This window comes from Rhipicephalus microplus, chromosome 5, assembly GCF_043290135.1.
Source record: "Rhipicephalus microplus isolate Deutch F79 chromosome 5, USDA_Rmic, whole genome shotgun sequence".
NCBI lineage: Eukaryota > Metazoa > Arthropoda > Arachnida > Ixodida > Ixodidae > Rhipicephalus > Rhipicephalus microplus.
The window spans coordinates 164346089-164469545 of record NC_134704.1 but is presented as its reverse complement, the minus strand read 5'-3'; the positions used below and the strand labels follow the sequence as shown (position 1 = coordinate 164469545).

Here is a 123457-nt window from a genome sequence, read left to right as displayed (position 1 = left end):
ATCAGAAGGTTGCGTGTTCGAATCACGTCCGTGTTAAGTTCTCTTTTATATTAGTTTCATCTATCTGTCTATCTACTCTTTGGTCTGTCTACAATGACTTGTCTCTTTACCTTTGCTTCATCGACAGAAGGCCGAGCAAAACATGCTTCCGCGTGTGTGCGAACGGCTACCCTAAGCGGACTCTGTGGCGAACTGGTAGCGCGTCTGACACCAGATCAGAAAGTTGCGTGTTCGAATGACGTCCGGGTCAAATTCTCTTTTTTATTATTTTCATCTGTCTATCTACTTATTTGTCTGTCTACAATGACTTGACTCTTTACCTGTGCTTCATCGACAGAAGGCCGAGCAAAGCATGCTACTGCGTGTGTGCGAACGCCTACACTAAGTGGACTCGGTGGCGATACGATAGCACGTCTGACTCCAGATCACATGGTTGCGTGTTCGAATCACATCTGGGTCAAATTTACTTTTTTATTATTTTCAACTATCTGCCTATCTACTTATTTGTCTGTCTACAATGACTTGTCTCTTTACCTGTGTTTCATCGACATAAGGCCGAGCAAAACATGCTACCGCGTGTGTGCGAACGGCTACCTTAAGTGGACTCGGTGGTGCAACTTTAGCACGTCTGACTCCAGATCAGAAGGTTGCGTGTTCTAATCACATCCGGGTCAAATTCTCTTTTTATGATTTTCATCTATCTGTTTATCTACTTATTTGTCCTTCTACAATGACTTGTCTCTTTACCTGTGCTTCGTCGACAGAAGGCCGTGCAAAACATGCTACCGCGTGTGTGTGAACGGCGACCCTAAACGGACTCGGTGGCGCAACGGTAGCACGTCTGACTTCATATCAGAAGGTTGCGTGTTCGAATCACGTTTGGGTCAAATTCTCTTTTTATTATTTTCATCTATCTGAATATCTACTTATTTGTCTGTCTACAATGACTTGTCCCTTTACTTGGGATTCATCGACGGAAGGCCGAGCAAAACATGCTACCACGATTGTGCGAACGCCTACACTAAGTGGACTCGGTGGCGATACGATAGCACGTCTGACTCCAGATGACATGATTGCGTGTTCGAATCACGTCTGGGTCAAATTTTCTTTTTTATTTTTTCATCTATCTGTCTATCTACTTATTTGTCTGTCTACAATGACTTGTCTCTTTACCTGTGCTTCGTCGACAGAAGGCCGTGCAAAACATGCTACCGCGTGTGTGTGAATGGCGACCCTAAACGGACTCGGTGGCGCAACGGTAGCACGTCTGACTTCATATCAGTAGGTTGCGTGTTCGAATCACGTTTGGGTCAAATTCTCTTTTTATTATTTTCATCTATCTGAATTGCTACTTATTTGTCTGTCTACAATGACTTGTCCCTTTACTTGGGATTCATCGACGGAAGGCCGAGCAAAACATGCTACCACGATTGTGCGAACGCCTACACTAAGTGGACTCAGTGGCGATACGATAGCACGTCTGACTCCAGATGACATGGTTGCGTGTTCGAATCACGTCTGGGTCAAATTTTCTTTTTTATTATTTTCAACTATCTGCCTATCTACTTATTTGTCTGTCTACAATGACTTGCCTCTTTACTTGTGCTTCATCGACAGAAGGCCGAGCAAAACATGCTACCGCGTTTGTGCGAACGGCTGCCCTAAGCGGTCTCGGTGGCGCAACGGTAGCGCGTCTGACTCCAGATCAGAAGGTTGCGTGTTCGAATCACGTCTGGGTCAAATTCTCTTTTTTCTTATTTTCAACTATCTGTCTATCTACTTATTTGGCTGTCTACAATGACTTGTCTCTTTACCTGTGCTTCATCGACAGAAGGCCGAGCAAAACATGCTACCAAGTGTGTGCGAACGGCTGCGCTCAGTGGACTCGGTGGCGCAACTTCAGCACGTCTGACTCCAGATCAGAAGGTTGCCTGTTCTAATCACGTCCGGGTCAAATCCTCTTTTTAATATTTTTATCTATCTGTCTATCTACTTATTTGTCTGTCTGCAATGACTTGTCCCTTTACCTGTGCTTCATCGATAGAAGGCCTAGCAAAACATGCTACCACGTGTGTGCGAACAGCCACCATAAGTGGACTCGGTGGCGAACTACTAGCGCGTCCGACTCCAGATCAGAAGGTTGCGTGTTCGAGTCACGTCCGGGTCAAATTATCTTTTTATTATTTTCATCTGTCTATCTACTTATTTTTCTGTCTACAATGACTTGTCTCTTTATCTGTGCTGCATCGACAGAAGGCCGAGCAAAACATGCTACCACGTGTGTGCGAACGGCTACACTAAGTGGACTCGGTGGCGACACGGTAGCACGTCTGACTCCAGATCAGAAGGTCTCGTGTTCGAATCACGTCCGGGTCAAGTTCTCTTTTTTACTATTTTCATCTATCTGTCTATATTCTTATTTGTCTGTCTACAGTGATTCTTCTCTTTAGCTGTACTTCATCGACAGAAGGCCAGGCAAAACATGCTACCACGTGTGTGTAACGGCTACCCTAAGCGGTCTCGGTGGCGAACTGGTAGTGCGTCCGACTCCAGATCAGAAGGTTGCGTGTTCGAACCGCGTGCGGGTCAAATTCTCTTTTTATTATTTTCATCTATCTGTCTATCTACTCTTTTGTCTGTCTACAATGACTTGTCTCTTTACCTGTGCTTCACCGACAGAAGGCCATGCGAAACATGCTACCACGTGTGTGCGAACGGCTACCCTAAGCGGACTCGGTGGCGCAACTTTAGCACGTCTTACTCCAGAGCAGAAGGTTGCGTGTTCTAATCACGTCCGGGTCAAATTTTCTTTTTGATATTTTTACCTATCTGTCTATCTACTTATTTGTCTGTCTACAATAACTTGTCTCTTTACCTTTGCTTCATCGATAGAAGGCCGACCAAAACATTCTACCACGTGTGCGAACGGCAACCCTAAGCGGACTCTGTGGCGAACCGGTAGCGCGTCTGACACCAGATCAGAAAGTTGCGTGTTCGAATGACGTCCGGGTCAAATTCTCTTATTTATTATTTTCATCTGTCTATCTACTTATTTGTCTGTCTACAATGACTTCCCTCTTTACCTGTGCTTCATCGACAGAAGGCCGAGCAAAGCATGCTACTGCGTGTGTGCGAACGCCTACACTAAGTGGACTCGGTGGCGATACGATAGCACGTCTGACTCCAGATCACATGGTTGCGTGTTCGAATCACGTCTGGGTCAAATTTTCTTTTTTATTATTTTCAACTATCTGCCTATCTACTTACTTGTCCTTCTACAATGACTTGTCTCTTTACCTGTGCTTCGTCGACAGAAGGCCGTGCAAAACATGCTACCGCGTGTGTGTGAACGGCGACCCTAAACGGACTCGGTGGCGCAACGGTAGCACGTCTGACTTCATATCAGAAGGTTGCGTGTTCGAATCACGTTTGGGTCAAATTCTCTTTTTAATATTTTCATCTATCTGAATATCTACTCATTTGTCTGTCTACAATGACTTGTCCCTTTACTTGGGATTCATCGACGGAAGGCCGAGCAAAACATGCTACCACGATTGTGCGAACGCCTACACTAAGTGGACTCGGTGGCGATACGATAGCACGTCTGACTCCAGATGACATGGTTGCGTGTTCGAATCACGTCTGGGTCAAATTTTCTTTTTTATTTTTTCATCTATCTGTCTATCTACTTATTTGTCTGTCTACAATGACTTGTCTCTTTACCTGTGTTTCATCGACATAAGGCCGAGCAAAACATGCTACCGCGTGTGTGCGAACGGCTACCTTAAGTGGACTCGGTGGTGCAACTTTAGCACGTCTGACTCCAGATCAGAAGGTTGCGTGTTCTAATCACATCCGGGTCAAATTCTCTTTTTATGATTTTCATCTATCTGTTTATCTACTTATTTGTCCTTCTACAATGACTTGTCTCTTTACCTGTGCTTCGTCGACAGAAGGCCGTGCAAAACATGCTACCGCGTGTGTGTGAACGGCGACCCTAAACGGACTCGGTGGCGCAACGGTAGCACGTCTGACTTCATATCAGAAGGTTGCGTGTTCGAATCACGTTTGGGTCAAATTCTCTTTTTATTATTTTCATCTATCTGAATATCTACTTATTTGTCTGTCTACAATGACTTGTCCCTTTACTTGGGATTCATCGACGGAAGGCCGAGCAAAACATGCTACCACGATTGTGCGAACGCCTACACTAAGTGGACTCGGTGGCGATACGATAGCACGTCTGACTCCAGATGACATGATTGCGTGTTCGAATCACGTCTGGGTCAAATTTTCTTTTTTATTTTTTCATCTATCTGTCTATCTACTTATTTGTCTGTCTACAATGACTTGTCTCTTTACCTGTGCTTCGTCGACAGAAGGCCGTGCAAAACATGCTACCGCGTGTGTGTGAATGGCGACCCTAAACGGACTCGGTGGCGCAACGGTAGCACGTCTGACTTCATATCAGTAGGTTGCGTGTTCGAATCACGTTTGGGTCAAATTCTCTTTTTATTATTTTCATCTATCTGAATTGCTACTTATTTGTCTGTCTACAATGACTTGTCCCTTTACTTGGGATTCATCGACGGAAGGCCGAGCAAAACATGCTACCACGATTGTGCGAACGCCTACACTAAGTGGACTCAGTGGCGATACGATAGCACGTCTGACTCCAGATGACATGGTTGCGTGTTCGAATCACGTCTGGGTCAAATTTTCTTTTTTATTATTTTCAACTATCTGCCTATCTACTTATTTGTCTGTCTACAATGACTTGCCTCTTTACTTGTGCTTCATCGACAGAAGGCCGAGCAAAACATGCTACCGCGTTTGTGCGAACGGCTGCCCTAAGCGGTCTCGGTGGCGCAACGGTAGCGCGTCTGACTCCAGATCAGAAGGTTGCGTGTTCGAATCACGTCTGGGTCAAATTCTCTTTTTTCTTATTTTCAACTATCTGTCTATCTACTTATTTCTCTGTCTACAATGACTTGTCCCTTTACCTGTGCTTCATCGACACAAGGCCGAGCAAAACATGCTACCGCGTGTGTGAAAACGGCTACACTAAGTGGACTCGGTGGCGACACGGTAGCACGTCTGACTTCATATATGAAGGTTGCGTGTTCGAATAACGTCCGGGTCAAGTTTTCTTTTTTATTATTTTCATCTATCTGTCTATCTACTTATTTGTCTGTCTACAATGACTTGTCTCTTCACCTGTGCTTCATCGATAGAAGGCCGAGCAAAACATGCTACCACGTGTGTGCGAACAGCCACCCTAAGCGGACTCGGTGGCGAACTAGTAGCGCGTCCGACTCCAGATCAGAAGGTTGCGTGTTTGAGTCACGTCCGGGTCAAATTATATTTTTAATATTTTCATCTATTTACTTATTTGTCTGTCTACAATGACTCGTCTCTTTATCTGTGCTGCATTGACAGAAGGCCGAGCAAAACATGCTACCACGTGTGTGCGAACGGCTACACTAAGTGGACTCGGTGGCGACACGGTAGCACTACTGACTCCAGATCAGAAGGTCTCGTGTTCGAATCACGTCCGGGTCAAGTTCTCTTTTTTACTATTTTCATCTATCTGTCTATCTACTTATTTGTCTGTCTACAGTGACTCTTCTCTTTAGCTGTGCTTCATCGACAGAAGGCCAGGCAAAACATGCTACCACGTGTGTGTAACGGCTACCCTAAGCGGTCTCGGTGGCGAACTGGTAGTGCGTCCGACTCCAGATCAGAAGGTTGCGTGTTCGAACCGCGTGCGGGTCAAATTCTCTTTTTATTATTTTCATCTATCTGTCTATCTACTCTTTTGTCTGTCTACAATGACTTGTCTCTTTACCTGTGCTTCACCGACAGAAGGCCATGCGAAACATGCTACCACGTGTGTGCGAACGGCTACCCTAAGCGGACTCGGTGGCGCAACTTTAGCACGTCTTACTCCAGATCAGAAGGTTGCGTGTTCTAATCACGTCCGGGTCAAATTTTCTTTTTGATATTTTTATCTATCTGTCTATCTACTTATTTGTCTGTCTACAATAACTTGTCTCTTTACCTTTGCTTCATCGATAGAAGGCCGACCAAAACATTCTACCACGTGTGCGAACGGCAACCCTAAGCGGACTCTGTGGCGAACCGGTAGCGCGTCTGACACCAGATCAGAAAGTTGCGTGTTCGAATGATGTCCGGGTCAAATTCTCTTTTTTATTATTTTCATCTGTCTGTCTACTCATTTGTCTGTCTACAATGACTTGTCTCTTTACCTCTGCTTCATCGACAGAAGGCCGAGCAAAACATGCTACCGCGTGTGTGCGAACGCCCACACTAAGTGGACTCGGTGGCGATACGGTAGCACGTCTGACTCCAGATCACAAGGTTGCGTGTTCGAATCACGTCTTGGTCTGATTCTCTTTTTAATATTTTCATCTATCTGAATATCTACTCATTTGTCTGTCTACAATGACTTGTCCCTTTACTTGGGATTCATCGATGGAAGGCCGAGCAAAACATGCTTCCACGATTGTGCGAACGGCTGCCCTAAGCGGTCTCGGTGGCGCAACGGTAGCGCGTCTGACTCCAGATCAGAAGGTTGCGTGTTCGGATCACGTCTGGGTCAAATTCTCTTTTTTCTTATTTTCAACTATCTGTCTATCTACTTATTTGGCTGTCTACAATGACTTGTCTCTTTACCTGTGCTTCATCGACAGAAGGCCGAGCAAAACATGCTACAACGTGTGTGCGAACGGCTACCCTAAGCGGACTCGGTGGTGCACCTTTAGCGCGTCATACTCCAGATCAGAAGGTTGCGTGTTCGAGCCATGTGCGGCTCAAATTCTCTTTTTTGTTATTTTTATCTGTCTATCTACCCATTTCTTATTCTACAATGACTGGTCTCTTTACCTTTTCTTCATCGACAGAAGGCCGAGCAAAACATGCTACCAAGTGTGTGCGAACGGCAGCGCTCAGTGGAGTCGGTGGCGCAACTTCAGCACGTCTGACTCCAGATCAGAAGGTTGCGTGTTCTAATCACGTCCGGGTCAAATTCTCTTTTTAATATTTTTATCTATCTGTCTATCTACTTATTTGTCTGTCTGCAATGACTTGTCCCTTTACCTGTGCTTCATCGATAGAAGGCCTAGCAAAACGTGCTACCACGTGTGTGCGAACACCCACCATAAGCGTACTCGGTGGCGAACTAGTAGCGCGTCCGACTCCAGATCAGAAGGTTGCGTGTTCGAGTCACGTCCGGGTCAAATTATCTTTTTATTATTTTCATCTGTCTATCTACTTATTTTTCTGTCTACAATGACTCGTCTCTTTATCTGTGCTTCATCGACAGAAGGCCGAGCAAAACATGCTACCAAGTGTGTGCGAACGGCAGCGCTCAGTGGAGTCGGTGGCGCAACTTCAGCACGTCTGACTCCAGATCAGAAGGTTGCGTGTTCTAATCACGTCCGGGTCAAATTCTCTTTTTAATATTTTTATCTATCTGTCTATCTACTTATTTGTCTGTCTGCAATGACTTGTCCCTTTACCTGTGCTTCATCGATAGAAGGCCTAGCAAAACATGCTACCACGTGTGTGCGAACAGCCACCATAAGCGTACTCGGTGGCGAACTAGTAGCGCGTCCGACTCCAGATCAGAAGGTTGCGTGTTCGAGTCACGTCCGGGTCAAATTATCTTTTTATTATTTTCATCTGTCTATCTACTTATTTTTCTGTCTACAATGACTCGTCTCTTTATCTGTGCTTCATCGACAGAAGGCCGAGCAAAACATGCTACCACGTGTGTGCGAACGGCTACACTAAGTGGACTCGGTGGCGACACGGTAGCACGTCTGACTCTAGATCAGAAGGTCTCGTGTTCGAATCACGTCCGGGTCAAGTTCTCTTTTTTACTATTTTCATCTATCTGTCTATATTCTTATTTGTCTGTCTACAGTGATTCTTCTCTTTAGCTGTGCTTCATCGACAGAAGGCCAGGCAAAACATGCTACCACGTGTGTGTAACGGCTACCCTAAGCGGTCTCGGTGGCGAACTGGTAGTGCGTCCGACTCCAGATCAGAAGGTTGCGTGTTCGAACCGCGTGCGGGTCAAATTCTCTTTTTATTATTTTCATCTATCTGTCTATCTACTCTTTTGTCTGTCTACAATGACTTGTCTCTTTACCTGTGCTTCACCGACAGAAGGCCATGCGAAACATGCTACCACGTGTGTGCGAACGGCTACCCTAAGCGGACTCGGTGGCGCAACTTTAGCACGTCTTACTCCAGATCAGAAGGTTGCGTGTTCTAATCACGTCCAGGTCAAATTTTCTTTTTGATATTTTTATCTATCTGTCTATCTACTTATTTGTCTGTCTACAATAACTTGTCTCTTTACCTTTGCTTCATCGATAGAAGGCCGACCAAAACATTCTACCACGTGTGCGAACGGCAACCCTAAGCGGACTCTGTGGCGAACCGGTAGCGCGTCTGACACCAGATCAGAAAGTTGCGTGTTCGATTGATGTCCGGGTCAAATTCTCTTTTTTATTATTTTCATCTGTCTGTCTACTCATTTGTCTGTCTACAATCACTTGTCTCTTTACCTCTGCTTCATCGACAGAAGGCCGAGCAAAACATGCTACCACGTGTGTGCGAACGCCCACACTAAGTGGACTCGGTGGCGATACGGTAGCACGTCTGACTCCAGACCACATGGTTGCGTGTTCGAATCACGTCTTGGTCTGATTCTCTGTTTTATTATTTTCAACTATCTGTCTATCTATTTATTTGTCTGTCTACAATGACTTTTCTCTTTACCTGTGTTTCATCGACAGAAGGCGGAGCAAAACATGCTACCGCGTGTGTGCGAACGACTACCTTAAGCGGACTCGGTGGTGCAACTTTAGCACGTCTGACTCCAGATCAGAAGGTTGCGTGTTCGAATCACGTCCGTGTTAAGTTCTCTTTTTTATTATTTTCATCTATCTGTCTATCTGCTCTTTGGTCTGTCTACAATGACTTGTTTTTTACCTTTGCTTCATCGACAGAAGGCCGAGCAAAACATGCTTCCGCGTGTGTGCGAACGGCTACCCTAAGCGGACTCTGTGGCGAACCGGTAGCGCGTCTGACACCAGATCAGAAAGTTGCGTGTTCGAATGACGTCCGGGTCAAATTCTCCTTTTTATTATTTTCATCTGTCTATCTACTTATTTGTCTGTCTACAATGACTTCCCTCTTTACCTGTGCTTCATCGACAGAAGGCCGAGCAAAGCATGCTACTGCGTGTGTGCGAACGCCTACACTAAGTGGACTCGGTGGCGATACGATAGCACGTCTGACTCCAGATCACATGGTTGCGTGTTCGAATCACGTCTGGGTCAAATTTTCTTTTTTATTATTTTCAACTATCTGCCTATCTACTTATTTGTCTGTCTACAATGACTTGCCTCTTTACCTGTGTTTCATCGACAGAAGGCCGAGCAAAACATGCTACCGCGTGTGTGCGAACGGCTACCTTAAGTGGACTCGGTGGTGCAACTTTAGCACGTCTGACTCCAGATCAGAAGGTTGCGTGTTCTAATCACATCCGGGTCAAATTCTCTTTTTATGATTTTCACCTATCTGTTTATCTACTTACTTGTCCTTCTACAATGACTTGTCTCTTTACCTGTGCTTCGTCGACAGAAGGCCGTGCAAAACATGCTACCGCGTGTGTGTGAACGGCGACCCTAAACGGACTCGGTGGCGCAACGGTAGCACGTCTGACTTCATATCAGAAGGTTGCGTGTTCGAATCACGTTTGGGTCAAATTCTCTTTTTAATATTTTCATCTATCTGAATATCTACTCATTTGTCTGTCTACAATGACTTGTCCCTTTACTTGGGATTCATCGACGGAAGGCCGAGCAAAACATGCTACCACGATTGTGCGAACGCCTACACTAAGTGGACTCGGTGGCGATACGATAGCACGTCTGACTCCAGATGACATGGTTGCGTGTTCGAATCACGTCTGGGTCAAATTTTCTTTTTTATTTTTTCATCTATCTGTCTATCTACTTATTTGTCTGTCTACATTGACTTGTCTCTTTACCTGTGCTTCATCGACAGGAGGCCGAACAAAACATGCTACCGCATGTGTGCGAAGGGCTACACTATAAACGGACTCAGTGGTGCAACGGTACCACGGCTGACTCCAGATCAGGAGGATGTGTGTTCGAATCACGTCCGGGTCAAATTCTCTTTTTAATATTTTCATCTATCTGTCTATCTACTCTTTTGTCTGTCTACAATGACTTGTCTCTTTACCTGATATTCATCGACAGAAGGCCGAGAAAAACATGCTACCACGCGTGTACGAACGGCTACACTAAGCGGACTCTAAGGCGAACCGGTAGCGCGTCCGACACCAGATAAGAAAGTTGCGTGTTCGAATGACGTCCGGATCAAATTCTCTTTTTTATTAGTTTCATCTGTCTATCTACTTATTTGTCTGTCTACAATGACTTGTCTCTTTACTTGTGTTTCATCGACAGAAGGCCGATCAAAACATGCTACCGCGTGTGTGCGAACGGCTACCTTAAGCAGACTCGGTGGTGCAACTTTAGCACGTCTTACTCCAGATCAGAAGGTTGCCTGTTCTAATCACGTCCGGGTCAAATTCTCTTTTTATGATTTTCATCTATCTGTTTATTATACTTATTTGTCCTTCTACAATGACTTGTCATTTAACTGTGCTTCGTCGACAGAAGGCCGTGCACAACATGCTACAGCGTATGTGCGAACGGCGGCCCTAAACGGACTCGGTGGCGCAACGGTAGCGCGTCTGACTCCAGATCAGAAGGTTGCGTGTTCGAATCACGTCCGGGTAAAATTATTCTTTTTAATATATACATCTATTTGTCTATCTACTTATTTCTCTGTCTACAATGACTTGTCCCTTTACCTGTGCTTCATCGACACAAGGCCGAGCAAAACATGCTACCGCGTGTGTGAAAACGGCTACACTAAGTGGACTCGGTGGCGACACGGTAGCACGTCTGACTTCATATATGAAGGTTGCGTGTTCGAATAACGTCCGGGTCAAGTTTTCTTTTTTATTATTTTCATCTATCTGTCTATCTACTTATTTGTCTGTCTACAATGACTTGTCTCTTCACCTGTGCTTCATCGATAGAAGGCCGAGCAAAACATGCTACCACGTGTGTGCGAACAGCCACCCTAAGCGGACTCGGTGGCGAACTAGTAGCGCGTCCGACTCCAGATCAGAAGGTTGCGTGTTTGAGTCACGTCCGGGTCAAATTATATTTTTAATATTTTCATCTATTTACTTATTTGTCTGTCTACAATGACTCGTCTCTTTATCTGTGCTGCATTGACAGAAGGCCGAGCAAAACATGCTACCACGTGTGTGCGAACGGCTACACTAAGTGGACTCGGTGGCGACACGGTAGCACTACTGACTCCAGATCAGAAGGTCTCGTGTTCGAATCACGTCCGGGTCAAGTTCTCTTTTTTACTATTTTCATCTATCTGTCTATCTACTTATTTGTCTGTCTACAGTGACTCTTCTCTTTAGCTGTGCTTCATCGACAGAAGGCCAGGCAAAACATGCTACCACGTGTGTGTAACGGCTACCCTAAGCGGTCTCGGTGGCGAACTGGTAGTGCGTCCGACTCCAGGTCAGAAGGTTGCGTGTTCGAACCGCGTGCGGGTCAAATTCTCTTTTTATTATTTTCATCTATCTGTCTATCTACTCTTTTGTCTGTCTACAATGACTTGTCTCTTTACCTGTGCTTCACCGACAGAAGGCCATGCGAAACATGCTACCACGTGTGTGCGAACGGCTACCCTAAGCGGACTCGGTGGCGCAACTTTAGCACGTCTTACTCCAGATCAGAAGGTTGCGTGTTCTAATCACGTCCGGGTCAAATTTTCTTTTTGATATTTTTATCTATCTGTCTATCTACTTATTTGTCTGTCTACAATAACTTGTCTCTTTACCTTTGCTTCATCGATAGAAGGCCGACCAAAACATTCTACCACGTGTGCGAACGGCAACCCTAAGCGGACTCTGTGGCGAACCGGTAGCGCGTCTGACACCAGATCAGAAAGTTGCGTGTTCGAATGATGTCCGGGTCAAATTCTCTTTTTTATTATTTTCATCTGTCTGTCTACTCATTTGTCTGTCTACAATGACTCGTCTCTTTATCTGTGCTGCATTGACAGAAGGCCGAGCAAAACATGCTACCGCGTGTGTGCGAACGCCCACACTAAGTGGACTCGGTGGCGATACGGTAGCACGTCTGACTCCAGATCACAAGGTTGCGTGTTCGAATCACGTCTTGGTCTGATTCTCTGTTTTATTATTTTCAACTATCTGTCTATCTACTTATTTGTCTGTCTACAATGACTTTTCTCTTTACCTGTGTTTCATCGACAGAAGGCGGAGCAAAACATGCTACCGCGTGTGTGCGAACGACTACCTTAAGCGGTCTCGGTGGCGAACTGGTAGTGCGTCCGACTCCAGATCAGAAGGTTGCGTGTTCGAACCGCGTGCGGGTCAAATTCTCTTTTTATTATTTTCATCTATCTGTCTATCTACTCTTTTGTCTGTCTACAATGACTTGTCTCTTTACCTGTGCTTCACCGATAGAAGGCCATGCGAAACATGCTACCACGTGTGTGCGAACGGCTACCCTAAGCGGACTCGGTGGCGCAACTTTAGCACGTCTGACTTCATATCAGAAGGTTGCGTGTTCGAATCACGTTTGGGTCAAATTCTCTTTTTAATATTTTCATCTATCTGAATATCTACTCATTTGTCTGTCTACAATGACTTGTCCGTTTACTTGGGATTCATCGACGGAAGGCCGAGCAAAACATGCTACCACGATTGTGCGAACGCCTACACTAAGTGGACTCGGTGGCGATACGATAGCACGTCTGACTCCAGATGACATGGTTGCGTGTTCGAATCACGTCTGGGCCAAATTTTCTTTTTTATTTTTTCATCTATCTGTCTATCTACTTATTTGTCTGTCTACATTGACTTGTCTCTTTACCTGTGCTTCATCGACAGGAGGCCGAACAAAACATGCTACCGCATGTGTGCGAAGGGCTACACTATAAACGGACTCAGTGGTGCAACGGTACCACGGCTGACTCCAGATCAGGAGGATGTGTGTTCGAATCACGTCCGGGTCAAATTCTCTTTTTAATATTTTCATCTATCTGTCTATCTACTCTTTTGTCTGTCTACAATGAATTGTCTCTTTACCTGATATTCATCGACAGAAGGCCGAGAAAAACATGCCACCACGCGTGTACGAACGGCTACACTAAGCGGACTCTAAGGCGAACCGGTAGCGCGTCCGACACCAGATAAGAAAGTTGCGTGTTCGAATGACGTCCGGATCAAATTCTCTTTTTTATTAGTTTCATCTGTCTATCTACTTATTTGTCTGTCTACAATGACTTGTCTCTTTACCTGTGTTTCATCGACAGAAGGCCGATCAAAACATGCTACCGCGTGTGTGCGAACGGCTACCTTAAGCAGACTCGGTGGTGCAACTTTAGCACGTCTTACTCCAGATCAGAAGGTTGCCTGTTCTAATCACGTCCGGGTCAAATTCTCTTTTTATGATTTTCATCTATCTGTTTATTATACTTATTTGTCCTTCTACAATCACTTGTCATTTAACTGTGCTTCGTCGACAGAAGGCCGTGCACAACATGCTACAGCGTATGTGCGAACGGCGGCCCTAAACGGACTCGGTGGCGCAACGGTAGCGCGTCTGACTCCAGATCAGAAGGTTGCGTGTTCGAATCACGTCCGGGTAAAATTATTCTTTTTAATATATACATCTATTTGTCTATCTACTTATTTGTCTGTCTACAATGACTTGTCCCTTTACCTGTGCTTCATCGACACAAGGCCGAGCAAAACATGCTACCGCGTGTGTGAAAACGGCTACACTAAGTGGACTCGGTGGCGACACCGTAGCACGTCTGACTTCATATATGAAGGTTGCGTGTTCGAATAACGTCCGGGTCAAGTTTTCTGTTTTATTATTTTCATCTATCTGTCTATCTACTTATTTGTCTGTCTACAATGACTTGTCTCTTCACCTGTGCTTCATCGATAGAAGGCCGAGCAAAACATGCTACCACGTGTGTGCGAACAGCCACCCTAAGCGGACTCGGTGGCGAACTAGTAGCGCGTCCGACTCCAGATCAGAAGGTTGCGTGTTTGAGTCACGTCCGGGTCAAATTATCTTTTTAATATTTTCATCTATTTACTTATTTGTCTGTCTACAATGACTCGTCTCTTTATCTGTGCTGCATCGACAGAAGGCCGAGCAAAACATGCTACCACGTGTGTGCGAACGGCTACACTAAGTGGACTCGGTGGCGACACGGTAGCACTACTGACTCCAGATCAGAAGGTCTCGTGTTCGAATCACGTCCGGGTCAAGTTCTCTTTTTTACTATTTTCATCTATCTGTCTATCTACTTATTTGTCTGTCTACAGTGACTCTTCTCTTTAGCTGTGCTTCATCGACAGAAGGCCAGGCAAAACATGCTACCACGTGTGTGTAACGGCTACCCTAAGCGGACTCGGTGGCGACCTGGTAGCGCGTCCGACTCCAGATCAGAAGGTTGCGTGTTCGAACCGCGTGCGGGTCAAATTCTCTTTTTTATTATTTTCATCTATCTGTCTATCTACTCTTTTGTCTGTCTACAATAACTTGTCTCTTTACCTCTGCTTCATCGACAGAAGGCCGAGCAAAACATGCTACCGCGTGTGTGCGAACGCCCACAATAAGTGGACTCGGTGGCGATACGGTAGCACGTCTGACTCCAGATCACATGGTTGCGTGTTCGAATCACGTCTTGGTCAAATTCTCTGTTTTATTATTTTCAACTATCTGTCTATCTACTTATTTGTCTGTCTACAATGACTTGTCTCTTTACCTGTGTTTCAACGACAGAAGGCGGAGCAAAACATGCTACCGCGTGTGTGCGAACGACTACCTTAAGCGAACTCGGTGGTGCAACTTTAGCACGTCTGACTCCAGATCAGAAGGTTGCGTGTTCGAATCACGTCCGTGTTAAGTTCTCTTTTTTATTATTTTCATCTATCTGTCTATCTACTCTTTGGTCTGTCTACAATGACTTGTCTCTTTACCTTTGCTTCATCGACAGAAGGCCGAGCAAAACATGCTTCCGCGTGTGTGCGAACGGCTACCCTAAGCGGACTCTGTGGCGAACCGGTAGCGCGTCTGACACCAGATCAGAAAGTTGCGTGTTCGAATGACGTCCGGGTCAAATTCTCTTCTTTGTTATTTTCATCTGTCTATCTACTTATTTGTCTGTCTACAATGACTTGCCTCTTTACCTGTGCTTCATCGACAGAAGGCCAAGCAAAGCATGCTACTGCGTGTGTGCGAACGCCTACACTAAGTGGACTCGGTGGCGATACGATAGCACGTCTGACTCCAGATCACATGGTTGCGTGTTCGAATCACGTCTGGGTCAAGTTTTCTTATTTATTATTTTCATCTATCTGTCTATCTACTTATTTGTCGGTCTACAATCACTTGTCTCTTTACTTGTGCTTCATCGACAGAAGGCCGAGCAAAACATGCTACCGCGTTTGTGCGAAGGGCAACCCTACAAGCGGACTTGGTGGCGCAACGGTAACACGTCTCACTCCAGATCAGAAGGTTGTGTGTTCGAATCACGTTTGGGTCAAATTCTCTTTTTATTATTTTCATCTATCTGAATATCTACTTATTTGTCTGTCTACAATGACTTGTCCCTTTACTTGGGATTCATCGACGGAAGGCCGAGCAAAACATGCTACCACGATTGTGCGAACGGCTGCCCTAAGCGGACTCGGTGGCGCAACGGTAGCGCGTCTGACTCCAGATCAGAAGGTTGCGTGTTCGAATCACGTCTGGGTCAAAATCTCTTTTTTCTTATTTTCAACTATCTGTCTATCTACTAATTTGTCTGTCTACAATGACTTGTCTCTTTACCTGTGATTCATCGACAGAAGGCCGAGCAAAACATGCTACCACGTGTGTGCGAACGGCTACCCTAAGCGGACTCGGTGGTGCAACTTTAGCGCGTCATACTCCAGATCAGAAGGTTGCGTGTTCGAGCCATGTGCGGCTCAAATTCTCTTTTTTGTTATTTTTATCTGTCTATCTACCCATTTCTTATTCTACAATGACTGGTCTCTTTACCTTTTCTTCATCGACAGAAGGCTGAGCAAAATATGCTACCAAGTGTGTGCGAACGGCTGCGCTCAGTGGACTCGGTGGCGCAACTTCCGCACGTCTGACTCCAGATCAGAAGGTTGCGTGTTCTAATCACGTCCGGGTCAAATTCTCTTTTTAATATTTTCATGTATCTGTCTATCTACTTATTTGTCTGTCTGCAATGACTTGTCCCTTTACCTGTGCTTCATCGACAGAAGGCCGAGCAAAACATGCTACCGCGTGTGTGCGAACGGCTACCCTAAGCGGACTCGGTGGAGCAACTTTAGCACGTCTGACTCCAAATCAGAAGGTTGCGTGTTCTAATCACGTCCGTGTCAAATTCTCTTTTTATTATTTTCATCTATCTGTCTATCTACTTATTTGTGCTTCTACAATGACTTGTTCTTTACCTGTGCTTCGTCGACAGAAGGCCGTGCAAAACCTGCTACCGCATGTGTGCGAACGGCCACCCTAAATGGTATCGGTGGCGCAACGGTAGCCCGTCTGACTCCAGATCAGAAGGTTGCGTGTTCGAATCACGTTCGGGCCGAATTCTCTTTTTATTATTTTTATCTATCTGTCAATCTACTCATTTGTCTGTCTACAATGACTTGTCTCTTTACCTGTGCTGCATCGACAGAAGGACGAACAAAACATGCTACCACGTGAGGGCGAACGGCTACACTAAGTGGACTCGGTGGCGACACGGTAGCACGTCTGACTCCAGATCAGAAGGTTACGGGTTCGAATCACGTCCGGGTTAAGTTCCCTTTTTTACTATTTTCATTATCTGTCTATCTACTTATTTGTCTGTCTACAATGACTCTTCTCTTTAGCTGTGCTTCACCGACAGAAGGCCGAGCAAAACATGCTACCACGTGTGTGCGAACGTCTACCCTAAACGGATGTGGTGGCGGCACGGTAGCACGTCTGACTCCAGATCAGAAGGTTGCGAGTTCGAATCACGTTCGGGTCAAATTTTCTTTTTTATTATTTTCATCTATCTGTTTATCTACCTATTTGTCTGTCTACTTTGACTTGTCTCTTTACCTGTGCTTCATCGACTCAAGGCCGAGCAAAACATGCTACCGCGTGTGTGCGAACGGCTAGACTAAGTGGACTCGGTGGCGACACGGTAGCTTGTCTGACTCCAGATCAGAAGGTTGCGTGTTCGAATCACGTCCGGGTCAAGTTATCTTTTTTATTTTTTTCTTCTATCTGTCTATCTACTTATTTGTCTGTCTACATTGACTTGTCTCTTTACCTGTGCTTCATCGACAGGAGGCCGAACAAAAGATGCTACCGCGTGTGTGCGAAGGGCCACCCTATAAACGGACTCAGTGGTGCAACGGTACAACGCCTGACTCCAGATCAGAAGGTTGTGTGTTAGAATCACGTCCGGATCAAATTCTCTTTTTTATTATTTTCATCTGTCTATCTACTTAATTTTCTGTATAAATTGACTTGTCTCTTTACCTCTGTTTCATCGACAGAAGGCCGAGCAAAACATGCTACCGCGTGTGTGCGAATGGCTACCTTAAGCAGACTCGGTAGTGCAACTTTAGCACATCTGACTCCAGATCAGAAGGTTGCGTGTTCTAATCACGTCCGGGTCAAATTTTCTTTTTAAGATTTTCATCTATCTGTTTATCTACCTATTTGTCCTTCTACAATGACTTGTCATTTAACTGCGCATCGTCGACAGAAGGCCGTGCACAACATGCTACAGCGTATGTGCGAACGGTGACCCTAAACGGACTCGGTGGCGCAACGGTAGCGCGTCTGACTCCAGAGCAGAAGGTTGCGTGCTCGAATCACGTCCGGGTAAAATTCTCTTTTTTAATATATACATCTATCTGTCTATCTACTTATTTGTCTGTCTACAATGACTTGTCCCTTTACCTGTGCTTCATCGACACCAGGCCGATCAAAACATGCTACTGCGTGTGTGAAAACGGCTACACTAAGTGGACTCGGTGGCGACACGGTAGCACGTCTGACTCCATATCAGAAGGTTCCGTGTTTGAATCACGTCCGGGTGAAGTTCTCTTTTTTATTATTTTCATGTATCTGAATATCTACCTATTTGTCTGTCTACAATTACTTGTCCCTTTATTTGGGATTCATCGACACAAGGCCGAGCAAAACATGCTACCACGTTTGTGCGAACGGCTACCCTAAGCGGACTCGGTGGCGCAACGGTAGCGCGTCTGACTCCAGATCAGAAGGTCGCGTGTTCGAATCACGTCTGGGTCAAAGTCTCTTTTTCATTATTTTCAACTATCTGTCTATCTACTAATTTGTCATTCTACAATGACTTGTCTCTTTACCTGTGCTTCATCGACAGAAGGCCGAGCAAAACATGCTACGGCGTGTGTGCGAACGGCTACACTAAGTGGACTTGATGGCGAAACGGTAGCACGTCTGACTCCAGATCAGAAGTTCGCGTGTTCGAATCACGTCCGTTTTAAGTTCTTTTTTTATTATTTTCATCTATCTGTCTATCTACTTATTTGTCTGTCTACAATGACTTGTCTCTTTACCTGTGCTTCATCGACAGAAGGCCGAGCAAAACATGCTACCGCATGTGTGCGAAGGGCTACCCTATAGGCGGACTCGGTTGCGCAACGGTACCACGTCTGACTCCAGATGAGAAGGATGCGCGTTCGAATCACGTCTGGGTCAAATTCTCTTTTTTGTTGTTTTTATCTTTCTATCTACTTATTTGTCATTCTACAATGACTTGTCTCTTTACCTGTGCTTCATCGACAGAAGGCCGAGCAAAACATGCTACCACGTGTGTGCGAACGGCTACCCTAAGTGGACTTGATGACGACACGGTAGCACGTCTGACGTTAGATCAGGAGGTTGCGTGTTCGAATCACGTCCGGGTCAAATTTTCTTTTTTTATTATTTTCATCTATCTGTCTATCTACTTATTTGTCCGTCTACAATGACTTGTCTCTTCACCTGTGCTTCATCGATAGGAGGCCGAGCAAAACATGCTACCGCGTGTTTGCGAACAGCCGCCCTAAGCGGACTCGGTGGCGAACTGGTAGCGCGTCCGAATCCAGATCAGAAGGTTGCGTGTTCGAGTCACGCCCGGGTCAAATTATCTTTTTTAATATTTTCATCTATCTGTCTATCTACTCTTTGGTCTGTCTACAATGACTTGTCTCTTTACCTTTGCTTCATCGACAGAAGGCCGAGCAAAACATGCTTCCGCGTGTGTGCGAACGGCTACCCTAAGCGGACACTGTGGCGAACCGGTAGCGTGTCTGACACCAGATGAGAAAGTTGCGTGTTCAAATGACGTCCAGGTCAAATTCTCTTTTTTATTATTTTCATCTGTCTATCTACTTATTTGTCTGTCTACAATGACTTGCCTCTTTACCTGTGCTTCATCGACAGAAGGCCGAGCAAAGCATGCTACTGTGTGTGTGCGAACGCCTACACTAAGTGGACTCGGTGGCGATACGATAGCACGTCTGACTCCAGATCACATGGTTGGGTGTTCGAATCACGCCTGGGTCAAATTCTCTTTTTTATTATTTTCAACTATCTGCCTGTCTACTTATTTGTCTGTCTACAATGACTTGCCTCTTTACCTGTGTTTCATCGACAGAAGGCCAAGCAAAACATGCTACCGCGCGTGTGCGAACGGCTACCTTAAGCGGACTCGGTGGTGCAACTTTAGCACGTCTGACTCCAGATCAGAAGGTTGCGTGTTCTAATCACATCCGGGTCAAATTCTCTTTTTATGATTTTCATCTATCTGTTTATCTACTTATTTGTCCTTCTACAATGACTTGTCATTTAACTGCGCTGCGTCGACAGAAGGCCGTGCACAACATGCTACAGCGTATGTGCGAACGGCGACGCTAAACGGACTCGGTGGCGCAACGGTAGCGCGTCTGACTCCAGAGCAGAAGGTTGCGTGTTCGAATCACGTCCGGGTAAAATTCTCTTTTTAATATATACATCTATCTGTCTATCTACTTATTTGTCTGTCTACAATGACTTGTCCCTTTACCTGTGCTTCATCGACACAAGGCCGAGCAAAACATGCTACTGCGTGTGTGAAAACGGCCACACTAAGTGGACTCGGTGGCGACACGGTAGCACGTCTGACTCCATATCAGAAGGTTCCGTGTTTGAATCACGTCCGGGTGAAGTTCTCTTTTTTATTATTTTCATGTATCTGAATATCTACTTATTTGTCTGTCTACAATTACTTGTCCCTTTATTTGGGATTCATCGACACAAGGCCGAGCAAAACATGCTACCACGTTTGTGCGAACGGCTACCCTAAGCGGACTCGGTGGCGCAACGGTAGCGCGTCTGACTCCAGATCAGAAGGTCGCGTGTTCGAATCACGTCTGGGTCAAAGTCTCTTTTTCCTTATTTTAAACTATCTGTCTATCTACTAATTTGTCATTCTACAATGACTTGTCTCTTTACCTGTGCTTCATCGACAGAAGGCCGAGCAAAACATGCTACGGCGTGTGTGCGAACGGCTACACTAAGTGGACTTGATGGCGAAACGGTAGCACGTCTGACTCCAGATCAGAAGTTCGCGTGTTCGAATCACGTCCGTTTTAAGTTCTTTTTTTATTATTTTCATCTATCTGTCTATCTACTTATTTGTCTGTCTACAATGACTTGTCTCTTTACCTGTGCTTCATCGACAGAAGGCCGAGCAAAACATGCTACCGCATGTGTGCGAAGGGCTACCCTATAGGCGGACTCGGTTGCGCAACGGTACCACGTCTGACTCCAGATGAGAAGGATGCGCGTTCGGATCACGTCTGGGTCAAATTCTCTTTTTTGTTGTTTTTATCTTTCTATCTACTTATTTGTCATTCTACAATGACTTGTCTCTTTACCTGTGCTTCATCGACAGAAGGCCGAGCAAAACATGCTACCACGTGTGTGCGAACGGCTACCCTAAGTGGACTTGATGACGACACGGTAGCACGTCTGACGTTAGATCAGGAGGTTGCGTGTTCGAATCACGTCCGGGTCAAATTTTCTTTTTTTATTATTTTCATCTATCTGTCTATCTACTTATTTGTCCGTCTACAATGACTTGTCTCTTCACCTGTGCTTCATCGATAGGAGGCCGAGCAAAACATGCTACCGCGTGTTTGCGAACAGCCGCCCTAAGCGGACTCGGTGGCGAACTGGTAGCGCGTCCGAATCCAGATCAGAAGGTTGCGTGTTCGAGTCACGCCCGGGTCAAAGTATCTTTTTTAATATTTTCATCTATCTGTCTATCTACTCTTTGGTCTGTCTACAATGACATGTCTCTTTACCTTTGCTTCATCGACAGAAGGCCGAGCAAAACATGCTTCCGCGTGTGTGCGAACGGCTACCCTAAGCGGACACTGTGGCGAACCGGTAGCGCGTCTGACACCAGATCAGAAAGTTGCGTGTTCGAATGACGTCCAGGTCAAATTCTCTTTTTTATTATTTTCATCTGTCTATCTACTTATTTGTCTGTCTACAATGACTTGCCTCTTTACCTGTGCTTCATCGACAGAAGGCCGAGCAAAGCATGCTTCTGTGTGTGTGCGAACGCCTACACTTAGTGGACTCGGTGGCGATACGATAGCACGTCTGACTCCAGATCACATGGTTGGGTGTTCGAATCACGTCTGGGTCAAATTCTCTTTTTTATTATTTTCAACTATCTGCTTGTCTACCTATTTGTCTGTCTACAATGACTTGCCTCTTTACCTGTGTTTCATCGACAGAAGGCCACGCAAAACATGCTACCGCGCGTGTGCGAACGGCTACCTTAAGCGGACTCGGTGGTGCAACTTTAGCACGTCTGACTCCAGATCAGAAGGTTGCGTGTTCTAATCACATCCGAGTCAAATTCTCTTTTTATGATTTTCATCTATCTGTTTATCTACTTATTTGTCCTTCTACAATGACTTGTCATTTAACTGCGCTGCGTCGACAGAAGGCCGTGCACAACATGCTACAGCGTATGTGCGAACGGCGACGCTAAGCGGACTCGGTGGCGCAACGGTAGCGCGTCTGACTCCAGATCAGAAGGTCGCGCGTTCGAATCACGTCTGGGTCAAATTCTCTTTTTCATTATTTTTAACTATCTGTCTATCTACTAATTTGTCATTCTACAATGACTTGTCTCTTTACCTTTGCTTCATCGATAAAAGGCCGACCAAAACATTCTACCACGTGTGTGTGAACGGCAACCCTAAGCGGACTCTGTGGCAAACCGGTAGCGCGTCTGATCTGACACCAGATCAGAAAGTTGCGTGTTGGAATGACGTCCGGGTCAAATTCTCTTTTTTATTATTTACATCTGTCTATCTACTTATTTGTCTGTCTACAATGACTTGTCTCTTTACCTGTGCTTCATCGACAGAAGGCCGACCAAAACATGCTACCGCGTGTGTGCGAACGCCTACACTAAGTGGACTCGGTGGCGATATGGTACCACGTCTGACTCCAGATCACGTGGTTGCGTGTTCGAATCACGTCTGGGTCAAATTCTCTTTTTTATTATTTTCAACTATCTGTCCAACTACTTATTTGTCTGTCTACAATAACTTGTCTCTTACCTGTGTTTCATCGACAGAAGGCCGAGCAAATCATGCTACCGCGTGTGTGCGAACGGCTACCTTAAGCGGACTTGTGGTGCAACTTCAGCACGTCTGACTCCAGAACAGAAGGTTGCGTGTTCTAATCACGTCCAGGTCAAATTTTCTTTTTAATATTTTTATCTATCTGTCTATCTACCTATTTGTCTGTCTACAATGACTTGTCTCTTTACCTTTGCTTCATCGATAGAAGGCCGACCAAAACATTCTACCACGTCTGTGCGAACGGCAACCCCAAGCGGACTCTGTGGCGAACCGGTAGCGCGTCTGACACCAGATCAGAAAGTTGCGTGTTGGAATGACGTCCGGGTCAAATTCTCTTTTTTATTATTTTCATCTGTCTATCTACCTATTTGTCTGTCTACAATGACTTGTCTCTTTACCTGTGCTTCATCGACAGAAGGCCGACCAAAACATGCTACCGCGTGTGTGCGAACGCCTAAACTAAGTGGACTCGGTGGCGATATGGTACCATGTCTGACACCAGAGCAGAAGGTTGCGTGTTCTAATCACATCCGGGTCAAATTCTCTTTTTATGATTTTCATCTATCTGTTTGTCAACTTATTTGTCCTTCTACAATGACTTGTCGCTTTACCTGTGCTTCGTCGACAGAAGGCCGTGCAATACATGCTACCGCGTGTGTGCGAACGGCGACCCTAAACGGACTCGGTGGCGCAACGGTAGCACGTCTGACTCCAGATCAGAAGTTTGCATGTTCAAATCACGTCTGGGTCAAATTCTCTTTTTTATTATTTTCATCAACTGTCTATCTACTTATTTGTCTGTCTACAATGACTTGTCTCTTTACCTGTGCTTCATCGACAGAAGGCCGAGCAAAACATGCTACCGCATGTGTGCGAAGGGTTACCCTATAGGCGGACTCGGTTGCGCAACGGTACCACGTCTGACTCCAGATGAGAAGGATGCGCGTTCGAATCACGTCTGGGTCAAATTCTCTTTTTTGTTATTTTTATCTTTCTATCTACTTATTTGTCATCCTACAATGACTTGTCTCTTTACCTGTGCTTCATCGACAGAAGGCCGAGCAAAACTTGCTACCACGTGTGTGCGAACGGCTACCCTAAGTGGACTTGATGACGACACGGTAGCACGTCTGACGTTAGATCAGGAGGTTGCGTGTTCGAATCACGTCCCGGTCAAATTTTCTTTTTTTATTATTTTCATCTATCTGTCTATCTACTTATTTGTCCGTCTACAATGACTTGTCTCTTCACCTGTGCTTCATCGATAGAAGGCCGAGCAAAACATGCTACCACGTGTTTGCGAACGGCTACCCTAAGCGGACTCGGTGGCGCAACGGTAGCGCGTCTGACTCCAGATCAGAAGGTCGCGTGTTCGCATCACGTCTGGGTCAAATTCTCTTTTTCATTATTTTCAACTATCTGTCTATCTACTAATTTGTCATTCTACAATGACTTGTCTCTTTACCTGTGCTTCATCGACAGAAGGCCGAGCAAAACATGCCACGGCATGTGTGCGAACGGCTACACTAAGTGGACTTGATGGTGAAACGGTAGCACGTCTGACTCCAGATCAGAAGTTCGCGTGTTCGAATCACGTCCGTTTTAAGTTCTTTTTTTATTATTTTCATCTATCTGTCTATCTACTTATTTGTCTGTCTACAATGACTTGCCTCTTTACCTGTGTTTCATCGACGGAAGGCCGAGCAAAACATGCTACCGCGCGTGTGCGAACGGCTACCTTAAGCGGACTCGGTGGTGCAACTTTAGCACGTCTGACTCCAGATCGGAAGGTTGCGTGTTCAAATCACATCCGGGTTAAATTCTCTTTTTATAATTTTCATCTATCTGTTTATCTACTTATTTGTCCTTCTACAATGACTTGTCATTTAACTGCGCTGCGTCGACAGAAGGCCGTGCACAACATGCTACAGCGTATGTGCGAACGGCGACCCTAAACGGACTCGGTGGCGCAACGGTAGCGCGTCTGACTCCAGAGCAGAAGGTTGCGTGTTCGAATCACGTCCGGGTAAAATTCTCTTTTTAATATATACATCTATCTTTCTATCTACTTATTTGTCTGTCTACAATGACTTGTCCCTTTACCTGTGCTTCATCGACACAAGGCCGAGCAAAACATGCTACCACGTTTGTGCGAACGGCTACCCTAAGCGGACTCGGTGGCGCAACGGTAGCGCGTCTGACTCCAGATCAGAAGGTCGCGCGTTCGAATCACGTCTGGGTCAAATTCGCTTTTTCATTATTTTTAACTATCTGTCTATCTACTAATTTGTCATTCTACAATGACTTGTCTCTTTACCTTTGCTTCATCGATAGAAGGCCGACCAAAACATTCTACCACGTGTGTGGGAACGGCAACCCTAAGCGTACTCTGTGGCGAACCGGTAGCGCGTCTGACACCAGATCAGAAAGTTGCGTGTTGGAATGACGTCCGGGTCAAATTCTCTTTTTTATTATTTTCATCTGTCTATCTACTTATTTGTCTGTCTACAATGACTTGTCTCTTTACCTGTGCTTCATCGACAGAAGGCCGACCAAAACATGCTACCGCGTGTGTGCGAACGCCTACACTAAGTGGAATCGGTGGCGATATGGTACCACGTCTGACTCCAGATCACATGGTTGCGTGTTCGAATCACGTCTGGGTCAAATTCTCTTTTTTATTATTTTCAACTATCTGTCCATCTACTTATTTGTCTGTCTAGAATAACTTGTCTCTTTACCTGTGTTTCATCGACAGAAGGCCGAGCAAAACATGCTACCGCGCGTGTGCGAACGGCTACCTTAAGCGGACTTGTGGTGCAACTTCAGCACGTCTGACTCCAGAACAGAAGGTTGCGTGTTCTAATGACGTCCAGGTCAAATTTTCTTTTTAATATTTTTATCTATCTGTCTATCTACCTATTTGTCTGTCTACAATGACTTGTCGCTTTACCTGTGCTTCGTCAACAGAAGGCCGTGCAATACATGCTACCGCGTGTGTGCGAACGGCGACCCTAAACGGACTCGGTGGCGCAACGGTAGCACGTCTGACTCCATATCAGAAGGTTACGTGTTCGAATCACGTTTGGGTCAAATTCTCTTTTTTATTATTTTCAACTATCTGTCTATCTACTTATTTGTCTGCCTACAATGACTTGTCTCTTTACCTGTGCTTCATCGACAGAAGGCCGAGCAAAACATGCTACCGCGTGTGTGCGAACGGCTACCTTAAGCGGACTCGGTGGCGCAACTTTAGCACATCTGACTCCAGATCAGAAGGTTGCGTGTTCTAATCACGTCCGGGTCAAGTTTTCTTTTTTATTATTTTCATATATCTGTCTATCTACTTATTTGTCGGTCTACAATCACTTGTCTCTTTACCTGTGCTTCATCGACAGAACGCCGAGCAAAACATGCTACCGCGTGTGTGCGAACAGCTGCGCTCAGTGGACTCGGTGGCGACACAGTAGCACGTCTGACTCCAGATCAGAAGTTTGCATGTTCGAATCACGTCTGGGTCAAATTCTCTTTTTTATTATTTTCATCTATCTGTCTATCTACTTATTTGTCTGTCTACAATGACTTGTATCTTTACCTGTGCTTCATCGACAGAAGGCCCAGCAAAACATGCTACCACGTGTTTGCGAACAGCCGCCCTAAGCGGACTCGGTGGCGAACTGGTAGCGCGTCCGACTCCAGATCAGAAGGTTGCGTGTTCGAGTCACGCCCGGGTCAAATTATCTTTTTTAATATTTTCATCTATCTGTCTATCTACTCTTTGGTCTGTCTACAATGACTTGTCTCTTTACCTTTGATTCATCGACAGAAGGCCGAGCAAAACATGCTTCCGCGTGTGTGCGAACGGCTACCCTAAGCGGACTCTGTGGCGAACCGGTAGCGCGTCTGACACCAGATCAGAAAGTTGCGTGTTCGAATGACGTCCGGGTCAAATTCTCTTTTTTATTATTTTCATCTGTCTATCTACTTATTTGTCTGTCTACAATGACTTGCCTCTTTACCTGTGCTTCATCGACAGAAGGCCGAGCAAAGCATGCTACTGTGTGTGTGCGAACGCCTACACTAAGTGGACTCGGTGGCGATACGATAGCACGTCTTACTCCAGATCACAAGGTTGGGTGTTCGAATCACGTCTGGGTCAAATTCTCTTTTTTATTATTTTCAACTATCTGCCTATCTGCTTATCTGTCTGTCTACAATGACTTGCCTCTTTACCTGTGTTTCATCGACAGAAGGCCGAGCAAAACATGCTACCGCGCGTGTGCGAACGGCTACCTTAAGCGGACTTGTGGTGCAACTTCAGCACGTCTGACTCCAGAACAGAAGGTTGCGTGTTCTAATCACGTCCAGGTCAAATTTTCTTTTTAATATTTTGTCTATCTGTCTATCTACCTATTTGTCTGTCTACAATGACTTGTCTCTTTACCTTTGCTTCATCGATAGAAGGCCGACCAAAAGATTCTACCACGTGTGTGCGAACGGCAACCCCAAGCGGACTCTGTGGCGAACCGGTAGCGCGTCTGACACCAGATCAGAAAGTTGCGTGTTGGAATGACGTCCGGGTCAAATTCTCTTTTTTATTATTTTCATCTGTCTATCTACTTATTTGTCTGTCTACAATGACTTGTCTCTTTACCTGTGCTTCATCGACAGAAGGCCGACCAAAACATGCTACCGCGTGTGTGCGAACGCCTAAACTAAGTGGACTCGGTGGCGATATGGTACCACGTCTGACACCATATCAGAAGGTTACGTGTTCGAATCACGTTTGGGTCAAATTCTCTTTTTTATTATTTTCAACTATCTGTCTATCTACTTATTTGTCTGCCTACAATGACTTGTCTCTTTACCTGTGCTTCGTCGACAGAAGGCCGAGCAAAACATGCTACCGCGTGTGTGCGAACGGCTGCCCTAAGCGCACTCAGTGGCGCAACTTTAGCGCGTCATACTCCAGATCAGAAGGTTGCGTGTTCGAGCCATGTGCGGGTCAAATTCCCTTTATTTTGTTATTTTTATCTGTCTCTCTACCCATTTGTCATTCTACAATGACTGGTCTCTTTACCTGTGCTTCATCGACAGAAGGCCGAGCAAGACATGCTACCGCGTGTGTGCGAACAGCTGCGCTCAGTGGACTCGGTGGCGACACAGTAGCACGTCTGACTCCAGATCATAGGTTTGCGTGTTCGAATCACGTCTGGGTCAAATTCTCTTTTTTATTATTTTCAACTATCTGTCTATCTACTTATTTGTCTGTCTACAATCTTGTCTCTTTACCACTGTTTCATCGACAGAAGGCCGAGCAAAACATGCTACCACGTGTGTGCGAACGGCTACCTTAAGCGTACTCGGTGGTGCAACTTTAGCACGTCTGACTCCAGATCAGAAGGTTGCGTGTTCTAATCACGTCGGGGTCAAATTCTCTGTTTATGATTTTCATCTAGCTGTTTATCTACTTATTTGTCCTTCTACAATGAGTTGTCCCTTTACCTGTGCTTCGTCGACAGAAGGCCGTGCACAACATGCTATCGCGTATGTGCAAACGGCGACCGAAAACGGACTTGGTGGCGCAACGGTAGCGTGTCTGACTCCAGATCAGAAGGTTGCGTGTTCGAATCACGTCCGGGTAAAATTCTCTTTTTTAATATTTTCATCTATCTGTCTACCTACTTATTTGTCTGTCTACAATGACTTGTCCCTTTACCTGTGCTTCATCGACACAAGGCCGAGCAAAACATGCTACCGCGTGTCTGAAAACGGCTACACTAAGTGGACTCGGTGGCGACACGGTAGCACGTCTGACTCCAAATCAGAAGGTTGCGTGTTCGAATCACGTCCGGGTCCAGTTCTTTTTTCTATTATTTTCATCTATCTGTCTATCTACTTATTTGTCTGTCTACAATGACTTGTCTCTTTACCTGTGCTTCATCGACCGAAGGCCGAGCAAAACATGCTACCGCGTGTGTGCGAAGGGAAACCCTATAAGCAGACTTGGTGGCGCAACGGTACCACATCTGACTCCACATAAGAAGGTTGTGTGTTCGAATCACGTTTGGGTCAAATTTTCTTTTTATTATTTTCATCTATCTGAATATCTACTTATTTGTCTGTCTACAATGACTTGTCCCTTTATTTGGAATTCATCGACAGAAGGCCGAGCAAAACATGCTACCACGTTTGTGCGAACGGCTACTCTAAGCGGACTCGGTGGCGCAACGGTAGCGCGTCTGACTCCAGATCAGAAGGTTGCGTGTTCAAATCACGCCTGGGTCAAATTCTCTCTTTTATTATTTTCAACTATCTGTCTATCTACTTATTTGTCTGTCTACAATAACTTGTCTCTTTACCTGTGCTTCATCGACAGAAGGCCGAGCAAAACATGCTACCGCGTGTGTGCGAACGGCTGCCCTAAGCGGACTCGGTGGCGCAACTTTAGCGCGTCATACTCCAGATCAAAAGGTTGCGTGATCGAATCACGTCCGGGTCAAATTCTCTTTTTTGTTATTTTTATCTGTCTATCTACTTATTTGTCATTCTACAATGACTTGTCTCTTTACCTGTGCTTCATCGACAGAAGGCCGAACAAAACATGCTACCGCGTGTGTGCGAACGGCTACACTAAGTGAACTTGATGACGACACGGTGGCACGTCTGACTCCAGATCAGACGGTTGCGTGTTCGAGTCACGTCCGGGTCAAATTCTCTTTTTTAATATTTTCATGTATCTGTCTATCTACTCTTTGTCTGTCTACAATGACTTGTCTCTTTACCTGTGCTTCATCGACAGAAGGCCAAGCAAAACATGCTACCACGTGTGTGAGAACGGCTACCCTAATTGGACTCTGAGGCGCAACGGTAGCGCGTCAGACTCCAGATCAGAAAGTAGCGTGTTTGAATCACGTCTGGATGAAATTCTTTCTTTTATTATTTTCAACTATCTGTCTATCTGCTTATTTGTCTGTCTACAATGAATTGTCTCTTTACCTGCGCTTCATCGACAGAAGGCCGTGCAAAACATACTACCGCGTGTGTGCGAACGGCTACCCTAAACGGACTCGGTGGCGCAACGGTAGCGCTTCTGACTCCAGATCAGAAGGTTGCGTGTTCGAATCACGTTCGGGTGAAATTCTCCTTTTTATTATTTTCATCTATCTGTCTATCTACTTATTTGTCTGTCTACAATGACTTGTCTCTTTGCCCTTGCTTCATCGATAGAAGGCCGACCAAAACATTCTACCCTGTGTGTGCGAACGGCAACCCTAAGCGGACTCTGTGGCGAACCGGTAGCGCGTCTGACACCACATCAGAAAGTTGCGTGTTCGAATAACGTCCGGGTCCAATTCTCTTTTTTATTATTTTCACCTGTCTATCTACTTATTTGTCTGTCTACAATGAATTGTCTCTTTACCTGTGCTTCATCGACAGAAGGCCGAGCAAAACATGCTACCGCGTGTGAGCGAACGCCTACACAAAGTGGAGTCGGTGGCGATACGGTAGCACGCCTGTCTCCAGATCACATGGTTGCTTGTTCGAATCACGTCTGGGTCAAATTCACTTTTTTATTATTTTCAGCTATCTGTCTATCTACTTATTTGTCTGTCTACAATGACTTGTCTCTTTAATTTGTGTTTCATAGACAGAAGGCCGAGCAAAACATGCTACCGCGTGTGTGCGAACGGCTAACTTAATCGGACTCGGTGGTGCAACTTTAGCACGTCTGACTCCAGATCAGAAGATTGCGTGTTCTAATCACGTCCGGGTCAAACTCTCTTTTTATGATTTTCATCTATCTGTTTATCTACTTATTTGTCCTTCTACAATGACTTGTCGCTTTACCTGTGCTTCGTCGACAGAAGGCCCTGCAAAACATGCTACCGCGTGTGTGCGAAAGGCGACCCTAAACGGACTCGGTGGCGCAACGGTAGCACGTCTGACTCCATATCAGAAGGTTGCGTGTTCGAATAACGTTTGGGTCAAATTCTCTTTTTAATATTTTCATCTATCTGAATATCTACTTATCTGTCTGTCTACAATGACTTGTCCCTTCACTTTGGATTCATCGACGGAAGGCCGAGCAAAACATGCAACCACATTTGTGCGAACGGCTACCCTAAGCGGACTCGGTGGCGCAACGGTAGCGCGTCTGACTCCAGATCAGAAGGTTGCGTGTTCGAATCACGTCTGGGTCAAATTCTCTTTTTTAATATTTTAACTATCTGTCTATCTACTTATTTGTCTGTCTACAATGACTTGTCTCTTTACCTGTGCTTCATCGACAGAAGGCCGAGCAAAACATGCTACCGCGTGTGTGCGAACGGCTGCCCTAAGCGGACTCGGTGGCGCAAACAGGCAATAAAGGAAAAAAAAGACTCGGTGGCGCAACTTTAGCGCGTCATACTCCCGATCAGAAGGTTGCGTGTTCGAACCATGTGCGGGTCAAATTCTCTTTTTTGTTATTTTTATCTGTCTATCTACTTATTTGTCATTCTACAATGACTTGTCTCTTTACCAGTGTTTCATCGACAGAAGGCCGAGCAAAACATGCTCCGGCGTGTGTGCGAACGGCTACACTAAGTGAACGTGATGGCGGAACGGTAGCACGTCTGACTCCAGATCAGAAGGTTGCGTGATCGAATCACGTCCGGGTCAAATTCTCTTTTTTGTTATTTTTATCTGTCTATCTACTTATTTGTCATTCTACAATGACTTGTCTCTTTACCTGTGCTTCATCGACAGAAGGCCGAACAAAACATGCTACCGCGTGTGTGCGAACGGCTACACTAAGTGAACTTAATGACGACACGGTAGCACGTCTGACTCCAGATCAGAAGGTTGCGCGTTCGAATCACGTCCGGGTCAAATTCTCTTTTTTTACTATTTTCATCTATCTGTCTATCTACTCATTTGTCTGTCTACAATGACTTGTCTCTTCACTTGTGCTTCATCGTTAGAAGGCCGAGCAAAACACGCTACCACGTGTGTGCGAACAGCCACCCTAAGCGGACTCGGTGGCGAACTGGTAGCGCGTCCGACTCCAGATCAGACGGTTGCGTGTTCGAGTCACGTCCGGGTCAAATTCTCTTTTTAATATTTTCATCTGTCTATCTACTTATTTGTCTGTCTACAATGACTTGTCTCTTTATCTGTGCTGCATCGAAAGAAGGCCGAGCAAAACATGCTACCACGTGTGTGCAAACGGCTACACTAAGTGGACTCGGTGGCGACACGGTAGCCCATCTGACTCCAAATCAGAAGGTCTCGTGTTCGAGTCACGTCCGGGTCAAGTTCTCTTTTTTACTATTTTCATCTATTTGTCTATCTACTTATTTGTCTGTGTACAGTGACTCTTCTCTTTAGCTGTGCTTCATCGACAGAAGGCCAGTCAAAACATGCTACCACGTGTGTGCAACGGCTTCCCTAAGCGGACTCGGTGGCGACACGGTAGCACGTCTGACTCCATATCAGAAGGTTGCGTGTTCGAATCACGTCCGAGTCAAGTTCTCTTTCTTATTATTTTCATCTATCTGTCTATCTACTTATTTGTCTGTCTACAATGACTTGTCTCTTTACCTGTGCTTCATCGACAGAAGGCCGAGCAAAACATGCAACCGCGTGTGTGCGAAGGGAAACCCTATAAACGGACTTGGTGGCGCAACGGTACCACGTCTGACTCCAGATAAGAAGGTTGTGTGTTCGAATCACGTATGGGTCAAAATTTCTTTTTTATTATTTCCATCTATCTGTCTATCTACTTATTTGTCGGTCTACAATAACTTGTCTCTTTACCTGTGCTTCATCGACAGAAGGCCGAGCAAAACATGCTACCGCGTGTGTGCGAAAGCCTACCCTAAGTGGAGTCGGTGGCGATACGGTAGCATGCCTGACTCCAGATCTCATGGTTGCTTGTTCGAATCCCGTCTCGGTCAAATTCTCTTTTTTATTATTTTCAACTATCTGTCTATCTACTTATTTGTCTGTCTACAATGACTTGTCTCTTTACCTGTGCTTCCTCGACTGAAGGCCGTGCAAAACATGCTACCGCGTGTGTGTGAACGGCTACCCTAAACAAACTCAATGGCGCATCGGTAGCGCTTCTGACTCCAGATCAGAAGGTTGCGTGTTCGAATCACGTTCTGGTCAAATTCTCCTTTTTATTATTTTCATCTATCTGTCTATCTACTTATTTGGCTGTCTACAATGACTTGTCTCTTTGCCTTTGGTTCATCGGTAGAAGGCCGACCAAACATTCTACCCTGTGTGTGCCAACGGCAACCCTAAGCGGACTCTGTGGCGAACCGGTAGCGCGTCTGACACCAGATCAGAAAGTTGCGTATTCGAATCACGTTCGGGTCAAATTCTCCGTTTTATTATTTTCATCTATCTGTCTATCTACTTATTTGTCTGTCTACAATGACTTGTCTCTTTGCCTTTGCTTCATCGATAGAAGGCCGACCAAAACATTCTACCCTGTGTGTGCGAATGGCAACCCTAAGCGGACTCTGTGGCGAACCGGTAGCGCGTCTGACACCAGATCAGAAAGTTGCGTGTTCGAATGACGTCCGGGTGAAATTCTCTTTTTTATTATTTTCATCTGTCTATCTACCTATTTGTCTCCCTACAATGACTTGTCTCTTTACCTGTGCTTCATCGACAGAAGGCCGAGCAAAACATGCTACCGCGTGTGTGCGAACGCCTACACTAAGTGGAGTCGGTGGCGATACGGTAGCACGCCTGACTCCAGATCACATGGTTGCTTGTTCGAATCACGTCTGGGTCAAATTCTCTTTTTTAATATTTTCAACTATCTGTCTATATACTTATTTGTCTGTCTACAATGACTTGTCTCTTTACTCGTGTTTCATCGACAGAAGGCCGAGCAAAACATGCTACCGCGTGTGTGCGAACGGCTTCCTTAATCGGACTCGGTGGTGCAACTTTAGCACGTCTGACTCCAGATCAGAAGGTTGCGTGTTATAATCACTTCTGGGTCAAATTCTCTTTTTATGATTTTCATCTATCTGTTTATCTACTTATTCGTCCTTCTACAATGACTTGTCGCTTTACCTGTGCTTCGTCGACAGAAGGCCGTGCAAAACATGCTACCGCGTGTGTGCGAACGGCGACCCTAAACGAACTCGATGGCGCAACGGTAGCACGCCTGACTCCATATCAGAAAGTTGCGTGTTGGAATAACGTTTGGGTCAAATTCTCTTTTTAATATTTTCATCTATCTGAATATCTACTTATCTGTCTGTCTACAATGACTTGTCCCTTCACTTTGGATTCATCGACGGAAGGCCGAGCAAAACATGCTACCACGTTTGTGCAAACGGCTACCCTAAGCGGACTCGGTGGCGCAACGGTAGCGCGTCAGACTCCAGATCAGAAAGTAGCGTGTTCGAATCACGTATGGATGAAATTCTTTCTTTTATTATTTTCGTCTATCTGAATATCTACTTATCAGTCTGTCTACAATGACTTGTCTCTTTACCTGTGCTTCATCGACAGAAGGCCGAGCAAAACATGCTACCGCGTGAGTGCGAACGGCTACCCTAAGCGGAATCGGTGACGCAACTTTAGCGCGTCATACTCCAGATCAGAAGGTTGCGTGTTCGAGCCATGTGCGGGTCAAATTCTCTTTTTTGTTATTTTTTTCTGTCTATCTACCCATTTGTCATTCTACAATGACTGGTCTCTTTACCTGTGCTTCATCGACAGAAGGCCGAGCAAAACATGCAACCGCGTGTGTGCGAACGGCTGCGCTCAGTGGACACGATGGCGACACAGTAGCACGTCTGACTCCAGATCAGAAGTTTGCGTGTTCGAATCACGTCCGTCTTAAGTTCTCTTTTTTATTATTTTCATCTATCTGTCTATCTACTCTTTTGTCTGTCTACAATGACGTGTCTCTTTACCTGTGCTTCATCGACAGCAGGCCAAGCAAAACATGCTACCACGTGTGTGCTAACGGCTACCCCATGCGGACTCTGAGGCGCAACGGTAGCGCGTCAGACTCTAGATCAGAAGGTTGCTAGTTTAAATCACGTCTGGGTGAAATTCTTTCTTTTAGTATTTTCAACTATCTGTCTGTCTACTTATTTGTCTCTCTACAATGACTTGTCTCTTTACCTGTGCTTCCTCGACTGAAGGCCGTGCAAAAATTGCTACCGCGTGTGTGCGAACGGCTACCCTAAACGGGCTCGGTGGCGCAACGGTAGCGCTTCTGACTCCAGATCAGAAGGTTGCGTGTTCGAATCACGTTATGGTCAAATTCTCCTTTTTATTATTTTCATCTATCTGTCTATCTACTTATTTGTCTGTCTACAATGACTTGTCTCTTTGCCTTTGCTTCATCGATAGAAGGCTGACCAAAACATTCTACCCTGTGTGTGCGAACGGCAACCCTAAGCGGACTCTGGGGCGAACCGGTAGCGCCTCTGACTCCAGATCACATGGTTGCTTGTTCGAATCACGTCTGGGTCAAATTCTCTTTTTTAATATTTTCAACTATCTGTTTATCTACTTATTTGTCCTTCTACAATGACTTGTCGCTTTACCTGTGCTTCGTCGACAGAAGGCCGTGCAAAACATGCTACCGCGTGTGTGCGAACGGCGACCCTAACCGGACTCGGTGGCGCAACGGTAGCACGTCTGACTCCATATCAGAAAGTTGCGTGTTCGAATAACGTTTGGGTCAAATTCTCTTTTTAATATTTTCATCTATCTGAATATCTACTTATCTGTCTGTCTACAATGACTTGTCTCTTTACCTGTGCTTCATCGACAGAAGGCCGAGCAAAACATGCTACCGCGTGTGTGCGAATGTCTACCCTAAGCGGAATCGGTGGCGCAACTTTAGCGCGTCATACTCCAGATCAGAAGGTTGCGTGTTCGAGCCATGTGCGGGTGAAATTCTCTTTTTTGTTATTTTTATCTGTCTATCTACCCATTTGTCATTCTACAATGACTGGTCTCTTTACCTGTGCTTCATCGACAGAAGGCCGAGCAAAACATGCTACCGCGTGTGTGCGAACGCCTGCGCTCAGTGGACACGGTGGCGACACAGTAGCCCGTCTGACTCCAGATCAGAAGTTTGCGTGTTCGAATCACGTCCGTGTTAAGTTTTCTTTTTTATTATTTTCATCTATCGGTCTATCTACTCTTTTGTCTGTCTACAATGACTTGTCTCTTTACCTGTGCTTCATCGACAGCAGGCCAAGCAAAACATGCTACCACGTGTGTGCGAACGGCTACCCCAAGCGGACTCTGAGGCGCAACGGTAGCGCGTCAGACTCTAGATGAGAAGGTTGCTAGTTTGAATCACGTCTGGGTGAAATTCTTCCTTTTAGTATTTTCAACTATCTGTCTATCTACTTATTTGTCTGTCTACAATGACTTGTCTCTTTACCTGTGCTTCCTCGACTCAAGGCCGTGCAAAACATGCTACCGCGTGTGTGCGAACGGCTACCCTAAACGGGCTCGGTGGCGCAACGGTAGCGCTTCTGACTCCAGATCAGAAGGTTGCGTGTTCGAATCAAGTTCGGGTCAAATTCTCCTGTTTAATATTTTCATCTATCTGTCTATCTACTTATTTGTCTGTCTACAGTGACTTGTCTCTTTGCCTTTGCTTATCGATAGAAGGCCGACCAAAACATTCTACCCTGTGTGTGCGAACGGCAACCCTAAGTGGACTCTGTGGCGAACCGGTAGTGCGTCTGACACCAGATCAGAAAGTTGCGTGTTTGAATGACGTCCGGGTCAAATTCTCTTTGTTATTATTTTGATCTGTCTATCTACTTATTTGTCTGTCTACAATGACTTGTCTCTTTACCTGTGCTTCATCGACAGAAGGCCGAGCAAAACATGCTACCGCGTGTGTGCGAAAGCCTACCTTAATCGGACTCGGTGGTGCAACTTTAGCACGTCTGACTCCAGATCAGAAGGTTGCGTGTTCTAATCACGTCCGGGTCAAATTCTCTTTTTATGATTTTCATCTATCTGTTTATCTACTTATTTGTCCTTCTACAATGACTTGTCCCTCTACCTGTGCTTCGTCGACAGAAGGCCGTGCACAACATGCTACCGCGTATGTGCGAACGGCGACCCTAAACGGACTCGGTGGTGCAACGGTAGCGTGTCTGACTCCAGATCAGAAGGTTGCGTGTTCGAATCACGTCCGGGTGAAATTCTCTTTTTTAATATTTTCATCTCTCTGTCTACCTACTTATTTGTCTGTCTACAATGACTTGTCTCTTCACCTGTGCTTCATCGACAGAAGGCCGAGCAAAACATGCTACGGCGTGTGTGCGAACGGCTACCCTAAGTGGACTTGATGGCGACACAGTAGTACGTCTGACTCCAGATCAGAAGTTCGCGTGTTCGAATCATGTCCGTGTTAAGTTCTTTTTTATTATTTTCGTCTATCTGTCTATCTACCTATTGATCTGTCTACAATGACTTGTCTCTTTACCTGTTCTTCATCGACAGAAGGCCGAGCAAAACATGGTACCGCGTGTGTGCGAAGGGCTACCCTTTAGGCGGACTCGGTTGCGCAACGGTACCACGTCTGACTCCAGATGAGAAGGATGCGTGTTCGAATCACGTCTGGGTCAAATTTTTTTTTATTTTCATCTGTCTATCTATTTGTTGGTCTATCTACAATGACTTGTCTCTTTATCAGTGCTGCATCGACAGAAGGCCGAGCAAAACATGCTACCACGTGTGTGCAAACGGCTACACTAAGTGGACTCGGTGGCGACACGGTAGCACGTTTGACTCCAGATCAGAAGGTCTGGTGTTCGAATCACGTTCAGGTCAAGTTCTCTTTTTTACTAATTTCATCTATCTGTCTATCTAGTTATTTGTCTGTCTAGAATGACTCTTCTCTTTAGCTGGGCTTCATCGACAGAAGGCCAGTCAAAACATGCTACCACGTGTGTGCGAACGGCTACCCTAAGCGGACTCTGAGGCGCAACGGTAGCGCGTCAGACTCTAGATCAGAAGGTTGCGTGTTCGAATCACGTCTGGGTGAAATTCTTTCTTTTAGTATTTTCAACTATTTGTCTATCTACTCTTTTGTCTGTCTACAATGACTTGTCTCTTTACCTGTGCTTCCTCGAATGAAGGCCGTGCAAAACATGCTACCGCGTGTGTGCAAACGGCTACCGTAAACTGACTCAGAGGCGCAACGGTAGCGCTTCTGACTCCAGATCAGAAGGTTGCGTGTTCGAATCACGTTCGGGTCAAATTCTCCTTTTTATTATTTTCATCTATCTGACTATCTACTTATTTGTCTGTCTACAATGACTTGTCTCTTTGCCTTTGCTTCATCGATAGAAGGCCGACCAAAACATTCTACCCTGTGTGTGCGAACGGCAACCCTAAGCGGATTCCGAGGCGAACCGGTAGCGCGTCTGACACCAGATCAGAAAGTTGCGTGTTCGAATGACGTCCGGGTCAAATTCTCTTTTTAATATTTTCATCTATCTGAATATCTACTTATCTGTCTGTCTACAATGACTTGTCTCTTCACTTTGGATTCATCGACGGAAGGCCGAGCAAATAATGCTACCACGTTTGTGCGAACGGCTACCCCAAGCGGACTCGGTGGCGCAACAGTAGCGCGTCAGACTCCAGATGAGAAAGTAGCGTGTTCGAATCACGTATGGATGAAATTCTTTCTTTTATTATTTTCGACTATCTGTCTATCTACTTATTTGTCTGTCTACAATGACTTGTCTCTTAACCTGTGCTTCTTCGACTGAAGGCCGTGCAAAACATGCTACCGCGTGTGTGCGAACGGCTACCGTAAACAGACTCGGTGGCGCAACGGTTACGCTTCTGACTCCAGATCAGAAGGTTGCGTGTTCGAATCACGTTCGGGTCGAATTCTCCTTTTTATTACTTTTGTCTATCTACTTATTTGTCTGTCTACAATGACTTGTCTCTTTACCTGTGCTTCATCGACAGAAGGCCGAGCAAAACATGCTACCGCGTGTGTGCGAACGGCTACCATAAGCGGAATCGGTGACGCAACTTTAGCGCGTCATACTCCAGATCAGAAGGTTGCGTGTTCAAGCCATGTGCGGGTCAAATTCTCTTTTTTGTTATTTTTATCTGTCTATCTACCCATTTGTCATTCTACAATGACTGGTCTCTTTACCTGTGCTTCATCGACAGAAGGCCGAGCAAAACATGCTACCGCGTGTGTGCGAACGGCTGCGCTCAGTGGACACGGTGGCGACACAGTAGCACGTCTGACAGCAGATCAGAAGTTTGCGTGTTCGAATCACGTCCGTGTTAAGTTCTCTTTTTTATTATTTTCATCTGTCTGTCTATCTACTCTTTTGTCTATCTACAATGACTTGTCTCTTTACCTGTGCTTCATTGACAGCAGGCCAAGCAAAACATGCTACCACCTGTGTGCGAACGGCTACCCCAAGCGGACTCTGAGGCGCAACGGTAGCGCGTCAGACTCTAGATCAGAAGGTTGCTAGTTTGAATCGCGTCTGGGTGAAATTCTTTCTTTTAGTATTTTCAACTATCTGTCTATCTAGTTATTTGTCTGTCTACAATGGCTTGTCTCTTTACCTGTGCTTGCTCGACTGAAGGCCGTGCAAAACATGCTACCGCGTGTGTGCGAACGGCTACCCTAAAGGGGCTCGGTGGCGCAACGGTAGCGCTTCTGACTCCAGATCAGAAGGTTGCGTGTTCGAATCACGTTCGGGTCAAATTCTCCTTTTTATTATTTTCATCTATCTGTCTATCTACTTATTTGTCTGTCTACAATGACTTGTCTCTTTGCCTTTGCTTCATCGATAGAAGGCCGACCAAAACATTCTACCCTGTGCGTGCGAACTGCAACCCTAAGCGGACTCTGTGGCGAACCGGTAGCGCGTCTGACACCAGATCAGAAAGTTGCGTGTTCGAATGACGTCCGGGTCAATTTCTCTTTGTTATTATTTTCATCTGTCGATCTACTTATTTGTCTGTCTACAATGACTTGTCTCTTTACCTGTGCTTCATCGACAGAAGGCCGAGCAAAACATGCTACCGCGTGTGTGCGAAAGCCTACCCTAAGTGGAGTCGGTGGCGATACGGTAGCACGCCTGACTCCAGATCACATGGTTGCTTGTTCGAATCCCGTCTGGGTCAAATTCTCTTTTTTAATATTTTCAACTATCTGTCTATCTACTTATTTGTCTGTCTACAATGACTTGTCTCTTTTCTTGTGTTTCATCGACAGAAGGCCGAGCAAAACTTGCTACCGCGTGTGTGCGAACGGCTACCTTAATCGGACTCGGTGGTGCAACTTTAGCACGTCTGACTCCAGATCAGAAGGTTGCGTGTTCTAATCACGTCCGGGTCAAATTCTCTTTTTATGATTTTCATCTATCTGTTTATCTACTTATTTGTCCTTCTACAGTGACTTGTCCCTTTACCTGTGCTTCGTCGACAGAAGGCCGTGCACAACATGCTACCGCGTATGTGCGAACGGCGACCCTAAACGGACTCGGTGGTGCAACGGTAGCGTGTCTGACACCAGATCAGAAGGTTGCGTGTTCGAATCACGTCCGGGTGAAATTCTCTTTTTTAATATTTTCATCTCTCTGTCTACCTACTTATTTGTTTGTCTACAATGACTTGTTGCTTTACCTGTTCTTCATCGACACAAGGCCGAGCAAAACATGCTACCGCGTGTCTGAAAAAGGCTACACTAAGTGGACTCGGTGGCGACACGGTAGCACGTCTGACTCCATATAAGAAGGTTGCTTGTTCGAATCACGTCCGGGTCAAGTTCTCTTTTTTATTATTTTCATCTATCTGGCTATCTACTTATTTGTCTGTCTACAATGACTTGTCTCTTTACCTGTGCTTCATCGACAGAAGGCCGAGCAAAACATGCTACCGCGTGTGTGCGAAGGGAAACCCTATAAGCGGACTTGGTGGCGCAACGGTACCACGTCTGACTTCAGATAAGAAGGTTGTGTGTTCGAATCACGTTTGGGTCAAAATTTCTTTTTATTATTTCCATCTATCTGTCTATCTACTTATTTGTCGGTCTACAATAACTTGTCTCTTTACCTGTGCTTTATCGACAGAAGGCCGAGCAAAACATGCTACCGCGTGTGTGGGAACGGCTACCCTAAACGGACTCGGTGGCGCAACGGTAGCGCTTCTGACTTCAGATCAGAACGTTGCGTGTTCGAATCACGTTCTGGTCAAATTCTCCTTTTTAATATTTTCATCTATCTGTCTATCTGCTTATTTGTTTGTCTACAATGACTTGTCTATTTACCTTTGCTTCATCGATAGAAGGCCGACCAAAACATTCTACCCCATGTGTGCGAACGGCAAACCTAAGCGGACTCTGTGGCGAACCGGTAGCGCGTCTGACACCAGATCAGAAAGTTGCGTGTTCGAATGACGTCCGGGTCAAATTCTCTTTTTTATTATTTTCATCTGTCTATCTACTTATTTGTCTGTCTACAATGACTTGTCTCTTTACCTGTGCTTCATCGACAGAAGGCCGAGCAGAACATGCTACCGCGTGTGTGCGAACGCCTACACTAAGTGGAGTCGGTGGCGATACGGTAGCACGTCTGACTCCAGATCACATGGTTGCGTGTTCAAATCACGTCTGGGTCAAATTCTCTTTTTTATTATTTTCAACTATCTGTCTATCTACTTATTTGTCTGTCTACAATGACTTGTCTCTTTACTTGTGTTTCATCGACAGAAGGCCGAGCAAAACATGCTACCGCGTGTGTGCGAACGGCTACCTTAAGCAGACTCGGTGGTGCAACTTTAGCACGTCTGACTCCTGATCAGAAGGTTGCGTGTTCTAATCACGTCCGGGTCAAATTCTCTTTTTATGATTTTCATCTATCTGTTTATTTACTTATTTGTCCTTCTACAATGCCTTGTCCCTTTACCTGTGCTTCGGCGACAGAAGGCCGTGCACAACATGCTACCGCGTATGTGCGAACGGGGACCCTAAACGGACTCGGTGGCGCAACGGTAGCGTATCTGACTCCAGATCAGAAGGTTGCGTGTTCGAATCACGTCCGTGTTAAGTTCTTTTTTATTATTTTCATCTATCTGTCTATCTACTTATTGATCTGTCTACAATGACTTGTCTCTTTACCTGTGCTTCATCGACAGAAGGCCGAGCAAAACATGCTACCGCGTGTGTGCGAAGGGCTACCCTTTAGGCGGACTCGGTTGCGCTTCGAATCACGTCTGGGTAAAATTCTCTTTTTTATTATTTTCAACTATCTGTCTATCTACTTATTTGTCTGTCTACAATGACTTGTCCCTTTACTTGTGCTTCATCGACAGGAGGCCGAGCAAAACATGCTACTGCGTGTGTGCCAACGGCTACCTTAAGCGGACTCGGTGGTGCAACTTTCGCACGTCTGACTCCAGATCAGAATGTTGCGTGTTCTAATCACATGCGGGTCAAATTCTCTTTTTATGATTTTCATCTATCTGTTTATGTACTTATTTGTCCTTCTAAAATGACTTGTCCCTTTACTTGTGCTTCATCGACAGAAGGCCGTCAAAACATGCTACCACGTTTGTGCGAACGGCTACCCTAAGCGGACTCGGTGGCGCAACGGTAGCGCGTCTGACTCCAGATCAGAAGGTTGCGTGTTCGAATCACGTCTTGGTCAAATTGTCTTTTTTATTATTTTCAACTATCTGGCTATCTACTTATTTGTCGGTCTACAATAACTTGTCTCTTTACCTGTGCTTCATCGACAGAAGGCCGAGCAAAACATGCTACCGCGTGTGTGCGAACGGCTGCCCTAAGCGGACTCGGTGGTGCAACTTTAGCGCGTCGTACTCCAGATCAGAAGGTTGCGTGTTCGCACCATGTGCGGGTCAAATTCTCTTTTTTGTTATTTTTATCTGTTTATCTACTTATTTGTCATTCTACAATGACTTGTCTCTTTACCTGTGTTTCATCGACAGAAGGCCGAGCAAAACATGCTACTGCGTGTGTGCGAACGGCTACCTTAAGCGGACTCGGTGGTGCAACTTTCGCACGTCTGACTCCAGATCAGAAGGTTGCGTGTTCTAATCACATCCGGATCAAATTCTCTTTTTATGATTTTCATCTATCTGTCTATCTACTCATTTGTCCTTCTACAATGACTTGTCGCTTTACCTGTGCTTCATCGACAGAAGGCCGAGCAAAACATGCTCCGGCGTGTGTGCGAATGGCTACACTGAGTGAACGTGATGGCGGAACGGTAGCACGTCTAACTCCAGGTCAGAAGGTTGCGTGTTCGAACCATATGCGGGTCAAATTCTCTTTTTTGTTATTTTTATCTGTCTATCTACCTATTTGTCATTCTACAATGACTTGTCTCTTTACCAGTGCTTCATCGACAGAAGGCCGAGCAAAACATGCTCCGGCGTGTGTGCGAACGGCTACACTGAGTGAACGTGATGGCGGAACAGTAGCACGTCTAACTCCAGATCAGAAGGTTGCGTGTTCGAATCACGTCCGGGTCAAATTCTCTTTTTATGATTTTCATCTATCTGTTTATTTACTTATTTGTCCTTCTACAATGCCTTGTCCCTTTACCTGTGCTTCGGCGACAGAAGGCCGTGCACAACATGCTACCGCGTATGTGCGAACGGGGACCCTAAACGGACTCGGTGGCGCAACGGTAGCGTATCTGACTCCAGATCAGAAGGTTGCGTGTTCGAATCACGTCCGGGTAAAATTCTCTTTTTTAATATTTTCATCTATCTGTCTACCTACTTATTTGTCTGTCTACAATGACTTGTCTCTTTACCTGTGCTTCATCGACACAAGGCCGAGTAAAACATGCTACCACGTTTGTGCGAACGGCTACCCTAAGCGGACTTAGTGGCGCAACGGTAGCACGTCTGACTCCAGATCAGAAGGTTGCGTGTTCAAATCACATCTGGGTCAAATTCTCTTTTTTATTATTTTCAACTATCTGTCTATCTACTTATTTGTCGGTCTACAATAACTTGTCTCTTTACCTGTGCTTCATCGACAGAAGGCCGAGCAAAACATGCTACCGCGTGTGTGCGAACGGCTACACTGAGTGAACGTGATGGCGGAACGGTAGCACGTCTGGCTCCAGATCAGAAGGTTGCGTGTTCGAATCACGTCCGGGTAAAATTCTCTTTTTAATTATGTTCATCTATCTGTCTATCTACTTATTTGTCGGTCTACAATAACTTGTCTCTTTACCTGTGCTTCATCGACAGAAGGCCGAGCAAAACATGCTAACGCGTGTGTGCGAACGGCTACACTGAGTGAACGTGATGGCGGAACGGTAGCACGTCTAACTCCAGGTCAGAAGGTTGCGTGTTCGAACCATATGCGGGTCAAATTCTCTTTTTTGTTATTTTTATCTGTCTATCTACCTATTTGTCATTCTACAATGACTTGTCTCTTTACCAGTGCTTCATCGACAGAAGGCCGAGCAAAACATGCTCCGGCGTGTGTGCGAACGGCTACACTGAGTGAACGTGATGGCGGAACAGTAGCACGTCTAACTCCAGATCAGAAGGTTGCGTGTTCGAATCACGTCCGGGTCAAATTCTCTTTTTATGATTTTCATCTATCTGTTTATTTACTTATTTGTCCTTCTACAATGCCTTGTCCCTTTACCTGTGCTTCGGCGACAGAAGGCCGTGCACAACATGCTACCGCGTATGTGCGAACGGGGACCCTAAACGGACTCGGTGGCGCAACGGTAGCGTATCTGACTCCAGATCAGAAGGTTGCGTGTTCGAATCACGTCCGGGTAAAATTCTCTTTTTTAATATTTTCATCTATCTGTCTACCTACTTATTTGTCTGTCTACAATGACTTGTCTCTTTACCTGTGCTTCATCGACACAAGGCCGAGTAAAACATGCTACCACGTTTGTGCGAACGGCTACCCTAAGCGGACTTAGTGGCGCAACGGTAGCACGTCTGACTCCAGATCAGAAGGTTGCGTGTTCAAATCACATCTGGGTCAAATTCTCTTTTTTATTATTTTCAACTATCTGTCTATCTACTTATTTGTCGGTCTACAATAACTTGTCTCTTTACCTGTGCTTCATCGACAGAAGGCCGAGCAAAACATGCTACCGCGTGTGTGCGAACGGCTACACTGAGTGAACGTGATGGCGGAACGGTAGCACGTCTGGCTCCAGATCAGAAGGTTGCGTGTTCGAATCACGTCCGGGTAAAATTCTCTTTTTAATTATGTTCATCTATCTGTCTATCTACTTATTTGTCGGTCTACAATAACTTGTCTCTTTACCTGTGCTTCATCGACAGAAGGCCGAGCAAAACATGCTACCGCGTGTGTGCGAACGGCTACACTGAGTGAACGTGATGGCGGAACGGTAGCACGTCTAACTCCAGGTCAGAAGGTTGCGTGTTCGAACCATATGCGGGTCAAATTCTCTTTTTTGTTATTTTTATCTGTCTATCTACCTATTTGTCATTCTACAATGACTTGTCTCTTTACCAGTGCTTCATCGACAGAAGGCCGAGCAAAACATGCTCCGGCGTGTGTGCGAACGGCTACACTGAGTGAACGTGATGGCGGAACAGTAGCACGTCTAACTCCAGATCAGAAGGTTGCGTGTTCGAATCACGTCCGGGTCAAATTCTCTTTTTATGATTTTCATCTATCTGTTTATTTACTTATTTGTCCTTCTACAATGCCTTGTCCCTTTACCTGTGCTTCGGCGACAGAAGGCCGTGCACAACATGCTACCGCGTATGTGCGAACGGGGACCCTAAACGGACTCGGTGGCGCAACGGTAGCGTATCTGACTCCAGATCAGAAGGTTGCGTGTTCGAATCACGTCCGGGTAAAATTCTCTTTTTTAATATTTTCATCTATCTGTCTACCTACTTATTTGTCTGTCTACAATGACCTGTCTCTTTACCTGTGCTTCATCGACACAAGGCCGAGTAAAACATGCTACCACGTTTGTGCGAACGGCTACCCTAAGCGGACTTAGTGGCGCAACGGTAGCACGTCTGACTCCAGATCAGAAGGTTGCGTGTTCAAATCACATCTGGGTCAAATTATCTTTTTTATTATTTTCAACTATCTGTCTATATACTTATTTGTCTGTCTACAATGACTTGTCTCTTTACCTGTGCTTCATCGACAGAAGGCCGAGCAAAACATGCTACCGCGTGTGTGCGAACGGCTACACTAAGTGGACTTGATGGCGACACGGTAGCACGTCTGACTCCAGATCAGAAGGTTGCGTGTTCTAATCACATCCGGGTCAAATTCTCTTTTTATGATTTTCATCTATCTGTTTATCTACTTATTTCTCCTTCTACAATGACTTGTCGCTTTACCTGTGCACCGTCGACAGAAGGCCGTGCAAAACATGCTACCGCGTGTGTGCGAACGGCGACCCTAAACGGATTCAGTGGCGCAACGGTAGCACGTCTGACTCCATATCAGAAGGTTGCGTGTTCGAACCATGTGCGGGTCAAATTCTCTTTTTTGTTATTTTTATCTGTCTATCTACCTTTTTGTCATTCTACAATGACTTGTCTCTTCACCTGTGCTTCATCGACAGAAGGCCGAGCAAAACATGCTACGGCGCGTGTGCAAACGGCTACCCTAAGTGGACTTGATGGCGATACGGTTGCACGTCTGACTTCAGATCAGAAGTTCGCGTGTTCGAATCACGTCCGTGTTAAGTTCTTTTTTATTATTTTCATCTATCTGTCTATCTACTTATTGATCTGTCTACAATGACTTGTCTCTTTACCTGTGCTTCATCGACAGAAGGCCGAGCAAAACATGCTACCGCGTGTGTGCGAAGGGCTACCCTTTAGGCGGACTCGGTTGCGCTTCGAATCACGTCTGGGTAAAATTCTCTTTTTTATTATTTTCAACTATCTGTCTATCTACTTATTTGTCTGTCTACAATGACTTGTCCCTTTACTTGTGCTTCATCGACAGGAGGCCGAGCAAAACATGCTACTGCGTGTGTGCGAACGGCTACCTTAAGCGGACTCGGTGGTGCAACTTTCGCACGTCTGACTCCAGATCAGAATGTTGCGTGTTCTAATCACATGCGGGTCAAATTCTCTTTTTATGATTTTCATCTATCTGTTTATGTACTTATTTGTCCTTCTAAAATGACTTGTCCCTTTACTTGTGCTTCATCGACAGAAGGCCGTCAAAACATGCTACCACGTTTGTGCGAACGGCTACCCTAAGCGGACTCGGTGGCGCAACGGTAGCGCGTCTGACTCCAGATCAGAAGGTTGCGTGTTCAAATCACGTCTTGGTCTAATTGTCTTTTTTATTATTTTCAACTATCTGGCTATCTACTTATTTGTCGGTCTACAATAACTTGTCTCTTTACCTGTGCTTCATCGACAGAAGGCCGAGCAAAACATGCTACCGCGTGTGTGCGAACGGCTGCCCTAAGCGGACTCGGTGGTGCAACTTTAGCGCGTCGTACTCCAGATCAGAAGGTTGCGTGTTCGCACCATGTGCGGGTCAAATTCTCTTTTTTGTTATTTTTATCTGTTTATCTACTTGTTTGTCATTCTACAATGACTTGTCTCTTTACCTGTGTTTCATCGACAGAAGGCCGAGCAAAACATGCTACTGCGTGTGTGCGAACGGCTACCTTAAGCGGACTCGGTGGTGCAACTTTCGCACGTCTGACTCCAGATCAGAAGGTTGCGTGTTCTAATCACATCCGGATCAAATTCTCTTTTTATGATTTTCATCTATCTGTCTATCTACTCATTTGTCCTTCTACAATGACTTGTCGCTTTACCTGTGCTTCATCGACAGAAGGCCGAGCAAAACATGCTCCGGCGTGTGTGCGAATGGCTACACTGAGTGAACGTGATGGCGGAACGGTAGCACGTCTAACTCCAGGTCAGAAGGTTGCGTGTTCGAACCATATGCGGGTCAAATTCTCTTTTTTGTTATTTTTATCTGTCTATCTACCTATTTGTCATTCTACAATGACTTGTCTCTTTACCAGTGCTTCATCGACAGAAGGCCGAGCAAAACATGCTCCGGCGTGTGTGCGAACGGCTACACTGAGTGAACGTGATGGCAGAACAGTAGCACGTCTAACTCCAGATCAGAAGGTTGCGTGTTCGAATCACGTCCGGGTCAAATTTTCTTTTTTTATTATGTTCATCTATCTGTCTATTTACTTATTTGTATGTCTACAATGACTTGTCTCTTCACCTGTGCTTCATTGACAGAAGGCCGAGCAAAACATGCTACGGCGTGTGTGCGAACGGCTACCCTAAGTGGACTTGATGGCGGCACGGTAGCACGTCTGACTCAAGATCAGAAGTTCGCGTGTTCGAATCACGTCCGTGTTAAGTTCTTTTTTTATTATTTTCATTTATCTGTCTATCTACTTATTTGTTTGTCTACAATAACTTGTCTCTTTACCTGTGCTTCATCGACAGAAGGCCGAGCAAAACATGCTACCGCGTGTGTGCGAAGGGCTACCCTATAGGCGGACTCGGTTGCGCAACGGTACCACGTCTGACTCCACATGAGAAGGATGCGTGTTCGAATCACGTCTGGGTCCAATTTTTTTTGTTATTTTTATCTGTCTATCTACCTATTTGTCATTCTACAATGACTTGTCTCTTTACCTGTGCTTCCTCGACTGAAGGCCGTGCAAAACATGCTACCGCGTGTGTGGGAACGGCTACCCTAAACGGACTCGGTGGCGCAACGGTAGCGCTTCTGACTTCAGATCAGAACGTTGCGTGTTCGAATCACGTTCTGGTCAAATTCTCCTTTTTAATATTTTCATCTATCTGTCTATCTACTTATTTGTTTGTCTACAATGACTTGTCTATTTACCTTTGCTTCATCGATAGAAGGCCGACCAAAACATTCTACCCCATGTGTGCGAACGGCAACCCTAAGCGGACTCTGTGGCGAACCGGTAGCGCGTCTGACACCAGATCAGAAGGTTGCTTGTTCTAATCACGTCTGGGTCAAATTCTCTTTTTATGATTTTCATCTATCTGTTTATTTACTTTTTTGTCCTTCTACAATGCCTTGTCCCTTTACCTGTGCTTCGGCGACAGAAGGCCGTGCACAACATGCTACCGCGTATGCGCGAACGAGGACCCTAAACGGACTCGGTGGCACAACGGTAGCGTGTCTGACTCCAGATCAGAAGGTTGCGTGTTCGAATCACGTCCGGGTAAAATTCTCTTTTTTAATATTTTCATCTATCTGTCTACCTACTTATTTGTCTGTCTACAATGACTTGTCTCTTTACCTGTGCTTCATCGACACAAGGCCGAGTAAAACATGCTACCACGTTTGTGCGAACGGCTACCCTAAGCGGACTCGGTGGCGCAACGGTAGCGCGTCTGACTCCAGATCAGAAGGTTGCGTGTTCAAATCACGTCTGGGTCAAATTCTCTTTTTTATTATTTTCAACTATCTGTCTATCTATTTATTTGTCGGTCTACAATAACTTGTCTCTTTACCTGTGCTTCATCGACAGAAGGCCGAGCAAAACATGCTACCGCGTGTGTGCGAACGGCTACACTGAGTGAACGTGATGGCGGAACGGTAGCACGTCTAACTCCAGGTCAGAAGGTTGCGTGTTCGAATCACGTCCGGGTAAAATTCTCTTTTTAATTATGTTCATCTATCTGTCTATCTACTTATTTGTTTGTCTACAATGACTTGTCTCTTCACGTGTGCTTCATCGACAGAAGGCCGAGCAAAACATGCTACGGCGTGTGTGCGAACGGCTACCCTGAGTGGACTCGGTGGCGCAACGGTGGCGCGTCCGACTCCAGATCAGAAGGTCTCGTGTTCGAATCACATCCGGGTCAAGTTCTCTTTTTTACTATTTTCATCTATCTGTCTATCTACTTATTTGTCTGTCTACAGTGACTCTTCTCTTTAGCTGTGCTTCATCGACAGAAGGCCGAGCAAAACATGCTACCGCGTGTGTGCGAAGGGCTACCCTAAGCGGACTCGGTGGCGCAACTTTAGCGCGTCATACTCCAGATCAGAAGGTTGCGTGTTCGAATAACGCTTGGGTCAAATTCTCTTTTTTAATATTTTCAACTATCTGTCTATCTACTTATTTGTCTGTCTACAATGACTTGTCTCGTTACCTGTGCTTCATCGACAGAAGGCCGAGCAAAACATGCTACCGCGTGTGTGTGAACGGCTACCCTAAGCGGACTCGGTGGCGCAACTTTAGCGCGTCATACTCCAGTTCAGAAGGTTGCGTGTTCGAACCATGTGCGGGTCAAATTCTCTTTTTTGTTATTTTTATCTGTCTATCTACCTTTTTGTCATTCTACAATGACTTGTCTCTTCACCTGTGCTTCATCGACAGAAGGCCAAGCAAAACATGCTACGGCGTGTGTGCAAACGGCTACCCTAAGTGGACTTGATGGCGATACGGTTGCACGTCTGACTTCAGATCAGAAGTTCGCGTGTTCGAATCACGTCCGTGTTAAGTTCTTTTTTATTATTTTCATCTATCTGTCTATCTACTTATTGATCTGTCTACAATGACTTGTCTCTTTACCTGTGCTTCATCGACAGAAGGCCGAGCAAAACATGCTACCACGTGTGTGCGAAGGGCTACCCTTTAGGCGGACTCGGTTGCGCTTCGAATCACGTCTGGGTAAAATTCTCTTTTTTATTATTTTCAACTATCTGTCTATCTACTTATTTGTCTGTCTACAATGACTTGTCTCTTTACCTGTGTTTCATCGACAGAAGGCCGAGCAAAACATGCTACTGCGTGTGTGCGAACGGCTACCTTAAGCGGACTCGGTGGTGCAACTTTCGCACGTCTGACTCCAGATCAGAATGTTGCGTGTTCTAATCACATGCGGGTCAAATTCTCTTTTTATGATTTTCATCTATCTGTTTATGTACTTATTTGTCCTTCTAAAATGACTTGTCCCTTTACTTGTGCTTCATCGACAGAAGGCCGTCAAAACATGCTACCACGTTTGTGCGAACGGCTACCCTAAGCGGACTCGGTGGCGCAACGGTAGCGCGTCTGACTCCAGATCAGAAGGTTGCGTGTTCGAATCACGTCTGGGTCAAATTGTCTTTTATATTATTTTCAACTATCTGGCTATCTACTTATTTGTCGGTCTACAATAACTTGTCTCTTTACCTGTGCTTCATCGACAGAAGGCCGAGGAAAACATGCTACCGCGTGTGTGCGAACGGCTGCCCTAAGCGGACTCGGTGGTGCAACTTTAGCGCGTCGTACTCCAGATCAGAAGGTTGCGTGTTCGAACCATGTGCGGGTCAAATTCTATTTTTTGTTATTTTTATCTGTTTATCTACTTATTTGTCATTCTACAATGACTTGTCTCTTTACCTGTGTTTCATCGACAGAAGGCCGAGCAAAACATGCTACTGCGTGTGTGGGAACGGCTACCTTAAGCGGACTCGGTGGTGCAACTTTCGCACGTCTGACTCCAGATCAGAAGGTTGCGTGTTCTAATCACATCCGGATCAAATTCTCTTTTTATGATTTTCATCTATCTGTTTGTCTACTTATTTGTCCTTCTACAATGACTTGTCGCTTTACCTGTGCTTCATCGACAGAAGGCCGAGCAAAACATGCTCCGGCGTGTGTGCGAATGGCTACACTGAGTGAACGTGATGGCGGAACGGTAGCACGTCTAACTCCAGGTCAGAAGGTTGCGTGTTCGAACCATATGCGGGTCAAATTCTCTTTTTTGTTATTTTTATCTGTCTATCTACCTATTTGTCATTCTACAATGACTTGTCTCTTTACCAGTGCTTCATCGACAGAAGGCCGAGCAAAACATGCTCCGGCGTGTGTGCGAACGGCTACACTGAGTGAACGTGATGGCGGAACGGTAGCACGTCTAACTCCAGATCAGAAGGTTGCGTGTTCGAATCACGTCCGGGTCAAATTTTCTTTTTTTATTATGTTCATCTATCTGTCTATTTACTTATTTGTATGTCTACAATGACTTGTCTCTTCACCTGTGCTTCATCGACAGAAGGCCGAGCAAAACATGCTACGGCGTGTGTGCGAACGGCTACCCTAAGTGGACTTGATGGCGACACGGTAGCACGTCTGACTCAAGATCAGAAGTTCGCGTGTTCGAATCACGTCCGTGTTAAGTTCTTTTTTTATTATTTTCATTTATCTGTCTATCTACTTATTTGTTTGTCTACAATAACTTGTCTCTTTACCTGGGCTTCATCGACAGAAGGCCGAGCAAAACATGCTACCGCGTGTGTGCGAAGGGCTACCCTATAGGCGGACTCGGTTGCGCAACGGTACCACGTCTGACTCCACATGAGAAGGATGCGTGTTCGAATCACGTCTGGGTCCAAATTTTTTTGTTATTTTTATCTGTCTATCTACTTATTTGTCATTCTACAATGACTTGTCTCTTTACCTGTGCTTCCTCGACTGAAGGCCGTGCAAAACATGCTACCGCGTGTGTGGGAACGGCTACCCTAAACGGACTCGGTGGCGCAACGGTAGCGCTTCTGACTTCAGATCAGAACGTTGCGTGTTCGAATCACGTTCTGGTCAAATTCTCCTTTTTAATATTTTCATCTATCTGTCTATCTACTTATTTGTTTGTCTACAATGACTTGTCTATTTACCTTTGCTTCATCGATAGAAGGCCGACCAAAACATTCTACCCCATGTGTGCGAACGGCAACCTTAAGCGGACTCTGTGGCGAACCGGTAGCGCGTCTGACACCAGATCAGAAAGTTGCGTGTTCGAATGACGTCCGGGTCAAATTCTCTTTTTTATTATTTTCATCTGTCTATCTACTTATTTGTCTGTCTACAATGACTTGTCTCTTTACCTGTGCTTCATCGAGAGAAGGCCGAGCAGAACATGCTACCGCGTGTGTGCGAACGCCTACACTAAGTGGAGTCGGTGGCGATACGGTAGCACGTCTGACTCCAGATCACATGGTTGCGTGTTCGAATCACGTCTGGGTCAAATTCTCTTTTTTATTATTTTCAACTATCTGTCTATCTGCTTATTTGTCTGTCTACAATTCCTTGTCTCTTTACTTGTGTTTCATCGACAGAAGGCCGAGCAAAACATGCTACCGCGTGTGTGCGAACGGCTACCTTAAGCAGACTCGGTGGTGCAACTTTAGCACGTCTGACTCCAGATCAGAAGGTTGCTTGTTCTAATCACGTCCGGGTCAAACTCTTTTTATGATTTTCATCTATCTGTTTATTTACTTTTTTGTCCTTCTACAATGCCTTGTCCCTTTACCTGTGCTTCGGCGACAGAAGGCCGTGCACAACATGCTACCGCGTATGCGCGAACGGGGACCCTAAACGAACTCGGTGGCACAACGGTAGCGTGTCTGACTCCAGATCAGAAGGTTGCGTGCTCGAATCACGTCCGGGTAAAATTCTCTTTTTTAATATTTTCATCTATCTGTCTACCTACTTATTTGTCTGTCTACAATAACTTGTCTCTTTACCTGTGCTTCATCGACAGAAGGCCGAGCAAAACATGCTACCGCGTGTGTGCGAACGGCTACACTGAGTGAACGTGATGGCGGAACGGTAGCACGTCTAACTCCAGGTCAGAAGGTTGCGTGTTCGAATCACGTCCGGGTAAAATTCTGTTTTTAATTATGTTCATCTATCTGTCTATCTACTTATTTGTTTGTCTACAATGACTTGTCTCTTCACGTGTGCTTCATCGACAGAAGGCCGAGCAAAACATGCTACGGCGTGTGTGCGAACGGCTACCCTAAGTGGACTTGATGGCGACACGGTAGCACGTCTGACTCCAGATCAGAAGTTCGCGTGTTCGAATCACGTCTGGGTCAAATTCTCTTTTTTGTTGTTTTTATCTGTCTATATACTTATTTGTCATTCTACAATGACTTGTCTCTTTACCTGTGCTTCATCGATAGGAGGCCGAGCAAAACATGCTACCACGTGTGTTCGAACAGCCACCCTAAGCGGACTCGGTGGCGAAACGGTGGCGCGTCCAACTCCAGATCAGAAGGTCTCGTGTTCGAATCACATCCGGGTCAAGTTCTCTTTTTTACTATTTTCATCTATCTGTCTATCTACTTATTTGTCTGTCTACAGTGACTCTTCTCTTTAGCTGTGCTTCATCGACAGAAGGCCGAGCAAAACATGCTACCGCGTGTGTGCGAAGGGCTACCCTAAGCGGACTCGGTGGCGCAACTTTAGCGCGTCATACTCCAGATCAGAAGGTTGCGTGTTCGAATAACGTTTGGGTCAAATTCTCTTTTTTAATATTTTCAACTATCTGTCTATCTACTTATTTGTCTGTCTACAATGACTTGTCTCGTTACCTGTGCTTCATCGACAGAAGGCCGAGCAAAACATGCTACCGTGTGTGTGCGAACGGCTACCATAAGCGGACTCGGTGGCGCAACTTTAGCGCGTCATACTCCAGATCAGAAGGTTGCGTGTTCGAGCCATGTGCGGGTCAAATTCTCTTTTTTGTTATTTTTATCTGTCTATCTACCCATTTGTCATTCTACAATGACTTGTCTCTTTACTTGTGCTTCCTCGACTGAAGGCCGTGCAAAACATAATACCGCGTGTGTGCGAACGGCTACCCTAAGCGCACACGGTGGCGCAACTTTAGCGCGTCTGACTCCAGATCAAAAGTTTGCGTGTTCGAATCACGTCCGTGTTAAGTTCTCTTTTTTATTATTTTCATCTATCTGTCTATCTACTCTTTTGTCTGTCTACAATGACTTGTCTCTTTACCTTTGCTTCATCGATAGAAGGCCGACCAAAACATTCTACCCTGTGTGTGCGAACGGCAACCCTAAGCGGACTCTGTGGCGAACCGGTAGCGCGTCTGACACCAGATCAGAAAGTTGCGTGTTCGAATGACGTCCGGTTCAACTTCTCTTTTTTATTATTTTCAACTCTCTGTCTATCTATTATTTGTCTGTCTACAATGACTTGTTCATTTACCTGTGCTTCATCGACACAAGGCCGAGCAAAACATGCTACCGCGTGTCTGAAAATGTCTAAAATAAGTGGACTCGGTGGCGACACGGTAGCACGTCTGACTCCATATCAGAAAGCTGCGTGTTCGAATCACGTCCGGGTCAAGTTCTCTTTTTTATTATTTTCATCTATCTGTCTATCTACTTATTCGTCTGTCTACAATGACTTGTCTCTTTACCTGTGCTTCATCGACAGAACGCCGAGCAAAACATGCTACCGCGTGTGTGCGAAGGGAAACCCTATAAGCGGACTTGGTGGTGCAACGGTACCACGTCTGACTCCAGATAAGAAGGTTGTGTGTTCGAATCACGTTTGGGTCACATTTTCTTTTTATTATTTCCATCTATCTGTCTATCTACTTATTTGTCGGTCTACAATAATTTGTCTCTTTACCTGTGCTTCATCGATAGGAGGCCGAGCAAAACATGCTACCACGTGTGTTCGAACAGCCACCCTAAGCGGACTCGGTGGCGAAACGGTGGCGCGTCCAACTCCAGATCAGAAGGTCTCGTGTTCGAATCACATCCGGGTCAAGTTCTCTTTTTTACTATTTTCATCTATCTGTCTATCTACTTATTTGTCTGTCTACAGTGACTCTTCTCTTTAGCTGTACTTCATCGACAGAAGGCCGAGCAAAACATGCTGCCGCGTGTGTGTGAACGGCTACCCTAAGCGGACTCGGTGGCGCAACTTTAGCGCGTCATACTCCAGATCAGAAGGTTGCGTGTTCGAACCATGTGCGGGTGAAATTCTCTTTTTTGTTATTTTTATCTGTCTATCTACCTTTTTGTCATTCTACAATGACTTCTCTTCACCTGTGCTTCATCGACAGAAGGCCGAGCAAAACATGCTACGGCGCGTGTGCAAACGGCTACCCTAAGTGGACTTGATGGCGATACGGTTGCACGTCTGACTTCAGATCAGAAGTTCGCGTGTTCGAATCACGTCCGTGTTAAGTTCTTTTTTATTATTTTCATCTATCTGTCTATCTACTTATTGATCTGTCTACAATGACTTGTCTCTTTACCTGTGCTTCATCGACAGAAGGCCGTCAAAACATGCTACCACGTTTGTGCGAACGGCTACCCTAAGCGGACTCGGTGGCGCAACGGTAGCGCGTCTGACTCCAGATCAGAAGGTTGCGTGTTCGAATCACCTCTGGGTCAAATTGTCTTTTTTATTATTTTCAACTATCTGGCTATCTACTTATTTGTCGGTCTACAATAACTTGTCTCTTTACCTGTGCTTCATCGACAGAAGGCCGAGCAAAACATGCTACTGCGTGTGTGCGAACGGCTGCCCTAAGCGGACTCGGTGGTGCAACTTTAGCGCGTCGTACTCCAGATCAGAAGGTTGCGTGTTCGAACCATGTGCGGGTCAAATTCTCTTTTTTGTTATTTTTATCTGTTTATCTACTTATTTGTCATTCTACAATGACTTGTCTCTTTACCTGTGTTTCATCGACAGAAAGCCGAGCAAAACATGCTACTGCGTGTGTGCGAACGGCTACCTTAAGCGGACTCGGTGGTGCAACTTTCGCACGTCTGACTCCAGATCAGAAGGTTGCGTGTTCTAATCACATCCGGATCAAATTCTCTTTTTATGATTTTCATCTATCTGTCTATCTACTCATTTGTCCTTTTACAATGACTTGTCGCTTTACCTGTGCTTCATCGACAGAAGGCCGAGCAAAACATGCTCCGGCGTGTGTGCGAATGGCTACACTGAGTGAACATGATGGCGGAACGGTAGCACGTCTAACTCCAGGTCAGAAGGTTGCGTGTTTGAACCATATGCGGGTCAAATTCTCTTTTTTGTTATTTTTAACTGTCTATCTACCTATTTGTCATTCTACAATGACTTGTCTCTTTACCAGTGCTTCATCGACAGAAGGCCGAGCAAAACATGCTCCGGCGTGTGTGCGAACGGCTACACTGAGTGAACGTGATGGCGGAACAGTAGCACGTCTAACTCCAGATCAGAAGGTTGCGTGTTCGAATCACGTCCGGGTCAAATTTTCTTTTTTTATTATGTTCATCTATCTGTCTATTTACTTATTTGTATGTCTACAATGACTTGTCTCTTCACCTGTGCTTCATCGACAGAAGGCCGAGCAAAACATGCTACGGCGTGTGTGCGAACGGCTACCCTAAGTGGACTCGGTTGCGCAACGGTACCACGTCTGACTCCAGCTGAGAAGGATGCGTGTTCGAATCACGTCTGGGTCCAATTTTTTTTTGTGTTATTTTTATCTGTCTATCTACTTATTTGTCATTCTACAATGACTTGTCTCTTTACCTGTGCTTCCTCGACTGAAGGCCGTGCAAAACATGCTACCGCGTGTGTGGGAACGGCTACCCTAAACGGACTCGGTGGCGCAACGGTAGCGCTTCTGACTTCAGATCAGAACGTTGCGTGTTCGAATCACGTTCTGGTCAAATTCTCCTTTTTAATATTTTCATCTATCTGTCTATCTACTTATTTGTTTGTCTACAATGACTTGTCTATTTACCTTTGCTTCATCTATAGAAGGCCGACCAGAACATTCTACCCCATGTGTGCGAACGGCAACCCTAAGCGGACTCTGTGGCAAACCGGTAGCGCGTCTGACACCAGATCAGAAAGTTGCGTGTTCGAATGACGTCCGGGTCAAATTCTCTTTTTTATTATTTTCATCTGTCTATCTACTTATTTGTCTGTCTACAATGACTTGTCTCTTTACCTGTGCTTCATCGAGAGAAGGCCGAGCAGAACATGCTACCGCGTGTGTGCGAACGCCTACACTAAGTGGAGTCGGTGGCGATACGGTAGCACGTCTGACTCCAGATCACATGGTTGCGTGTTCGAATCACGTCTGGGTCAAATTCTCTTTTTTATTATTTTCAACTATCTGTCTATCTACTTATTTGTCTGTCTACAATGACTTGTCTCTTTACTTGTGTTTCATCGACAGAAGGCCGAGCAAAACATGATACCGCGTGTGTGCGTACGGCTACCTTAAGCAGACTCGGTGGTGCAACTTTAGCACGTCTAAATCCAGATCAGAAGGTTGCTTGTTCTAATCACGTCCGGGTCAAATTCTCTTTTTATGATTTTCATCTATCTGTTTATTTACTTATTTGTCCTTCTACAATGCCTTGTCCCTTTACCTGTGCTTCGGCGACAGAAGGCCGTGCACAACATGCTACCGCGTATGCGCGAACGGGGACCCTAAACGGACTCGGTGGCACAACGGTAGCGTGTCTGACTCCAGATCAGAAGGTTGCGTGTTCGAATCACGTCCGGGTAAAATTCTCTTTTTTGTTATTTTTATCTGTTTATCTACTTATTTGTCATTCTACAATGACTTGTCTCTTTACCTGTGTTTCATCGACAGAAAGCCGAGCAAAACATGCTACTGCGTGTGTGCGAACGGCTACCTTAAGCGGACTCGGTGGTGCAACTTTCGCGCGTCTGACTCCAGATCAGAAGGTTGCGTGTTCAAATCACGTCTGGGTCAAATTCTCTTTTTTATTATTTTCAACTATCTGTCTATCTATTTATTTGTCGGTCTACAATAACTTGTCTCTTTACCTGTGCTTCATCGACAGAAGGCCGAGCAAAACATGCTACCCCGTGTGTGCGAACGGCTACACTGAGTGAACGTGATGGCGGAACGGTAGCACGTCTGGCTCCAGATCAGAAGGTTGCGTGTTCGAATCACGTCCGGGTAAAGTTCTCTTTTTAATTATGTTCATCTATCTGTCTATCTACTTATTTGTTTGTCGACAATGACTTGTCTCTTCACGTGTGCTTCATCGGCAGAAGGCCGAGCAAAACATGCTACGGCGTGTGTGCGAACGGCTACCCTAAGTGGACTTGATGGCGACACGGTAGCACGTCTGACTCCAGATCAGAAGTTCGCGTGTTCGAATCACGTCTGGGTCAAATTCTCTTTTTTGTTGTTTTTATCTGTCTATATACTTATTTGTCATTCTACAATGACTTGTCTCTTTACCTGTGCTTCATCGATAGCAGGCCGAGCAAAACATGCTACCACGTGTGTTCGAACAGCCACCCTAAGCGGACTCGGTGGCGCAACGGTGGCGCGTCCGACTCCAGATCAGAAGGTCTCGTGTTCGAATCACATCCGGGTCAAGTTCTCTTTTTTACTATTTTCATCTATCTGTCTATCTACTTATTTGTCTGTCTACAGTGACTCTTCTCTTTAGCTGTGCTTCATCGACAGAAGGCCGAGCAAAACATGCTACCGCGTGTGTGCGAAGGGCTACCCTAAGCGGACTCGGTGGCGCAACTTTAGCACGTCTGACTCCAGATCAGAAGGTTGGGTATTCTAATCACGTCTTGGTCAAATTTTCTTTTTAATATTTTTATCTATCTGTCTATCTACTAATTTGTCTGTCTACAATGACTTGTCTCTTTACCTTTGCTTCATCAATAGAAGGCCGACCAAAACATTCTACCACGTGTGTGCGAACGGCAACCCTAAGCGGACTCTGTGGTGAACCGGTAGCGCGTCTGACACCAGATCAGAAAGTTGCGTGTTCATATGACGTCCGGGTCAAATTCTCTTTTTTATTATTTTCATCTGTCTATCTACTTATTTGTCTGTCTACAATGACTTGTCTCTTTACTTGTGTTTCATCGACAGAAGGCCGAGCAAAACATGATACCGCGTGTGTGCGAACGGCTACCTTAAGCAGACTCGGTGGTGCAACTTTAGCACGTCTGACTCCAGATCAGAAGGTTGCTTGTTCTAATCACGTCCGGGTCAAATTCTCTTTTTATGATTTTCATCTATCTGTTTATTTACTTATTTGTCCTTCTACAATGCCTTGTCCCTTTACCTGTGCTTCGGCGACAGAAGGCCGTGCACAACATGCTATCGCGTATGCGCGAACGGGGACCCTAAACGGACTCGGTGGCACAACGGTAGCGTGTCTGACTCCAGATCAGAAGGTTGCGTGTTCGAATCACGTCCGGGTAAAATTCTCTTTTTTAATATTTTCATCTATCTGTCTACCTACTTATTTGTCTGTCTACAATGACTTGTCTCTTTACCTGTGCTTCATCGACACAAGGCCGAGTAAAACATGCTACCACGTTTGTGTGAACGGCTACCCTAAGCGGACTCGGTGGCGCAACGGTAGCGCGTCTGACTCCAGATCAGAAGGTTGCGTGTTCAAATCACGTCTGGGTCAAATTCTCTTTTTTATTATTTTCAACTATCTGTCTATCTATTTATTTGTCGGTCTACAATAACTTGTCTCTTTACCTGTGCTTCATCGACAGAAGGCCGAGCAAAACATGCTACCCCGTGTGTGCGAACGGCTACACTGAGTGAACGTGATGGCGCAACTTTAGCGCGTCTGACTCCAGATCAGAAGTTTGCGTGTTCGAATCACGTCCGTCTTATGTTCTCTTTTTTATTATTTTCATCTATCTGTCTATCTACTCTTTTGTCTGTCTACAATGACTTGTCTCTTTACCTTTGCTTCATCGATAGAAGGCCGACCAAAACATTCTACCCTGTGTGTGCGAACGGCAACCCTAAACGGACTCTGTGGCGAACCGGTAGCGCGTCTGACACAAGATCAGAAAGTTGCGTGTTCGAATGACGTCCGGTTCAAATTCTCTTTTTTATTATTTTCAACTCTCTGTCTATCTACTTATTTGTCTGTCTACAATGACTTGTTCATTTACCTGTGCTTCATCGACACAAGGCCGAGCAAAACATGCTACCGCGTGTCTGAAAATGGCTAAAATAAGTGGACTCGGTGGCGACACGGTAGCACGTCTGACTCCATATCAGAAAGCTGCTTGTTCGAATCACGTCCGGGTCAAGTTCTCTTTTTATTATTTTCATCTATCTGTCTATCTACTTATTTGTCTGTCTACAATGACTTGTCTTTTTACCTGTGCTTCATCGACAGAACGCCGAGCAAAACATGCTAACGCGTGTGTGCGAAGGGAAACCCTATAAGCGGACTTGGTGGCGCAACGGTACCACGTCTGACTCCAGATAAGAAGGTTGTGTGTTCGAATCACGTTTGGGTCACATTTTCTTTTTATTATTTCCATCTATCTGTCTATCTACTTATTTGTCGGTCTACAATAATTTGTCTCTTTACCTGTGCTTCATCGACAGAAGGCCGAGCAAAACATGCTACCGCGTGTGTGTGAACGGCTACCCTAAGCGGACTCGGTGGCGCAACTTTAGCGCGTCATACTCCAGATCAGAAGGTTGCGTGTTCGAACCATGTGCGGGTCAAATTCTCTTTTTTGTTATTTTTATCTGTCTATCTACCTTTTTGTCATTCTACAATGACTTGTCTCTTCACCTGTGCTTCATCGACAGAAGGCCGAGCAAAACATGCTACGGCGCGTGTGCAAATGGCTACCCTAAGTAGACTTGATGGCGATACGGTTGCACGTCTGACTTCAGATCAGAAGTTCGCGTGTTCGAATCACGTCTGTGTTAAGTTCTTTTTTATTATTTTCATCTATCTGTCTATCTACTTATTGATCTGTCTACAATGACTTGTCTCTTTACCTGTGCTTCATCGACAGAAGGCCGAGCAAAACATGCTACCGCGTGTGTGCGAAGGGCTACCCTTTAGGCGGACTCGGTTGCGCAACGGTACCACGTCTGACTCCAGATGAGAAGGATGCGTGTTCGAATCACGTCTGGGTAAAATTCTCTTTTTTATTATTTTCAACTATCTGTCTATCTACTTATTTGTCTGTCTACAATGACTTGTCTCTTTACCTGTGTTTCATCGACAGAAGGCCGAGCAAAACATGCTACCACGTGTGTGCGAACGGCTACCTTAAGCGGACTCGGTGGTGCAACTTTAGCACGTCTGACTCAAAATCAGAAGGTTGCTAGTTCTAATCACATCCGGGTCAAATTCTCTTTTTATGATTTTCATCTATTTGTTTATCTACTTATTTGTCTGTCTACAATGACTTGTCTCTTTACCTGTGCTTCCTTCGACTGAAGGCCGTGCAAAACATGCTACCGCGTGTGTGGGAACGGCTACCCTAAACGGACTCGTTGGCGCAACGGTAGCGCTTCTGACTTCAGATCAGAACGTTGCGTGTTCGAATCACGTTCTGGTCAAATTCTCCTTTTTACTATTTTCATCTATCTGTCTATCTACTTATTTGTTTGTCTACAATGACTTGTCTATTTACCTTTGCTTCATCGATACAAGGCCGACCAAAACATTCTACCCCATGTGTGCGAACGGCAACCCTAAGCGGACTCTGTGGCGAACCGGTAGCGCGTCTGACACCAGATCAGAAAGTTGCGTGTTCGAATGACGTCCGGGTCAAATTCTCTTTTTTATTATTTTCATCTGTCTATCCACTTATTTGTCTGTCTACAATGACTTGTCTTTTTACCTGTGCTTCATCGACAGAAGGCCGAGCAGAACATGCTACCGCGTGTGTGCGAACGCCTACACTAAGTGGAGTCGGTGGCGATACGGTAGCACGTCTGACTCCAGATCACATGGTTGCGTGTTCGAATCACGTCTGGGTCAAATTCTCTTTTTTATTATTTTCAACTATCTGTCTATCTACTTATTTGTCTGTCTACAATGACTTGTCTCTTTACTTGTGTTTCATCGACAGAAGGCCGAGCAAAACATGCTACCGCGTGTGTGCGAACGGCTACCTTAAGCAGACTCGGTGGTGCAACTTTAGCACGTCTGACTCCAGATCAGAAGGTTGCGTGTTCTAATCACGTCCGGGTCAAATTCTCTTTTTATGATTTTCATCTATCTGTTTATTTACTTATTTGTCTTTCTACAATGCCTTGTCCCTTTACCTGTGCTTCGGCGACAGAAGGCCGTGCACAACATGCTACCGCGTATGTGCGAACGGGAACCCTAAACGGACTCGGTGGCGCAACGGTAGCGTGTCTGACTCCAGATCAGAAGGTTGCGTGTTCGAATCACGTCCGGGTCAAATTCTCTTTTTATGATTTTCATCTATCTGTTTATTTACTTATTTGTCCTTCTACAATGCCTTGTCCCTTTACCTGTGCTTCGGCGACAGAAGGCCGTGCACAACATGCTACCGCGTATGTGCGAACGGGGACCCTTAACGGACTCGGTGGCGCAACGGTAGCGTGTCTGACTCCAGATCAGAAGGTTGCGTGTTCGAATCACGTCCGGGTAAAATTCTCTTTTTTAATATTTTCATCTATCTCTCTACCTACTTATTTGTCTGTCTACAATGACTTGTCTCTTCACCTGTGCTTCATCGACAGAAGGCCGAGCAAAACATGCTACCGCGTGTGTGCGAACGGCTACACTGAGTGAACGTGATGGCGGAACGGTAGCACGTCTGGCTCCAGATCAGAAGGTTGCGTGTTCGAATCACGTCCGGGTAAAATTCTCTTTTTAATTATGTTCATCTATCTGTCTATCTACTTATTTGTTTGTCTACAATGACTTGTCTCTTCACGTGTGCTTCATCGACAGAAGGCCGAGCAAAACATGCTACGGCGTGTGTGCGAACGGCTACCCTAAGTGGACTTGATGGCGACACGGTAGCACGTCTGACTCCAGATCAGAAGTTCGCGTGTTCGAATCACGTCTGGGTCAAATTCTCTTTTTTGTTGTTTTTATCTGTCTATATACTTATTTGTCATTCTACAATGACTTGTCTCTTTACCTGTGCTTCATCGACAGAAGGCCGAGCAAAACATGCTACCGCGTGTGTGCGAACGGCTACACTAAGTGGACTTGATGGCGACACGGTAGCACGTCTGACTCCAGATCAGAAGGTTGCGCGTTCGAATCACGTCCGGGTCAAAATCTCTTTTTTATTATTTTCATTTATCTGTCTATCTACTTATTTGTCTGTCTACAATGACTTGTCTCTTTACCTGTGCTTCATCGACAGAAGGCCGAGCAAAACATGCTACCGCGTGTGTGCGAACGGCTACACTAAGTGGACTTGATGGCGACACGGTAGCACGTCTGACTCAAGATCAGAAGGTTGCGTGTTCTAATCACATCCGGGTCAAATTCTCTCTTTATGATTTTCATCTATCTGTTTATCTACTTATTTCTCCTTCTACAATGACTTGTCGCTTTACCTGTGCACCGTCGACAGAAGGCCGTGCAAAACATGCTACCGCGTGTGTGCGAACGGCGACCCTAAACGGATTCAGTGGCGCAACGGTAGCACGTCTGACTCCATATCAGAAGGTTGCATGTTCGAATAACGTTTGGGTCAAATTCTCTTTTTTAATATTTTCAACTATCTGTCTATCTACTTATTTGTCTGTCTACAATGACTTGTCTCGATACCTGTGCTTCATCGACAGAAGGCCGAGCAAAACATGCTACCGTGTGTGTGCGAACGGCTACCATAAGCGGACTCGGTGGCGCAACTTTAGCGCGTCATACTTCAGATCAGAAGGTTGCGTGTTCGAGCCATGTGCGGGTCAAATTCTCTTTTTTGTTATTTTTATCTGTCTATCTACCCATTTGTCATTCTACAATGACTTGTCTCTTTACCTGTGCTTCCTCGACTGAAGGCCGTGCAAAACATGCTACCGCATGTGTGCGAACGGCTACCCTAAGCGCACACGGTGGCGCAACTTTAGCGCGTCTGACTCCAGATCAGAAGTTTGCGTGTTCGAATCACGTCCGTGTTATGTTCTCTTTTTTATTATTTTCATCTATCTGTCTATCTACTCTTTTGTCTGTCTACAATGACTTGTCTCTTTACCTTTGCTTCATCGATAGAAGGCCGACCAAAACATTCTACCCTGTGTGTGCGAACGGCAACCCTAAACGGACTCTGTGGCGAACCGGTAACGCGTCTGACACAAGATCAGAAAGTTGCGTGTTCGAATGACGTCCGGTTCAAATTCTCTTTTTTATTATTTTCAACTCTATGTCTATCTACTTATTTGTCTGTCTACAATGACTTGTTCATTTACCTGTGCTTCATCGACACAAGGCCGAGCAAAACATGCTACCGCGTGTCTGAAAATGGCTAAAATAAGTGGACTCGGTGGCGACACGGTAGCACGTCTGACTCCATATCAGAAAGCTGCGTGTTCGAATCACGTCCGGGTCAAGTTCTCTTTTTTATTATTTTCATCTATCTGTCTATCTACTTATTTGTCTGTCTAAAATGACTTGTCTTTTTACCTGTGCTTCATCGACAGAACGCCGAGCAAAACATGCTAACGCGTGTGTGCGAAGGGAAACCCTATAAGCGGACTTGGTGGCGCAACGGTACCACGTCTGACTCCAGATAAGAAGGTTGTTTGTTCGAATCACGTTTGGGTCACATTTTCTTTTTATTATTTCCATCTATCTGTCTATCTACTTATTTGTCGGTCTACAATAATTTGTCTCTTTACCTGTGCTTCATCGACAGAAGGCCGAGCAAAACATGCTACCGCGTGTGTGTGAACGGCTACCCTAAGCGGACTCGGTGGCGCAACTTTAGCGCGTCATACTCCAGATCAGAAGGTTGCGTGTTCGAACCATGTGCGGGTCAAATTCTCTTTTTTGTTATTTTTATCTGTCTATCTACCTTTTTGTCATTCTACAATGACTTGTCTCTTCACCTGTGCTTCATCGACAGAAGGCCGAGCAAAACATGCTACGGCGCGTGTGCAAATGGCTACCCTAAGTAGACTTGATGGCGATACGGTTGCACGTCTGACTTCAGATCAGAAGTTCGCGTGTTCGAATCACGTCCGTGTTAAGTTCTTTTTTATTATTTTCATCTATCTGTCTATCTACTTATTGATCTGTCTACAATGACTTGTCTCTTTACCTGTGCTTCATCGACAGAAGGCCGAGCAAAACATGCTACCGCGTGTGTGCGAAGGGCTACCCTTTAGGCGGACTCGGTTGCGCAACGGTACCACGTCTGACTCCAGATGAGAAGGATGCGTGTTCGAATCACGTCTGGGTAAAATTCTCTTTTTTATTATTTTCAACTATCTGTCTATCTACTTATTTGTCTGTCTACAATGACTTGTCTCTTTACCTGTGTTTCATCGACAGAAGGCCGAGCAAAACATGCTACCGCGTGTGTGCGAACGGCTACCTTAAGCGGACTCGGTGGTGCAACTTTAGCACGTCTGACTCCAGATCAGAATGTTGCGTGTTCTAATCACATGCGGGTCAAATTCTCTTTTTATGATTTTCATCTATCTGTTTATGTACTTATTTGTCCTTGTAAAATGACTTGTCCCTTTACCTGTGCTTCATCGACAGAAGGCCGTCAAAACATGCTACCACGTTTGTGCGAACGGCTACCCTAAGCGGACTCGGTGGCGGATCGATTCCACTTCCGGTCACCGTAGTGTACGGACGTGGCGGCATGAGCTCCGGCGATATCGGAGCGGCATCAACGGCCCAGCTCGGTCGTGGTACCAGGAACATGGACGAATCGTCACAGGATTATCAGATTATTTTGCCCCGACTGCCATCAAATGATTCAACGCTGCATACTGTCTTTTTGCACGCCGATATCAAGGCGCGGCCGTATCGCGTTGAGGATTTCAGGGACGCTCTTATTCGTTTGGCTTTGCTTCCCGAGGTTGTTGCCTTGGGGGCGTACCAAATGAATCATGTTTGGGCCATCACTTTCAAGGACGAGGAGGGCAAGAAGAGAATACTCGCTGCTGGGGACATTGTGGTGAAGAACCAGCGCTGTATCACTATCGACCCTAACCACCAGGATACGAAGCTGAAGATACACTGGCTATTGTTTAACGTTCCTGACGACGAGGTGAGGGCAGCGTTGGCTCCTTATGGCAAGGTGAACGAAATAGTGCGAGAGCGCTGGCGCGTGTATGGATGCACGGACAAAGGCTCTTCGACGCGAGTGGTGAGCATCAGGCTCAAAGCTGGCCTCACGGTGGATGACCTCCCACATCAGTTGCGGATTGCCGGAGACCTCACGCTAGTTGTCGTCGCGGGAAGAGCACCGCTATGCCTGCGTTGCCGCGGAACAGGTCATATTAGGAGGGATTGCCGAGCCCCGCGTTGTACAGTGTGTCGGCGTTTTGGGCATAATGAGAGCGGCTGTATGAGAACATATGCAAGTGTAGCAGGGCCCGCGGGGGGCGAAGAACTTTCCGAGCATCACATGGACGAGGCTGAAGCAGAAGAGCTGATAGGGGCGCGTCGGGAGGAACCGAAACCCAAGTTGACGCCCCTTACGCCACGCCCCACAGGTGCTGAGACGACGCTTAACAAAGACAAGGGTTCTACAAAAGACGTGCAATCCACGAGGAACACACAAGATATAACGGCGCTTGCAGCACAGGAAGAAATGTCGGAAAACATGGACACGTCAAATACATGTAAAAGGCCCAGGGAAGACGCGGAAGGCGAGAAGGCTGCTACAACGAAAGAAGTGGAACAACCACCGGCCAAGGCGATGAACGTGCGCCGTAGACCGGCACCTAACATCCTCAGCGAACGTCGAATAGCCGAGAACCTCCCACCAATCCAGGTGCAACAGACACAACCGCCGCAGCAGCAACCAGTGCCGAATCAGCAGACATTGCATCAGCGACTGACAGATCATCAACAGAAGGGGCCTTCAGCGGGGCCCCCTGCAGATCAAAAGCCCCCGTAAGGTGGGGGTCTGGATTAAGTGACACAAGTATTGACCCGGCGGAAGCACCAACAAATGGAGCGCAGTGGTGAAGTGTGCATAATGTGCTGCGTGAAACGTGCGCGGCGCTCTACTTTTGTGATCAAAAGAAAGGGGACCTATCAGACCATATCGAACCTTGGACCTGATGGTGATAAAGGAGCATCAGAGGTGAGAACCATGTGGCCGGGACGGCCATTCACGTCCTAATGGCTATGAGCGTCGAAGCAGAATTGAGAGTTGCGACTCTCAATGTCAGGGGACTTGCCGCTCGACGAAGGCAGTATCAATTAAGTCGTTTGATGCTTGAACGTGATCTCGATGTTATTGCCATTCAGGAAACAAAAGTTGAAGGGCAAGATCAGACTGACCGAATGGTGTCCCCTTTTAGAGCCCGGTATGATGTGTGTGTGTCTCATGCCGTTGGAATGTCGGCGGGTTGTGCACTGTTCCTTAAAAATTCTATTGGTATAGTTGAGGAGACTGTAACTGTGTCTAGTACTGGGAGATTCATAGTTTGCGATTTTACATATAATAATAAAAAATGGCGAGTTGTCTGTGTTTACGCACCGAACAAAGAAGTTGAACGTAAATTATTGTTTGAGAATTTACAGACTTTTCTTAGCTGTGGCAGGATTGTCATTATGCTCGGCGACTTTAATTGTGTTTGCAACCCTCAGGACAGAGCAAAAAAAGCAGCCATAAAAGACCAAAGTGCAGCGCTACTCTACACTATTGTACAAGATTGTCATCTCGAAGATGTTGGTGATGTGCTCTCTGCAGAAGAGCACTTCACACACTTTCAGAACGAAAGCCATGCGAGGCTAGACAGAGCCTATGTGTCAGTAGAGTTAATGCGAGTATGTTCGAATTATGAAGTAAAAAGTGTGTCTTTCAGTGACCACAGTTTAGTAATGTTCACTATAGGGTATAAAAAGAAGAAGACACGCTTTAACTGGGACGTGTGGAAATTAAACGACTTATTATTAAAAGATGAATTGTTCGTTGAAGCTGTGCAGGATTCCATTAACAAAATGTTAGCTGAGCCTCAAGCGAACGTGATTGAAGCCTGGGAGCGTTTTAAGGAGGTAACAAAGATGAAAGCCATAGAAAGATCCGGTGTGTTACATAGAGCCAAAAAGGAAAAAGAAAAAGATTTGCAATGTCAGTTAGACTTTACATTGAGTCTAGAAAGTAAAATGCCAGGAAAGTACACAAAAGAAATAAGGCAGTTAAAAAACCAATTGGAGGCAATTGACATTGAAAAATATAGAGGTGCGGTGATAAGGGCACGTGCAGAAAAATTATCTCTCGGCGAAACACCAACAAAGCGTGCACTTGGGGATGAAAAAAGATACGCCAAGCGAAATGAAATCAAAGCGATTGCAACTGATAGCGGTATTGTACGTGAAGCGACAGCAATTGAGCAAGTATTTGTTGAATATTTCCGAGGCTTACTTGGCCGAAAAGTGAAGGCAGAGGAAGGGTTTGAGGATCAGTTTCTGCATTTGATACCAAAGCTCTCTGATAACGAGAGAGAGCAGCTGGAGATAGCGATTGAAGTGTCCGAAATAGAAAAGGCTATTGACGACCTAGCGGCTGGCAAAGCACCGGGACCTGATGGATTTGGTGCCGCATTGTACAAGACTTTTAAAGGTGTTATTTCTGTTGCCTTACATCGTGTCTTCACGGAGGCTATAAGATTAAAGGTTCTGCCCGGCTCATTTAAAAAGACGCACGTAATACTCATACCGAAAACTGACGACCCCAAAAAATTATTGTCCGTCAAGTCGTACCGACCAATCAGTTTAGCCAACACAGACTATAAAGTGTTTATGAAGGTTCTTGCAGGCAGGTTGCAAAGGATGATGAAAATACTAGTTGGACCACACCAGACTTGTGGTATAAAAGGACGCACAATAAATACAAATGTTCATGTAGCGAGAAGCGTGCTGGAGAGTTGCGATGTGTTTGGTAGCAAGGTTGCAATGTTGCAATTAGATCTGGAAAAAGCCTTTGACCGTGTAAATCATGATATCCTTTTTTTGATACTAGAATATGTTAATGTAGGGTCTGTCATTTTGGAAGGGGTAAAAATGGCCTATAGAGAGTGCTTTACGAGTCTTGTAATTAATGGGCGACTTACTGAAAGCTTTCAAGTGACAAACGGTGTGCGGCAAGGTGATCCCATTTCGGCTTTATTATTTGCAATATATATGGAACCTTTCTGCATGAAGATTATTAGCAATGAAACAATAAAAGGGTATCAGCTAATGAACAGTGAAGTTAAAATGCTAACATATGCCGACGATATTGCCGTGTTTTGTAGCGATAAGGAAAGTGTCAGTGAAGTGATACGTCATGTGGCCTATTTTTGCAAGATGACAGGCAGTGCAGTAAACTGGGACAAATGCCTAGGCTTGTGGCATGGTTCTTGGGAGACCACCCCACAAAACTTTGCAAATATGAACTGGTCACTTGTACCGACGAAGTATCTCGGAGTACCCCTCCAGCATTACAAAAACACGGATGATTACTGGAAAGAGATATGTGAGAGCACTCGTGAGAAGACAAGAAACTGGGGTGGTAGGGAACTTTCTATGTTTTCTAGAGCGACTGCATGCAATTGGTTCATTGTTTGCAAAGTATGGTATGTTCTGCAGTTCCTATTTATGTCAAGAGCAAATGTGCAGAAATTGCATCGAGTCTTAGCTGTGTTTGTTTGGGGGTCGGTTTGGGAGCGTACGAGTCGAACAAACTTATTTCATTCACTAAGAAATGGTGGTTTAGGATTGGCTCACCTCTTCCTCAAGCAAATTGTGTCTAGATATATTTTTTTACGCGACCAATGTAACCCGTTTGTGAGAACATTTCTACAAATTGTACTTTCTAATAAGATTCCTGATTATGTGGTATCAAGTATGTCTGTGAAATGCAACCTACGTGGATATTTAAGAGAAGTTATAATGGCATATGAAATACTGAAAGTGAGATTTTCAATGGAATATTTATCTGTTGTAAAGAGAAAACGTCTTTACAGGGATTTACGTGACGTAATGCTGCCTCAGCCTATCTACAGATCAGTATACCAGGTTGGTGCTGAACGTGACGTATTGAAGAGAGTGAAAATGATGACCGTACGCGCAAGTGCAAAGACATTTTTTTTTCAGCTGCACAGCGGAACATTGCCCGTAAAACCATGGTTGCAAGAAAAGGGTTTCTTTGTTCCGTGGTCGATGGACTGCCTTATCTGTAAGAAACCCGAGACTGTCAACCACATTTTTCTTGATTGCTGGGATGCTGTTTTTCTGTGGGACATTCTGCAGCGTACCTTGAAAAAGGACTTGCCTATCACACCACACGGTATTAGATTCTTGGCTGTAGAAAATGAGGATGGTGTGCCTTATGATATGTTTATGTTGCTTGTGCTTCACAGCGTGTGGCGAACTAGAATGGCAGTAAGACACGTAGATAAAGATGCCCGATGTGCGCATGAATACTTCACGGAAAGTATTGTATACATAAGAGACGTGTTATCTTCCAGAGAAGAAAGACCTGAATGGGTGTCGTTGTTGAATGTGTTGGCTACAATGAAGCAGTTTTAAATGAAACCAGTCACAGCCAGGCTGGTGTTTTTTTTAAACTTGTTTAAAAGTGATCGTAAATTGTATTTCTTTTGTGCGAAGCCGGCAATAAAGAAAAAAAAAAAAAGCACGTGGTGGCGACGCGGTAGCACGTCTGACTCCAGATAAGAAGGTTGCGAGTTCGAATCACGTTCGGGTCAAATTCTCTTTTTTATTATTTTCATCTATCTGTTTATCTACCTGTTTGTCTGTCTACTTTGACTTGTCTCTTTACCTGTACTTCATCGACTCAAGGCCGAGCAAAACATGCTACCGCGTGTGTGCGAACGGCTAGACTAAGTGGACTCGGTGGCGACACGGTAGCATGTCTGACTCCAGATCATAAGGTTGCGTGTTCGAATCACGTCCGGGTCAAGTTCTCTTTTTTATTTTTTCATCTATCTGTCTATCTACTCTTTTGTCTGTCTACAATGACTTGTCTCTTTACCTGGGATTCCTCGACAGAAGGCCGAGAAAAACATGCTACCACGTGTGCACGAACGGCTACTCTAAGCGGACTCGGTGGCGGAACGGTAGTGCGTCTGACTCCAGATCAGAAGGTTAAGTGTTCGAATCACGTCCAAGTCAAATTCTCTTTTTTATTATTTTCATCTATCTGTCTATCTACTCTTTTGTCTGTCTACAATGACTTGTCTCTTTAGCTGTGCTTCATCGTCAGAAGGCCAAGCAAAACATGCTACCACGTGTGTGCGAACGGCTACCCTAAGCAGACCCTGAGGCGCAACGATAACGCGTCAGACTCCAGATCAGAAGGTTGCGTGTTCGAATCACGCCTGGGTGAAATTCTTTCTTTTATTATTTTCAACTATCTGTCTATCTACTTATTTGTCTGTCTACAATGACTTGTCTCTTTACCTGTGCTTCCTCGACCGTGCAAAACATGCTACCGCGTGTGTGCGAACGGCTACACTAAACGGACTTGGTGGCGAAACAGTAGCGCGTCTGACTCCAGATCGGAAGGTTGCGTGTTCGAATCACGTTTGGGTCAAATTCTCTTTTTTATTATTTTAATATATCTGTCTGTCTACCTATTTGTCATTCTACAATGGCTGGTCTCTTTACCTGTGCTTCATCGACAGAAGGCTGAGCAAAACATGCTACGGCGTGTGTGCGAACGGCTGCGCTAAGTTGACTCGGTGGTTCAACTTTAGCACGTCTGACTCCAGATCAGAAGGTTGCGTGTTCTAATCACGTCCGGGTCGAATTCTCTTTTTATGATTTTCATCTATCTGTTTATCTACATATTTGTCCTTCTACAATGACTTGTCCCTTTATGTGGGATTCATTGACAGAAGGCCGTGCAAAACATGCTACCGCGTATGTGCGAACGGCGACCCTAAACGGACTCGGTGGCGCATTCCACTTCCGGCTTTCGAGCGATACGGTCGCGGAATGTTCGGCTCCGACGGAGCGGTATCAGCGGCCAGACCGGGCCGCGGTAACAGGGTTTTTGGGCCCAGAGCCGACGATTATCAGGTGATTTTGCCCAATCTGCCTTCCGGACGCATCGCTGCGAATACCGTTTTCATGCATGGTGATCCGAGAGCCCGGCCTTACCACGCCGAAGATTACCGGGACACTTTGGCCAAGCTTGGTGCGCTCGACGACGTTTTGGCGTTGGGGGCGTATCAAATGAACCACGTATGGGCTTTGACACTGACGAGTGCTGAGGCTGCTCGGAAGTTGCTCTCCGTCATCGATGTGAAGGTAAAGGATCGCCCATCTTTGCTCATTCGTCCAAATAACCGCGAGGTTCGCTTGAAGCTTCATTGGTTGCTGCACGGCGTGACCGACGACGACGTGCGTGTTGCCTTGACTCCCTATGGGAAAGTGTTCGAAGTGAAACGGGAGAAGTGGCGAGCACCGGGCACCACAGAAAAGGGCTCAACGACGCGGTCTGTGGGACTAAAGGTGCACTCCGACGTCAAGGTGGATGACATTCCCCACCAGCTCAAGATTGCCGGAGAGCTGACTCTCGTTATCGTTCCAGGCCGTGCACCGTTATGCCTACGGTGCAAGAGTAACGGTCACATACGTCGCGACTGCCGAGTACCCCGCTGCAGTCGTTGTCGCCGCTTCGGCCACAAGACGACGACTGCGCGAAGACATATGCCAGTGTGACCGGACCAGCGCAGGAAAGTGATGCACTGGAGCACCTCATGGACGAAGCAGACTCGGAAGAAACAGCAGGAGTTAACCCAAACTCTGCTGTGGAAGATGGGTCGTTATGCAATGTAGAAGAAGGCGTGTGTGAAGCACCAGGTAAGCCCGACGCCGGGCTTCCATACGAAGGCGTAGGAGAAAGCAGTGAAAAGGTGGATGCAAGCAGCACCGGCGACACGTTTCTTGGCTTAGCAGACGAGACCCCCTCCGAGGCTGAACCGATGACTGGGATTGAAATCGACAGTGGCACTGTGACGGGAAAGCGTCCCCGCGACGAACGGAAAAAAGACAAGGGCCCCACTGCTCTCGCCGGACGAACCACCCGCCAAAACGACTCCCGCTCAGCGGCCTCTCATTCGGCCACGGCCAAATATTTCGTCGGAGCGCAAGACGGCGGAAACGCCGCCTTCGCCAACTTAAGGACTGTACTGGGACAAGGCGTTCAGGAAGGAATTGCAGTTGTAAGGTAAGCGCCATGCCTCTGGGTTTTTCGTAGCCTTACAATGGTGCAAATAGAAAATTCAATCCGTGTGGCCACTTTAAATGTGCGTGGCCTGGCCTCACGGAGAAAACAATGTCAGCTTTATCGGCTAGTAAGTGACCTCGACCTTGACATACTGGCAGTCCAAGAGACTAAAGTCCATGGCGACGATGAAACTGTGGGCATGGTGCGCCAATTCTTGCCGCGGTATTCTGTTATAGTTAGCCATGCCATAGGGACTTCTTCCGGTTGCGTTTTGTTCGTCCGACAGAGTCTGGGTGCTAAAGTAGAAGCCTCAACGTCATGTCCGTCTGGTCGGCTCATTGTTTGTGATCTTTTGTTTTCGGGACTGGAATGGCGCGTAATATGCTTGTACGCACCGACTTTCACTGACGAAAGACGCATATTTTTCGAACAACTAAAGCAGTATACCAAATGTAATAGGCTCCCAATCATTATTGGCGATTTCAACTACGTCCTTTCAGCCAAAGACAAAACTAGCGAACGACATTACAGGGATGCAAGTACGGCTGTCTTAAGCGATACAGTAAGAGAACATGGTTTGGAGGATGTGGCTGAATGTCTCGGTGGTGGCCGGACTATGCAGTACACCCACTTTCAGGCAGCCAGCCATGCCCGACTAGATAGGACGTACGTGAGTGTAGAATTGGTACCGCTTTGCAAGGCATACCGTGTTAACGCCGTTTCATTTAGTGACCACTGCTTGATTAGCTTTGTAGTAGCTAGCACGAAAGAAACGAAAAGGGCCTTCGAGTGGCAACTATAGAAATTGAATTCGAATCTGCTGAGTGATGAAAAATTTTTGGAGGAAGTAATGACAGAAGTTGAAAAAATGAAAGATCGCAGTAAAGAGACGTTTAGAGAAAAGTGGGAGAACTTCAAGCAGGTCGTTAAACTGAAGGCTTTGGAACGCTCTAGCGCTATAAGCAGAGAAAAAGGAGCAGAAGAAAAGCTCATGCGCAGAAACCTGGAAAAACTGCTCCTCGAAGATTGTAGAATGCCCGGCATGTTTCTTGAAGATATTCGCGCGTTGAAAAGTAAAATTGAGCGGTTCGATGTCGAAAAATACCGCGGTGCTATGGTTCGGGCAAGAGCCGAGTGACTGATAACGGCAGAAGCACCGTCAAAAAGGGCGTTGGGCTCAGAAAAGTGGCATGCGCGTCGTAATCAGATAACAGAAATTGAACACGAGGGTGAAGCCAGCGATGTCGCAGATGTTATTGAGCATGCTTTCTTTGAGCACTCCAATGGTTTATTCACCGCCAGCTCAGTTGATGTCGATCGTTTTAAAAAAGATTTTTTACCGCTGATGCCAAAGCTTGATAATAATACAAAAGAAATATTGGAGGAACCCATTTCGGAAGAGGAAGTTAACAGTGCTATTGAAAGTATGCATCCCGGGAAATCGCCTGGCCCTGATGGTCTGACTTCCGCCTTTTATAAGTGTTTCAAGTTTGAAATAACACCAGTCTTAGCCGACGTTTATAATGAGGCATTCGAGCTGAAAATATTACCTCCGTCCTTTTCATCATCTCACACTGTTCTTATACCAAAATCGGAAGACCCCGTTGCACTGCGCAAAGTAAATTCTTACCGCCCAATGTGCCTCACTAATGGATATTACAAGATATTCATGAAAATCCTAGCTAAAAGGTTGCAAACAGTCATTACGGAGCTCGTGGGGCCGCATCAGACGTGCGGCATTAAAGGTCGAACTATCCTCGCGAATATACACGCAGCCCGGAGCATCCTCGAATGTTGCGACGCTATTGGTGCGCGAGTCGCAATGCTGCAAATCGACCTCGAGAAGGCTTTTGACAGGGTGCCTCATGAAATTCTGCTGTGCATCCTAGATTATGTGAATTTAGGGAACATAATCAAAGAGGGGGTTGTCATGGCGTACCGAGACTGCTCAACGCGGCTAATCGTTAACTTGGGGGTGGGGAAGCGCATCCCAGTCAAAGCGTTCGGTCCGTCAGGGTTGTCCTCTCTCACCATTATTGTTTTGTTTGTACATAGAGTCCTTTTGTTTGAGTGTCATAGAGAATGACTGTGTCCGTGGGTTTAAGCTGCAATAGGTGTAAGTCCGACTGTTCGCTTATGCGGACTATATTGCCATTTTTTGCGCGGACTCTGACAGCATAGCAGATGCTGTCAAATGCGTTACTAACTTCTGTGCTGCAAGTGGCAGCGCTGTAAACTGGGGAAAATGCCTTGGCTTTTGGCACGGTGACTGGGCAGAAACCCCAGACAGTTTTTTCAGCATAAGGTTTGCTACGACACCGGTGAAATACTTGGGTGCCCCCCTCGAATGCTACAAAGACAGCGACTCGTACTGGAGGAGCCAAGTGGATAACCTGCGGGAAAGAGTGAACAAGTGGAATGGCTGGAATTGGTCTATGTTTTCTAAAGCCACAATTTGCAACATATTCTTAGTGAGTAAAACTTGGTATATCTTACAAGTCTTACATTGTTCAAGGGTAAACATCCAAAAATTTCACCGTGTGTTCGCTGTCTTTGTGTGGGAATCGTCTTGGGAAAGATCGAGTTGGACCAATTTATTTCTTCGAGTGCGAAAAGGAGGACTGGGCTTGTCGCATTTGTTTTTAAGACAGGTAGTCAATCAATTTTGTTTCTTTAGAGACGTCGACAACCCATTCCTTCGCACTGTCTGTCAACTTCGCCTGGGGCAACACTTGCCTAACATGGTTGTATCGACCTGCAGCGTACCTGGTGGTGTTTATGGCTTTCTCCGCGAAGTTGTACTTTCTTGTAGGTTTCTGTCAGAGCGGTTTTCACTTGAATACTTGAGTCAAGTCCGACGAAGAAAGTTGTACAAGGACCTATGTGATGTGTTTTTACCAGTGCCTTTGTATCGGTCCCTTTACAATGTATGCCATGGCCACACTGTACTAAAGCGCGTCAAGGCGATGAAAATATCGCCAGGTGCTAAGAATTTCTTTTTTAAATTACATACCGGTACGCTGACCGTCAAAACCTGGATGGCTGCAAAGGGGTTTTACGTTCCTTGGGGCACGCATTGCATAATATGCAGAAAGGAGAAGACAATTGAGCATGTATTCATTGACTGCTGGGATGCTATCTTTCTTTGGGACGTGCTCCAGCGCACGATCAAAAAAGATTTACCCATTGATGCCCATGGCATCCGCTATTTGCAAATACAAAGTGACGACGGTACCCCATATGATATGATAATGCTTATGGCTCTTCATAGCATTTGGAAATCCAGGATGGCAGCCATGCACTTTGATGTAGATGCACGAGCACCCACCAAGTACTTCAAAGAGTATATAAGAAATTTTGTGGACGAACAAAAGTTGCAGCAATTCACCCCAGAATGGTTGCCGCGCGTCGAATTACTATCGACGATAAAAACATTTTAACAGATAGGTGACCACATCATTTGAGCCACGGTTTTTACAATGTTTTGCATTGTTTTGTGTAATTATCTGTTAATGTGTATTGTTTACGTGAGCCGAAAACAGGTAATAAGGGGGAAAAAAGACTCGGTGGCGCAACGGTAGCGCGTCTGACTCCAGATCAGAAGGTTGTGTGGTCGAATCACGTCCGGGTCAAATTCTCTTTCTTAATATTTTCATCTATCTGTCTATCTACCTATTTGTCTGTCTACAATGACTTGTTTCTTTACCTTTGATTCATCGTTAGAAGGCCGACCAAAAAATTCTACCACGTGTGGGCGAACGGCAACCCTAAGCGGACTCTGTGGCAAACCGGTAGCGCGTCAGACTCCAGATCAGAAGGTTGCGTGTTCAAATCACGTCTGGGTGAAATTCTTTCTTTTATTATTTTCGACTATCTGTCTATCTACTTATTTGTCTGTCTACAATGACTTGCCTCTTTACCTGTGCTTCCTCGACCGAAGGCCGTGCAAAACATGCTACCGCGTGTGTGCGAACCGCTACCCTAAACGGACTTCGTGGCGCGACAGTAGCGCGTCTGACTCCAGATCGGAAGGTTGCGTGTTCGAATCACGTTTGGGTCAAATTCTCTTTTTTATTATTTTCATCTATCTGTCTATCTACTTATTTGTCATTCTACAAAGACTTGTCTCTGTACCATTGCTTTTCGATAGAATGCCGAGCAAAACATGCTACGGCGTGTGTGCGAACGGCTGCGCTAAGTTGACTCGGTGGCGACACAGTAGCTCGTCTTACTCCAGATCAGAAGTTCGCGTGTTCGAATCACGTCCGTGTTATGTTCTTTTTTATTATTTTCATCTATCTGTCTATCTACCTATTTGTCTGTCTACAATGACTTGTCTCTTTACCTGTGCTTCATCGACGGAAGGCCGAGCAAAACATGCTACCGCGTGTGTGCAAAGGGCTACCCTATAGGCGGACTCGGTTGCGCAACGGTACCACGTCTGACTCCAGATAAGAAGGACGCGTATTCGAATCCCGTCTGGGTCAAATTCTCTTTTTTGTTATTTTTATCTGCCTATCTACTTATTTGTCATTCTACAATGACTTGTCTCTTTACCTGTGCTTCATCGATAGAAGGCCGAACAAAACATGCTACCACGTGTGGGCGAACGGCTACACTAAGCGGACTCGGTGGCGAACCGGTAGCGCGTCTGACTCCAGATCAGAAGGTTGCGTGTTCGAATCACGTCCTGGTCAAATTCTGTTTTTTATCATTTTCATCTGTCTATCTACTTATTTGTCTGACTATAATGACTTGTCTCTTTACCTGTGCTGCACACACAGAAGGCCGTGCAAAACACGCTACCGCGTGTGTGCGAACGGCGACCCTAAACGGACTCGGTGGCACAACGGTTGCACGTCTGACTCCATATCAGAAGAATGCGTGTTCGAATCACGTCCGGGTCAAGTTCTCTTTTTTATTATATTCATCTATCTGTCCATCTACTTATTTGTCTGTCTACAATGACTTGTCTCTTTACCTGTGTTTCATCGACAGAAGGCCGAGCAAAACATCCTACCGCGTGTGTGCGAACGGCTACCTTAAGCGGACTCGTTGGTGCAACTTTAGCACGTCTGACTCCAGATCTGAAGGTTGCGTGTTCTAATCACGTCCGGGTCAAATTCTCTTTTTATGATTTTCATCTATCTGTTTATCTACATATTTGTCCTTCTACAAAGTCTTGTCCCTTTACTTGGGATTCATTGACAGAAGGCCGTGCAAAACATGCTACCGCGTATGTGCGAACGGCGACCCTAAACGGACTCGGTGGCGCATTCCACTTCCGGCTTTCGAGCGATACGGTCGCGGAATGTTCGGCTCCGACGGAGCGGTATCAGTGGCCCGACCGGGCCGCGGTAGCAGGGTTTTTGTGCCTAGCGCCGACGATTATCAGGTGATTTTGCCCAATCTGCCTTCCGGACGCATCGCTGCGAATACCGTTTTCATGCATGGTGATCCGAGAGCCCGGCCTTACCGCGTCCAAGATTACCGGGACACTTTGGCCAAGCTTGGTGCGCTCGACGACGTTTAAGTGTCGGGGGGGTATCAAATGAACCACGTATGGGCTGTGACACTGACGAGTGCTGAGGCTGCTCGGAAGTTGCTGTCCGCCATCGATGTGAAGGTAAAGGATCGCCCATGTTTGCTCATTGACCCAAATAACCGCGAGGTTCGCTTGAAGCTTCACTGGTTGCTGCACGGCGTGACCGACGACGACGTGCGTGTTGCCTTGACTCCCTATGGGAAAGTGTTCGAAGTGAAACGGGAGAAGTGGCGAGCACCGGGCATCACAGAAAAGGCCTAAACGACGCGGTCTGTGGGACTAAAGCTGCAATCCGACGTCAAGGTGGATGACATTCCCCACCAGCTCAAGATTGCCGGAGAGCTGACTCTCGTTGTCGTTCCGGGCCGTGCACCTTTGTGCCTACGGTGCAAGAGTACCGGTCACATACGTCGCGACTGCCGAGTACCCCGCTGCAGTCGTTGTCACCGCTTCGGCCACGAAGACGACGACTGCGCGAAGACATATGCCAGTGTGACCGGACCAGCGCAGGAAAGTGATGCACTGGAGCACCTCATGGACGAAGCAGACTCGGAAGAAACAGCAGGAGTTAACCCAAACTCTGCTGTGGAAGATGGGTCGTTATGCAATGTAGAAGAGGGCGTGTGTGAAGCACCAGGTAAGCCCGACGCCGGGCTTCCATACGAAGGCGTAGGAGAAAGGAGTGAAAAGGTGGATGCAAGCAGCACCGGCGACACGTTTCTTGGCTTAGCAGACGAGACCCCCTCCGAGGCTGAACCGATGACTGGGATTGAAATCGACAGTGGCACTGTGACGGGAAAGCGTCCCCGTGACGAAGGGAAAAAAGACAAGGGCACCACTGCTGCCTCGCCGGACGAACCACTCGCCAAAACGACTCCCGCTCGGCGGCCTCTCATTCGGCCCCGGCCAAATTTTTCGTCGGAGCGCAAGACGGCGGAAACGCCGCCTTCGCCAACTTAAGGACTGTACTGGGACAAGGCGTTCAGGAAGGAATTGCAGTTGTAAGGTAAGCGCCATGCCCCTGGGTTTTTCGTAGCCTTACAATGGTGCAAATAGAAAATTCAATCCGTGTGGCCACTTTAAATGTGCGTGGCCTGGCCTCACGGAGAAAACAATGTCAGCTTTATCGGCTAGTAAGTGACCTCGACCTTGACATACTGGCAGTCCAAGAGACTAAAGTCCATGGCGACGATAAAACTGGGGGCATGGTGCGCGAATTCTCGCCGCGGTATTCTGTTATAGTTAGCCATGCCATAGGGACTTCTTCCGGTTGCGTTTTGTTCGTCCGACAGAGTCTGGGTGCTAAAGTAGAAGCCTCAACGTCATGTCCGTCTGGTCGGCTCATTGTTTGTGATCTTTTGTTTTCGGGAGTGGAATGGCGCGCAATATGCTTGTACGCACCGACTGTCACTGACGAAAGACGCATATTTTTCGAACAACTAAAGCAGTATACCAAATGTAATAGGCTGCTAATCATTATTGGCGACTTCAACTGCGTCCTTTTAGCCAAAGACAAAACTAGCGAACGACATTACAGGGATGCAAGTACGGCTGTCTTAAGCGATACAGTAAGAGAACATGGTTTGGAGGATGTGGCTGAATGTCTCGGTGGTGGCCGGACTATGCAGTACACCCACTTTCAGGCAGCCAGCCATGCCCGACTAGATAGGGCGTACGTGAGTGTAGAATTGGCACCGCTTTGCAAAGGCATACCGTGGTAACGCCGTTTCATTTAGTGACCACTGCTTGGTTAGCTTTGTAGTAGCTAGCACGAAAGAAACGATAAGGGCCTTCGAGTGGCAACTATGGAAATTTAATTCGAATCTGCTGAGTGATGAAAAATTTATGAAGGAAGTAATGACGGAAGTTGAAAAAATGAAAGTTCACAGTAAAAAGACGTTTAGAGAAAAATGGGAGAACTTCAAGCAGGTCGTTAAACTGAAGGCTTTGGAACGCTCGAGCGCTATAAGCAGAGAAAAAGGAGCAGAAGAAAAGCTCATGCGCAGAAACCTGGAAAAATTGCTCCTCGAAGAATGTAGAATGCCCGGCATGTTTCTTGAAGATATTCGCGCGTTGAAAAGTAAAATTGAGCGGTTCGATGTCGAAAGATACCGCGGTGCTATGGTTCGGGCAAGAGCCGAGCGACTGATAACGGCAGAAGCACCGTCAAAAAGGGCGTTGGGCTCAGAAAAGTGGCATGCGCGTCGTAATCAGATAACAGAAATTGAACACGAGGGTGAAGTCAGCGATGTCGCAGATGTTATCGAGCGTGCTTTCTTTAAGCACTTCAATGGTTTATTCGCGCCCCGCCGCGGTGGTCTAGTGGCTAAGGTACTCGGCTGCTGACCCGCAGGGCGCGGGTTCGAATCCCGGCTGCGGCGGCTGCATTTCCGATGAAGGCGGAAATGTTGTAGGCCCGTGTGCTCAGATTTGGGTGCACGTTAAAGAACCCCAGGTGGTCAAAATTTCCGGAGCCCTCCACTACGGCGTCTCTCATAATCATATAGTGGTTTTGGGACGTTAAACCCCACATATCAATCAATGGTTTATTCGCCGCCAGCTCAGTTAATGTCGATCGTTTTAAAAAAGATTTTTTACCGCTGATGCCAAAGTTGACAATAATAAAAAAGAAATATTGGAGGAAGCCATTTCGGAAGAGGAAGTTAACATTGCTATTAAAAATATGCATCCAGGGAAATCGCCTGGCCCTGATGGTCTGACTTCCGCCTTTTATAAGTGTTTCAAGTTTGAAATAACACCAGTCTTAGCCGACGTTTAAAATGAGGCATTCGAGCTGAAAATATTACCCCCGTCCTTTTCATCATCTCACACTGTTCTTATACCAAAATCGGAAGACCCCGTTGCACTGCGCAAAGTAAATTCTTACCGCCAAATCTGCCTCACTAATGGAGATTACAAGATAGTCATGAAAATCCTAGCTAAAAGGTTGCAAACAGTCATTACGGAGCTCGTGGGGCCGCATCAGACGTGCGGCATTAAAGGTCGAACTATCCTCACGAATATACACGCAGCCCGGAGCATCCTCGAATGTTGCGACGCTATTGGTGCGCGAGTCGCAATGCTGCAAATCGACCTCGAGAAGGCTTTTGACAGGGTGCCTCATGAAATTCTGCTGTGCATCCTAGATTATGTGAATTTAGGGAAAATAATCAAAGAGGGGGTTGTCATGGCGTACCGAGACTGCTCAACGCGGCTAATCGTTAACAAGGTGGTGGGGAAGCGCATCCCAGTCAAGCGTTCGGTCCGTCAGGGTTGTCTTCTCTCACCACTATTGTTTTGTTTGTACATAGAGTCCTTTTGTTTGAGTGTCATAGAGAATGACTGTGTCCGTGTGTTTAAGCTGCACGAGGTTGAAATCCGACTGTTGGCTTATGCGGACGATATTGCGATTTTTTGCGCGGACTCTGACAGCATAGCAGATGCTGTCAAATGCGTTACTAACTTCTGTGCTTCAAGTGGCAGCGCTGTAAACTGCGGAAAATGCCTTGGCTTTTGGCACGGTGACTGGGCAGAAACCCCAGACAGTTTTTCCAGCATAAGGTTTGTTACGACACCGGTGAAATACTTGGGTGCCCCCCTCGAATGCTACAAAGACAGCGACTCGTACTGGAGGAGCCAAGTGGATAACCTGCGGGAAAGAGTGAACAAGTGGAATGGCTGGAATTGGTCTATGTTTTCTAAAGCCACAATTTGCAACATATTCTTAGTGAGTAAAATTTGGTATATCTTACAAGTCTTACATTGTTCAAGGGTAAACATCCAAAAATTTCACCGTGTGTTCGCTGTCTTTGTGTGGAAATCGTCTTGGGAAAGATCGAGTCGGACCAATATATTTCTTCGAGTGCCAAATGGAGGACTGGGCTTGTCGCAATTGTTTTCAAGACAGGTAGTTAATCGATTTTGTTTCTTTAGAGACGTCGACAACCCATTCCTTCGCACTCGCCTGGGGCAACACTTGCCTAACATGGTTGTATCAACCTGCAGCGTACCTGGTGGTGTTTATGGCTTTCTCCGCGAAGTTGTACTTTCTTGTAGGTTTCTGTCAGTGCGGTTTTCACTTGAATAATTGAGTCAAGTCCGACGAAGAAAGTTGTACATGGACCTATGTGATGTGTTTTTACCAGTGCCTTTGTATCGGTCCCTTTCCTTTACAATGTATGCCATGGCCACACTGTACTGAAGCGCGTCTAGGCGATGAAAATATCGCCAGGTGCTAAGAATTTCTTTTTTAAATTACATACCGGTACGCTGACCGTCAAAACCTGGATGGCTGCAAAGGGGTTTTACGTTCCTTGGGGCACGCATTGCATAATATTCAGAAAGGAGGAGACAATTGAGCATGTATTCATTGACTGCTGGGATGCTATCTTTCTTTGGGACGTGCTCCAGCGCACGATCAAAAAAGATTTCCCCATTGATGCCCATGGCATCCGCTATTTGAAAATACAAAGTGACGACGGTACCCCATATGATATGATAATGCTTATGGCTCTTTATAGCATTTGGAAATCCAGGATGGCAGTCATGCACTTTGATGTAGATGCACGAGCACCCACCCAGTACTTCAAAGAGTATATAAGAAATTTTGTGGATGAACAAAAGTTGCAGTAATTCACCCCAGAATGGTTGCCGGATTGAATCCCAACTGCGGCGGCTGCATATTAAGTGAAGGTGAAAATGCTTTGGGCCCGTGTGCTCAGATTTGGGTGCACGTTAAAGAACCCCAGGTGGCCAAAATTTTCGCAGCCCACCATTGCGGCGTCTCGCATAATCATATTGTGGTTTTAGGACGTTAAACCCAACATGTCGATAAACTTGCACTTTAAAGATGTTCTAGGTTCATGGTAGAACAGCTTCAGTGCGTTCTTAAGGGCCACAGGCCTGAACAAAACGTTGTAAATAATGTAGTGAATGTGTGTGACTACATGTGTTATGCGTTTATCACTGTATACGTCATTGTCATCACCCGGTACCTGGAGTAGCATGCCAGAGGAAAAACCAGTCAAACTTCTCCGGCACTTCATTAAAATAATTCTCTCTCTCACGGCAATACCCTGTTGCATTTTCGTGGTTGCTGTTCAGAGCCCTTTTCGACGATAAAAACATTTTAACAGATGCGTGGCCACAACATTTGAGCCACGGTTTTTACAATGTTTTGCATTGTGTTGTGTAATTATCTGTGAATATGTGTATTGTTTACGTGAGCCGAAAACAGGTAATAAGGGAAAAAAAAGACTCAGTGGCGCAACGGTAGCGCGTCTGACTCCAGATCAGAAGGTAGCGTGTTCAAATCACGTCCGGGTCAAATTCTCTTTTTTATTATTTTCATCTATCTGTCTATCTACCTATTTGTCTGTCTACAATGACTTGTCCCTTTATTTGGGATTCATCGAAAGAAGGCCGAACAAAACATGCTACCACGTTTGTGCGAACGGTTACCCTAAGCGCACTCGGTGGCGCAACGGTAGCGCGTCTGACTCCAGATCAGAAGGTTGCGTGTTCGAATCACGTCTGGGTCAAATTCTCTTTTTTATTATTTTCAAATATCTGTCTGTCTACTTATTCGTCTGTCTACAATGACTTGTCTCTTTACCTGTGCTTCATCGACAGAAGGCCGAGCAAAACATGCTACCGCGTGTGTGCGAACGGCTGCCCTAAGCGGACTCGGTGGGCGAAACTTTAGCGCGTCATACTCCAGATCAGAAGGTTGCGTGTTCGTACCATGTGCGGGTCAAATTCTCTTTTTTGTTATTTTTATCTGTCTACCTACTTATTTGTCATTCTACAATGACTTGTCTCTTTACCTGTGCTTCATCGACAGAAGGCCGAGCAAAACATGCTACCACGTGTGGGCGAACGGCTACACTAAGCGGACTCGGTGGCGAACTGGTAGCGCGTCTGACTCCAGATCAGAAGGTTGCGTGTTCGAATCACGTCCTGGTCCAATTCTGTTTTTATCAATTTCATCTGTCTATCTACTTATTTGTCTGGCTATAATGACTTGTCTCTTTACCTGTGCTGCACCGACAGAAGGCCGTGCAAAACATGCTACCGTGTGTGTGCGAACGGCGACCCTAAACGGACTCGGTGGCACAACGGTTGCACGTCTGACTCCATATCAGAAGAATGCATGTTCGAATCACGTCCGGGTCAAGTTCTCTTTTTTATTATCTTCATCTATCTGTCCATCAACCTATTTGTCTGTCTACAATGACTTGTCTCTTTACCTGTGTTTCATCGACAGAAGGCCGAGCAAAACATCCTACCGCGTGTGTGCGAACGGCTACCTTAAGCGGACTCGTTGGTGCAACTTTAGCACGTCTGACTCCAGATTAGAAGGTTGCGTGTTCTAATCACGTCCGGGTCAAATTCTCTTTTTATGATTTTCATCTATCTGTTTATCTACATATTTGTCCTTCTACAAAGACTTGTCCCTTTACTTGGGATTCATTGACAGAAGGCCGTGCAAAACATGCTACCACGTATGTGCGAACGGCGACCCTAAACGGACTCGGTGGCGCATTCCACTTCCGGCTTTCGAGCGATACGGTCGCAGAATGTTCGGCTCCGACGGAGCGGTATCAGCGGCCCGACCGGGCCGCGGTAACAGGGTTTGTGCGCCTAGCGCCGACGATTATCAGGTGATTTTGCCGAATCTGCCTTCCGGACGCATCACTGCGAATACCGTTTTCATGCATGGTGATCCGAGAGCCCGGCCTTACCGCGTCGAAGATTACCGGGACACTTTGGCCAAGCTTGGTGCGCTCGACGACGTTTTGGCGTTGGGGGCGTATCAAATGAACCACGTTTGGGCTTTGACACTGACGAGTGCTCAGGCTGCTCGGAAGTTGCTCTCCGCCATCGATGTGAAGGTAAAGGATCGCCCATGTTTGCTCATTGACCCAAATAACCGCGAGGTTCGCTTGAAGCTTCACTACTTGCTGCATGGCGTGACCGACGACGACGTGCGTGTTGCCTTGACTCCCTATGGGAAAGTGTTCGAAGTGAAACGGGAGAAGTGGCGAGCACCGGGCATCACAGAAAAGGGCTCAACGACGCGGTCTGTGGGACTAAAGCTGCACTCCGACGTCAAGGTGGGTGACATTCCCCACCAGCTCAAGATTACCGGAGAGCTGACTCTCGTTGTCGTTCCGCGCCGTGCACCGTTGTGCCTACGGTGCAAGAGTACCGGTCACATACGTCGCGACTGCCGAGTACCCCGTTGCAGTCGTTGTCGCCGCTTCGGCCACGAAGACGACGACTGCGCGAAGACATATGCCAGTGTGACCGGACCAGCGCAGGAAAGTGATGCACTGGAGCACCTCATGGACGAAGCAGACTCGGAAGAAACAGCAGGAGTTAACCCAAACTCTGCTGTGGAAGATGGGTCGTCATGCAATGTAGAAGAGGGCGTGTGTGAAGCACCAGGTAAGCCCGACGCCGGGCTTCCATACGAAGGCGTATGAGAAAGCAGTGAAAAGGTGGATGCAAGCAGCACCGTCGACACGTTTCTTGGCTTAGCAGACGAGACCCCCTCCGAGGCTGAACCGATGACTGGGATTGAAATCGACAGTGGCACTGTGACGGGAAAGCGTCCCCGTGACGAAGGGAAAAAAGACAAGGGCCCCACTGCTGCCTCGCCGGACGAACCACCCGCCAAAACGACTCCCGCTCGGCGGCCTCTCATTCGGCCACGGCCAAATATTTCGTCGGAGCGCAAGACGGCGGAAACGCCGCCTTCGCCAACTTAAGGACTGTACTGGGACAAGGCGTTGAGGAAGGAATTGCAGTTGTAAGGTAAGCGCCATGCCCCTGGGTTTTTCGTAGCCTTACAATGGTGCAAATAGAAAATTCAATCCGTGTGGCCACTCTAAATGTGCGTGGCCTGGCCTCACGGAGAAAACAATGTCAGCTTTATCGGCTAGTAAGTGACCTCGACCTTGACATACTGGCAGTCTAAGAGACTAAAGTCCATGGCGACGATGAAACTGGGGGCATGGTGTGCCAATTCTTGCCGCGTTATTCTGTTATAGTTAGCCATGCCATAGGGACTTCTTCCGGTTGCGTTTTGTTCGTCCGACAGAGTCTGGGTGCTAAAGTAGAAGCCTCAACGTCATGTCCGTCTGGTCGGCTTATTGTTTGTGATCTTTTGTTTTCGGGACTGGATTTGCGCGCATTATGCTTGTACGCACCGACTGTCACTGACGAAAGACGCATATTTTTCGAGCAACTAAAGCAGTATACCAAATGTAATAGGCTCCTAATCATTATTGGCGACTTCAACTGCGTCCTTTCAGCCAAAGACAAAACTAGCGAACGACATTACAGGGATGCAAGTACGGCTGTCTTAAGCGATACAGTAAGAGAGCATGGTTTGGAGGATGTGGCTGAATGTCTCGGTGGTGGCCGGACTATGCAGTACAACCACTTTCAGGCAGCCAGCCATGCCCGACTAGATAGGGCGTACGTGAGTGTAGAATTGGTACCGCTTTGCAAGGCATACCATGTTAAAGCCGTTTCATTTAGTGACCACTGCTTGGTTAGCTTTCTAGTAGCTAGCACGAAAGAAACGAAAAGGGCCTTAGAGTGGCAACTATGGAAATTGAATTCGAATCTGCTGAGGGATGAAAATTTTATGGAGGAAGTAATGACGGAAGTTGAAAAAATGAAAGTTCGCAGTAAAAAGACGTTTAGAGAAAAATGGGAGAACTTCAAGCAGGTCGTTAAACTGAAGGCTTTGGAACGCTCGAGCGCTATAAGCAGAGAAAAAGGAGCAGAAGAAAAGGTCATGCGCAGAAACCTGGAAAAATTGCTCCTCGAAGAATGTAGAATGCCCGGAATGTTTCTTGAAGATATTCGCGCGTTGAAAAGTAAACTTGAGCGGTTCGATGTCGAAAGATACCGCGTTGCTATTGTTCGGGCAAGAGCCGAGCGACTGATAACGGCAGAAGCACCGTCAAAAAGGGCGTTGGGCTCAGAAAAGTGTCATGCGCGTCGTAATCAGATAACAGAAATTGAACACGAGGGTGAAGTCAGCGATGTCGCAGATGTTATCGAGCGTGCTTTCTTTAAGCACTTCAATGGTTTATTCGCCGCCAGCTCAGTTGATGTCGATCGTTTTAAAAAAGATTTTTTACCGCTGATGCCAAAGCTTGACAATAATACAAAAGAAATACTGGAGGAACCCATTTCGAAAGAGGAAGTTAACAGTGCTATTGAAAGTATGCATCTCGGGAAATCGCCTGGCCCTGATGGTCTGACTTCCGCCATTTATAGGTGTTTCAAGTTTGAAATAACACCAGTCTTAGCCGAAGTTTATAATGAGGCATTCGAGCTGAATATATTACCCCCGTCCTTTTCATCATCTCACACTGTTCTTATACCAAAATCGGAAGACCCCGTTGCACTGCGCAAAGTAAATTCTTACCGCCCAATCTGCCTCACTAGAGGAGATTACAAGATATTCATGAAAATCCTAGCTAAAAGGTTGCAAACAGTCATTACGGAGCTCGGGGGGCCGCATCAGACGTGCGGCATTAAAGGTCGAACTATCCTCACGAATATACACGCAGCCCGGAGCATCCTCGATTGTTGCGACGCTATTGGTGCACGAGTCGCACTGCTGCAAATCGACCTCGAGTGGCTTTTGACAGGGTGCCTCATGAAATTCTGCTGTGCATCCTAGATTATGTGAATTTAGGGAAAATAATCAAACAGGGGGTTGTCATGGCGTACCGAGACGGCTCAACGCGGCTAATCGTTAACAAGGTGGTGGGGAAGCGCATCCCAGTCAAGCGTTCGGTCCGTCAGGGTTGTCCTCTCTCACCACTATTATTTTGTTTATACATAGAGTCCTTTTGTTTGAGTGTCATAGAGAATGACTGTGTCCGTGGGTTTAAGCTGCACGAGGTTGAAGTCCGACTGTTGGCTTATGCGGACGATATTGCCATTTTTTGCGCTGACTCTGACAGCATAGCAGATGCTGTCAAATGCGTTACTAACTTCTGTGCTTCAAGTGGCAGCGCTGTAAACTGCGGAAAATGCCTTGGCTTTTGGCACGGTGACTGGGCAGAAACCCCAGACAGTTTTTCCAGCATAAGGTTTGTTACGACACCGGTGAAATACTTGGGTGCCCCCCTCGAATGCTACAAAGACAGCGACTCGTACTGGAGGAGCCAAGTGGATAACTCTGCGGGAAAGAGTGAACAAGTGGAATTGCTGGAATTGGTCTATGTTTTCTAAAGCCACAATTTGCAACATATTCTTAGTGAGTAAAATTTGGTATATCTTACAAGTCTTACATTGTTCAAGGGTAAACATCCAAAAATTTCACCGTGTGTTCGCTGTCTTTGTGTGGGAATCGTCTTGGGAAAGATCGAGTCGGACCAATTTATTTCTTCGAGTGCCAATTGGAGGACTGGGCTTGTCGCAATTGTTTTTAGGACAGGTAGTCAATCGATTTTGTTTCTTTAGAGACGTCGACAACCCATTCCTTCGCACTGTCTGTCAACTTCGCCTGGGGCAACACTTGCCTAACATGGTTGTTTCAACCTGCAGTGTACCTGGTGGTGTTTATGGCTTTCTCCGCGAAGTTGTACTTTCTTGTAGGTTTCTGCCAGTGCGGTTTTCACTTGAGTAATTGAGTCAAGTCCGACGAAGAAAGCCGTACAAAGACCTATGTGATGTGTTTTTACCAGAGCCTTTGTATCGGTCCCTTTACAATGTATGCCATGTCCACACTGTACTAAAGCGCGTCTAGGCGATGAAAATATCGCCAGGTGCTAAGAATTTTTTTTTAAATTACATACCGGTACGCTGACCGTCAAAACCTGGATGGCTGCAAAGGGGTTTTACGTTTCTTGGGGCACGCATTGCATAATATGCAGAAAGGAGGAGACAATTGAGCATGTATTCATTGACTGCTGGGATGCTATCTTTCTTTGGGACGTGCTCCAGCGCACGATCAAAAAAGATTTCCCCATTGATGCCCATGGCATCCGCTATTTGCAAATACAAAGTGACGACGGTACCCCATATGATATGATAATGCTTATGGCTCTTCATAGCATTTGGCAATCCAGGATGGCAGCCATGCACTTTGATGTAGATGCACGAGCACCCACCCAGTACTTCAAAGAGTATATAAGAAATTTTGTGGATGAAAAAAAGTTGCAGGAATTCACCCCAGAATGGTTGCCGCGCGTCGAATTACTATCGAAGATAAAAACATTTTAATAGATGCGTGGCCACATCATTTGAGCCACGGTTTTTACAATGTTTTGCATTGTGTTGTGTAATTATCTGTGAATATGTGTATTGTTTACGTGAGCCGAAAACAGGTAATAAGGGAAAAAAAAGACTCAGTGGCGCAACGGTAGCGCGTCTGACTCCAGATCAGAAGGTTGCGTGTTCAAATCACGTCCGGGTCAAATTCTCTTTTTTATTATTTTCATCTATCTGTCTATCTACCTATTTGTCTGTCTACAATGACTTGTCCCTTTATTTGGGATTCATCGAAAGAAGGCCGAACAAAACATGCTACCACGTTTGTGCGAACGTTTACCCTAAGCGCACTCGGTGGCGCAACGGTAGCGCGTCTGACTCCAGTTCAGAAGGTTGCGTGTTCGAATCACGTCTGGGTCAAATTCTCTTTTTTATTATTTTCAAATATCTGTCTGTCTACTTATTCGTCTGTCTACAATGACTTGTCTCTTTACCTGTGCTTCATCGACAGAAGGCCGAGCAAAACATGCTACCGCGTGTGTGCGAATGGCTGCCCTAAGCGGACTCGGTGGGCGCCACTTTAGCGCGTCATACTCCAGATCAGAAGGTTGCGTGTTCGTACCATGTGCGGGTCAAATTCTCTTTTTTCTTATTTTTATCTGTCTACCTACCCATTTGTCATTCTACAATGACTTGTCTCTTTACCTGTGCTTCATCGACAGAAGGCCGAGCAAAACATGCTACGGCGTGTGTGCGAACGGCTGCGCTAAGTGGACTCGGTGGCGACACAGTAGCACGTCTGACTCAAGATCAGAAGTTCGCGTGTTTGAATCACGTCCGTGTTAAGTTCTTTTTTTATTATTTTCATCTATCTGTCTATCTACTTATTTGTCTGTCTACAATAACTTGTCTCTTTACCTGTGCGTCATCGACAGATGGCCGAGCAAAACATGCTACCGCGTGTGTGCGAAGGGCTACCCTATAGGCGGACTCGGTTGCGCAACGGTACCACGTCTGACTCCATATGAGAAGGATGCGTGTTCGAATAACGTCTGGGTCAAATTCTTTTTTGTTATTTTTATATATCTATCTACTTATTTGTCATTCTACAATGACTTGTCTCTTTACCTGTGCTTCATCAATAGAAGGCCGAGCAAAACATGCTACCACGTGTGGGCGAACGGCTACACTGAGCGGACTCGGTGGCGAACCGGTAGCGCGTCTGACTCCAGATCAGAAGGTTGCGTGTTCAAATCACGTCCGGGTCAAATTCTCATTTTCATCTGTCTGTCTACTTATTTGTCTGCCTACAATAACTTGTCTCTTTACCTGTGCTGCATCGAAGGAAGGCCGTGCAAAACATGCTACCGAGTGCTTGCGAACGGCGACCCTAAACGGACTCGGTGGCACAACGGTTGCACGTCTGACTCCATATCAGAAGAATGCGTGTTCGAATCACGTCCGGGTCAAGTTCTCTTTTTTATTATTTTCATCTATCTATCTATCTATCTGCCTATTTGTCTGTCTACAATGACTTGTCTCTTTACCTGTGTTTCATCGACAGAAGGCCGAGCAAAACATGCAACCGCGTGTGTGCGAACGGCTACCTTAAGCGGACTCGGTGGTGCAACTTTAGCACGTCTGACTCCAGATCGGAAGGTTGCGTGTTCGAATCACGTTCGTGTTAAGTTCTTTTTTTATTATTTTCATCTATCTGTCTATCTACCTATTTTTCTGTCTACAATGACTTGTCTCTTTACCTGTGCTTCATCGACAGAAGGCCGAGCAAAACATGCTACCACGTGTGGGCGAACGGCTACACTAAGCGGACTCGGTGGCGAACCGGTAGCGCGTCTGACTCCAGATCAGAAGGTTGCGTGTTCGAATCACGTCCTGGTCAAATTCTGTTTTTTATCAATTTCATCTGTCTATCTACTTATTTGTCTGGCTATAATGACTTGTCTCTTTACCTGTGCTGCACTGACAGAAGGCCGTGCAAAACATGCTACCGCGTGTGTGCGAACGGCGACCCTAAACGGACTCGGTGGCACAACGGTTGCACGTCTGACTCCATATCAGAAGAATGCGTGTTCGAATCACGTCCGGGTCAAGTTCTCTTTTTTATTATCTTCATCTATCTGTCCATCAACTTATTTGTCTGTCTACAATGACTTGTCTCTTTACCTGTGTTTCATCGACAGAAGGCCGAGCAAAACATCCTACCGCGTGTGTGCGAACGGCTACCTTAAGCGGACTCAGTGGCGCAACGGTAGCGCGTCTCACTCCAGATCAGAAGGTTGCGTGTTCGAATCACGTCCGGGTCAAATTCTCTTTTTTATTATTGCCGCGTTCCATTTCACAAGTTTTTGTTATCGTTCCGAAACACCACACGATTCTCGGCGCAAACCGCGCCTGCAGGTTTCGAGAAGGTTTCGGACTGCAGTAGATCATTTCGATAAGATCACGCCCACTGTGCGAACGGTACAGAATGTTCTGGAACCTGCTATAACGCTAGAACATTCGATGGCAAGGGTATAAATGGCGACGCGCTTCGCCGCTTGTCAGTTGTTGATCGAAGGCCGACGCTGCGTCCGCCGCTATCAGTCCGAGACTGCTATGTGTGCAAGACTGCTGCTGTAATTAGACTTTCCCTTTACCGGGCACAGGTTCGCCCAAATAAACAGATAAATCCCAACACGAAGTTTTCTGTCTTTGGCCACGTCACAACCCCGTGACATCTGGTGGAGGTGCTGCTTCGTTCATGTACCGGACGCCCCCGTCAATCCGCGAACCCAGCCCCCTTCGCGGAGAAGACACCGACGCCAACCAAGAGCAGCGAACGAGCCGCCGACAGCAAGGTCCCCCACCGGAGTACGGCCTGCTACAAGACAAGGCACGGAAGACCAAGACCATGACGTCGACTGCAGCGATAATGACAACCGGAGCGTCCCAGCCCGCGATCGTCATTCATCAACACAGGGAACCACCAAAGTTCCATGGCTCATCGTTTGAAGACCCGGAAACCTGGCTAGAAACATACGACCGTGTGGCCGCCCTCAACCACTGGGACAACGAAGAAAAGCTCCGTCGTGTGTACTTCTACCTGGAAGACACCGCAAGGACCTGGCTAGAGAATCGGGAGTCCACGCTCCGAACGTGGGATGTCTTCTGCGGCGCATTTCTTCAAACGTTCGCAAGCGTCGCTCGCAAAGAGAGGGCCGCTGCTCTACTCAAGACCCGGGTTCAGCTACCAAACGAAAAGGTTGGAATTTTCACAGAGGAGATGACCCGCCTATTCCGTCACGCTGACCCAGACATGCCAGGGAAAAGAAAGTTCGTTTCCTCATGCGAGGGATCAAACAGGAGCTCTTCGCGGGACTAATGAGGAATCCACCGAACACCGTCCAAGAATTTGTATTCGAGGCGACCACCATCGAAAAAACGCTGCACATGCGCACCAGACAGTATAATCGTCGCTTGACTCCAGAATGCGCTGCTGCTCAAGCCAGTGACTCCGACGACCTGCGGAAAACAATCCGAGCGATCGTGCGGGAAGAGCTGCGCAAACTGTTGCCTTCGGCGCAGCCTCAAGTGGATTCGATCGCCGACATTGTGCGAGAAGAAGTCCGGCAATCGCTTTGAATTCGTGAAACACCACCGCCCGTGCCAGAAACTATGAGCTACGCCGCTGCAGTGCGCCACAACGCTCCTCCCCGTTCACGCCAAAACGCCGCCCCGTCACACTTCCGTCGCCAGACGCCACCGCCGCCACCACCCCAACCGACGTCCTACCGTTCCCCAGCGGGCCAGCGCAGTGCACCGAGAAAAACGGACGTTTGGCGTGCACCTGACAACCTCCCGCTCTGCTACCACTGCGGCGAGGCCGGGCACACATACCGCCGTTGCCAGTACCGACAGATGGGACTGCGTGGCTTCGCCGTCAATGCACCGCGTCCGCAGCCAGGAGATCGGCCACGTGACATCGCCGACTACCTGGCAGGAACTCAATGGACACCATGAAGTCCTTCCCGTTCGCCGTCGCCCAGCCGCCGCATATCACCGCACCCCCGGCAGTACTCTGGCCCAACGCCGGGCCGGTCTCCTAGCCCGTATCCGGGAAACTAAGGGCAGCAACCGATGGAGGTGCGGTTGCTGTGCGACGAACTACCGAAGATCCTCCGACGACGACGACGCCGCAACGGAGCTTTCTGAACACAGCGTCAACCAGGCAAAGCCCTGAAGGCAAAAGCTCACTTACCGAAGGTGGCCGGACGACGCAACATGGAAGCAGCAGAACAAGCCGACGCAGCCGTGACCCGACGCCACGACCTAACTGTAATGCGAGACGGCGAACTAGCGACCTCGACGTTCTTATCGACGGCCACAGTGTGACTGCTCTCGTTGATACTGGAGCCGACTATTCTGTCATCAGTGGGTCGTTCGCCGCGAAGTTAAAGAAAGTTAGGACAGCTTGGAAAGGCCCTGAAATCCGCACAGCCGGAGGTCATCTCGTAACGCCTGCAGGAATCTGCACAGCGAGAGTCACCATTAACGGCCGTATTTATCCTACAGACTTGGTAGTCCTACAGCGTTGCTCGAGAGATGTCATCCTTGGCATGGACTTCTTATGCCTCGATGGTGCTGTCATCAACCTAAAAATAAGGTCAATAACGTTATCCACAGAAGAAGCACTACCGCCGCGCACGCCGTCAGGACACCATGCCTTGAATGTGCTGGAAGAACAAGTCACCATTCCGCCTCGCTCAAGCGTCATTATTTCAGTCGGTGCTCCTAAATCACCTGACTTGGAAGGCGTCGTTGAAGGCAGTCAGCATCAGTTGGTCACCCGAAATATTTGCGTCGCAAGAGGAATTGTAGAGCTGCGGGGAGGCAAAGCAACGGTTATGCTCACGAATTTCAGCAATGAGTACAAACATGTGAACAAAGGAACAATGGTCGCATACATCGAAGAAATTGTCGAAGCCACCAGTGCTTTCGCCCTCGCCGATTCTGCGGAACCTGCTCAGAGGAACCCAGCCCCTCCCATAGCTTTCGACGTCAATCCCAGACTTCCGAACGACAAGCAAGAACAGCTCAAGGCCCTGCTCCTGCAATACGAAGATTGCTTTTCGTCGTCATCGAAAATTCGGCAGACCCCAATCACGAAACATGGAATCATAACCGAAGAAAATGCCAGACCACTCCGTCAGAGTCCGTACAGGGTTTCGACGCAAGAACGTGAGGCAATGAAGAGACAAGTTGATGAAATGCTGCGAGATGACATTATCCAGCCGTCCAAGAGTCCGTGGGCATCCCCCGTGGTGTTAGTGAAGAAAAAGGATGGGACCCTACGTTTCTCCGTCGATTATCGCCGCCTGAAAGAATCACAAGAAAGGACGTGTATCCTCTCCCACGAATAGACGACGCCCTTGATCGGCTCTTTAACGCCAAGTACTTCTCGTCAATGGACCTCAAGACTGGCTATTGGCAAATCGAAGTCGACGAAAGAGACCGAGAGAAGACGGCGTTTATAACACCGGACGGCCTCTTCGAGTTTAAGGTGATGCCCTTCGGCTTTTGCTCAGCGCCTGCAACATTTCAACGCGTTATGGATACAGTACTGGCAGGATTGAAGTGGCAGACTTGCCTTGTGTACTTGGACGACGTCGTCGTGTTTTCCTCGAGTTTCGACGAGCATCTTCGGCGCCTTGAAGCTGTACTTCAAGCCATCAAGACGTCCGGACTCACACTGAAGCCAGAAAAGTGCACATTTGCGTATGAGGAGCTCTTGTTTCTGGGGCACGTTATCAGCATGTCTGGAGTTCGTCCCGATCCACGGAAAACAGCCGCCATCGCCGATTTCCCGCCGCCCACTGACAAGAAGGCCGTGCGCCGATTTCTGGGCCTGTGCGCCTATTATAGGCGGTTCGTGAAAAACTTCGCCCGCATTGCCGACCCTCTCACTAACCTTACCAAGGCCGACTCGGAGTTCAAGTGGGAAACGCCACAGGAACACGCTTTCCAGGAGCTTAAACATCGCCTCCAGACGCCTCCGTTACTTGCCCATTTCGACGAATTCGCCGAGACAGAAATACATACTGACGCAAGCAGCGTAGGTCTTGGCGCCGTTCTTGTGCAGAGGGCTGACGGACTTGAAAGGGTTATTAGTTACGCCAGCCGATCGCTATCCAAAGCAGAAGCAAATTATTCCACAACAGAAAAGGAGTGCCTCGCCATCATCTGGGCTACGTCGAAATTTCGCCCCTACCTCTACGGCAGGCCCTTCAAAGTTGTGAGCGACCACCACGCCTTGTGTTGGCTAGCCACCTTGAAGGACCCTTCAGGTCGCCTCGCACGATGGAGCCTGAGACTTCAAGAATATGACATTACTGTCATTTACAAGTCCGGCAAAAAACACTCCGACGCTGACTGTCTCTCTCGTGCGCCTGTCGACCAACCGCTACCCGACGACTCGGATGACGACTACTTCTTGGGAACGATAACTACCGACGACTTCACTGAACGACAGCGGGCCGACCCGGAACTTAAAGCCGTAATAGAATACCTCGAAGGCAGGACCGCCGAAGTCCCGAAGGTATTCAAGCGCGCACTTGCGTCGTTCTTTCTACGAAACGGTCTTCTACAAAAGAAAAACTTTTCACCGCTTCGAGCTAAGTACCTCCTTGTGGTGCCTTCAGCTCTGCGACCAGAACTTCTGCAGGCCCTGCACAACGATTCGACGGCAGGGCACCTCGGTGTTTCCCGCACGCTCGCGATGATACAAGAAAGGTACTACTGGCCACGTCTTACCACCGACGTCACTCGTTATGTGAGGACATGCCGGGACTGTCAGCGACGCAAGACACCGCCGACAAAGCCAGCGGGACTTCTACAGCCAATTGATCCACCTTGCCGACCTTTCCAGCAGATTGGTATGGACCTACTGGGGCCGTTCCCGACGTCAGCTTTCGGAAACAAGTGGATCGTGGTAGCTACCGACTACCTCACCCGCTACGCCGAGACAAAAGCCCTGCCAAAAGGCAGTGCATCCGAGGTAGCTAAGTTCTTCGTCGAAAATATCGTCCTACGTCACGGCGCCCCGGAGGTCCTTATCACCGACAGAGGAACGGCATTCACTGCCGACTTAACTCAAGCGATCTTGGCATACAGCCAAACAAACCACCGCCGACGACAGCGTACCACCCACAGACCAACGGCCTCACCGAGCGGCTTAACAAGACGATCGCCGACATGCTGTCAATGTACGTCGATGTCGAACACAAGACGTGGGACACCATTCTTCCGTATGTGACCTTCGCATACAACACGGCGGTGCAGGAGACGACGCAGATATCTCCATACAAATTGGTCACGGAAGGAGCCCGGCAACGACGCTCGATGCCATGTTACCAAACGTCACCGACGAAGAAAACCTCGATGTGAGCGAGTTCCTTCAACGCGCCGAAGAAGCCCGACAACTTGCGCGTCTCCGTATCAAGAATTAACAGACAACCGACAGCCACCGTTACAACCTTCGACGACGCTTCGTGGAATACCAGCCCGGTGAACGTGTTTGGGTGTGGACGCCGATACGCCGACGTTGACTAAGTGAAAAGCTTCTGCGACGGTACTTCGGACCGTACAGGGTGGTTTGACGTCTCGGCCCACTTGATTACGAGGTTGTCCCCGACGACATCACAAACTCTCAACGACGCCGATCGCGACCTGAAGTCGTCCATGTCGCGCGCCTCAAGCCGTTTCATGCGCGTTAACAAACTGAACCAGTGTTTTTTTGTATTATTGTTGTATCGTAATTTGTTAATTGTACTTTCTTGCATTATTATTGTACTTTCATCGTTAGTTAAAGCATCGGGACGATGCCTTTTTTCAGAGGGGGGCAATGCCACGTTCCATTTCACAAGTTTTTGTTATCGTTCCGAAACACCACACGATTCTCGGCGCAAACCGCGCCTGCAGGTTTCGAGAAGGTTCCGGATTGTAGTAGATCATTTCGATAAGATCACGCCCACTGTGCGAACGGTACAGATTGTTCTGGAACCTACCCAACCGCCAGCGATAACGCTAGAACATTCGATGGCAAGGGTATAAATGCCGACGCGCTTCGCCGCTTGTCAGTTGTTGATCGAAGGCCGACGCTGCGTTCGCCGCTATCAGTCCGAGACTGCTATCTGTGCAAGACTGCTCCTGTAATTAGACTTTCCCTTTACCGGCCACAGGTTCGCCCAAATAAACAGTTAAATCCCAACACGAAGTTTTCTGTCTTTGGCACGTCACGACCCCGTGACATCATTTTCATCTATCTGTTTATCTACCTATTTGTCTGTCTACGCTGACTTGTCCCTTTATTTGGGATTCATCGAAAGAAGGCCGAGCAAAACATGCTACCACGTTTGTGCGAACGGTTACCCTAAGCGCACTCGGTGGCGAATCGGTAGCGCGTCTGACTCCAGATCAGAAGGTTGCGTGTTCGAATCACGTCTGGGTCAAATTCTCTTTTTTAATATTTTCAAATATCTGTCTATCTACTTATTTGTCTGTCTACAATGACTTGTCTCTTTACCTGTGCTTCATCGACAGAAGGCCGAGCAAAACATGCTACCGCGTGTGTGCGACCGGCTACCCTAAGCGGACTCGGTGGCGCAACTTTAGCGCGTCATACTCAGATCAGAAGGTTGCGTGTTCGAATCACGTACGGGTCAAGTTCTCTTTTTTATTATTTTCATCTATCTATCTATCTACCTATTTGTCTGTCTACAATGACTTGTCTCCTTACCTGTGTTTCATCGACAGAAGACCGAGCAAAACATGCAACCGCGTGTGTGCGAACGGCTACCTTAAGCGGACTCGGTGGTGCAACTTTAGCACGTCTGACTCCAGATCAGAAGGTTGCGTGTTCCAATCACGTCCGGGTCAAATTCTCTTTTTTATTAATTTCATCTATCTGTCTATCTACTTATTTTTCTGTCTACAATGACTTGTCTCTTTAACTGTGTTACATCGACAGAAGGCCGAGCAAAACATGCTACCGCGTGTGTGCGAACGGCTACCCTAAGCGGACTCGGTGGCGCAACTTTAGCGCGTCATACTCAGATCAGAAGGTTGTGTGTTCGAACCATGTGCGCGTCAAATTTTCTTTTTTGTTATTTTATCTGTCTATCTACTTATTTGTCGTTCTACAATGACTTGTCTCTTTACCTGTGCTTCATCGACAGAAGGCCGAGCAAAACATGCTACGGCGTGTGTGTGAACGGCTGCGCTATTGGACTCGGTGGCGACACAGTAGCACGTCTGACTCCAGATCAGAAGTTCGCGCGTTCGAATCACGTCCGTGTTATGTTCTTTTTTTATTATTTTCATCTATCTGTCTATATACTTATTTGTCTGTCTACAATGACTTGTCTCTTTACCTGTGCTTCGTCGACAGAAGGCCGAGCAAAACATGCTACCGCGTGTGTGCGAACGGCTACCCTAAGCGGACTCGGTGGCACAACTTTAGCGCGTCATACTCCAGATCAGAAGTTTGCGTGTTCGTACAATGTGCGGGTCAAATTCTCTTTTTTGTTATTTTTATCTGTCTACCTACATATTTGTTATTCTACAATGACTTGTCTCTTTACCTGTGCGTCATCGACAGATGGCCGAGCAAAACATGCTACCGCGTGTGTGCGAAGGGCTACCCTATAGGCGGACTCGGTTGCGCAACGGTACCACGTCTGACTCCTAATCAGAAGGTTGCGTGTTCGAATCACGTCTGGGTCAAATTCTCTTTTATGTTATTTTTATCTGTCTATCTACTTATTTGTCATTCTACAGTGACTTATCTCTTTACCTGTGCTTCATCGACAGAAGGCCGAGCAAAACATGCTACCGCGTGTGTGCGAACGCCTACATTAGGTGGACTCGGTGGCGATACGGTAGCACGTCTGACTTTAGATCACCTGGTTGCGTGTTCGAATCACGTCTGGGTCAAATTCTCTTTTTTGTTATTTTTTCTGTCTATCTACTTATTTGTCTGTCTACAATGACTTGTCTCTTTACCTGTGTTTCATCGACAGAAGGCCGAGCAAAACATGCTACCGCGTGTGTGTGAACGGCAACCTTAAGCGGACTCGGTGGTGCAACTTTAGCACGTCTGACTCCAGATCAGAAGGTTGCGTGTTCTAATCACGTCCGGGTCAAATTCTCTTTTTATGATTTTCATCTACTTGTTTATCTACTTATTTGTCCTTCTACAATGACTTGTCCCTTTACTTGGGATTCATTGACAGAAGGCCGAGCAAAACATGCTACCACGTTTGTGCGAATGGCTACCCTAAGCGGACTCGGTGGCGCAACGGTAGCGCGTTTGACTCCAAAGCAGAGGGTTGCGTGTTCGAATTACGTCCGGATCAAATTCTCTTTTTTAATATTGTCATCTATCTGTCTATCTACCTATTTGTCTGTCTCTAATGACTTGTTCCTTTACCTGTGCTTCATCGACACAAGGCCGAGCAAAACATGCTACCGCGTTTGTGAAAACGGCTACACTAAGTGGACACGGTAGCGACACGGTAGCACGTCTGACTCAAGATCAGAAAGTTGCGTGTTCGAATCACGTCTGGGTCAAATTCTCTTTTTTATTATTTTCAACTATCTGTCTATCTACTTATTTTTCTGTCTACAATGACTTGTCTCTTTACCTGTGCTTCATCGACAGAAGGCCGAGCAAAACATGCTACCGCGTGTGTGCGAACGGCTACCCTAAGCGGACTCGGTGGCGCAACTTTAGCGCGTCATACTCCAGATCAGAAGGTTGCGTGTTCATACCATGTGCGGGCCAAATTCTCTTTTTTGTTATTTTTATCTGTCTATCTACCTATTTGTCATTCTGCAATGACTTGTCTCTTTACCTGTGCTTTATCGATAGAAGGCCGAGCAAAACATGCTACCACGTGTGGGCGAACGGCTATACTAAGCGGACTCGGTGGCGAACCGGTAGCGCGTCTGACTCCAGATCAGAAGGCTGCGTGTTCGAATCACGTCTGGGTCAAATTCTGTTTTTTATCATTTTCATCTGTCTATCTACTTATTTGTCTGTCTACAATGACTTGTCTCTACCTGTGCTGCATCGACAGAAGGCCGTGCAAAACATGCTACCGCGTGTGTGCGAACGGCGACCCTAAACGGACTCGGTGGCGCAACGGTTGCACGTCTGACTCCATATCAGAAGAATGCGTGTTCGAATCACGTCCGGGTTAAGTTCTCTTTTTTATTATTTTCATCTATCTGTCTATATACTTATGTGTCTGTCTAATATGATTTGTCTCTTTACCTGTGCTTCATCGACAGAAGGCCGAGCAAAACATGCTACGGCGTGTGTGCGAACGGCTGCGCTAAGTGGACTCGGTGGCGACACAGTAGCACGTCTGACTCAAGATCAGAAGTTCGCGTGTTCGTACCTTGTGCGGGTCAAATGCCCTTTTTTGTTATTTTTATCTGTCTATCTACTTATTTGTCTGTCTGCAATAACTTGTCTCTTTACCTGTGCGTCATCGACAGAAGGCCGAGCAAAACATGCTACCGCGTGTGTGCGAAGAGCTACCCTATAGGCGGACTCGGTTGCGCAACGGTACCATGTCTGACTCCAGATGAGAAGGATGCGTGTTCAAATCACGTCTCGGTCAAATTCTCTTTTTTGTTATTTTTATATGTCTATCTACTTATTTGTCATTCTACAATGACTTGTCTCTTTACTTGTGCTCCATCGATAGAAGGCCGAGCAAAACATGCTACCACGTGTGGGCGAACGGCTACACTAAGCGGACTCGGTGGCGAACCTGTAGCGCGTCTTACTCCAGATCAGAAGGTTGCGTGTTCGAATCACGTCCGGGTCAAATTCTCTTTTTTGTCATTTTCATCTGTCTATCTACTTATTTGTCTGCTTACAATGACTTGTCTCTACCTGTGCTGCATCGACAGAAGGCCGTGCAAAACATGCTACCGCGTGTGTGCGAACGGCGACCCTAAACGAACTCGGTGGCGCAACGGTTGCACGTCTGACTCCATATCAGAAGAATGCGTGTTCGAATCACGTCCGGGTCAAGTTCTCTTTTTTATTATTTTCATCTATCTGTCTATCTACCTATTTGTCTGTCTACAATTACTTGTCTCTTCACCTGTGTTTCATCGACAGAAGGCCGAGCAAAACCTGCTACCGCTTGTGTGCGAACGGCTACCTTAAGCGGACTCGTTGGTGCAACTTTAGCACGTCTGACTCCAGGTCAGAAGGTTGCGTGTTCTAATCACGTCCGGGTCAAATTCTCTTTTTATGATTTTCATCTATCTGCCTATCTACCAATTTGTCTGTCTCCAATGACTTGTCCCTTTACCTGTGCTTCATCGACACAAGGCCGAGCAAGACATGCTACCGCGCGTGTGAAAACGGCTACACTAAGTGGCCTCGGTGGCGACACGGTAGCACGCCTGACTCCATATCAGAAGGTTGCGTGTTCGAATCACGTCCGGGTCAAGTTCTCTTTTTTTATTATTTTCATCTATCTGTCTATCTACTTATTTGTCTGTCTACAATGACTTGTCTACCTGTGCTTCATCGACACAAGGCCGAGCAAAACATGCTACCGCGTGTGTGCGATGGGAAACCCTATAAGCGGACTTGGTGGCGCAACAGTACCACGTCTGACTTCATATCAGAAGGTTGCGTGTTCGAATCACTACTGGGTAAAATTTTCTTTTTATTATTTTCATCTATCAGAATATCTACTTAATTGTCTGTCTACAATGACTTGTCCCTTTATTTCGGATTCATCGACAGAAGGCCGAGCAAAACATGCTACCACGTTTGTGCGAACGGCTATCCTAAGCGGACTCGGTGGCGCAACGGTAGCACGTCTGACTCAAGATCGAAAGGTTGCGTGTTCGAACCATGTGCGGGTCAAATTCTCTTTTTTATTATTTTCAACTATCTGTCTATCTACTTATTTGTCTACAATGACTTGTCTCTTTACCTGTGCTTCATCGACAGAAGGCCGAACAAAACATGCTACTGCGTGTGTGCGAACGGCTACCCAAAGCAGACTCGGTGACGCAACTTTAGCGCGTCGTACTCCAGATCAGAAGGTTGCGTGTTCGTACCATGTGCGGGTCAAATTCTCTTTTTTGTTATTTTTATCTGTCTATCTACTTATTTGTCATTCTACAATGACTTGTCTCTTTAATTGTGCTTCATTGACAGAAGGCCCAGCAAAAGATGCTACGGCGTGTGTGTGAACGGCTGCGCTAAGTGGACTCGGTGGCGACACAGTAGCACGTCTGACTCAAGATCAGAAGTTCGCGTGTTCGAATCACGTCCGTGTTAAGTTCTTTTTTTATTCTTTTCATCTATCTGTCTATCTACTTATTTGTCTGTCTGCAATGACTTGTCTCTTTACCTGTGCGTCATCGACAGAAGGCCGAGCAAAACATGCTACCACGTGTGTGTGAACGGCGACCCTAAACGGACTCGGTGGCGCAACGTTGCACGTCTCACTCCATATCAGAAAAATGCGTGTTCGAATCACGTCCGGGTCAAGTTCTCTTTTTTATTCTTTTCATCTATCTGTCTATCTACTTATTTGTCTGTCTACAATGACTTGTCTCTTTACCTGTGTTTCATCGACAGAACGCCGAGCAAAACATGCTACCGCGTGTGTGCGAAGGGCTACCCTATAGGCGGACTCGGTTGCGCAATGGTACCATGTCTGACTCCAGATGAGAAGGATGCGTGTTCCAATCACGTCTCGGTCAAATTCTCTTTTTGTTTTTTATATGTCTATCTACTTATTCGTCATTCTACAATGACATGTCTCTTTACTTGTGCTCCATCGATGGAAAGCCGAGCAAAACATGCTACCACGTGTGGGCGAACGGCTACACTAAGCGGACTCTGAGGCGCCACGATAGCGCGTCAGACTCCAGATCAGAAGGTTGCGTGTTCGAATCACGTCTGGGTGAAATTCTTTCTTTTATTATTTTCATCTATCTGTCTATATACTTATTTGTCTGTCTACAATGACTTGTCTCTTTACCTGTGCTTCGTCGACAGAAGGCCGAGCAAAACATGCTACCGCGTGTGTGCGAACGGCTACCCTAAGCGGACTCGGTGGCGCAACTTTAGCGCGTCATACTCCAGATCAAAAGTTTGCGTGTTCGAACAATGTGCGGGTCAAATTCTCTTTTTTGTTATTTTTATCTGTCTACCTACTTATTTGTTATTCTACAATGACTTGTCTCTTTACCTGTGCGTGATCGACAGATGGCCGAGCAAAACATGCTACCGCGTGTGTGCGAAGGGCTACCCTATAGGCGGACTCGGTTGCGCAACGGTACCACGTCTGACTCCTAATCAGAAGGTTGCGTGTTCGAATCAGGTCTGGGTCAAATTCTCTTTTTTGTTATTTTTATCTGTCTATCTACTTATTTGTCATTCTACAGTGACTTATCTCTTTACCTGTGCTTCATCGACAGAAGGCCGAGCAAAACATGCTACCGCGTGTGTGCGAACGCCTACATTAGGTGGACTCGGTGGCGATACGGTAGCACGTCTGACTTTAGATCACCTGGTTGCGTGTTCGAATCACGTCTGGGTCAAATTCTCTTTTTTGTTATTTTTTCTGTCTATCTACTTATTTGTCTGTCTACAATGACTTGTCTCTTTACCTGTGTTTCATCGACAGAAGGCCGAGCAAAACATGCTACCGCGTGTGTGTGAACGGCAACCTTAAGCGGACTCGGTGGTGCAACTTTAGCACGTCTGACTCCAGATCAGAAGGTTGCGTGTTCTAATCACGTCCGAGTCAAATTCTCTTTTTATGATTTTCATCTACTTGTTTATCTACTTATTTGTCCTTCTACAATGACTTGTCCCTTTACTTGGGATTCATTGACAGAAGGCCGAGCAAAACATGCTACCACGTTTGTGCGAATGGCTACCCTAAGCGGACTCGGTGGCGCAACGGTAGCGCGTTTGACTCCAAAGCAGAGGGTTGCGTGTTCGAATTACGTCCGGATCAAATTCTCTTTTTTAATATTGTCATCTATCTGTCTATCTACCTATTTGTCTGTCTCTAATGACTTGTTCCTTTACCTGTGCTTCATCGACACAAGGCCGAGCAAAACATGCTACCGCGTGTGTGAAAACGGCTACACTAAGTGGACACGGTAGCGACACGGTAGCACGTCTGACTCCATATCAGAAGGTTGCGTGTTCGAATCACGTCCGGGTCAAGTTCTCTTTTTTTATTATTTTCATCTATCTGAACATCTGCTTAATTGTCTAACTACAATGACTTGTTCCTTTATTTGGGATTCATCGACAGAAGGCCGAGCAAAACATGCTACCACGTTTGTGCGAACGGCTACCCTAAGCGGACTCGGTGGCGCAACGGTAGCACGTCTGACTCAAGATCAGAAAGTTGCGTGTTCGAATCACGTCTGGGTCAAATTCTCTTTTTTATCTATTTCAACTATCTGTCTATCTACTTATTTTTCTGTCTACAATGACTTGTCTCTTTACCTGTGCTTCATCGACAGAAGGCCGAGCAAAACATGCTACCGCGTGTGTGCGAACGGCTACCCTAAGCGGCCTCGGTGGCGCAACTTTAGCGCGTCATACTCCAGATCAGAAGGTTGCGTGTTCATACCATGTGCGGGCCAAATTCTCTTTTTTGTTATTTTTATCTGTCTATCTACCTATTTGTCATTCTGCAATGACTTGTCTCTTTACCTGTGCTTTATCGATAGAAGGCCGAGCAAAACATGCTACCACGTGTGGGCGAACGGCTATACTAAGCGGACTCGGTGGCGAACCGGTAGCGCGTCTGACTCCAGATCAGAAGGTTGCGTGTTCGAATCACGTCCGGGTCAAATTCTGTTTTTTATCATTTTCATCTGTCTATCTACTTATTTGTCTGTCTACAATGACTTGTCTCTACCTGTGCTGCATCGACAGAAGGCCGTGCAAAACATGCTACCGCGTGTGTGCGAACGGCGACCCTATACGGACTCGGTGGCGCAACGGTTGCACGTCTGACTCCATATCAGAAGAATGCGTGTTCGAATCACGTCCGGGTTAAGTTCTCTTTTTTATTATTTTCATCTATCTGTCTATATACTTATGTGTCTGTCTAATATGATTTGTCTCTTTACCTGTGCTTTATCGACAGAAGGCCGAGCAAAACATGCTACGGCGTGTGTGCGAACGGCTGCGCTAAGTGGACTCGGTGGCGACACAGTAGCACGTCTGACTCAAGATCAGAAGTTCGCGTGTTCGTACCTTGTGCGGGTCAAATGCCCTTTTTTGTTATTTTTATCTGTCTATCTACTTATTTGTCTGTCTGCAATAACTTGTCTCTTTACCTGTGCGTCATCGACAGAAGGCCGAGCAAAACATGCTACCGCGTGTGTGCGAAGAGCTACCCTATAGGCGGACTCGGTTGCGCAACGGTACCATGTCTGACTCCAGATGAGAAGGATGCGTGTTCAAATCACGTCTCGGTCAAATTCTCTTTTTTGTTATTTTTATATGTCTATCTACTTATTTGTCATTCTACAATGACTTGTCTCTTTACTTGTGCTCCATCGATAGAAGGCCGAGCAAAACATGCTACCACGTGTGGGCGAACGGCTACACTAAGCGGACTCGGTGGCGAACCTGTAGCGCGTCTTACTCCAGATCAGAAGGTTGCGTGTTCGAATCACGTCCGGGTCAAATTCTCTTTTTTGTCATTTTCATCTGTCTATCTACTTATTTGTCTGCTTACAATGACTTGTCTCTACCTGTGCTGCATCGACAGAAGGCCGTGCAAAACATGCTACCGCGTGTGTGCGAACGGCGACCCTAAACGAACTCGGTGGCGCAACGGTTGCACGTCTGACTCCATATCAGAAGAATGCGTGTTCGAATCACGTCCGGGTCAAGTTCTCTTTTTTATTATTTTCATCTATCTGTCTATCTACCTATTTGTCTGTCTACAATTACTTGTCTCTTTACCTGTGTTTCATCGACAGAAGGCCGAGCAAAACCTGCTACCGCTTGTGTGCGAACGGCTACCTTAAGCGGACTCGTTGGTGCAACTTTAGCACGTCTGACTCCAGGTCAGAAGGTTGCGTGTTCTAATCACGTCCGGGTCAAATTCTCTTTTTATGATTTTCATCTATCTGCCTATCTACCAATTTGTCTGTCTCCAATGACTTGTCCCTTTACCTGTGCTTCATCGACACAAGGCCGAGCAAGACATGCTACCGCGCGTGTGAAAACGGCTACACTAAGTGGCCTCGGTGGCGACACGGTAGCACGCCTGACTCCATATCAGAAGGTTGCGTGTTCGAATCACGTCCGGGTCAAGTTCTCTTTTTTTATTATTTTCATCTATCTGTCTATCTACTTATTTGTCTGTCTACAATGACTTGTCTACCTGTGCTTCATCGACACAAGGCCGAGCAAAACATGCTACCGCGTGTGTGCGATGGGAAACCCTATAAGCGGACTTGGTGGCGCAACAGTACCACGTCTGACTTCATATCAGAAGGTTGCGTGTTCGAATCACTACTGGGTAAAATTTTCTTTTTATTATTTTCATCTATCAGAATATCTACTTAATTGTCTGTCTACAATGACTTGTCCCTTTATTTCGGATTCATCGACAGAAGGCCGAGCAAAACATGCTACCACGTTTGTGCGAACGGCTATCCTAAGCGGACTTGGTGGCGCAACGGTAGCACGTCTGACTCAAGATCGAAAGGTTGCGTGTTCGAACCATGTGCGGGTCAAATTCTCTTTTTTATTATTTTCAACTATCTGTCTATCTACTTATTTGTCTACAATGACTTGTCTCTTTACCTGTGCTTCATAGACAGAAGGCCGAACAAAACATGCTACTGCGTGTGTGCGAACGGCTACCCAAAGCAGACTCGGTGACGCAACTTTAGCGCGTCGTACTCCAGATCAGAAGGTTGCGTGTTCGTACCATGTGCGGGTCAAATTCTCTTTTTTGTTATTTTTATCTGTCTATCTACTTATTTGTCATTCTACAATGACTTGTCTCTTTAATTGTGCTTCATTGACACAAGGCCCAGCAAAAGATGCTACGGCGTGTGTGTGAACGGCTGCGCTAAGTGGACTCGGTGGCGACACAGTAGCACGTCTGACTCAAGATCAGAAGTTCGCGTGTTCGAATCACGTCCGTGTTAAGTTCTTTTTTTATTCTTTTCATCTATCTGTCTATCTACTTATTTGTCTGTCTGCAATGACTTGTCTCTTTACCTGTGCGTCATCGACAGAAGGCCGAGCAAAACATGCTACCACGTGTGTGTGAACGGCGACCCTAAACTGACTCGGTGGCGCAACGTTGCACGTCTCACTCCATATCAGAAAAATGCGTGTTCGAATCACGTCCGGGTCAAGTTCTCTTTTTTATTATTTTCATCTATCTGTCTATCTACTTATTTGTCTGTCTACAATGACTTGTTTCTTTACCTGTGTTTCATCGACAGAACGCCGAGCAAAACATGCTACCGTGTGTGTGCGAAGGGCTACCCTATAGGCGGACTCGGTTGCGCAATGGTACCATGTCTGACTCCAGATGAGAAGGATGCGTGTTCCAATCACGTCTCGGTCAAATTCTCTTTTTGTTTTTTATATGTCTATCTACTTATTCGTCATTCTACAATGACATGTCTCTTTACTTGTGCTCCATCGATGGAAGGCCGAGCAAAACATGCTACCACGTGTGGGCGAACGGCTACACTAAGCGGACTCTGAGGCGCCACGATAGCGCGTCAGACTCCAGATCAGAAGGTTGCGTGTTCGAATCACGTCTGGGTGAAATTCTTTCTTTTATTATTTTCAACTATCTGTCTATCTACTTATTTGTCTGTCTACAATGACTTGTCTCTTTACCTGTGCTTCCTCGACTGAAGACCGTGCAAAACATGCTACCGCGTGTGTGCGAACGGCTACCCTAAACGGACTTGGTGGCGCAACAGTAGCGCGTCTGACTCCAGATCGGAAGGTTGCGTGTTCAAATCACGTTCGGGTCAAATTCTCGTTTTTATTATTTTCATCTATCTGTCTATCTACTTATTTGTCATTCTACAATGACTTGTCTCTTTACCTGTGCTTCATCGATAGAAGGCCGAGCAAAACATGCTACCACGTGCGGGCGAACGGCTACACTAAGCGGACTCGGTGGCGAACCGGTACCGCGTCTGACTCCAGATCAGAAGGTTGCGTGTTCGAATCACGTCCGGGTCAAATTCTCTTTTTTATCATTTCCATCTGTCTATCTACTTATTTGTCTGCCTGCAGTGACTTGTCTCTTTACCTGTGCTGCATCGACAGAAGGCCGAGCAAAACATGCTACCGCGTGTGTGCGAACGCCTACACTACGTGGACTCGGTGGCGATACGGTACCACGTCTGACTCCAGATGAAAAGGCTGCGTGTTCGAATCACGTCTGGGTCAAATTATCTTTTTTGTTATTTTTATATGTCTATCTACTTATTTGGCATTCTACAATGATTTGTCTCTTTACCTGTGGTTCATCGATAGAAGGCCGAGCAAAACATGCTACCACGTGGGGGCGAACGGCTACACTAAGCGGACTCGGTGGCGAACCTGTAGCGCGTCTGATTCCAGATCAGAAGGTTGCGTGTTCAAATCACGTCCGGGTCAAATTCTCTTTTTTTTATTATTTTCATCTATCTGTCTATCTACTTATTTGTCTGTCTACAATGACTTGTCTCTTTACCTGTGTTTCATCGACAGAAGGCCGAGCAAAACATGCTACCGCGTGTGTGCGAAGGGCTACCCTATAAACCGACTCGGTGGTGCAACGGTACCACGGCTGACTCCAGATCAGAAGGTTGTGTGTTCGAATCACGTCCGGGTCAAATTCTTTTTTATTATTCTCATCTATCTGTCTATCTACTCATTTGTCTGTCTACAATGACTTGTCTAGTTACCTGTGCTTCATCGTCAGAAGGCCAAGCAAAACATGCTACCACGTGTGTGCGAACGGCTGCCCTAAGCGGACTCTGAGGCGCAACAATAGCGCGTCAGACTCCAGATCAGAAGGTTGCGTGTTCGAATCACGTCTGGGTGAAATTCTTTCTTTTATAATTTTCAACTATCTGTCTATCTACTTATTTGTCTGTCTACAATGACTTGTCTCTTTACCTGTACTTCCTCGACTGAAGACCGTGCAAAACATGCTACCGCGTGTGTGCGAACGGCTACCCTAAACGGACTTGGTGGCGCAACAGTAGCGCGTCTGACTCCAGATCGGAAGGTTGAGTGTTCGAATCACGTTCGGGTCAAATTCTCGTTTTCATTATTTTCATCTATCTGTCTATCTACTTATTTGTCATTCTACAATGACTTGTCTCTTTACCTGTGCTTCATCGATAGAAGGCCGAGCAAAACATGCTACCACGTGTGGGCGAACGGCTACACTAAGCGGAGTTGGTGGCGAACCGGTAGCGCGTCTGACTCCAGATCAGAAGGTTGCGTGTTCGAATCACGTCCGGGTCAAATTCTCATTTTTATTATTTTCATCTGTCTATCTACTTATTTGTCTGTCTACAATGACATGTCTCTTTACCTGTGCTTCATCGACAGAAGGCCGAGCAAAACATGCTACCGCGCGTGTGCGAACGCCTACACTAAGTGGACTCGGTGGCGATACGGTACCACGTCTGACTCCAGATGAAAAGGATGCGTGTTCGAATCACGTCTGGGTCAAATTATCTTTTTTGTTATTTTTATATGTCTATCTACTTATTTGTCATTCTACAATGACTTGTCTCTTTACCTGTGGTTCATCGATAGAAGGCCGAGCAAAACATGCTACCACGTGGGGGCGAACGGCTGCACTAAGCGGACTCGGTGGCAAACCTGTAGCGCGTCTGATTCCGAATCAGAAGGTTGCGTGTTCGAATCACGTCCGGGTCCAATTCTCTTTTTTATTACTTTCATCTATCTATCAACCTATTTGTCTGTCTACAATGACATGTCTCTTTACCTGTGCTTCATCGACAGAAGGCCGAGCAAAACTTGCTATGGCGTGTGTGCGAACGGCTGCGATAAGTTGACTCGGTGGCGACACAGTAGCACGTCTGACTCTAGATCAAAAGTTCGCGTGTTCGAATCACGTCCGTGTTAAAATCTTTTTTTATTATTTTCATCTATCTGTCTAACTACTTATTTGTCTGTCTACAATGACTTGTCTCATTACCTGTGCTTCATCGACAGAAGGCCGAGCAAAACATGCTACCGAGTGTGTGCGAAGGGCTACCCTATAGGCGGACTCGGTTGTGCAACGGTACCACGTCTGACTCCAGATGAGAAGGATGCGTGTTCGAAATACGTCTGGGTCAAGTTCTCTTTTTTGTTATTTTTATCCGTCTAGCTACTTATTTGTCATTCTACAATGACTTGTCTCTTTACCTGTGCTTCATCGATAGAAGGCCGAGCAAAACATGCTACCGCGTGTGTGCGAACGGCTACCTTAAGCGAACTCGGTGGTGCAACTTTAGCACGTGTGACTCCAGATCAGAAGGTTGCGTGTTCCTATCACGTCCGGGTCAAATTCTCTTTTTTATTATTTTCATCTATCTGTCTATCTACTTATTTGTCATTCTACAATGACTTGTCTCTTTACCTCTGCTTCATCGACAGAAGGCCGAGCAAAACATGCTACCACGTTTGTGCGAACGGCTACCCTAAGCGGACTCGGTGGCGAAACGGTAGCGCGTTCGACTCCAGATCAGAAGGTTGCCAGTTTGAATCACGTCCGGGTCAAACTCGCTTTTTGTTTATTTTCATCTATCTGTCTATGTACTTATTTGTCTGTCTACAATGACTTGTCACTTTACCTGTGCTTCATCGACAGAAGGCCGAGCAAAACATGCTACCGCGTGTGTGCGAACGGCTACCCTAAGCGGACTCGGTGGTGACACAGTAGCACGTCTGACTCCAGATCAGAAGGTGTCTTGTTCTAATCACGTCCGTGTCAAATTCTCTTTTTATTATTTTCCTATATCTGTCTATCTACTCATTTGTCCTTCTACAATGACTTGTTCCTTTACCTGTGCTTCGTCGATAGAAGGCCGTGCAAAACATGCAATCGCGTGTGGGCGAACGGCTACCCTAAGTGTACTCGGTGGCGCAACTATAGCACGTCTGACTACAGATCAGAAGGTTCCGTGTTCTAATCACGTCCATGTCAAATTCTCTTTTTATTAATTTCATCTATCTATCTACCTAATTGTCCTTCTACAATGACTTGTTCTTTGCTTGTGCTTTCTCGACAGAAGGCCGTGCAATACCTGCTACCGCGTGTGTGCGAACGGCCACCCTAAATGGACTCGGTGGTGCAACGGTAGCCCGTCTGACTCCAGATCAGAAGGTTGCGTGTTCGAATACCGTTCGGGTCAAATTTTCTTTTTTATTATTTACATATATCTGTTTATCTACCTGTTTTTCTGTATACAATGACTTGTCTCTTTACCTGTGCTTCATCGATAGAAGGCCGAGCAAAACATGCTACCACGTGTGGGCGAACGGCTACACTAAGCGGACTTGGTGGCGAACCCGTAGCGCGTCTGACTCCAGATCAGAAGGTTGCGTGTTCGAATCACGTCCGGGTCAAATTCTCTTTTTTATCATTTCCATCTGTCTATCTACTTATTTGTCTGCCTACAATGACTTGTCTTTTTACCTGTGCTGCATCGACAGAAGGCCGTGCAAAACATCCTACCGCGTGTGTGCGAACGGCAACCCTAAACGGACTCGGTGGCACAACGGTTGCACGTCCGACTCCATATCAGAAAAATGCGTGTTCGAATCACGTCCGGGTCAAATTCTCATTTTTATTATTTTCATCTGTCTATCTACTTATTTGTCTGTCTACAATGACATGTCTCTTTACCTGTGCTTCATCGACAGAAGGCCGAGCAAAACATGCTACCGCGCGTGTGCGAACGCCTACACTAAGTGGACTCGGTGGCGATACGGTACCACGTCTGACTCCAGATGAAAAGGATGCGTGTTCGAATCACGTCCGGGTCAAATTATCTTTTTTGTTATTTTTATATGTCTATCTACTTATTTGTCATTCTACAATGACTTGTCTCTTTACCTGTGGTTCATCGATAGAAGGCCGAGCAAAACATGCTACCACGTGGGGGCGAACGGCTGCACTAAGCGGACTCGGTGGCAAACCTGTAGCGCGTCTGATTCCGGATCAGAAGGTTGCGTGTTCGAATCACGTCCGGGTCCAATTCTCTTTTTATTACTTTCATCTATCTATCAACCAATTTGTCTGTCTACAATGACATGTCTTTTTACCTGTGCTTCATCGACAGAAGGCCGAGCAAAACATCCTACCGCGTGTGTGCGAACGCCTACACTAAGTGGACTCGGTGGCGATACGGGAGCACGTCTGACTCCAGATCAGAAGGTTGCGTGTTCTAATCACGTCCGGGTCAAATTCTCTTTTTTAATATTTTCATCTATCTGTCTGTCTACAATGACTTGTCCCTTTACCTGTGCTTCATTGTCACAAGGCCGAGCAAAACTTGCTACCGCGTGTGTGAAAACAGCTACACTAAGTGGACTCGGTGGCGACACGGTAGCACGTCTGACTCCATATCAGAAGGTTGCGTGTTCGAATCACGTCCGGCTCAAGTTCTCTTTTTTATTATTTTCATCTATCTGTCTATCTACTTATTTGTCTGTCTACAATGACTTGTCTCTTTACATGTGCTTCATCGACAGAAGGCCGAGCAAAACATGCTACCACGTGTGTGCGAAGGGAAACCCTATAAGCTGACTTGGTGGCGCAACGGTACGACGTCTGACTACAGATCAGTAGGTTGCGTGTTCGAATCACGTTTGGGTCAAATTTTCCATTTGTTATTTTCATATATCTGAATATCTACTTATTTGTCTGTCTACAATGACTTGTCCCTTTATTAGGGATTCATCGACAGAAGGCCGAGCAAAACATGCTACCACGTTTGTGCGAACGGCTACCCTAAGCGGACTCGGTGGCGATACGGTAGCGCGTCTGACTCCCGATCAGAAGGTTACGTGTTCTAATCACGTCTGGGTCAAATTCTATTTTTTATTATTTTCAATTATCTGTCTATCTACTTATTTGTCTGTCTACAATGACTTGTCTCTTTACCTGTGCTTCATCGACAGAAGACCGAGCAAAACATGCTACCGCGTGTGTGCGAACGGCTACCCTAAGCGGACTCGGTGGCGCAACGGTAGCGCGTCTGACCAGGGATCAGAAGTTCGGGTGTTCGAATCACGTCCGCGATAAGTTTTTTTTTATTTTTTTCATCTATCTGTCTATCTACTTATTTGTCTGCCCACAATGACTTGTCTCTTTACCTGTGCTGCATCGAATGGAGGCCGTGCAAAACATGCTACCGCGTGTGTGCGAACGGCGACCCGAAACGGACTCGGTGGCGCAACGGTTGCTTGTCTGACTCCATATCAGAAGAATGCGTGTTCGAATCACGTCTGGGTGAAATTCTTTCTTTCATTATTTTCAACTATCTGTCTATCTACTTATTTGTCTGTCTACAATGACTTATCTCTTTACCTGTGCTCCCTCGACTGAAGGCCGAGCAAAACATGCTACCGCGTGTGTGCGAAGGGCTACCCTGTAAACCGACTCGGTGGTGCAACGGTACCACGGCTGACTCCAGATCAGAAGGTTGTGTGTTCGAATCACGTCCGGGTCAAATTCTTTTTTTATTATTTTCATCTATCTGTCTATCCACTCTTTTGTCTGTCTATAATGACTTGTCTCTTTACCTGTGCTTCATCGTCAGAAGGCCAAGCAAAACATGCTACCGCGTGTGTGCGAACGGCTACCCTAAACGGAGTTGGTGGCGCAACAGTAGCGCGTCTGACTCCAGATCGGAAGGTTGCGTGTTCGAATCACGTTCGGGTCAAATTCTCTTTTTTATTATTTTCAACTATCTGTCTATCTACTTATTTGTCTGTCTACAATGACTTGTCTCTTTACCTGTGCTTCATCGACAGAAGGCCGAGCAAAACTTGCTACGGCGTGTGTGCGAACGGCTGCGATAAGTTGACTCGGTGGCGACACAGTAGCACGTCTGACTCCAGATCAAAAGTTCGCGTGTTCGAATCACGTCCGTGTTAAAATCTTTTTTTATTATTTTCATCTATCTGTCTATCTACTTATTTGTCTGTCTACAATGACTTGTCTCATTACCTGTGCTTCATCGACAGAAGGCCGAGCAAAACATGCTACCGAGTGTGTGCGAAGGGCTACCCTATACGCGGACTCGGTTGCGCAACGGTACCACGTCTGACTCCAGATGAGAAGGATGCGTGTTCGAATTACGTCTGGGTCAAGTTCTCTTTTTTGTTATTTTTATCCGTCTAGCTACTTATTTGTCATTCTAAAATGACTTGTCTCTTTACCTGTGCTTCATCGATAGAAGGCCGAGCTAAACATGCTACCGCGTGTGTGCGAACGGCTACCTTAAGCGGACTCGGTGGTGCAACTTTAGCACGTCTGACTCCAGATCAGAAGGTTGCGTGTTCCAATCACGTCCGGGTCAAATTCTCTTTTTTATTATTTTCATCTATCTGTCTATCTACTTATTTGTCATTCTACAATGACTTGTCTCTTTACCTGTGCTTCATCGACAGAAGGCCGAGAAAAACATGCTACCACGTTTGTGCGAACGGCTACCCTAAGCGGACTCGGTGGCGAAACGGTAGCGCGTTCGACTCCAGATCAGAAGGTTGCCAGTTTGAATCACGTCCGGGTCAAACTCGCTTTTTGTTTATTTTCATCTATCTGTCTATGTACTTATTTGTCTGTCTACAATGACTTGTCTCTTTACCTGTGCTTCATCGACAGAAGGCCGACCAAAACATGCTACCGCGTGTGTGCGAACGGCTACCATAAGCGGACTCGGTGGTGACACAGTAGCACGTCTGACTCCAAATCAGAAGGTGTCTTGTTCTAATCACGTCCGTGTCAAATTCTCTTTTTATTATTTTACTATATCTGTCTATCTACTCATTTGTCCTTCTACAATGACTTGTTCCTTTACCTGTGCTTCGTCGATAGAAGGCCGTGCAAAACATGCAATCGCGTGTGGGCGAACGGCTACCCTAAGTGTACTCGGTGGCGCAACTATAGCACGTCTGACTACAGATCAGAAGGTTCCGTGTTCTAATCACGTCCATGTCAAATTCTCTTTTTTATTAATGTCATCTATCTATCTATCTTTTTAATTGTCCTTCTACAATGACTTGTTCTTTGCTTGTGCTTTCTCGACAGAAGGCCGTGCAATACCTGCTACCGCGTGTGTGCGAACGGCCACCCTAAATGGACTCGGTGGCGCAACGGTAGCCCGTCTGACTCCAGATCAGAAGGTTGCGTGTTCTATTTCCGTTCGGGTCAAATTCCCTTTTTTATTATTTTCATATATCTGTTTATCTACCTGTTTTTCTGTCTACAATGACTTGTCTCTTTACCTGTGCTTCATCGATAGAAGGCCGAGCAAAACATGCTACCACGTGTGTGCGAACGGCTACACTAAGCGGACTCGGTGGCGAATCGGTAGCGCGTCTGACTCCAGATCAGAAGGTTGCGTGTTCGAATTACATCCGGGTCAAATTCTCTTGTTTATCATTTTCATCTGTCTATCTACATATTTGTCTACAATGACTTGTCTCTTTGCCTGTGCTGCATCGACAGAAGGACGAACAAAACATGCTACCGCGTGAGTGCGAACGGCTACACTAAGTGGACTCGGTGGCGACACGGTAGCACGTCTGACTCCTGATCAGAAGGTTACGGGTTAGAATCACGTCTGGGTCAACTTCTCTTGTTTACTATTTTCATCTATTTGTCTATCTACTTATTTGTCTGCCTACAATGTCTCTTCTCTTTACCTGTGCTTCATCGACATAAGGCCGTGAAAACATGCTACCACGTGTGTGCGAACGGCTACCCTAAATGGACTCGGTGCCGCAACGGTAGCGCGTCTGACTCGAGATCACAAGGTTGCGTGTTCGAATCAGGTTCGGGTCAAACTCTCTTTTTTATTATTTTCATCTATCTCTCTATTTACTTATTTGTCTGTGTTCAATGACTTGTCTCTTTACCTGTGCTTCATCGACAGAAGGCCGAGCAAAACATGCTACCACGTGTGTGCAAACGGTTACCCTAAACCGGACTCGGTAGTGACACGGTAGCACATCTGACTCCAGATAAGAAGGTTGCGGGTTCGAATCACGTCCGTGTAAAGGTCTCTTTTTTACTATTTTCATCTATCTGTCTATCTACTTATTTGTCTGTCTACAATAACTTTTCTCTTTAGGTGTGCTTGATCCACAGAAGGCCGAGCAAATTATGCTACCACGTGTGTGCGAACGGCTACCGTAAACGGACTCGGTGGCGGAACTTTAGCACATCTGACTCCAGATAAGAAGGTTGCGTGTTCTGATCACGTCCGCGTCAAATTCTCTTTTTATTATTTTCATCTATCTGTCTATCTACTTATTGTTCCTTCTACAATGACTTGTCCCTTCACCTGTGCTTCGTCGACAGAAGGCCGTGCAAAACATGCTACAGCGTGTGTTCGAACGGCCACCCTAAATGGACTCGGTGCCGCAACGGTAGCCCGTCTGACTCCAGATCAGAAGGTAGCGTGTTCTAATCACGTTCAGGTCGAATTCTCTTTTTTATTATTTTCATCAATCTTTCTATCTACCTAATTGTCTGTCTAAAATGACTCGTTCTTTTACCTGTGCTTCATCGATAGAAGGCCGAGCAAAACATGCTACCACGTGTGTGCGAACGGCTTCCCTAAATGGACTCGGTGCCGCAACGGTAGCGCGTCTTACTCCAGATCAGAAGGTTGCATGTTCGAATCACGTCCGGGTCAAATTCTGTTTTTTATTATTTTCATCTGTCTATCCACTTATTTGTCTGTCTACAATGACTTGTCTTTTTACCTGTGCTTCATCGACAGAAGGCCGAGCAAAACATGCTACCGCGTGTGTGCGAACGGCTACACTAAGTGTACTCGGTCGCGATACGGTAGCACGTCTGACTCCAGATCACAAGGTTGCGGGTTCGAATCACATCCGTGTTAAGTTCTCTTTTTTGTTATTTTCATCTGCCTATCTACCTCTTTGTCTGTCTACAACGACTTGTTTCTTTACCTGTGCTTCATCGATAGAAGGCCGAGCAAAACATGCTACCACGTGTGTGCGAACAGCTACACTAAGTGGACTCGGTGGCGACCCGGTAGCACGTCTGACTCTAGATCAGAAGGTTGCGTGTTCGAATCACGTCCGGGTCAAATTCTCTTTTTTATTATTTTCATCTGTCTATCCACTTATTTTTCTGTCTACAATGACTTGTCTCTTTACCTGTTCTTCATCGACAGAAGGCCGAGCGAAACATGCTACCGCGTGAGTGCGAACAGCTACACTAAGTGTACTCGGTGGCGATACGGTAGCACGTCTGACTCCAGATCACAAGGTTGCGTGTTCGAATCACGTCCGGGTCAAATTCTCTTTTTTGTTATTTTCGCCTATCTGTCTATCTACTTATCTGTATGTCTACAATGACTTGTCTCTTTACCTGTGCTTCATCGATAGAAGGCCGAGCAAAACATGCTACCACGTGTGTCCGAACTGCTACCCTAAATGAACTCGGTGGCGAACTGTTAGCGCGTCCGACTCCAGATCAGAAGGTTGCGTGTTCGAATCGCGTCCGGGTTAAATTCTCTTTCTTATTGTTTTCATCTGTCTATCTATTTATTTGTCTGTCTACAATGACTTGTCTCTTTACCTGTGCTGCATCGACAGAAGGCCGAGCATATAATGCTTCCGCGTGTGTGCGAACGGCTACACTAAGTGAACTCGGTGGCGACACAGTAGCACGTCTGACTCCTGCTCAGAAGGTTGCGGGCTCGAATCGCGTCCGTGTGAAGTTCTCTTTTTTACTATTTTCATTTATCTGTCTATCTACATATTTGTCTGTCTACAATGACTCTTCCCTTTAGATGTGCTTCATCGACAGAAGGCCGAGCAAATCATACTACCACGTGTGTGCGAATGGCTACCCTAAACGGACGCGGTAGCGACCGGGTAGCACGTCTGACTCCAGATCATAAGGTCTCGTGTTCGTATCACGTCCGGGTAAAATTCTCTTTTTAATATTTTCATCTATCTGTCTATCTACTTATTTGTCTGTCTACAATGACTTCTCTCTTTACCTATGCTTCATCGACAGAAGGCCGAGCAATACATGCTACTGCGTGTGTGCGAACGGCTACACTAAGTCAACTCGGTGGCGACCCGCCAGGACGTCTGACTCCAGATCAGAAGGTTGCGTGTTCGAATCACGTCCTTGTCAAGTACTCTCTTTTATTATTTTCATCTATCTGTCTGTCTACTCATTTGTCTGTCTACAATGACTTCTCTCTTTACCTTTGCTTCATCGACAGAAGGCCGAGCAAAACATGCTACCACGTGTGTGCGAACGGCTGCCCTGAGCGGACTCGGAGGTGCAATGGTAGCGCGTCTGACTCCAGATCAGTAGGTTGCATGTTCGAATCACGTCCGGGTCAAATTCTCTTTTTATTATTTTCATCTATCTGTCTATCTACTTATTTGTCTGTCTACAATGACTTATCCCTTTACCTGTGCTTCATCGACATAAGGCCGTGCAAAACATGCTACGACGTGTGTGCGAACGGCTACCCTAAGCGGACTCGGTGGCGCAACTTTAGCACGTCTGACTTCAGATCAGAAGGTGGCGTGTTCTTATCACGTCTGGGTGAAATTCTCTTTTTATTATTTTCATCTATCTGTCTATCTACTTATTTGTCTGTCTACAATGACTTGTCCCTTTACCTGTGTTTCATCGATAGAAGGCCGGGCAAAACATGCTACCACGTATGTGCGAATGGTTACCCTAGACGGACTCGGTGGCGACACGGTAGTACGTCTGACTCCAGATCAGAAGGTTGCGTGTTCTAATCACATCCGGGTCAAACCCTCTTTCTTATTATTTTCATATGTTTATCTTTTTTTGTCTGTTTACGATGACTTGTCTCTTTACCTGTGCTTCACCGACAGAAGGCCGAGCAAAACATGCTACCGCGTGTGTACGAACGGCCACCCTAAACGGATTCGGTGGCGACATCATACCACGTCTGACTCCAGATCAGAAGTTTGCGAGTTTGAATCACGTCCGGATCAAATTTCCTTTTTTATTATTTTCATCAATCTGTCTATATACTTATTTGTCTGTCTACAATGACTTGTCTCTTTACCTGTGCTTCATCGACAGAAGGCCAAAAAAACATGCTACCACGTGCGTGCGAACGGCTACCTTAAGCGGACTCGGTGGCGCAACGGTAGCGCGTCTGACATCAGATCAGAAGGTTGCGTGTTCGAATCACGTCGGGGTCAAATTCTCTTTTTTATTGTTTTCAACTATCTGTCTATCTACTTATTTGTCTGTCTACAATGACTTGTCCCCTTTACCTGTGCTTCATCGACAGAAGGCCGAGCAAAACATGCTACCGCGTCTGTGTGAAGGGTTACTCTAAGCGGACTCGGTGGCGCAACTTTAGCACGTCTGACTCCAGATCAGAAGCTTGTTTGTTCTAATCACGTGCGGGTCAAATTCTCTTTTTATTAATTTCATCTATCTGTCTATTTACTTATTTGTCTGTCTGCAATGACTTGTTCCTTTACCTGTGCTTCATTGACAGAAGGCCGAGCAAAACATGCTACCACGTGTGTGCGAACGTCTGCTCAAAGCGCACTCGGTGGCGCAACTGTAGCGCGTCTAACTCCCGATGAGAAGGTTGCGTGTTCTTATCACGTCTGGGTGAAATTCTCTTTTTATTATTTTCATCTATCTGTCTATCTACTTATTTGTCTGTCTACAATGACTTGTCCCTTTACCTGTGCTTCATCGACATAAGGCCGTGCAAAACATGCTACCACGTGTGTGCGAACGGCCACCCTAAACGGACTCGGTGGCGCAACTTTAGCACGGCTGACTTCAGATCAGAAGGTTGCGTGTTCGAATCACGTCGGGGTCAAATTCTCTTTTTTATTGTTTTCAACTATCTGCCTATCTACTTATTTGTCTGTCTACAATGACTTGTCCCTTTACCTGTGCTTCATCGACAGAAGGCCGAGCAAAACATGCTACCACGTGTGTGCGAACGTCTGCCCAAAGCGCACTCGGTGGCGCAACTGTAGCGCGTCTAACTCCCGATGAGAAGGTTGCGTGTTCTTATCACGTCTGGGTGAAATTCTGTTTTTATTATTTTCATCTATCTGTCTATCTACTTATTTGTCTGTCTACAATGACTTGTCCCTTTACCTGTGCTTCATCGACATAAGGCCGTGCAAAACATGCTACCACGTGTGTGCGAACGGCCACCCTAAACGGACTCGGTGGCGCAACTTTAGCACGCCTGACTTCAGATCAGAAGGTTGCGTGTTCGAATCACGTCGGGGTCAAATTCTCTTTTTTATTGTTTTCAACTATCTGTCTATCTACTTATTTGTCTGTCTACAATGACTTGTCCCTTTACCTGTGCTTCATCGACAGAAAGCCGAGCAAAACATGCTTTAGCGTGTGTGTGAACGGCTACTCTAAGCGGACTCGGTGGCGCAACTTTAGCACGTCTGACTCCAGATCAGAAGGTTGTTTGTTCTAATCACGTGCGGGTCAAATTCTCTTTTTATTAATTTCATCTATCTGTCTATCTACTTATTTGTCTGTCTGCAATGACTTGTTCCTTTACCTGTGCTTCATTGACAGAAGGCCGAGCAAAACATGCTACCACGTGTGTGCGAACGTCTGCCCAAAGCGCACTCGGTGGCGCAACTGTAGCGCGTCTAACTCCCGATGAGAAGGTTGCGTGTTCTTATCACGTCTGGGTGAAATTCTCTTTTTATTATTTTCATCTATCTGTCTATCTACTTATTTGTCTGTCTACAATGACTTGTCCCTTTACCTGTGCTTCATCGACATAAGGCCGTGCGAAACATGCTACCACGTGTGTGCGAACGGCTACCCTAAACGGACTCGGTGGCGCAACTTTAGCACGTCTGACACCAGATCAGAAGGTTGCGTGTTCTCATCACGTCCGCGTCAAATTCTCTTTTTATTATTTTCATCTATCTGTCTATCTACTTATTTGTCTGTCTGCAATGACTTGTCCCTTTACCGGTGCTTCATCGACAGAAGGCCGTGCAAAACATGCTATCGCTTGTGTGCGAAGGTCTGCCCAAAGCGCACTCGGTGGCGCATCTGTAGCGCGTCTGACTCCCGATGAGAAGGTTGCGTGTTCTAATCACGTTTGGGTGAAATTCTCTTTTTAATATTTTGATCTATCTGTCTATCAACCAATTTGTCCTTCTACAATGACTTGTCTCTTTACCTGTGCTTCGTCAACAGAAGGCCGTGCAAAACATGCTACCGCGTGTGTGCGAACGGCCACCCTAAATGGACTCGGTGCCGCCACGGTAGCGGGTCTGACTCCAGATCAGAAGGTTGCGTGTTCGAATCACGTTCGGGTCAAATTCTCTTTTTTATTATTTTCATCCATCTGTTTATCTGCCTATTTGTCTGTCTACAATGACTCGTTCTTTTACCTGTCCTTCATTGACAGAAGGCCGAGCAAAACATGCTACCGCGTGTGTGC

General features: G+C 46.3%; 1 protein-coding gene and 56 non-coding genes across 57 annotated transcripts; all 57 read left to right on the top strand.

Moving 5' to 3' along the window:
- Positions 1 to 1668: 1668 nt before the first annotated feature.
- Positions 1669 to 1740, top strand: TRNAW-CCA (transfer RNA tryptophan (anticodon CCA)). The gene has a single exon. It is a non-coding gene; the product is annotated as a tRNA-Trp (tRNA).
- A 3117-nt stretch (positions 1741 to 4857) lies between these two features.
- TRNAW-CCA (transfer RNA tryptophan (anticodon CCA)) lies at positions 4858 to 4929 on the top strand. The gene has a single exon. It is a non-coding gene; the product is annotated as a tRNA-Trp (tRNA).
- A 1621-nt stretch (positions 4930 to 6550) lies between these two features.
- On the top strand, positions 6551 to 6622 carry TRNAW-CCA (transfer RNA tryptophan (anticodon CCA)). The gene has a single exon. It is a non-coding gene; the product is annotated as a tRNA-Trp (tRNA).
- A 4171-nt stretch (positions 6623 to 10793) lies between these two features.
- TRNAW-CCA (transfer RNA tryptophan (anticodon CCA)) lies at positions 10794 to 10865 on the top strand. The gene has a single exon. It is a non-coding gene; the product is annotated as a tRNA-Trp (tRNA).
- A 2899-nt stretch (positions 10866 to 13764) lies between these two features.
- Positions 13765 to 13836, top strand: TRNAW-CCA (transfer RNA tryptophan (anticodon CCA)). The gene has a single exon. It is a non-coding gene; the product is annotated as a tRNA-Trp (tRNA).
- A 2055-nt stretch (positions 13837 to 15891) lies between these two features.
- Positions 15892 to 15963, top strand: TRNAW-CCA (transfer RNA tryptophan (anticodon CCA)). Its single transcript has one exon. It is a non-coding gene; the product is annotated as a tRNA-Trp (tRNA).
- Positions 15964 to 18446: 2483 nt separating this feature from the next.
- On the top strand, positions 18447 to 18518 carry TRNAW-CCA (transfer RNA tryptophan (anticodon CCA)). Its single transcript has one exon. It is a non-coding gene; the product is annotated as a tRNA-Trp (tRNA).
- A 1632-nt stretch (positions 18519 to 20150) lies between these two features.
- On the top strand, positions 20151 to 20222 carry TRNAW-CCA (transfer RNA tryptophan (anticodon CCA)). The gene has a single exon. It is a non-coding gene; the product is annotated as a tRNA-Trp (tRNA).
- Positions 20223 to 20577: 355 nt separating this feature from the next.
- Positions 20578 to 20649, top strand: TRNAW-CCA (transfer RNA tryptophan (anticodon CCA)). The gene has a single exon. It is a non-coding gene; the product is annotated as a tRNA-Trp (tRNA).
- A 1632-nt stretch (positions 20650 to 22281) lies between these two features.
- On the top strand, positions 22282 to 22353 carry TRNAW-CCA (transfer RNA tryptophan (anticodon CCA)). The gene has a single exon. It is a non-coding gene; the product is annotated as a tRNA-Trp (tRNA).
- Positions 22354 to 24198: 1845 nt separating this feature from the next.
- Positions 24199 to 24270, top strand: TRNAW-CCA (transfer RNA tryptophan (anticodon CCA)). Its single transcript has one exon. It is a non-coding gene; the product is annotated as a tRNA-Trp (tRNA).
- A 567-nt stretch (positions 24271 to 24837) lies between these two features.
- On the top strand, positions 24838 to 24909 carry TRNAW-CCA (transfer RNA tryptophan (anticodon CCA)). The gene has a single exon. It is a non-coding gene; the product is annotated as a tRNA-Trp (tRNA).
- A 141-nt stretch (positions 24910 to 25050) lies between these two features.
- TRNAW-CCA (transfer RNA tryptophan (anticodon CCA)) lies at positions 25051 to 25122 on the top strand. The gene has a single exon. It is a non-coding gene; the product is annotated as a tRNA-Trp (tRNA).
- Positions 25123 to 25900: 778 nt separating this feature from the next.
- On the top strand, positions 25901 to 25972 carry TRNAW-CCA (transfer RNA tryptophan (anticodon CCA)). The gene has a single exon. It is a non-coding gene; the product is annotated as a tRNA-Trp (tRNA).
- A 570-nt stretch (positions 25973 to 26542) lies between these two features.
- Positions 26543 to 26614, top strand: TRNAW-CCA (transfer RNA tryptophan (anticodon CCA)). Its single transcript has one exon. It is a non-coding gene; the product is annotated as a tRNA-Trp (tRNA).
- A 1838-nt stretch (positions 26615 to 28452) lies between these two features.
- On the top strand, positions 28453 to 28524 carry TRNAW-CCA (transfer RNA tryptophan (anticodon CCA)). Its single transcript has one exon. It is a non-coding gene; the product is annotated as a tRNA-Trp (tRNA).
- A 571-nt stretch (positions 28525 to 29095) lies between these two features.
- TRNAW-CCA (transfer RNA tryptophan (anticodon CCA)) lies at positions 29096 to 29167 on the top strand. Its single transcript has one exon. It is a non-coding gene; the product is annotated as a tRNA-Trp (tRNA).
- A 779-nt stretch (positions 29168 to 29946) lies between these two features.
- TRNAW-CCA (transfer RNA tryptophan (anticodon CCA)) lies at positions 29947 to 30018 on the top strand. The gene has a single exon. It is a non-coding gene; the product is annotated as a tRNA-Trp (tRNA).
- Positions 30019 to 31011: 993 nt separating this feature from the next.
- Positions 31012 to 31083, top strand: TRNAW-CCA (transfer RNA tryptophan (anticodon CCA)). Its single transcript has one exon. It is a non-coding gene; the product is annotated as a tRNA-Trp (tRNA).
- Positions 31084 to 36370: 5287 nt separating this feature from the next.
- On the top strand, positions 36371 to 36442 carry TRNAW-CCA (transfer RNA tryptophan (anticodon CCA)). The gene has a single exon. It is a non-coding gene; the product is annotated as a tRNA-Trp (tRNA).
- A 564-nt stretch (positions 36443 to 37006) lies between these two features.
- Positions 37007 to 37078, top strand: TRNAW-CCA (transfer RNA tryptophan (anticodon CCA)). Its single transcript has one exon. It is a non-coding gene; the product is annotated as a tRNA-Trp (tRNA).
- Positions 37079 to 38708: 1630 nt separating this feature from the next.
- On the top strand, positions 38709 to 38780 carry TRNAW-CCA (transfer RNA tryptophan (anticodon CCA)). Its single transcript has one exon. It is a non-coding gene; the product is annotated as a tRNA-Trp (tRNA).
- A 772-nt stretch (positions 38781 to 39552) lies between these two features.
- Positions 39553 to 39624, top strand: TRNAW-CCA (transfer RNA tryptophan (anticodon CCA)). The gene has a single exon. It is a non-coding gene; the product is annotated as a tRNA-Trp (tRNA).
- A 2273-nt stretch (positions 39625 to 41897) lies between these two features.
- On the top strand, positions 41898 to 41969 carry TRNAW-CCA (transfer RNA tryptophan (anticodon CCA)). The gene has a single exon. It is a non-coding gene; the product is annotated as a tRNA-Trp (tRNA).
- A 529-nt stretch (positions 41970 to 42498) lies between these two features.
- TRNAW-CCA (transfer RNA tryptophan (anticodon CCA)) lies at positions 42499 to 42570 on the top strand. The gene has a single exon. It is a non-coding gene; the product is annotated as a tRNA-Trp (tRNA).
- Positions 42571 to 43558: 988 nt separating this feature from the next.
- TRNAW-CCA (transfer RNA tryptophan (anticodon CCA)) lies at positions 43559 to 43630 on the top strand. Its single transcript has one exon. It is a non-coding gene; the product is annotated as a tRNA-Trp (tRNA).
- A 142-nt stretch (positions 43631 to 43772) lies between these two features.
- TRNAW-CCA (transfer RNA tryptophan (anticodon CCA)) lies at positions 43773 to 43844 on the top strand. Its single transcript has one exon. It is a non-coding gene; the product is annotated as a tRNA-Trp (tRNA).
- A 779-nt stretch (positions 43845 to 44623) lies between these two features.
- TRNAW-CCA (transfer RNA tryptophan (anticodon CCA)) lies at positions 44624 to 44695 on the top strand. The gene has a single exon. It is a non-coding gene; the product is annotated as a tRNA-Trp (tRNA).
- A 142-nt stretch (positions 44696 to 44837) lies between these two features.
- Positions 44838 to 44909, top strand: TRNAW-CCA (transfer RNA tryptophan (anticodon CCA)). The gene has a single exon. It is a non-coding gene; the product is annotated as a tRNA-Trp (tRNA).
- A 779-nt stretch (positions 44910 to 45688) lies between these two features.
- Positions 45689 to 45760, top strand: TRNAW-CCA (transfer RNA tryptophan (anticodon CCA)). Its single transcript has one exon. It is a non-coding gene; the product is annotated as a tRNA-Trp (tRNA).
- A 142-nt stretch (positions 45761 to 45902) lies between these two features.
- TRNAW-CCA (transfer RNA tryptophan (anticodon CCA)) lies at positions 45903 to 45974 on the top strand. Its single transcript has one exon. It is a non-coding gene; the product is annotated as a tRNA-Trp (tRNA).
- Positions 45975 to 47140: 1166 nt separating this feature from the next.
- TRNAW-CCA (transfer RNA tryptophan (anticodon CCA)) lies at positions 47141 to 47212 on the top strand. Its single transcript has one exon. It is a non-coding gene; the product is annotated as a tRNA-Trp (tRNA).
- Positions 47213 to 49051: 1839 nt separating this feature from the next.
- Positions 49052 to 49123, top strand: TRNAW-CCA (transfer RNA tryptophan (anticodon CCA)). The gene has a single exon. It is a non-coding gene; the product is annotated as a tRNA-Trp (tRNA).
- Positions 49124 to 49265: 142 nt separating this feature from the next.
- On the top strand, positions 49266 to 49337 carry TRNAW-CCA (transfer RNA tryptophan (anticodon CCA)). The gene has a single exon. It is a non-coding gene; the product is annotated as a tRNA-Trp (tRNA).
- Positions 49338 to 50932: 1595 nt separating this feature from the next.
- On the top strand, positions 50933 to 51004 carry TRNAW-CCA (transfer RNA tryptophan (anticodon CCA)). Its single transcript has one exon. It is a non-coding gene; the product is annotated as a tRNA-Trp (tRNA).
- Positions 51005 to 56030: 5026 nt separating this feature from the next.
- Positions 56031 to 56102, top strand: TRNAW-CCA (transfer RNA tryptophan (anticodon CCA)). Its single transcript has one exon. It is a non-coding gene; the product is annotated as a tRNA-Trp (tRNA).
- Positions 56103 to 58153: 2051 nt separating this feature from the next.
- Positions 58154 to 58225, top strand: TRNAW-CCA (transfer RNA tryptophan (anticodon CCA)). The gene has a single exon. It is a non-coding gene; the product is annotated as a tRNA-Trp (tRNA).
- A 1626-nt stretch (positions 58226 to 59851) lies between these two features.
- On the top strand, positions 59852 to 59923 carry TRNAW-CCA (transfer RNA tryptophan (anticodon CCA)). The gene has a single exon. It is a non-coding gene; the product is annotated as a tRNA-Trp (tRNA).
- A 142-nt stretch (positions 59924 to 60065) lies between these two features.
- On the top strand, positions 60066 to 60137 carry TRNAW-CCA (transfer RNA tryptophan (anticodon CCA)). The gene has a single exon. It is a non-coding gene; the product is annotated as a tRNA-Trp (tRNA).
- Positions 60138 to 62838: 2701 nt separating this feature from the next.
- Positions 62839 to 62910, top strand: TRNAW-CCA (transfer RNA tryptophan (anticodon CCA)). The gene has a single exon. It is a non-coding gene; the product is annotated as a tRNA-Trp (tRNA).
- Positions 62911 to 63051: 141 nt separating this feature from the next.
- TRNAW-CCA (transfer RNA tryptophan (anticodon CCA)) lies at positions 63052 to 63123 on the top strand. The gene has a single exon. It is a non-coding gene; the product is annotated as a tRNA-Trp (tRNA).
- A 3075-nt stretch (positions 63124 to 66198) lies between these two features.
- LOC142817427 (uncharacterized) lies at positions 66199 to 68138 on the top strand. Its single transcript, XM_075894448.1, has one exon. It carries the CDS (start codon positions 66304 to 66306, stop codon positions 67567 to 67569), a length of 1266 nt encoding a protein of 421 aa, XP_075750563.1. The 5' UTR covers positions 66199 to 66303; the 3' UTR covers positions 67570 to 68138.
- Positions 68139 to 77420: 9282 nt separating this feature from the next.
- Positions 77421 to 77492, top strand: TRNAW-CCA (transfer RNA tryptophan (anticodon CCA)). The gene has a single exon. It is a non-coding gene; the product is annotated as a tRNA-Trp (tRNA).
- Positions 77493 to 84659: 7167 nt separating this feature from the next.
- Positions 84660 to 84731, top strand: TRNAW-CCA (transfer RNA tryptophan (anticodon CCA)). Its single transcript has one exon. It is a non-coding gene; the product is annotated as a tRNA-Trp (tRNA).
- A 142-nt stretch (positions 84732 to 84873) lies between these two features.
- Positions 84874 to 84945, top strand: TRNAW-CCA (transfer RNA tryptophan (anticodon CCA)). Its single transcript has one exon. It is a non-coding gene; the product is annotated as a tRNA-Trp (tRNA).
- A 5838-nt stretch (positions 84946 to 90783) lies between these two features.
- On the top strand, positions 90784 to 90855 carry TRNAW-CCA (transfer RNA tryptophan (anticodon CCA)). The gene has a single exon. It is a non-coding gene; the product is annotated as a tRNA-Trp (tRNA).
- A 142-nt stretch (positions 90856 to 90997) lies between these two features.
- On the top strand, positions 90998 to 91069 carry TRNAW-CCA (transfer RNA tryptophan (anticodon CCA)). Its single transcript has one exon. It is a non-coding gene; the product is annotated as a tRNA-Trp (tRNA).
- Positions 91070 to 91845: 776 nt separating this feature from the next.
- On the top strand, positions 91846 to 91917 carry TRNAW-CCA (transfer RNA tryptophan (anticodon CCA)). Its single transcript has one exon. It is a non-coding gene; the product is annotated as a tRNA-Trp (tRNA).
- Positions 91918 to 92901: 984 nt separating this feature from the next.
- TRNAW-CCA (transfer RNA tryptophan (anticodon CCA)) lies at positions 92902 to 92973 on the top strand. The gene has a single exon. It is a non-coding gene; the product is annotated as a tRNA-Trp (tRNA).
- Positions 92974 to 101627: 8654 nt separating this feature from the next.
- Positions 101628 to 101699, top strand: TRNAW-CCA (transfer RNA tryptophan (anticodon CCA)). Its single transcript has one exon. It is a non-coding gene; the product is annotated as a tRNA-Trp (tRNA).
- Positions 101700 to 106074: 4375 nt separating this feature from the next.
- On the top strand, positions 106075 to 106146 carry TRNAL-CAA (transfer RNA leucine (anticodon CAA)). Its single transcript has one exon. It is a non-coding gene; the product is annotated as a tRNA-Leu (tRNA).
- A 352-nt stretch (positions 106147 to 106498) lies between these two features.
- TRNAW-CCA (transfer RNA tryptophan (anticodon CCA)) lies at positions 106499 to 106570 on the top strand. Its single transcript has one exon. It is a non-coding gene; the product is annotated as a tRNA-Trp (tRNA).
- A 3102-nt stretch (positions 106571 to 109672) lies between these two features.
- Positions 109673 to 109744, top strand: TRNAW-CCA (transfer RNA tryptophan (anticodon CCA)). Its single transcript has one exon. It is a non-coding gene; the product is annotated as a tRNA-Trp (tRNA).
- Positions 109745 to 109886: 142 nt separating this feature from the next.
- On the top strand, positions 109887 to 109958 carry TRNAW-CCA (transfer RNA tryptophan (anticodon CCA)). Its single transcript has one exon. It is a non-coding gene; the product is annotated as a tRNA-Trp (tRNA).
- Positions 109959 to 110524: 566 nt separating this feature from the next.
- On the top strand, positions 110525 to 110596 carry TRNAW-CCA (transfer RNA tryptophan (anticodon CCA)). Its single transcript has one exon. It is a non-coding gene; the product is annotated as a tRNA-Trp (tRNA).
- Positions 110597 to 115390: 4794 nt separating this feature from the next.
- TRNAW-CCA (transfer RNA tryptophan (anticodon CCA)) lies at positions 115391 to 115462 on the top strand. The gene has a single exon. It is a non-coding gene; the product is annotated as a tRNA-Trp (tRNA).
- A 7799-nt stretch (positions 115463 to 123261) lies between these two features.
- Positions 123262 to 123333, top strand: TRNAW-CCA (transfer RNA tryptophan (anticodon CCA)). The gene has a single exon. It is a non-coding gene; the product is annotated as a tRNA-Trp (tRNA).
- The last annotated feature ends 124 nt before the right edge of the window (positions 123334 to 123457 follow it).

What these genes read in the sequence shown, in the direction of transcription:
- LOC142817427 (XM_075894448.1), top strand. Translation starts at nt 66,304, where the DNA reads ATGAGCTCCGGCGATATCGGAGCGGCATCAACGGCCCAGCTCGGTCGT.